Raw genomic sequence first — 144,179 nt, 5'->3', positions numbered from 1 at the left:
CTGGAGCACTAAACTGGACACCGGGGACTGAGACCCAAACCCACTGGATACTAGGGACTAAGACTCTAAATCTTTGAACACCACAAACTGGCACACTTTAGTATTGGACACTAGGGACTGGGGGGCACTTAATCAGTAGACAGCAGGGAGAAGTCGCAATTTGTGCAAATACATTTTATTAGACTTTTTACCCCCCCCCCCTTTCCCGCCACCCTTAAAAAGTTGCGCCCCATTGCTCGACACAATTACTATAATTCACGTCAGAAACTGGCATTACTTGTAGCGGAAATCTGAGTCAGCTCGTAGCCGGCATGGATTTCCCTTTCTGACGCACGGATCCCAGAGATGCGCCTAATTTATTAAGGGGTGCGCGCGCCTTCATATATTAGTCACATTTTACTCCAGCGCTGTTTATATTAGGACTGGTGTAGGAAACGTCAACCTTAATAAACTCCCCCCCCCCCCCCCCCCCCCCCATGTCTCTTAGAAAGTTTTATTATGTAATGATTGTATTTTATTTCTCAGACTGGAGAAAACGTTGGATTGATCTGTTATAGGAATAATAGATAACGGTAGAAAATGACCTTTATATATAAAGCACAGAAGATGGAACAGAAGATGAACCCGGGGGTCTAGGTCTGGTCCACGCTGAGCCCACAATTCCTGCCCGACCGCGCTCTTTCTACTTCAGTCATCCAGCCAACCAGCTAAATAAATAAATAGCTTTGCCGCGGCCGTCTGGATGTGTGGAGGGAAATCAAGGCTAATGCCAAAATGCTGGAAGTGAATGCAGGTCCCGGATCTGATGGCAGAATCCCAGGGAACGGGCAATTTATAGCCAAGATCCTGACCCAAAAATGATTTTCTAACTCCCTAATGAAGATGAGTGGCCTCCATCGCCGCACATTAAATGGTATTGGCCGCGCGCTCCTCCGTTTCCATCGTTAATAAGAACAACAGCTTTTTTGTCCTCTACAAACAGGTTGATTTCATTTTTACTGATATTTCGGTTTTTCGCTGAATGTGGAACGAGAAGTCACAATTGTCTGACTAAATTTCCACCCTGAGCATCGACTTTTAAAGAATTTTTGTCAAGGAGGAAAGTTCATAAGACAAGTACACTGATACCTGCCAGCACACAAATGTGAGCGCCAAATACACCAGAGAGAGTGACCCCATAACAATGTCAGCCACAGTCAAGGCTTCCATGGTAAATATTCCATAGAAATACCAATAACCCCAAAATGATACCCTCTAAACACAGACTGCCATAATGTCAGCCACATTGCACCCATAACAATGTCCACCACAGTGCCATTATACCAGTGCTAGCTACTGTGCCCCCCAAACTGTGCCAACTACAGTATCCTTAAAACACTACCAGCCACAGTATCCGCACAGCACAGACAGTCACAGTGCCACCATAACAGTGCAGCTACAATGTCACATATCAGGGCCAGGCACAGTTCCTCCATAACTTTGCCAGCTACAGTGTAGATACAGTACAGTGTCTTATACCACCTGCCACAGTGCCCCCATAAAACAGTCCACCACAATAACATTATAAGGTCCTGTTCACACAGAGTTTTTTGCAGGCAGAAAAAATCTGCCTCAGATTTCCTTCAGGAATTTTGAGGCAGATTTTGACCTGCCTGAACGTATTTTTTCATGTTTTTCGGCCTCCGCCATTGAAGATAATGCAAGGACCGCGGGCGAAAAACGCCATGACAAACACTCAGAAATGAGTGCTGTAGGTTTTTTTTCCTCCCATGGATTTGCAGGTCAGAGGCGGACATGTCCTTTTTTTTTTCCGTGAGCGCCCAAAAGCCGCCTGGGAAAAAAAAAACGCTTTTGCCTGCCATTGAAATCAATGGGGGGCGATTCCGGACGTTTTGTAGCTCTGTTTCTGACGCAGTTTCTGCGTCAAATCAGCACCAAAAAAACTCTGTGTGAACTGACCCTTAGGGTATGTGCACACGACCTCATTTCAGACGTAATGGAGGCGTTTTACGCCTCAAATTACGCCTGAAAAGGCGGCTCCAATACGTCGGCAACCATCTGCCCATTGCTCTGTGCAGACGAGCTGTCATTTTACGCATCGCTGTCAAAATACGGTGTGTAAAATGACGGCTCATCAAAAAAAGTGCAGGTCACTTCTTGGGAAGTTTTTGGAGCCGTTTTCTCATAGACTCTATTGAAAACAGCTCGAAAAACGGCCGAAAAAAACACTGCGAAAAACACGAGTTGCTCGAAAAACGTCTGAAAATCATGAGCTGTTTTCCCTTGAAAACAGCTCCATATTTTGAGAAGTTTTTGACTCTGCGTGTGAACATAACCTTACAGTGCTTACTACAGTGCCGGCCACATTGCCCAAATCATACAAAATAAATGATCAGCTGAACAATTAGTGCCAAGGAACATAACTCTCCCAAAAGGAGATATGCACATATTTTGGGAAACTTTTAATCCAAACCCAAAGCTTTAGACCTTATTCACACGAACGTAGTTAACGGCCGTGATACGCGCGTAAAAATCACGCGCGTCGCACGGACCTATGTTAGTCTATGGGGCCGTTCAGACAGTCCGTGATTTTCACGCAGCGTGTGTCCGCTGCGTAAAACTCATGACATGTCCTATACTTGGGCGTTTTTCGCGCATCACGCACTCATTGAAACCAATGGGTGCGTGAAAATTACGCACGGCACACAGACGCACTTCACGCAGCCACGCACCACATACTGATGACACACGCAACTGCAACGCACAAAAAATGCTGCATTTTTTGCAAGCGCAAAATGCACACGTTCGTGTGAATAAGGCCTTAAGCCGTAATAGTTGAGACTTCAAGACTCTGGATAAAATACTCAGATGCAATCATTGCCCTCATAACACAGCCACAGAAACCATGACTAGCCACAGTATAGTAAACCACAGAAACCACAACTAGCCACAGTATAGTAAACCACAGAAACTAATAGCCACAGTATAGTAATCTCCATGCCCCTTGTTCTTCTTTATGTCAGGACTTCTATCTGGCAGGTCACTTCTGACTGGAAATTATCACATCTACAGTATATTATTTATTTACTACAATGATTCCAGATGAGTGGATTGTCCTGCCGGGCTCGCCAGATTGTATGATGTTCTTCCTGCTCATAGAATATAATGGGAACATCAATTTTGTTAGTATTTGATTTCATTTCCACAAAGAGAACCACAAATATATCAGATTAATTCTGCCAACATATCACGTCGTGGAGATCGCAAACCGACTAATGAAACATGGACCAGGCCGATCAATTTGCTAATTTCTAGCAATAATTTGCATTTAAACCTCAGCAAACAAATGTCCAAGCTGGTGTGTCACGTGGCTCTTCTCTCCTATAGGAAACTAAGAAAAATCAATTGTCAGTCCCCGCTGTCTTATAGGGATAGGAGTTGAGAGACCTGAACCAATGCCAGGAGGGCTCCAGGAAAGCTCTGTGCCTTAGAATGGCTGCATAGTGTCAATGATGTAGTAATGTCACTAAAAGGGTTATTTCGGTTAGAAGAAGTAACCTTCTATCCACTGGATTGGTAATAACTGTTAGAAAAGTGGGGGTCCAGCCACTAAAACCTTCACCGATCGCCAGCATTTTTTAAACATAGATTAGCTTAGCATACGTCATAGGTTTTTCAATAGTTTTTCATGACATTTAATATATATCCGATACTAGTCTTGAGGTGATGGATGCCACGGTTAGACATATGTCATAGCCTACGTTTAACGTATACGTTGGGTCTGGAGATTCTCACAGTATATACTTCAAATGTAGGCCTAAAAGCAAGATGTGAATGGGGCCTTAGAGCTTGACATTGTATACAACAATCTTCTGTGAGCTAAACAGTCTGGATCCCAGTTACTTAAATTGACACATTGAAGCAAACGATCAGCAGATTTGTATTGCTGATGTATCCATTGAATAAAACCTAAAGTGGATAAATTGTAATAAACTCTCAGTTGCAAGCAGCATTAGATCGCTGTAGGTCGTCTGCTTTTCGATACGTCACTGACACCGAGCAGCGATGAAAATGGTAAAAATTCAATCACAAAGTATGTTAAAAGGTTTAATTATGTAACGATTAAAGGCTAACTCAACTTTCCAAAAACTTTTGACATGTCAGAAGTTTTGATCGGTGGGGGTCCGAGCATTGAGACCCCCACCAATCGCTAAAACAAAGCGGCAGAAGCGCTCATGTGAGCCGCTTCGTTTCTGTTCGGCTTTTTCCGGAAAGCCGATGTATCAGAGTGCGGGCTCATAGACTTTCTATTGAGTCTGTACTCCAATACATCGATTTCCGGAAAAAGCCGAACAGACACAAAGCGGTTGAGTGCTCACACGACTGTTTCTGCCGCTTCGCTTTAGTGATTGGTGGGGGTCTCAGTGCTCGGACTCCCACCAATCAAAACTTCTGACATGTCACTATGACATGTCAGAAGTTTGTTGAACGTTTAGTTACCCTTTAATCTTAGCCTGGTATTTTTATAATCTCCCCTGCGGGTGCAAAGCTACACGGGTGCTGAGGTCACACCTGGGCTCTGGTACCTGAGGGGGGGGGGGGTAAATGCCCCCCTGCTACATAAGAAGTCACCATTATAAATGGCACCTAATGGGTGAAGGGGGGGTCAGTTACACATTTGCGTTGGGGCTCAGGAGTTTGCGGCCCCCCTGACATCAATGGATTCAAGTTTCCATTCACAGCCTGAAATATGGAGAATAAGAAATGAATTACAAAGTAACTGAACCCATCAAATCTACAAAGTAACATCAAGCAAGAATGATTCCATTCAATCACAATGCAGTCCATGGAAATCTCTTAAACTGTCTCCGTGATGAAGCTTCGTAGAGAGTTTTCTGATAAGAAATAACAGTAATATTCTCCGTATTATGCGTCCATAAAACCACGGCTATAAAACGTGCGCTGCGCAGAGGAGGGGGCTGCTTGTCTTGTTTTAGAGCCTTGTCATGCACAGATCAGACCCAAATAAATTAAGGATAATCAGATAGCGGAATTCATTTCAATATGTTCCTTTTTGCTTCATTTGAGCCTGCCGAGAATTGATTTCTTAAATAATGCTCCTCCGCGTTGTCATTCTCCTTCCTCAGTAACGCTGCCAGATGTACTTTCCACTCCACCTCAATTCTGCTTTATTCCAATTTTCCGCTTTCCTGCCTTTAATCCCAGTGTTACAAATGGAATCCTCTGCTGCACTAATATCATTTGCTCTTTGGCACTGGTGGGAACAATATTTAAAAACACCATATGTTTTATGAATCATAAGTTTATGCCGGTACTTTTAGGAATACTTTGGGCTCATCATCATCCCCATCCAACATCCAGAACGGCTTGTGGTAACGAAAAGATAAAATAACGTACAGGTCGCGTGTGCCGCACATACGAATATAATCTGCACATCGCGAGCAGCTCTGACCGTTCAGCCTTGTGGACCCGTGCCGACTATTAAAGGGACATCAGGGAGATTTTACGCCGTGCAAGTTTTTTTCCTTTATGTCCCATTGATTTATAAAGAACATGCCCCCCAAAATCTTATGACCCCCTTTGTCATAGCCCAAAATAAATACAGACCTCAGACCCTCTAAACTAATACAGACCCCAGACCCCGTAAATTAATACAAAGCTCCTAAATACAGGCACCAGACCCTCTAAATAAATACAGACCCCAGACCAGACCCTTAAATAAAATACAGACCCCAGACCAGACACCCTAAATCCCGACAGACCCCAGACCAAACCCCTAAATAAATATAGAACCCCAAACCAGACCCCCTAAACTAATACAAACGCCAGACCCCATAAATAAATACCCCAGACTTTACCCCTAAATAAATACAGACTCCAGAGTAGAACCCCCTAAACACAGATCCCACACCATGTCTAAGGTGGGCTTGCTCTTTAACACCACATAGATCCTACTGAATAACACGGCACCCCATCATTTTTTGCTTCCGCAGGAGTCGGGGTGTACACAGATATGATAGGGCCCCCCCCCCCACAAGAAACCTCAGAATCAACCCAACCCCACTAAGAGCGCTGACAAATGTGCTACACCTATAGTAGGGTAAGGTCCCACGGAGCTGCACGTTGTTCTGCGCGGTAGTCAAATTGCTGATTAATGGCGGTGTTGCTTTATCCGCGACACTGCACAGACATTAACAACCAAGAGCTTGACAACTGCCGCAGTCTTCGGCTGCATCAGGACCGGGTCAATGCCGCTCTGTGGGGCCTTATACTTAACGTTAATGTCCACTGTACCTTTTAGGTCCAGAATTCTGCGCTGATTCATTTTATAATATATGTGTATATGCGCTGTATTTGTGACTTTATAAATGATACAATTATGTCTGCCTGCAGCCACCACTAGGGGGAGCTCACTGCCTATGGATTTATACAGCTAGTATTGAACTATATGGGATCTACGTACATCTCTATGCAGTGAGCCCCACTAGTGGTGGCTGCTGGTAGCCAATATGACACTGTCACAGTAAATAGCAGAGCAATGTTGGACCCTTTTGAGCAGTGTTTCCGAATTACGAGGGGTCGCTAGTCACTCACTGATGTCCCGGTTTGCTCAAGACACAGATGCAATTGAATTCAACGTTGGAGCAAAGAGTTGACAGCTCCTTGCTCCAACATTCACTATGCCGTGAGCGGTGAGCCATGAGCCGCTCTGTGCAGGCAGGTGCGATGTAGTGACGTCATCGCGCCTGTCTGCACTGAGGCAGGCAATGCACAGACCAGAGGAGCAGAAGGATCTCCCCCACCTGTCATGGGAACGGACATAGGTGAGCATGTATTTTATTAGGCCCTATTGGGGCATTATACTATGTGGAGGCAGCTATAGGGGCATTATACTGTGTGGAGACAGCTATGGGGGCATTATACTGTGTGGAGACAGCTATGGGGGCATTATACTGTATGGTGGCAGCTATAGGGGCATTATACTGTGTGGAGACAGCTATGGGGGCATTATACTGTGTGGAGACAGCTATGGGGGAATTATACTGTGTGGAGGCAGCTATGGGGGCATTATACTGTATGGTGGCAGCTATAGGGGCATTATACTGTGTGGAGACAGCTATGGGGGCATTATACTGTGTGGAGACAGCTATGGAGGCATTATACTGTGTGGAGGCAGCTATGGGGGCATTATACTGTGTGGAGGCAGCTATGGGGGCATTATACTGTGTGGGGGCAGCTATGGGGGCATTATACTGTGTGGAGGCAGCTATGGGGGCATTATACTGTGTGGAGGCAGCTATGGAGGCATTATACTGTATGGTGGCAGCTATAGGGGCATTATACTGTGTGGAGACAGCTATGGGGGCATTATACTGTGTGGAGACAGCTATGGAGGCATTATACTGTGTGGAGGCAGCTATGGGGGCATTATACTGTGTGGGGGCAGCTATGGGGACATTATACTGTGTGGGGGCAGCTATGGGGGCATTATACTGTGTGGAGGCAGCTATGGGGGCATTATACTGTGTGGAGACAGCTATGGGGCATTATACTGTGTGGAGACAGCTATGGGGGCATTATACTGTGTGGAGACAGCTATGGGGGCATTATACTGTGGGGGCAGCTATGGGGGCATTATACTGTGTGGAGGGCAGTTATGGGGGCATTATACTGTGTGGAGACAGCTATGGGGCATTATACTGTGTGGAGACAGCTATGGGGCATTATACTGTGTGGGGGCAGCTATGGGGACATTATACTGTGTGGAGGCAGCTATGGGGCATTATGCTGTGTGGAGGCAGCTATGGCGCATTATACTGTGGGGGCAGCTATGGGGGCATTATACTGTGTGGGGGCAGCTATGGCGGCATTATACTGTGTGGGGCAGCTATAGGGGCATTATACTGTGTGGAGGCAGCTATAGGGGCATTATACTGTGTGGAGACAGCTATGGGGGCATTATACTGTGTGGAGACAGCTATGGGGGCATTATACTATGTGGAGGCAGCTATAGGGGCATTATACTGTGTGGAGACAGCTATGGGGGCATTATACTGTGTGGAGACAGCTATGGGGGCATTATACTGTATGGTGGCAGCTATAGGGGCATTATACTGTGTGGAGACAGCTATGGGGGCATTATACTGTGTGGAGACAGCTATGGAGGCATTATACTGTGTGGAGGCAGCTATGGGGGCATTATACTGTGTGGAGGCAGCTATGGGGGAATTATACTGTGTGGAGGCAGCTATGGGGGCATTATACTGTATGGTGGCAGCTATAGGGGCATTATACTGTGTGGAGACAGCTATGGGGGCATTATACTGTGTGGAGACAGCTATGGAGGCATTATACTGTGTGGAGGCAGCTATGGGGGCATTATACTGTGTGGAGGCAGCTATGGGGGCATTATACTGTGTGGGGGCAGCTATGGGGGCATTATACTGTGTGGAGGCAGCTATGGGGGCATTATACTGTGTGGAGGCAGCTATGGAGGCATTATACTGTATGGTGGCAGCTATAGGGGCATTATACTGTGTGGAGACAGCTATGGGGGCATTATACTGTGTGGAGACAGCTATGGAGGCATTATACTGTGTGGAGGCAGCTATGGGGGCATTATACTGTGTGGGGGCAGCTATGGGGACATTATACTGTGTGGGGGCAGCTATGGGGGCATTATACTGTGTGGAGGCAGCTATGGGGGCATTATACTGTGTGGAGACAGCTATGGGGCATTATACTGTGTGGAGACAGCTATGGGGGCATTATACTGTGGGGGCAGCTATGGGGGCATTATACTGTGTGGAGGGCAGTTATGGGGGCATTATACTGTGTGGAGACAGCTATGGGGCATTATACTGTGTGGAGACAGCTATGGGGCATTATACTGTGTGGGGGCAGCTATGGGGACATTATACTGTGTGGAGGCAGCTATGGGGCATTATGCTGTGTGGAGGCAGCTATGGCGCATTATACTGTGGGGGCAGCTATGGGGGCATTATACTGTGTGGGGGCAGCTATGGGGGCATTATACTGTGTGGGGCAGCTATAGGGGCATTATACTGTGTGGAGGCAGCTATGAGGGCATTATACTGTGTGGGGGCAGCTATGGGGGCATTATACTGTGTGGAGTAAGCTATGGGGACATCATACTGTGTGGAGGCAGCTATGGGGACATTATACTGTGTGGGGGCAGTTATGGGGGCATTATACTGTGTGGAGGCAGCTATGGGGGCATTATACTGTGTGGAGGCAGCAATGGGGGCATTATACTGTGTGGAGGCAGCTATAGGGACAATATACTGTGTGGAGGCAGCTATGGGGGCATTATACTGTGTGGGGGCAGCTATGGGGCATTATACTGTGTGGAGGCAGCTATGGGGGCATTATACTGTGTGGAGGCAGCTATGGGGGCATTATACTGTGTGGAGGCAGCTATAGGGACAATATACTGTGTGGAGGCAGCTATGGGGGCATTATACTGTGTGGGGGCAGCTATGGGGCATTATACTGTGTGGAGGCAGCTATGGGGGCATTATACTGTGTGGAGGCAGCTATGGGGACATTATACTATGTGGAGGCAGCTATGGGGGCATTATACTGTGTGGAGGCAGTTATGGGGGCATTATACTGTGTGGGGCAGCTATGGGGGCATTATACTGTGTGGAGGCAGCTATGGGAGCATTATACTGTGTGGAGGCAGCTATGGGGGCATTATACTGTGTGGAGACAGCTATGGGGCATTATACTGTGTGGGGCAGCTATGGGGCATTATACTGTGTGGAGGTAGCTATAGGGGCATTATACTGTGTGGAGGCAGCTATGGGGCATTATACTGTGTGGAGGTAGCTATAGGGGCATTATACAGTGTGGGAGCAGCTATGGGGGCATTATACTGTGTGGAGGCAGCTATGGGGGCATTATACTGTATGGTGGCAGCTATAGGGGCATTATACTGTGTGGAGACAGCTATGGGGGCATTATACTGTGTGGAGACAGCTATGGAGGCATTATACTGTGTGGAGGCAGCTATGGGGGCATTATACTGTGTGGAGGCAGCTATGGGGGCATTATACTGTGTGGGGGCAGCTATGGGGGCATTATACTGTGTGGAGGCAGCTATGGGGGCATTATACTGTGTGGAGGCAGCTATGGAGGCATTATACTGTATGGTGGCAGCTATAGGGGCATTATACTGTGTGGAGACAGCTATGGGGGCATTATACTGTGTGGAGACAGCTATGGAGGCATTATACTGTGTGGAGGCAGCTATGGGGGCATTATACTGTGTGGGGGCAGCTATGGGGACATTATACTGTGTGGGGGCAGCTATGGGGGCATTATACTGTGTGGAGGCAGCTATGGGGGCATTATACTGTGTGGAGACAGCTATGGGGCATTATACTGTGTGGAGACAGCTATGGGGGCATTATACTGTGGGGGCAGCTATGGGGGCATTATACTGTGTGGAGGGCAGTTATGGGGGCATTATACTGTGTGGAGACAGCTATGGGGCATTATACTGTGTGGAGACAGCTATGGGGCATTATACTGTGTGGGGGCAGCTATGGGGACATTATACTGTGTGGAGGCAGCTATGGGGCATTATGCTGTGTGGAGGCAGCTATGGCGCATTATACTGTGGGGGCAGCTATGGGGGCATTATACTGTGTGGGGGCAGCTATGGGGGCATTATACTGTGTGGGGCAGCTATAGGGGCATTATACTGTGTGGAGGCAGCTATGAGGGCATTATACTGTGTGGGGGCAGCTATGGGGGCATTATACTGTGTGGAGTAAGCTATGGGGACATTATACTGTGTGGAGGCAGCTATGGGGACATTATACTGTGTGGGGGCAGTTATGGGGGCATTATACTGTGTGGAGGCAGCTATGGGGGCATTATACTGTGTGGAGGCAGCAATGGGGGCATTATACTGTGTGGAGGCAGCTATAGGGACAATATACTGTGTGGAGGCAGCTATGGGGGCATTATACTGTGTGGGGGCAGCTATGGGGCATTATACTGTGTGGAGGCAGCTATGGGGGCATTATACTGTGTGGAGGCAGCTATGGGGGCATTATACTGTGTGGAGGCAGCTATAGGGACAATATACTGTGTGGAGGCAGCTATGGGGGCATTATACTGTGTGGGGGCAGCTATGGGGCATTATACTGTGTGGAGGCAGCTATGGGGGCATTATACTGTGTGGAGGCAGCTATGGGGACATTATACTATGTGGAGGCAGCTATGGGGGCATTATACTGTGTGGAGGCAGTTATGGGGGCATTATACTGTGTGGGGCAGCTATGGGGGCATTATACTGTGTGGAGGCAGCTATGGGAGCATTATACTGTGTGGAGGCAGCTATGGGGGCATTATACTGTGTGGAGACAGCTATGGGGCATTATACTGTGTGGGGCAGCTATGGGGCATTATACTGTGTGGAGGTAGCTATAGGGGCATTATACTGTGTGGAGGCAGCTATGGGGCATTATACTGTGTGGAGGTAGCTATAGGGGCATTATACAGTGTGGGAGCAGCTATGGGGGCATTATACTGTGTGGAGGCAGCTATGGGGGCATTATACTATGTGGAGACAGCTATGGGGGCATTATACTGTGTGGAGGCAGCTATGGGGGCATTATACTGTGTGGAGGCAGTTATGGGGGCATTATACTGTGTGGAGGCAGCTATGGGGGCATTATACTGTGTGGAGGCAGCTATGGGGGCATTATACTGTGTTGGGGCAGCTATGGGGGCATTATACTGTGTGGGAGCAGCTATGGGGGCATTATACTGTGTGGTGGCAGCTATGGGGGCATTATACTGTGTGGAGGCAGCTATGGGGCATTATACTGTGTGGAGGCAGCTATGGGGGCATTATACTGTGTGGAGGCAGTTATGGGGGCATTATACTGTGTGGGAGCAGCTATGGGGCATTATACTGTGTGGGAGCAGCTATGGGGGCATTATACTGTGTGGGAGCAGCTATGGGGCATTATACTGTGTGGGAGCAGCTATGGGGGCATTATACTGTGTGGAGGCAGTTATGGGGGCATTATACTGTGTGGGGGCAGCTATGGAGGCATTATACTGTGTGGGGGCAGCTATAGGGGCAATATACTGTGTGGGGGCAGCTATGGGGCATTATACTGTGTGGGGCAGCTATGGGGGCATTATACTGTGTGTGGGCAGCTATGGGGGCATTATACTGTGTGGGGGCAGCTATGGGGCATTATACTGTGTGGAGGCAGCTATGGGGGCATTATACTGTGTGGGGGCAGCTATGGGGGCATTATACTGTGTGGGGGCAGCTATGGGGCATTATACTGTGTGGGGGCAGCTATGGGGGCATTATACTATGTGGAGGCAGCTATGGGGGCATTATACTGTGTGGAGGCAGTTATGGGGGCATTATACTGTGTGGAGGCAGCTATGGGGGCATTATACTGTGTGGAGGCAGCTATGGGGGCATTATACTGTGTGGGGGCAGCTATGGGGGCATTATACTGTGTGGAGGCAGCTATGGGGGCATTATACTGTGTGGAGGCAGCTATGGGGACATTATACTGTGTGGGGCAGCTATGGAGGCATTATACTGTGTGGGGGCAGCTATGGGGGCATTATACTGTGTGGGGGCAGCTATGGGGGCATTATACTGTGTGGGGGCAGCTATGGGGGCATTATACTGTGTGGAGGCAGCTATGGGGGCATTATACTGTGTGGAGGCAGCTATGGGGCATTATGCTGAGTGGGGGCAGCTATGGGGGCATTATGCTGTGTGGGGGCAGCTATGGGGGCATTATGCTGTGTGGGGGCAGCTATGGGGCATTATGCTGAGTGGGGGCAGCTATGGGGGCATTATGCTGTGTGGGGGCAGCTATGGGGGCATTATGCTGTGTGGGGGCAGCTATGGGGGCATTATACTATGTGGGGCAGCTATGGGGGCATTATACTGTGTGTGGGCAGCTATGGGGGCATTATACTGTGTGGGGGCAGCTATGGGGCATTATACTGTGTGGAGGCAGCTATGGGGGCATTATACTGTGTGGGGGCAGCTATGGGGGCATTATACTGTGTGGGGGCAGCTATGGGGGCATTATACTGTGTGGGGGCAGCTATGGGGCATTATACTGTGTGGGGGCAGCTATGGGGGCATTATACTATGTGGAGGCAGCTATGGGGGCATTATACTGTGTGGAGGCAGTTATGGGGGCATTATACTGTGTGGAGGCAGCTATGGGGGCATTATACTGTGTGGAGGCAGCTATGGGGACATTATACTGTGTGGAGGCAGCTATGGGGCATTATACTGTGTGGAGGCAGCTATGGGGACATTATACTGTGTGGAGGCAGCTATGGGGGCATTATACTGTGTGGAGGCAGCTATGGGGGCATTATACTGTGTGGGGGCAGCTATGGGGGCATTATACTGTGTGGAGGCAGCTATGGGGGCATTATACTGTGTGGAGGCAGCTATGGGGACATTATACTGTGTGGGGCAGCTATGGAGGCATTATACTGTGTGGAGGCAGCTATGGGGGCATTATACTGTGTGGGGGCAGCTATGGGGGCATTATACTGTGTGGGGGCAGCTATGGGGGCATTATACTGTGTGGGGGCAGCTATGGGGGCATTATACTGTGTGGAGGCAGCTATGGGGGCATTATACTGTGTGGAGGCAGCTATGGGGGCATTATACTGTGTGGAGGCAGCTATGGGGGCATTATACTGTGTGGAGGCAGCTATGGGGCAATATACAGTGTGGGGGCAGCTATGGAGGCATTATACTGTGTGGGGGCAGCTATGGAGGCATTATACTGTGTGGAGGCAGCTATGGGGACATTATACTGTGTGGGGGCAGCTATGGGGACATTATACTGTGTGGAGGCAGCTATGGGGCAATATACAGTGTGGGGGCAGCTATGGAGGCATTATACTGTGTGGGGGCAGCTATGGGGGCATTATACTGTGTGGGGGCAGCTATGGGGCATTATACTGTGTGGAGGCAGCTATGGGGGCATTATACTGTGTGGAGGCAGCTATGGGGGCATTATACTGTGTGGGGGCAGCTATGGGGACATTATACTGTGTGGAGGCAGCTATGGGGCAATATACAGTGTGGGGGCAGCTATGGAGGCATTATACTGTGTGGGGGCAGCTATGGGGGCATTATACTGTGTGGGGGCAGCTATGGGGCATTATACTGTGTGGGGGCAGCTATGGGGGCATTATACTGTGTGGAGGCAGCTATGGGGGCATTATACTGTGTGGGGGCAGCTATGGGGGCATTATACTGTGTGGGGGCAGCTATGGGGGCATTATACTGTGTGGGGGCAGCTATGGAGGCATTATACTGTGTGGGGGCAGCTATGGGGACATTATACTGTGTGGGGGGCAGCTATGGGGGCATTATACTGTGTAGGGACAGCTATGGGGGCATTATACTGTGTGGAGGCAGCTATGGGGACATTATACTGTGTGGGGGCAGCTATGGGGCATTATACTGTGTGGGGCAGCTATGGGGGCATTATACTGTGTGGAGGCAGCTATGGGGGCATTATACTGTGTAGGGGCAGCTATGGGGACATTATACTGTGTGGGGGGCAGCTATGGGGGCATTATACTGTGTAGGGACAGCTATGGGGGCATTATGCTGTGTGGAGGCAGCTATGGGGGCATTATACTGTGTGGAGGCAGCTATGGGGCATTATGCTGTGTGGGGGCAGCTATGGGGGCATTATGCTGTGTGGGGGCAGCTATGGGGGCATTATGCTGTGTGGGGGCAGCTATGGGGGCATTATGCTGTGTGGGGGCAGCTATGGGGGCATTATACTGTGTGGAGACAGCTATGGGGACATTATACTATGTGGGGGCATCTATGGGGGCCGCGTGTCCATCCTCTATGGTGAGCCACAGCCCTGGAGATAAGCCAGAGACGTCTGCCGCCGCTTATTACCCCCAAATAATAATAATAATAATAGTAATAATAATGCAGGAATAGGGTTTTATAAAGGAATGATTGATTATAACTGTGACTATTAGTGACCCCCCCCCCCCCCATTATTAAAGGCGTCAAATTTTATTTTACCTTGCTCTGTAAATTTGCCCTCAGATCTACAACCCATGGGAATGAGGACGACGGCAGAAAATGCCTTTGTTTCCCCCCAATAAATTTCAACTTCCGACATAAAAGAAATAGCTGGGCCAAGAATTCAATTTTCGGAGATGATCTGCGGGGGGGGGGGGGGATTGCTGCTTCTCTCCAGCGCCGCCTCTCTAAAGAATCAACAGCTTCCTTTGAAATGTATTTTCTTCAGAGCATTCAATCCCAGCAGCGGCGGCGGCGAGATCCTCATGTTCAGGTCTATTCACAAACCTTTCATTTCCATTAGAAAAGTGACTGTTCAGTAGGACGACGATTGTTTGCATTTTATAAGAGCATTTCCCTCTAAAACGAAGAAACTAAAGCCTCTGAGTCGTCGTCTTCTTCAGGTTCCAAAAAAAGTCCGTCCAGCTGTTTCTTAGTTATTTCATGTTATATACTCAGGTCACAACCAGAGCTGCATTCACAATTTTGCCGGTCTGCTTTGAACTCATAGGCTGCCGATTCTCTCATTCCCATTCAGCCTGCTGGTGTCTGTATATTGCATGCGCCAACCTCTATTTAAATTGCGGAATAAATGTGTTATTGAGGCAAATGTTAGGGTATGTTCACACGAGGGCGTCCGTTACGGCTGAAATTACGGGGATGTTTCAGCCTGAAAACATCCCCGTAATTTCAGCCGTACCGGCATGTGCAGGCGCTTGAACGCCGCGTCCATTACAGCCGTAATTAGCGCTGCTATTCATTGGAGTCAATGAATAACGGCTCCAATCACGGCCAAAGAAGTGACAGGTCACTTCTTTGACGCGGGCGTCTATTTACGCGCCGTCATTTGACAGCGGCGCGTAAATATACGCCTCGTGTGAACAGACAAACGTCTGCCCATTGCTTTCAATGGGCAGATGTTTGTCAGCGCTATTGAGGCGCTATTTTCAGACGTAATTCGGGGCAAAAACGCCCGAATTACGTCCGTAAATAGGCCGTGTGAACATACCCTTATTGTTCAAAAAGCAACATCTGCCTGGATGCAATGCAGCAGAGTACCATGAATTATGGGATTTCGTCTAAGCTAAGAGGAATGCGTCCTACGGCCCTGTGGCAATGATAAGAATAGCAAATACAGCTCTAGATGTCATTGGACTCTGGGACATAATGTAACATTATTATATGTAATTATTTTTAATTAATTACTTTTTACAGCTGAGGGTTTGCTACAATGTATCTAGTCTAGACAAACTTCTGTGAGAAAAAAATCTTCCTGTTCTGAGTTTTTACAATGTGTCAGTGCAGGTAAAATGTATTACTCTGGAGTTCAGGCTGCTACTTTGTACCTGCACTAATACATAGTAACAAACCCTCAGATCCGGAGACAGCTTTGTGCTGCTGATTGAATTCCCAAGACTGGATACAATTTCAACAACCCCTCAGCCAAGGGCATAACTATAGAGGTGTAGAGGTTGCGGTCGCATCCGGGCCCTGAAGCCTGAGGGGGCCCAAATGCATTGTCCTCCATATGAGGGGGTCAGTACCATATATGACGCATAATACGCATGATTTTTACAAGTTACTCCTCTGCCCTCAGCTATGAGAAGCATTAGGTCTGTGAAGGTTTTCAGCCTCCGGATTTAAACATGAATGATCCTATTCACTGACCGCAATAAGAGATCTTGAAATTGGTGGAAAATTGAAAAGTAAAATATGTTACAAAGTTGCAAAACTTTTCATTTTACCATGATTACGTTTTATCTACAGAAAATTGGGTAAGGGCATGGCCACACGTGGCGGATTTCCTCCGCAACTGTCCGCATCAATGCCGCACAGAATCTGCGTTGCAGATTCTGCTGCGGATCTGCACAAAATGTGCAGTAAATTGATGCGGACTAGCTGCTGCGGACTGCGGGAAAAGTGCTTCCCTTCTCCCTATCAGTGCAGGATAGAGAGAAGGGACAGCACTTTCCCTAGTGAAAGTAAAAGAATTTCATACTTACCGGCCGTTGTCTTGGTGACGCGTCCCTCTTTCGGCATCCAGCCCGACCTCCCTGGATGACGCGGCAGTCCATGTGACCGCTGCAGCCTGTTATTGGCCTGTGATTGGCTGCAGCCGTCACTTAGACTGAAACGTCATCCTGGGAGGCCGGACTGGAGACAGAAGCAGGGAGTTCTCGGTTAGTATGAACTTATATTTTTTTACAGGTTGATGTATAGTGTGATCGGTAGTCACTGTCCAGGGTGCAGAAACAGTTACTGCCGATCGCTTAACTCTTTCAGCACCCTGGACAGTGACTATTTACTGACGTCTCCTAGCAACGCTCCCGTCATTACGGGAGCCCCATTGACTTCCTCAGTCTGGCTGTAGACCTAGAAATACATAGGTCCAGCCAGAATGAAGAAATGTCATGTCAAAAAAGCAAGACGCATCCGCAGCACACATAACATGTGCATGACAGCTGCGGACTTCATTGCGGAAATTAGAATCTCCATTGAAGTCAATGGAGAAATTCCGCCATGAGTCCGCCACTGCTCCGCAACAGACAGAGCATGCTGCGGACACCAAATTCCGCTCCGCAGCCTATGCTCCGCAGCGGAATTTTACGCCTCGTCTAAACGAACACTGCTAAATTAAAGTGTAAGTCAATGGACAAACGGCTCCGCTGCGGATTAACGCTGCGGAGTGTCCGCAGCGGAATTTAAGTGAAATTCCGCCACGTGTGAACCCAGCCTAATACGTAAAAAGGAAAAGATAAAACCTCCCGGCACGGGCGGCGACTGGCACCGCGTCGCGGTTAATAGGACGACTAATGCGCGTTCAGGAAATCTCTGTGTTCTACGTTTTTATTATGATGATATTTTGTATCCAGTCTGCAGGGAAAGTGTCTTTTTCATGGGGGAACATGTTACTCACTGAAGATCTCTCTTAATTAAAGGCTGGGAGGGGAAAATGATTGAATAAAAGCTGTTTTGCTGCTTAATGGCGGCTGCATGCGACGCGGCGGGCAGAAGGGCTGACATTTCCCAGCAATCAATACGCATTATATAGAGATCAATCTGGTTTATTATGCACGGCCTATATAGCACTTACAGCGATTGTATCTGCAGCGCGTGAAATGTCCTCCCGTCCAATCAATTTTAAACGCACCTTTTAAAAAAAGCAAAATTGTTTGTGTTGGGATCGATTTTTGGTTTTCATTCGGTTGCAGATGGAGGAGATTTCGGGAAACACAGGTGAGGTAATTGGGTAATGAAATAGTTATGACATGTTTGTTTGCTCGCTGACTTTCCTGTGTCTTGGCCGCTGCTCAGTGTTGGTTTCCTTTAAATTTCCTTACATTGAAGATAATGGAACATAAAGAGGCAGCGACAAGAGACAAGCTGAGGAGGTGACCGAAAACAAATGTATCAGGCAAACCCCGGACAAATAAGTAGGTTCCCTTTAAGACAGAGGCGTAGCTAGGTTCTCCAGCACCCGGGGCAAAGATTCAGTTTGGCGCCCCCCCCCCCCCCAACCTCTTTCCCGACATCTCCTTCCCCCTCGCCGTGTTTGTTTTCTCTACCAATCAACGTGTCATTTCTTTTTATGTAACGCGAGCATAAAATTATTTGTACATTTCACAAGCAATATGGTCCTATTCACAACACCAGAACCGAGCTCGGTACATATATACAGCCCCAGCACAAAAACAGCTCAATTTAGTGCAACCCCTGCCGTATAGGTGTGTACGGCGTAAAACTACAGCTCCCAGCATGGCCCGAACAATGATAAGGATATGCTGGGAGATGCCGTTTCACAAAAAATAAATCCTATCATAATCATACCACCCATCATCTCGCTGCAGATCATACAGTGACTACAGTGCTGATCAGAGGCAGAATAAACACTTACATTAAGTGACTCACCGGTGACGTCTCAGATTCTAGTTCTTTTTCTCCATTTGGTCCAGACCTCTATGATGACTTCTCCCGGCCACAGCCCATTTCTGCAGTTTGCCGCTCACATGTCTTCAGCTTCTCACTTTTCCAACATTTCTGCACCTATAAATAAATATAAAGTCATCATTATACCACACACTACGCCCCTAAATATAATAGCGCCATACACTGCACCTCTAATTATAATAGCACCATACACGGTGTCCCACACACACACTGTAGATAGTGCCTGCCATAGAGCCCCTGTAGATAGTGCCCCCATATAGACCACCCCTGTATATAGTGTCCCACAAATAACTCCCTCTATAGTGCTCTACAGATAGCCCACCCCTGTATATAGCCCCCTGTAGATATAGCCCACCCCTGTATATAGAGCTCTACAGATAGCCCAACAATGTATGTAGCCCCCCTGTAGATATAGCCCACCCCTGTATATAGTGCTCCACATATAGTCCACCCCTGTATATAGTGTTTCACAGATAGCCCACCCCTGTATATAGCCCCCCCCCTTGTACATATAGTCCACCCCTGTAGATATAGTCCCCCTGTAGATATAGCCCACCCCTGTATATAGTCCCCCTGTAGATATAGCCCACCCCTGTATATAGTATCCCACAAATAGCTCCCCCCTATAGTGCTCCACTAGATAGTCCACCCCTGTATATAGTGCTCCACAGATAGCCCACCCTTGTATATAGTATATACAGGGGTGGGCTATCTGTGGAGCACTATATACAGGGGTGGACTATATGTACAAGGGGGCTACATACAAGGGTGGGCTTTCTGTGGAGCACTATAGGGGGGAGCTATTTGTGGGATACTATATACAGGGGTGGGCTATATCTACAGGGGGACTATATACAGGGGGACCATATCTACAGGGGGACCATATCTACAGGGCTGGGCTATACACAGGGGGGATATATCTACAGGTGTGGGCTATATCTACAGGGGTGGGCTATACACAGGGCAGCTATATACAGGGGTGGGCTATATACAGGGGGAATATATCTACAGGGGGCTATATCTACAGGGCTGGGCTATATACAGGGCAACTATATCTACAGGGGGGCTATATACTGGGGTGGGCTATCTATGGGGCACCATATACAGGGGTGGGCTATATCTACAGGGGGCTATATACTATATAGCCCACCCCTGTATATGGTGCTCTATAGACAGCCCACTCCAGTATATAGCCCCCCTGTAGATATAGTCCCCCTGTATATAGCCCAGCAGATATAGTCCCCCTGTATATAGCCCAGCCCTGTAGATATAGTCCCCCTGTATATAGCCTCCCTGTAGATATAGTCCCCCTGTATATAGCCCCCCTGTAGATATAGTCCCCCTGTAGATAAACACCCCCCGTAGATAAAGTCCCCCATGTAGACAAAGTCCCCCCCGCAGATACAGCCACGCACTTCTATTACAATTAAAAAAATATAAATATTTCAAACTCACCTTATTCCCGCTCCCACGCCATCCGGCAGCCATGGAGACCTGCTCTCTTCTGCGCAGGTCTCCTGGGGGTTGAACGCGGCGTCTATGAAAGGTGCTGATTGGCTGGGCAGGATGACTTTCCCTGTCAGTCAGTCAGCGCCTTTCATCGATGGAAGCGTCACTGGTACAAAAGGTACCAGTCGCTTCATTCGTGGAGAGGCGCTGAATGGCCGGGCACGGAACGTGCCCAGTCATTCATTGCTTCTAATTGTACCTGTGTCCTTGCGACACAGGTACAATTATAGTGCAGGAGGAGGGGGCTCTGGCGCCCCCCTCTGAACTGCGCCCGGGGCACGTGCCCCGCTTGCCCCCCCCCCCTAGCTACGCCCCTGCTTTAAGAGATGAGTTTATAGCTAGATAGAACTTAGGGTTATTTCATTATTCCCCGTGACATTCAGAGCTGCATTCACAATTCTGCAGGTTGCCATAGGAATCAGTCAACACTATGCTGACAGACACACCCCTGACCTCGTAACTCTGTGATTGGCTTTCCTGTGTTGCAAGTTTGAGTCTCTCCAAGAAAACATTTACATGGCGTTTGCAACGCTTTCATGTGTTTCCTCAAGATAATTTGGACCATCCACCCCCCGCATACCCCCAAAAACATATAAGTTATTTTGCTCCTTATGAAAATAGGAGTGTGTGGTATTGTTGTCTATGAGGATCTGAGGATGGGGACTGATGTCAATGAGTCAATATATTTAATGTACATTGTTGCGGAACTGTATGAATAATGAGAAATTAATACAATATAATAAAAATCAACTCTCCCAGAATGCATTGCGCCAGAAACCAATACAATATAGTGGTCCCTGGCACAATGCATTCTGGGTGAGTTGATTTTTTTTTCTACGTAACATTAACATACGGTGCTTTCTATGGAAAAAACACTCAGCAAAATGCAAATCCTCAGTCACTCAATATACAGACGCTGAACCCGCAGAAGTAAGGCCCTGTTCACACGCTTAACAAAAAACGGCTACAAATACGGAACTATTTTCATGGCAAAACAGCCCCTGATTTTCAGATGTTTTTTAAGCAACTTGCATCTTTTGGGCGTTTTTTACGGCCGTTTTTGGGGCTGTTTTTCTATTGAGTCTATGAAAAACGGCTCCAAAAACGGCTCAAGAAGTGACATGCGCTTCTTTTTACGAGGCGTTTTTTCGCAGCCGTTTTTAAAAACAGACGCATAAAAAGCGCCCCATTGGAACAGAACGCCATTTTTCCCATTGAAATCAATGGGCAGATGTTTGGATGCGTTCAGCACCCGCTTTTTAGCCGTTTTTCATGGCGTTTATGGCCCGAAAATTGCTGAAAATAGCCCGTGTGAACGTACCCTAAGGGCATGACCAGACGTGGCGGAATTGCTCTGGAATTCTGCTGCGGACAGTCCGCTACGGAAATCCGCAGCGTACACGTTTCTCCATTGCTTTCCACAGATTTTTAGTGAGGTTCGTTTACACGTTGCGGACAATTCCGCTGCGGAGCATAGGCTGCGGTGTGGAATTTGGTGTCCGCAGCATACAATGGATCTTGCGGACCAGTGGCGGACTGGTTGCGGACTCATTGCGGAATTTCTCCATTGACTTCAATGGAGATTGAAAATTCCGCAATGAAGTCCGCAGCTGTCATGCACATGTCATGTGTGCTGCGGAGCGTATTGGTTTTACTAACATGACATTTCTTCATTCTGGCTGGACCTATGTATTTCTAGGTCTACAGCCAGACTGAGGAAGTCAATGGGGCTCCCGGAATTACGGATGACTATGTGTGTGCACCCGTAATTACGGGAGCGTTGCTAGGCGATGTCAGTAAATAGTCACTGTCCAGGGTGCTGAAAGAGTTAAGCGATCGGCAGTAACTGTTTCAGCGCCCTGGAAAGTGACTACCGATCCCAATATACATCAACCTGTAAAAAAAATAGAAGTTCATACTTACCGAGAACTCCCTGCTTCTTTCTCCAGTCCGGCTTCCCAGGATGACGTTTCAGTCTAAGTGACGGCTGCAGCCAATCACAGGCCAATCACAGGCTGCAGCCAATCACAGGCCAATCACAGGCTGCAGCCAATCACAGGCCAATCACAGGCTGCAGCCAATCACAGGCCAATCACAGGCTGCAGCCAATCACAGGCCAATCACAGGCTGCAGTGGTCACATGGACTGCCGCGTCATCCATGGAGGTCGGGCTGTATGGCGAAAGAGGGACGCATCACCAAGACAACGGCCGGGTAAGTATGAATTTCTTTTTACTTTCACTAGGGAAAGGGCTGTCCCTTCTCTCTATCCTGCACTGATACAGAGAAGGGAAATACGTTCACCTCAATACGCAGCGGCTAGTCCGCATCAATTTAATGCCCATTTTAGGCAAAGCCGCAACAGAATCTGCAACGCAGATTCTGTGCGGCATTGATGCGGACAGTGGCGGAAGAAATATGCCACGTCTGGTCATGCCCTTAGGGTAAAGTTAAATGCAGCAGATTTTGTTGCATAAATTTCAGTTGCATTCATCTTGCTGTTATAACTGAAAAGCTGCATCAAATCTGCACCGAGTGAACAAGACCTTAGAGGGAGAAGTGAGCTAAGAGCAGAAATCTAAATGCAGCTTTAAATTATTTCATCCTGTTTTTAATCTATTTTTTTTTTTTTTTTTTTTTTAAATACAGAACTACAATAAAGTCGAGCATGAGTCTAACCCAGTCAATGGCAAATGAGTTGAGAGAATGACGTCCCATTGATTTTAAATAGGTAATCATAGGGCTTGACCGCACGTAACGGAAAATTTCTGCAGCAATTCCATTGAAAGTAGTGGACATATCCCGCTGCGGCAAGAAAACACACCATTACCTGCGTTTTTTACTGCAGAGAATGGTGCGTATTTTGCAGCATTTTCTAAATGTTGGGGGATGGTGACGAATCCTCTGAAAAACGCAGCAACTCAGTCACTTTCCGCAGCAGGAATTGACATACCGCGGTACAAAACAGAAGCATTCCTGGTGAATTTCTGGTTCTTCATTTTTCCGCAGCGCGTAGTTGACATTTGTTAAATCTCACCCACTTTGCTGCTGCTGTTTTCTGCTGTGATTTTCTGTCCGGCCATAAAATACGCAGCAATTCCATTACGTCTGGACGAGCCCATATAATGTTGCCTGCAGTTTTTTTCTGCAGATTTTACTGCGGATTTCATCCGATATATTGAAGGGGTGAAATCTACTATAAAAATCCAATAAAAATCACATCATTATCATGCTGCAAATTTGAAAATTCCTAGCATGCCCTCAATTCTGCATGATTTTTTTTGTGTTGTACTGTGTTGTACTTTGTACAATACACAGCAAAACCGCTACGTGTGAACTTGGCCTAATTCTTCTCACAGCTGAGGGTTTACTACTAATTAAAAATCCTCTGTGTGATAAACACATCATCAGCACAAATCTCTCTCCTGATCTGAGGGCTTGTTACAATGTATCAGTGCAGGTAAAATGGATTATACTGGACTCCAGGCTTATATGGGGTCCCATGTAGTCTCTGCCCCATATGAGGAGACCAGATCTATAAGGGCAAAGCCCCACGTGGCGGAATTGCTCTGGAATTCCGCTGTGGACACTCCGCAGCGTTAATCCGCAGCGGAGCCGTTTCTCCATTGCCTTCCACTGCTTTTTAGTAGAGTTCGTTTAGACGATGCGGAAAATTCCGCTGCGGAGCATAGGCTGCGGTGCGGAATTTGGTGTCCGCAGCATGCAATGGATGTTGCGGACCAGTGGCGGACTGGTTGCGGACTCATTGCGGAAGTTCTCCATTGACTTCAATGGAGATTCTAAATTCCGCAATGAAGTCCGCAGCTGTCATGCACATGTTATGTGTGCTGCGGATCCGTCTTGCTTTTTTGCCATGACATTTCTTCATTCTGGCTGGACCTATGTATTTCTAGGTCTACAGCCAGACTGAGGAAGTCAATGGGGCTACCGTAATTATGGGAGCGTTGCTAGGAGACGTCAGTAAATAGTCACTGTCCAGGGTGCTGAAAGAGTTAAGCGATCGGCAGTAACTGTTTCTGCCCCCTGGACAGTGACTACCGATCCCAATATACAGCTACCTGTAAAAAAATAGAAGTTCATACTTACCGAGAACTCCCTGCTTCTGTCTCCAGTCCGGCTTCCCAGGATGACGTTTCAGTCTAAGTGACGGCTGCAGCCAATCACAGGCCAATCACAGGCTGCAGCCAATCACAGGCCAATCACAGGCTGCAGCCAATCACAGGCCAATCACAGGCTGCAGCCAATCACAGGCCAATCACAGGCTGCAGCGGTCACATGGACTGCCGCGTCATCCAGGGAGGTCGGGCTGGATGCCGAAAGAGGGACGCGTCACCAAGACAACGGCCGGTAAGTATGAAATTCTGTTACTTTTACTAGGGAAAGTGCTGTCCCTTCTCTCTATCCTGCACTGATACAGAGAAGGGAAGTACTTTCACCTCAATACGCAACTGCTAGTCCGCATCAATTGAATGCCCATTTTGGGCAGAGCCGCAACAGAATCTGCAACGCAGATTCTGTGCGGCATTGATGCGGACAGTTGCGGAAGAAATACGCCACGTGGGGCCATGCCCGAATTACGTCTGAAACCGCTGTGTGTGAACATACCCTTAGATGTTACTAAGAAATGGCTAAATCATTTTCATTTTGAAGATCAGGACTTTTGTACTTTTTTGGTTTGTTTTTTTTCGCCACCTGTTCGGTTGTTCGCTCACCTGGTTTTTCAAAGCGACTCAGTGACTACGAATCCGATTTTGTAGACAAAGCAGAAACTTAAAAATAAAGCGCACCTGATGCATCTCGGCTATTTGTGTGGTTCTTGTTCTTTAATTTGCACAATTACCCCGTCATTAACAGATACACACAATGGCTGCTGTCTGCCCCCCGCCTGCGACGAGAGGAACACATTCGCCGTTACCCTGGATGACAAATGTCACCGCGATCTTGTGTTTGTGCAGCCAATTTCCAGCACTTTACACGGTGGCTACAAAAGGTAACGATCCGCTCACATCATGTCTATATAATTGAGGTATTGGGGGGCATTTATTTATTTATTAACTGTAAGTACGGTAGATAAATCGATGCTATTTTAGGCGGCATTCACACTCGTCATTTTCACCGTTGCAGTAAACTACAGAAACAGCCACATGTTACACTGTAACGAATGAGAAATTAGGGAATCGCATAGTGAGGAAAAGTCCTATAGATAAACTGCAATCGATATCCGTCTACAGTGAACTCAGAACGACAGGCAGTGATTGGCCGCTGTGGTCACGTGTCATCATAATGGCTGGGGACGGAGGAGGAGGTTAGTATATGGAAATGTTTATTATTTTTCTATTTTAGGCCTAGATAGACTGAAGGGGTCTCAATACTTCAGGGGAACCTTCCTCTGTGATGACGTCTTTGCGCTGCGCCGGCATAATATTCAATATGGCGACTATCACTGACTCAAGCTGCTGCCAGGATTGTACTATTGCCTTCACCCCACCAGGTAGATGTGACCAGAGATTGTATTATCCAGTGATACAAAACAAGTGCATGCCCCCCTTTAATTGCATCATAAACTCTGCTGGACCTCATGGGCGGGGGCTCATTATAATATTTGGATCCTCCTGTTCTCTGATAGGCCAGCCTGACTTTTGCTAGACCATATGATGCAATGTTGCTGCAGACTATATGTGCCTGTATGGGATGTAGAGTTCATTGTAAGGCCTGGAATCCGCCCCTGCGTAGCACAGCAAGATGTGGCTTAAAGGGGTATTCCAACAAGTAACATTGGGGACCCCCACAAATCAGACATAAACATTACTTTTTGGATTACCCCTTTATAGAATGATCTCTTCCAGAAATCCTTTTAATTCAAGGAACTGAGCTGCAGTATTAGGCACAGCGCCGTACATATGATTGTGGCGGTGTCTGGTACTGCAGCTCAAGCAATGAAGGGGATGCAGAGCTCGCAGAGGCTTCACTCAATTGATCGCCGGGGTTCCCAATGATCAAATATTAATGGTCTGTTCAAACAATAGGTTATCAATATTATGGAATATCTCTTTGAGGGTCAACATTATCTTTTTCAAAATGGTAGCTGTTTAGAGCTCTTTAAAATAATTGTGACATTTCATAAGGATATCACAAGAAATATTTCTTATTAGGGAAGATCTGCTGGTCCTCTGCTGTTATCTGCAGTTGGGGGAATAACAGAAATTATTCTGATAGATTATAATTTTGTTACATTGTAACGACCATATTTGATATCTGGAAGATATTGTATTTTGAAGATTTTTCCATCTGTCTGTGACCAAAAAGTGTACAGAATGTAATAATCTGGACTTACAAGAAGAAATATACGTCTCATTTCTGCAATGACAAAGGAGCGATGTTCACTTTAAGTAGGTCACCCCTTTCCTGCCGCCAGACGGTCGCATTGATCATAACTGAGACAAAAACGTTTCTTCTAGGGTTGTTATTTATTTTTTTTACTTTAAGAAACTAAATGAGTCTTTGCTGTTTACTGTTCTTGTACGGCTCTTCCTTGGGGGGAATAACCTTGATCTTTACTGAAGTTTCTGAATATGAAGAACAACAAGAACAAATTCTACAAATAAGAAAAATAAATATTTGTTTCTTGTGTCCGGTCTCCTGGGGTGACGACAGACCCTCAGCTCCCTGCATGACAGAATCTGGCACCACCTGCTCATTCACACTGGCTGAGATCTGTTCTTCCAGGAGACGATACACCTGCCGCCAGCACTTTTTTTTTTTAATTATTTTTGGAGTCCTTTCAGTCTTGTGTCCTGTCTCCTGGGTTAACAGCAGGCGGTCCGTTATTCCTGTTCTACAAGATCTGGCACCACCTGCCCATTCACACTGGCAGAGAGTCTTTCTTCCAGAAGACGATACACCCACCGGCACCACCTATGTTTTTTTTTTCTTTTGGTGGTGTCTCCTGGGTAATCACCGGATGCTCCGTTATTCCTGTTCTACAAGTTCTGGCACCACCTTCCCTATAACACTGGCTGAGAGCTTTTCTTCCAAAAGACGATACAGTTGCCAACGGATTTATGTATTTTTTTCTTTTTGGCATCCACTAAGTTTTGTGTCCTGTCTCCCGGGTTAACAACAGACCCGTTAGCTATCCTTCTATGACAAGATCTGGCATCACCTGTCTATTCACAATTTCTAGTAACTTTTGTTCCTGGAGACAAAACACCTGCTGCCACCGCCCCCCCCCCCCCCCCCCCAATAATAATGTTGGTGTTTCTTTTACTTCCTCTTTTTGGCGTCTTTGTTGTGTCTTGTCTCCTGAATTAACAATGGTATTTGTTATCCCTGTGCCCTGTTAGCTCGGGGCCTGTCTTCCCGGAGACTATACACCTGCCGTCGCCACCAACACAATGTTGTATCTTCTTTTTTTATTATTTTTAACATCCCTTCAATTTTCTAGGTCATAAAAAAAAAAAAAAAAACCTTGTTAGTATTCACTGATCTCCACATTCATGAACATTTTTTAATCTGATTTTATCGAATTCCTAAAAGTTCAATAATCAAAAGTCTTCAAAATGTTTTCTTTACATGAGCAAAAGAAATGACAAAATAAAGGCAATTATTTTTGAAAAAATTCCGCTTATTTGTCTAGAAAAATGAAGGTAATTTTTTTTTTTTTGCAGGGAGAAAAAAAAATATCTGTACATACTGAGCTCCCCTAGTCATGGCTGCAGGTATCTTAAATGTTATCATGTAACTTTATGGGAGCTGTATATATCTGTATGTAGTGAGCTCCACCCAGTGGTGAATGCAGGCAGCAAAATGTTATGATGTTACTCTATGGGAGCTGTATATATCTGTATGCAATGAGTTCCCCTAGTGGTGGCCGTAGGTAGCTGGAATGTTATCATGTAACTCTATGGGAGCTGTATAATTCTGTATGTCGTGAGCTCCCCCTAGTGGTGACTGCAGGTAGCAGAATGTTATCATGTAACGCTATGGGAGCTTTATATATCTGTATGTAGCGAGCTCCCCAAGTGGTGGCTGCAGGCAGGGGGAATTTTAGCATGTAACTCTATGAGAGCTATGTTTATCTGTATGTAGTCTGCCACCCTAGTGGTGACTGCGGGCACCAGTATTTTATTTTGTAACTCTATGGGGGGGGGCTATATATATATATATATTTAGTGAGTACCCCCTAGTGGTGATTGCAGGAAGCAGGAAGTTATCATGTTACTCTATGGGAGCTGTACATATCATTATGTAGTAAACTCCCCTTAGTGGAGACTGCAGGCAGCTGGAATGTTATAATGTAACTCTATGGGAGCTGTACATATCTGTATGTAGTGAGCTCCCCCTAGTGGTGGCTGCAGGCAACTGGAATGTTATAATGTAACTCTATGGGAGCTGTACATATCTGTATGTAGTGAGCTCCCCCTAGTGGTGGCTGCAGTCAGCAGAATATTATCATGTATCTCTATGGGAGCTGTATATATCTGTATGCAATGAGCTCCCCTAGTGGTGGCCGCAGGTAGCCGTAATGTTATCATGCAACTCTATGGGAGCTATACATATATGTATGTGGTGAGCTCCCTCTAGTGGTGACTGCAGGCTGCTGAATGTTATCATGTAACTCTATGGGAGCTGTATATATCTGTATGTAGTGATCTCCCTCTAGTGGTGGTTGCAGATAGCAGAATGTTATTATGTAACTCTGTGGGAGATGTACATGTCTGTATATACTGATCGCCCCCTAGTGGTGGCTGCAGGCAGCTGGAATTTTATAGTATAACTCTATAACTCTGTAAATGTAAGGGCACTAAAGCTCTAATAAGTGTGAAAAATGTGTCCCTCTCACCCCTTTAAATATATATTATGAAATTATAGTGGTGTAGCTCTCAGTGGAGTTGGGTCCGTTCTAAATTTTACTACGGGGCCCTATGATTTCTGTGTATGGCCCTGATCCCTTTAATAAAAGTCTGCTGAATAATAGAAGATTCCACAAGCTCGTGATAACACTTGTAATATATTTTTTAGATTGGAATAGAAGTCAATTGATTTCATAAATCTATCTGAAAACTTTGGATTTACAGTTTTATGGATAATTAGATTAAAATCATTTTGCTTGGCGCCGCAGATGAATTTCCTTTGTCAGTAGATTATTTATGAGGGAAACTTGTCTTACAAAGCTGACACATTAACGGACATTTAATTTCAAGTGATACGTTCAAAAAGAAAAGATAGAAACTCAGCTTTAGAAATGGTGTCAATCCTCACTGGACAGAGAGGTTATAAGAGTAAAAAGTAAATGCCCCCCCCTGGGTTTTGGCGTAAGAAGAACTTATTGGACACAATTTCATGTTCTGTTCCCGATCTCCCATTGGGAGTGAGCACCGTCTGATACATTCATTTATATGCCATATGTAGATCATCAAAAATATATTGAAATTTAGAAAAAAAATCCTATGTCCAGTCTATGACATCCCTCTGTTCTATCCTCAGTGAGAAAAAAATATCTTTGCATTTTATAAAAGTCAGGATCACAAATTAATCCATAAATGAAGCCAAAATACTTATATTAGAATAATGTGTGATACATACAGTAGGTTACAGGAGACTCTCAGTTCACTTTTACGTCAGAGGCTATATTCAGCCAAATTTCACTAGAAAACTAGTGCAGCACTATTTTTCCATCCAAATCAATGACACCATGCCGTAACCTGACAGTAAGTCAATGACGAATCCGGCAGAGCATTGTGGCTTCTATTATAAAAAAGAAGCCACAACACATGTGTGAATAGAGCCTTACTTATCCTGTACTAATCCTGAGTTACATTCTGTATTATACTCCAGAGCTGCACTCACTATTCTGCTGGTGGAGTCACTGTGTAAATACATTACATTACTTATCCTGTACTAATCCTGAGTTACATTCTGTATTATACTACAGAGCTGCACTCACTATTCTGCTGGTGGAGTCACTGTGTAAATACATTACATTACTTATCATGTACTGATCCTGAGTTATATCCTGTATTATACTCCAGAGCTGCACTCACTATTCTGCTGGTGGAGTCACTGTGTACATACATTACTTATCCTGTACTGATCCTGAGATACATCCTGTATTATACTCCAGTGCTGCACTCACTATTCTGCTGGTGGAGTCACTGTGTAAATACATTACATTACTTATCCTGTACTGATCCTGAGTTATATCCTGTATTATACTCCAGAGTTGCACTCACTATTATGCTGGTGGAGTCACTGTGTACATACATTACATTACTTATCCTGTACTGATCCTGAGTTACATCCTGTATTATACTCCAGAGCTGCGCTCACTATTCTGCTGGTGGAGTCACTGTGTACATACATTACATTACTTATCCTGTACTAATCCTGAGTTACATCCTGTATTATACTCCAGAGCTGCGCTCACTATTCTGCTGGTGGAGTCACTGTGTACATACATTACATTACTTATCCTGTACTGATCCTGAGTTATATCCTGTATTATACTCCAGAGCTGCACTCACTATTCTGCTGGTGGAGTCACTGTGTAAATACATTACATTACTTATCATGTACTGATCCTGAGTTATATCCTGTATTATACTCCAGAGTTGCACTCACTATTCTGCTGGTGGAGTCACTGTGTACATACATTACATTACTTATCCTGTACTGATCCTGAGTTACATCCTGTATTATACTCCAGAGCTGCGCTCACTATTCTGCTGGTGGAGTCACTGTGTACATACATTACATTACTTATCCTGTACTAATCCTGAGTTACATCCTGTATTATACTCCAGAGCTGCACTCACTATTCTGCTGGTGGAGTCACTGTGTACATACATTACATTACTTATCCTGTACTGATCCTGAGTTACATCCTGTATTATACTCCAGAGCTGCGCTCACTATTCTGCTGGTGGAGTCACTGTGTACATACATTACATTATTTATCCTGTACTAATCCTGAGTTACATCCTGTATTATACTCCAGAGCTGCGCTCACTATTCTGCTGGTGGAGTCACTGTGTACATACATTACATCACTTATCCTGTACTAATCCTGAGTTACATCCTGTATTATACTCCAGAGCTGCACTCACTATTCTGCTGGTGGAGTCACTGTGTACATACATTACTTATCCTGTACTGATCTTGAGTTACTTCCTGTATTATACTCCAGAGCTGCACTCACTATTCTGCTGGTGGAGTCACTGTGTACATACATTACATTACTTATCCTGTACTGATCCTGAGTTACATCCTGTATTATACTCCAGAGCTGCGCTCACTATTCTGCTGGTGGTGTCACTGTGTACATACATTACCAATCCTTTACTGATCCTGAGTTACATCCTGAATTATATTCCAGAGCTGCACTCACTATTCTGCTGGAGGAGTCATTGTGTACATATATTACATTACTTGTCCTGTACTGATCCTGAGTTACATCCTGTATTATACTCCAGAGCTGCACTCACTATTCTGCTGGTGGAGTCACTGTGTACATACATTACATTACTTATCCTGTACTGATCCTGAGTTATATCCTGTATTATACTCCAGAGCTGCACTCACTATTCTGCTGGTGGAGTCACTGTGTACATACATTACATTACTTATCCTGTACTGATCCTGAGTTACATTCTGTATTATACTCCAGAGCTGCACTCACTATTCTGCTGGTGGAGTCATTGTGTAAATACATTACATTACTTATCCTGTACTGATCCTGAGTTTTATCCTGTATTATACTCCAGAGCTGCACTCACTATTCTGGTGGAGTCACTGTGTACATACATTACATTACTTATCTTGTACGGATCCCGGGTTACGTCCTGCACTATACTCTAGAGCTGCATTTATAATTCTGCTGATGTTTATTGTGAAGAGTCAACATGCTTATGCACAGATAACTTTTTAACCTTATAATGCAATGGGGAAGTAATTTTCTTCCAGGGTGTAACACATAATCACAGGGTTCCATAGCAAAAACTAGGTTGAGTCCCCACTTAGATATGGTCGCCCAGCAGGCATTAGAATGATATAGTTATGAATTACATTATTATGATGGGGAATTTTCTTATGTTTTCATTTTTTCTTCTACCATTTCTCTACCTCGTATCTTCACACACTTGTTCCCTCTCCCTCCCTTACATATTCAGTCTTCCACCTTTACATCCCATTGAAGTTTCTACCCTGGTAGTTACACCCCTGTTTTCTACATCATGTTACTATACAAAGACAAGGGGACGACATACCAGATATGCCACCTGTCCAGTTCCACAGGGATTTCTAAACTACGGGACCCTCTTCCACCTTAGAAGGAAAGTAACAAGTTCACCACGCCGCATGTAAGGGACTTTGCTAGTGGCTTCTACGGCTCACAATTACTGGTGGGTTGGCAAACCAGTGAGGCAATGAGAATATCTGAGGGATGGTCTTCCTCAGTTGGAGACCAAGGGGCCTGTAAACTATTCCTGGGCAGAGGTCCTCTACTGTCTGCCTTTACTCCTGACCCCTGGTAATCACCACACTTCATCTAGAAAGATATTGAACATGTAGGGGGTGATTACAGCTCTGAAGTCTGCAGAAGTAGAAGCTCCCATGGTTTCTGGTGCAAGTAGCACTTAAAGTAATTCCATGTTCTCTCCCAACTCCCAGTGTGAAAACCTTCTGATCTTGTAATATTTATAGGCCACATATGAATGATCCAGAGTCATGATCCCCCCACTGATGCATTACATTATGCAGACATATATTTGGGATGGAATTGTGAAGAAATGGTTAAGAAAATCTTCTACAGCTTGATCACGAATTCTAGCGTCAGCACAGAGCTTGGAAATCCTCGGAGGGCGGCTTTGATGGGCTGGTAATGCACCATGTGGAACTGTACAATAACTGCAGAGTTTTGCCTTTAGGATCTAATTTGCAATACAGAAATATCGAATGGGAAGTGTCCTCGGGAGGATAGTGACATCTGGACACTGCGGATGTGGAATCTTCCATCACATTTATAGAAGACACTGACCCCTCAGACCTTCCCATAGTTCCATGGTACATTAAAGAGAACATTTCCACCAAGCTTTTCCAGACTCCTGAGTGTCAAATCTACCAAGTTATATAATGATATAGAGATGGAAACATATTACTGCAAGACTAATCTGATCACCTGCATCGCAACATTGTATCTCACTGCGGCCAATAGTCAAAGAATTGCATCATTTAACTGTCTGAGTATTTTGTGGTGGCTCCGGAGTGCAATGGTTTCTGGGTAGCTCGCCACCATTTATTCCAGGAGGGCGCCCCATCTGATCATATGGATCTATTTAGACTGTTTTCCATTGTGGTGGTCTGCAGGGGGGGGGCGACAACTTTGAAGTCCCCAAGAGTTGAGAGGCCTGCTGGAGGTGACTAAATTTGGGGGTCAAGTGTGGGGTCCCCTTTGTTAACTTGACATTCCCTAGACGCTATTTGAAAAGGTGTGGCCGAAATCTGCAGTGCAACAACGTAGTAATGATCCTACTGGCTTTGATTGTATCACGATTGGACAATCTTATCATCTCTAAATTCTAAGGATATAATCTTACAAATGATGTGGATACCATTGTATTGCTTCTTCCTCATTCTTCTTAACCTGATACACAAGATCTTTTCCTTAAAATTCCAAACATTGCAGTCAGTACAGTAAAAAATAGTGTAGTAGCGTGTTAGCCAGAAACAATATGCAATGTTAAATACTTTTGTGTCAAAAAAGACAAACGTATAGAAGGTTTGATACCTTTATTGGCTAACCATAAAACTTCTATACGCGGCTTTCAGAGCACACAGGCTCCTTCTTCAGGCGGTTTACAGTTTCCTGAAGAAGGAGCCTGTGTGCTCTGAAGGCCACATATAGAACTTTTATGTTTAGCCAATAAAGGTATCAAACCTTCTATACTTTTGTCTTTTTTGACACAAAAGTATTTAACATTGCATAAACATTGCAGTCGAGATACAGGTCTACTTAGAAATAATAAAATCATTTTCCTTTAAATCTATTATAACTCTATGCACTGCATGTTCGATATCTGGCAGATATCTATAGTGCTGTTCATCCTGAGCCTCCTGGTTCATGAAAAGAATACCAGAGCTACAGTGAAGACTGACACAGAGAAGAAGAGGGGTAGTTAGTGCTGGAAGATTAATCATGCAGACTCATGGTCTTTGGGTGACATCCCCCATGGGCACAGTTGTGGTGGACGGTAGTAGTTATCATCCACTATCTGAGGGGAGACCAGAATACTTTAGAAATGGCTGAATAGAATATAAAGACTTGACACAAGAGGACAACTGATTATTTTTTTTAATTGGCTCACTTGTCATTGCCGAGAGTTTATAATTCTCATCTTTCTTCTTTGCCTCCAGGTTGTAAATAATGATCAAGTCTGAAAAGCTCCATATATCGTCTCATCATCTCTAAGAAACCGTCTCAGTGAGGGGCACGGCAAAGTTTGTCCATTAGTCTGATACATTTTGGTGCAATAAGATATAAATTTAATGAGTGACGAATGTTACAGGAGCCGAAGAGAGAAAAATCCAAAAAGCAATAAAAGAAATAAGATGTCATTAATTTACAAATTATTACAAGTCAAATGTCATAACTCAAGATGAAGAAAAAAGGAAGGAAATTGAATGCGCTTAATGAATAACATAATTAATTTCATCCCCTGTATCATTTCAGTCCTTGGGATGGAATTTATAGCACGGCCAATCCATTTATCCGCGCTTATTTTGCAATCATCTTAGCGTGAAAAACTCATCAGAAGATCCAGACTTGGAGAACTGCAGCCGCATTAAATCACAATCTTCCCCTCAAAATCAAAGATGAAAGGTGCTGGATCCTATACAAATATATATATATACTAGACCCAGTCTCTACTACAATGCCCAATATGGCCCCTACTACCACTCCCATAGGGTTGTCACTTAACATTTCCAGACTCCTTAATGGCAAATCCACCAAGTTACACAATGAATCATTCTCAGCCCCCCATTATGGTGCCTGGTTTTAAAACCCACATAACCCGAACTCCCTTTTCCATGACACTTGGGCCAATTCCTCACACCGTCATTTTCTAACAATGCAAATCCTCTGGAGAGGGGAAACGGCCCAGGATCAGGACACTCAAGGGATGCAACATCTACGACTGGGCCCCCTCTCTACAAGGGTACCATAGAAGCCACATGATTCGCATCTAGGGTACATACACAGAGCCTTAGCTATGCTATCCTGCCATTGGGGGCAAAAATGTTAACCCGGTTTCTAAATGCACTTGCAGTAGCTTCTTGGTGCCTCCCCCCATGACCCAGCAACTGAGGCCAATGCCCCGCCAACCCCCTTCTAGTTCCCCCTCTATACATACACCCTTGGATACTTCTTGCATATATTCCTAATATAGTGTCCATAGACTTCAATGGACCCATACTGTACGTCCATGTGTGGAGGTACACAAAAAAAATAATTGTGCCACATTCCACCAGATGCCATATTACGGAGGTTCCTGCTGAACGGAGGCACTATAGCATGCCACATGGGGTGACTACAGGACCATATAGACCAGAGGGGCTCCTTGTGCCAGCACACAGGGTCCATGAGCACGACTGCGCTGTGTGCATAAGCGCCAAGACTCAAGGACTTGTATTTACTGGGGATTTTTTGAATCTTTATGAAAAGCCGGGGGCAAATACTTATATTTTACATTTTCTAATGTTTAGTAAGAAACCCAAATCAAGAACTAAACTTTTTTCCGCAAACTCCAGAGACTCCAGTGAGAATTTATTTCAATGCAGATTATTTGTCGCTGCATTGCAGACGAAACTGTGAAAACTGCTACAGAGGCACCATTCTTATAATGATTCCCGAATTAGAAAACTGCTTCCAGGTGTCTACAGTTTTTTCTTTTCCCACAGACATTGTGAATTTTACAAAGTGCAGAAAAAATGTTCAATTTCAAACTGCTGAAGAGAGAAGGAAAGGGACAGGATCGTCCAGCGGGATCATCACCTGGAAGTGGAGGGGTCATTCATTAAAGGGACAGGATCGTCCAGCGGGATCATCACCTGGAAGTGGAGGGGTCATTCATTAAAGGGACAGTTCCAATGAAAACATATTTTAGCTTATTTCATAGTATGAAGTAGAATTTGGAATTTTTATTCATTCTTCAATTTCATTATTTGGCTTTCATTTATTTTGTGTTTCGCAGCCGCTGTTCAATGGAGCTGCCCCTCCACACAGCAGGAGAAGAATGGTTTATAGTCAAGTTTATGGAGTGTGAAAAATTGAGATAGGCAGTGACATCACCAGTTTTCCCCAAATTACCCTGCCCATAAACTTAGTCACATTACCATTTGTCCCCAAATAATACTGCCCCCACACTCAGTCACATCACCAGTCCTGCCAGAATAAACCTGACTGTCATTCAATGACATCACCAGCCATTCTCATATAGCCATGCCCCAAAACCAGGGACATCACCAGTCCTCCCCAAATAAAGCTCACAGCCACACACAGTGACATCACCAGCTGTTCCCAGATAAACCTACTTCCTCACTTTATGACATCATCAGTCCTCCTAAGAGAATTATATCCAGTAACATCACCAGCCTCTCCAGATAAATCCACCTCATCATTCTGTGACATCACCACTTCTCCCAGGACTGATATTAACATAACTGGTTCAAGAATCACTCTTCTCCCATCATGCCCCAGGGTAGAGCATAATTTACATATTCTCTTTATTCTGGGAGGAGCTTTCTCAAGCGCTCATTGTTGCCCCCTGCTGCTGAGTAATGTACTGTGCATGAGCTGCTAATGGGAATTTGGGAAGGGAAGTGACAACTGCGATTTTCTGGTTCCCTGACTTGTCACCAATCGGGATTGAAAGGGACCCCCTTCTATTTTGATACTGCCCATTTCCTCTTTACTGTACACCCCAAAATTTAGGACTGCCTAGAAAAATAAAGTACAATTGATGACTATAATATATTAATGCTCAGTTTTAAACATGGTTTGATATCATACGGTCTCTGGAACGCCAGGCAGGAAATATTGTTACCCGGCGGTGGCGGTTCTGTTTTATTTTCAATGTTTAATCGCGCAGAACTTGATTCTCTCTTCTCTTTTTTTATGTGCGATGGTTTCTTCTTCTCTTTTCTGTCTCTTTTATTTTCTGCCATTTATTAGTCATGGTAAATATATTTCCATATGCTCCTATTACATTGTCCTATGTCCTGCCTAATATCACTAAATTTGATTTCACAGCTGAACAGGCAAATGATATTAAAGCTTTCATACGTCTTCATCATTAACGCCATCAGAGCCGTTTCCCTCCTCTTAATTGGGATGTTTGAGAAAATAATTGCGGCCATATGTCTCATTACTGAGATTACCATATAAATCTGGTTGGTTTTCTTAAAGAAGCGCAGTTACGCTTTTATCAGCTGTCAATCACAGATCGCTGCCGTGTCAGCTGCTATTTCCAGATCACATGGTACAATTCATGTAGGTAGAAAATCAACCCTAAGGCCGGGTTCCGACGTAGCGTAAACGCTGCGGAATTTCCGCAACGGAATTGTGTGCGGAAATTCCGCAGCATTTACAGTAGCAGCAAAGTGAAAGTCTCCTGCCCACGCTGCGGAAAAAAATGCAGCGTAAACGTTTATAAATTGACCTGCGGTGCGGAATTTTTGCTGCGTTTTTTTTTATTTTCTGTTGCGGGTTTTCCCCATTCAATTCAATGGGAATGCAAAACCTGCAATAGAAAGCCAAGTGTTGCGATTTATGAGGCGTAATCTCAGCAATTTCACTGCAAAAATCGCAACTCCGGAAATAAAAAAAAATAATTATACTTACCCTGAACGCTCTCCTTCTTCCTGCAGTCCGGCCTCCCGGGATGACGTTTCATCTTATGTGACTGCTACAACCAATCACAGGCTGCAGTGTCACACGGCCTGCAACGTCATCGTAGGAGGCCGGGGCGTCAAAGGAGGGAGGGGGTAAGTATTTTTCGGACGGAAGGTGCAGCAGGTTCCAGGTTGGATACGCTGCGTGATTTTTACGCAGCGTATCCGATCCGTGGGAACCCGGTCTGAATGCGATATACCATATTTATAAAGCCCCTAGCCTCATAAAATGATGCCAATTGGGGTTGTGTTACAAAGATGCAGTATATGGATTTCTTCTCCGAGATGTAACTGCTGCTGGTGTGTTGGTGGCATTACAGGATCCAGGGACCTACCTAGAAACCACAGACCAGATCCATAAATTAATTCAGATCCCAGACCTCAAGATCTTGTGTGCTGGGCCCTGAAAAACCAGATGTGGCAGGGGGGCTGTGACCCCTATAGTTTCGCCTCTCACAGGAAATGTAGCATTAGAACTGAGCTGTCAATCATCCTGCAGTCCCACCCACTGCTCAGCAGTGTAAACAATGGGAGCAACCCAACAATGGTTCATTTTTGGCCAACAATTTTTTGCAATCAGCAACTCCCGCTCTGGCAGACTTGGCATTAAATGGGTCACGTTGGTTCTATTTACACTGGTGTTTTCTTTCTTTCCGTCGGCGCAGTCAGCAGGGCTATTCATCCCATCAAAAACACCCGGACCCTGTCAGAAACACGAAGGACCTTACTATGAGTCCATGGCATCCGTCAAGAGTTGTCGTGAAATCGGATCTGTGATAGCTTTCATGCAGCGTTTCCTGGCAGTAGCAGCACCTGGGCCCTAGATCCTGACGGGGCCCAAAGACCCCTTCACCATAAGAAGACAACAGTATAATAAATGGCCCATGGGAGGTCGGGGCCCGTTACAGACTTTACATTGCGGCACAGGAGTTTCTGGACCCATTGCACCTGTGAGGACAAAGCCATCAAACCATCCAAGACCCGTGTACCGTAGATGTTGTGCGCCATTAATGCCACGGTCACGCCAGTGTGAACATGAGGCTATGAATCCAGGATTGGATGAATATGATTTTGTGAAAGTTTCTTGTGACCCCACAGGGTGATTTAGAGAGAATTATAAGGGCCGACACTTTTGAGCTGCTGGACGGTGAGAGCAGCGAATGGGATATGACTTTAAAATTAATTAAGTAGGAATGAAATTGATATCAAGGGAAAACAGAAAAATTAATGGAAGGAAAAATTAATCAGTTCGAAAATACTTTGAATGTTTTACGAGACAAATTAACAACTTGATGACATTTCAAATAAAACGGCTGATCCGGCGGAAATCAGAGAGATCAGTTTAAATCGTGAACTACATTGCAATGAGTTGATGATGTAACATCGCAGGATAAGAGCAAGTTGACACCAGTGAATCAAGAATACGAAAATTATATTCAGCCCTTTATTTTTATCAGTTTCTTGGAAAGCTGGGTGACAACCAATATGGCCGCCATTGCTGCTCTCATCCGGGTTTGCTACTCAGCCTTCCCACTAAATGACCAACCTGTTTCATTTCCTAACTATACAGCCCCTGATCCTAAATCATTGCACAACCAGGCAGCTAATGTGTTAAATGTCATTTACAGAAGTTCCTGAACCCTCATATAAGTGTCTGCCCCATAAATGTACTAGCCACCTGCAGCACCTTCATAGCCACAATCACAGACACAAGCGTCTTCTAATTTAGTATCAGTTCTTAACATGACCGTGGACACATTTTAAGTGACATCCGGTAGCAGCTGATCGGTGCGGGGTCCGGGTGTTGGAAACGCAACGATCATATACTGATGACCTATCCAGTGGATAGGTTATCAGTTGTCTGGTAGTGGAAACCTCCTTTAGGCTATGTTCACACGGCAAACTAAAAACAGCTGTAAAATACGGAGCAAAGCGTTTTTTTACGGCCGTTTTTGGAGCTGTTTTTCTATTGACTCAATGAGCGTTTTTTTTATGTGGCTGTTCGAAAAAATGGCGTGTAAAAAACGCCTCGTAAAAAGAAGAGCATGTCACTTCTTGAGACATTTTCGGAGCCATTTTTCATTGGGTCAATAGAAAAACAGCTTCAAAAACGGCCGTAAAAAATGCCTCAAAAAACGCACAATGCTTAAACATCAGAGGCTGGAAGGAATTCATGAAGCTCTCTACTAAACTCTCAAAAGCTAGAATTTTGCACAACAATTTTGCAACTTTTCTTTTTTTACGTCACCTCCGACACTTTTTTTAAAAAGTGGGTGGGGCTTTGTGGGAGGGGCCAGATGAATTTACTATGATTTATGCCAGAAAGCTGGCGTAAAATATAGCGCAAGTCTACTCCAGCTCATAACTAACGTGAATTGGATTTTCATGGACGTCCAGAGATGCGCCTAAGTTATTGAGAAGCGTGCACCTCTAAATAAATTATCGCATTTTACTCCAACTATCTTTAGATCAAGAATGGCGTATGAAACACCAGTCTTAATTAATTGCCCTCAATTAGTTCAACGTTGAACCTAAAAACAATGCGGAATCTATAGGCGGACAGCTGGTGCAACCTGTATATTTATTCCGTAGGTTGCCTTCCATCAGGGGTGTAGCTATGGAGGCTACCGAGGCACTAGCTCCAGGCAGAACGCCTCCAAACATCTGCCCATTTCAATTGGAAAAACGGCGTTCTGTTCCGACGGGGTGTTTTTTACCCGGCCGTTTTTTAAAACGGCCGCATAAAAAACGGTGGCAAAAAAGAAGTGCATGTCACTTCTTCAGCCGTTTTTGGAGCCGTTTTTCATCGAGAAAATCAGCTCCAAAAACGGCCGTTAAAAACGCGACTTTGAATTAAAAAAAATCTGAAAATGAGCAGCTGTTTTCCCTTGAAAACAGCTCCGTATTTTCAGACGTTTTTAAATTTGTGTGTGCACATGCCCTTAGTGCACATTAGACGTGGCAGAATTTTTCCGCTGCAAATGTTGGTGCAGATTTGGGGTAATTACGCAACGAATCTGCAGCAACATTTTCATATTTGACAGGTAATTCAGACGTTGCAGATATCACAGCGGACTTGCCACAGATTTCAGGTTTTGCATTGCAAAGGCTGAAATTCGCAGTGAAATTCCGCTTCTTCTCCGCAACATCATGAGCTGCTGCGGAGGGAAAATTCTGCACCGCAGCCTATGGTCCGCAGCAGAGTTTTCCGCAATGTCTGATAACTAAAAAGGTGTGGAAACCAATGGACAAACTGTCTGCTAAGGATTTCCACTGCAATTCCGCCATGTCTGAATGTGCCCTTAGGGTATGTGCACACGCAGGGCCGCCATCAGGGGGGTATTACTGGTACTCCCGTCAGGGGCCCGGCCACATGAATGAAGTAAAAGGGGCCCGCCGGGCTGCCGTCGCACCCCCCCCCCCCTTCGGACTTTTGCCCCCCCCCCTCGCAACGCTCACGGGCCCCCCCCTCGCAACGCTCACGGGCCCCCCTCGCAACGCCCGCGGCACCCCCCTAGCGTCACCCCCCTATGAGACTCCCCTAGCAACACTCGCGGCAGCCCCTGCATACCTGTTGTAGCTTCACTGGAGAGGAAGATGCAGCATGTGCTGAAGCTGCGTGTGGAGATCCCGCCCCCCAGCTCCTCTACACTGCCGACCGGACCTGCAGGCTGGTGAGTATGTTCCCCTATCCATTCTGATTCCCATCCCCCTGACCCCATTTGTAGATTGTATAAAGTTGGTTAAAAAGTTTTTTGGTATTTTTTCGTTTTCCTAGCGCTTTTTTGCCGCGATTTTCATAATCGCGGCAAAAATGGCGCAGTTTTGCCGCGATTATATAAAAATCGCGGCAAAACCGCGTGATTTGTGCCGCAATTACGAAAATTGCATAAAAAAAAGATACAAAACATGAAAAGTGCTGTTAGGCTATATTCTCACAGTGCGGTCAAGTCACGTTTTTTTGCAAAAATTGTGGCAAAAAAATGGGATTTCACCGCACTGTGTAACTAGACTAAGGCCTTATTCAGACGGCCGCATTCGGTCCGTGACATACGGAGCTTGATGGAGCCGCACTCCTAGCATCATAGTTATCAGTGTTTCTGGAAGTCCCTGCCTCTCTGCGGGAATACTGTCCCATACTGTAATGATGCTTTCAGTACGGGACCGGGGACAGTATTCCCACGGGAAGGGAGGGACTATGATCATAGATAACTGTGATGCTAGAAACCCGGCTCCCTGAACTGTGGTCGGTCCGGGAAATATGGCCGATACACGCTCCGTATATCACAGACCGAACATGGACATCTGAATAAGCCACTTACTTGCCTCCTATTTTTGGTGCGGATTGTGCACTGAAAATTCACTACAAATGACAATATAAGGCCTTATTCACACGAACGTGTTATACGTCCGTGATACTTATTACGTCGCACGGACTTATGTTAGTGAATGGGGCCGTTCAGACTGTCAGTGAATTTCACGCAGCGTGTGTGCGCTGTGTAAAACTCACGACATGTCATATACTTGCCCGTGTTTCGCGCAGCACACACCCATTGAAGTCATTGGGTGCGTGCAAATCGTGCACGGCACACGGAAGCACTTCCGGGTGACGCGCGTGATTCGCGCTACACAGGGCCGCCATCAGGGGGGTATTAGGGGTACTAGTGTAGGGGGCACGGCCAAACTTAATTGAAAGGGGGGTCCGGCAACTGCCGCGACTTGCCTTTGGTAGAAAAAAACAGGCCCCTGCAATGGGGCCTGTTCTTTTCACCAAAACAATGTCGTGAGCTGCGGGCCCCCCTCTCGTCAAACACCGCCGTGAGCTGCGGGCCCCCCTCTCATCACCGCCGCGAAACACCGCTTGCACGCGCGCGAATGACCGCAAGCTCGCACCCGCGCGCGCATGACCGCAAGCGCGCGCCCACGCGCGAACGACCAGGCGCGCCGCCGAGAGGGAGGCGGTGCGCCCGCAACACAAGTCCGATCTACGGGGAAGGACAGCCACACAGGGACAGCGGCGCACAGTTTACTTACCTGCTGGCCCGCCTCCAACTCCGCCTCCTCGTCCGACTCTGCCTCCTCATCGTCCTCCTCGTCCGACTCCGCCTCGTCCTCCTTCTCCAGAGCGTAGCTGCGTAAGGAGAGGGGGAGGAGTCTAGTTGTTGCGCGGCGGCAGGAGTTCTACGATCCCCGCCATTTTCTGGAGCCTGGAGGTCAAGGACGACATCTGGACCGAAGACATCGCCTGAAGAGGACTGGAGTGGGAGCAGCTCTTCTGACACGGTGAGTAAAGTGTCTCAAAGTGCTGTTTATGTATGGCCCTGTTCACACAGAGTATTTTGCAGGCCAAAAAAATCTGCCTCAAAATTCCTTAAAGAATTTTGAGTCAGATTTTGACCTGCACACACTATCTTGCCGCGTTTTTTGCTGCGTTTTTTGCCCGCTGCGATTGAGGACAGCAGACAAAAAACGCAGGGAAAAATGCATTTTCTGCCTCCCATTGATTTAGATGGGAGGTCAGAGGCGGAACCGCGGCAAGAAAGGACGTGCTGCTTTTCCTTTTTTCCGCGACTGGCTCCCATTGATTTCAGATTAAATCAATGGGAGGCGGTTTTGGAAGTTTTTTGGTGCTGATTCTGACGCAGTGTCCGAGTCAATATCAAGGCCCAAAAACTGTGAACTGGGCCTTATTGTTGGGGCTTATTCAGACGAACGTGTAATACATCCGTGCAACGCGCGTGATTTTCACGCGCCTCGCACGGACCTATGTTACTCTATGGGGCCGTGCAGACTGTCAGTGATTTTCACTCTGCTGCGACTGTAATACGCTGCGGATTTTCCACAATAAAATGTGTTGCATAAAATCCGCAGTGTTCATGCCTAGTGTGTTCCTACCCTAAGGCCGGATTTACACGAGTGTGTGCTTTTTGCGTGCGCAAAAACGTGGCGTTTTGCGCATGCAAAAGGTCCATAACAGCTCCGTGTGTCAGCAGCGTATGATGCGCGGCTGCGTGGTTTTCGCGCAGCCGCCATCATTATGACACTCTGTTTGTATGTTTGTAGCACGTGGTGCTTTTCTGTTTTCATTCATAGTTTATACGGCTGCGGAAGTGCTGGGCGTGATTTTCACGCACCCATTGACTTCAATGGGTGCGTGATGCGCGAACAATGCACAAATATCGGACATGTCGTGAGTTTTACGCAGCGGACACACGGACACACTCTGCGTGAAAATCACTGACAGTCCGCACGGCCCCATAGAGTAACATAGGTCCGTGCGAGGCGCGTGAAAATCACGCGCATTGCACGGACGTATTACACGTTCGTCTGAATAAGCCCTAACAATAAGGCCCAGTTCACAGTTTTTGGGCCTTGATATTGACTCGGACACTGCGTCAGAATCAGCACCAAACAACTTCCAAAACCGCCTCCCATTGATTTAATCTGAAATCAATGGGAGCCAGTCGCGGCAAAAAGAAAAAGCAGCACGTCCTTTCTTGCCGCGGTTCCGCCTCTGACCTCCCATCGAAATCAATGGGAGGCAGAAAATACATTTTTCCCTGCGTTTTTTGTCTGCTGTCCTCAATCGCCGCGGACAAAAAACGCAGCAAGATAGTGTGGGCAGGTCAAAATCTGCCTCAAAATTCGGTGCGCGGTTCCAGGCGGTCGCAGGTGGGCATGCGCGGGAGTTTGCGGGTGCGCGCGATCGGTCGCACGGGCGGCAGTGTTTGACGGCCCCCATGACGACCCCCATGCTACCCAGGGCCGCCATCAGGGGGGGTATTATGGGTACTGATGTGAGAGGCCCGGCCAAACCTAATTGAAAGGGGGGCCCGCAGCTCACGACATTCTTTTGGTGAAAAAAACAAGCCCCATTGCAGGGGTTTGTTTTTCTTTTCTACCAAAGGCAAGTCGCGGCAGTTGCCGGGCCCCCCTTTCAATTAGGTTTGGCCGGGCCTCTCACATCAGTACCCATAATACCCCCGCTGATGGCGGCCCTGGGTACCATGATATAGTGCTGGACGGAGTACCGTTAACAGGCGGTGCCACGGTAGGGGGGCCCAGAAAATTTAGCTGTAGGGGGCCCTGAAATTCCTGATGGCGGCCCTGTGCACACGACCTCTTTTCAGAAGTAATGGAGGAGTTTTACGCCTCGAATTACGCCTGAAAAGACGGCTCCAATACGTCGGCAAACATCTGCCCATTGCTTGCAATGGGTCTTACGATGTTCTGTGCAGATGACCAGACGAGGCTGGACGCAGCCTGCAGGGCTTAGGAGGGAAGCCTCCATGACAGCCCTAGGAGGGAAAGGGTTAACTTTGTAGGGAAAGTTAGAGGTGGAGGAGGGACAGGGAGGAGTTAGGGGGCCGTTACGGAGCTTCCCGCTGTTTTTCGGCAGTGAGCCGGAAGCAGCGGGAGAAGTAACCACTCACCCAGTAAGCTCCCGTTGCCCCGCTCTGTTCCGTCATGTCTGAGGCTGATATGCTTGCGCGGCTGCGTGCCGCTGCTGTGCACCACGGTCCCGGTTGGTTGGAGGAGACCGTGGCTGCACTTACGATGATCCCCGACGCCGATTCGCCACGTCAGGCACGGCATATGAGGTCTGTTGAAGTGGGGGACAGGCTCCCCTCCCCCGGCCCCCTTCCTGGCAGTAATATGGCGGCGGGGGGGGAGTTTACAACACCCGCTCCTGCTCAGAGGAGGCAGAGAGCGTCGCCGGGGGTGATGGTGACTCAGGCCGGGTCTGCCCGTCGCTCCCGGCGGTCCCGACCTCCAGAACGCCTCAGCCCTGAGGTGGTCCCGCGGACACGGCGTCGCAGGGGGAGCCCTAATATGGACGCTGCAGGCCAGGCAGCTGGGGGGACCGACCCTTCCCAGGCCCTGCGTCCTGGCAGGAATCCCAGGCCGCGACGGGGTCCGGCGGTTCTCAGGGAGTCGCAGGCCGGGCTCCCTGTCACCCCCCCCCCATCAGATGCAAGATCGGGAAGACTAGCTACGGCCGCCCCGCCTGGTGATGCTCCGGCCAGGGGGCAGGCTTCATCAGGATCGTCGAGACGGACGCCTAGACCTGCAGCGACGTCGAGGCAACAGGTCCGGTCGGAAGTTTGGATCCCAGCGGTCGGGCGGCAGGTTGCCGGCCCATCTGCCAGCGCGTCATCATCCCCGGTTCGGAGATGTCGGTGGGATGGCCAGTCGTCGGCGAGAGAGGAGCTGGAAGACGGTGAACTGGACGTGTATCGGCGAGGGCAGGATGGTCCGGCTGACGGGAACACAGCGCCTGTGCAGCCCGGTGAGTGCATAACTCCATCTTTGTCGTATCCAGCGATTTTTATGTCGGGTGTCGGCAGGGGGGCTGCTAGCGTCGGATCGGTGGCCGGTAGTGGCGTGGGCGGGCGCTACGGCGCGGGTCTAGCGGACTTGGTGGGTTGCTTGCGGGAGCTGGTCGGGCGTCTCGATAGGGCGGCGGCGCCAGTAGTTACGGAGGTGTCCCCGGCGGTAGTTTGGGAGGGCCCCAGGGAAGTGGGATTGTTACAGGCGCGCCCCGTAATGGCGGCTACGGAGGCGGTCGCGGTGTCGGTACAGACCGAGGCCCAAAAAGACGGCGATCGGGTGCGTATTGATGATCGTGCTCGCGGGGAGGTATATGTTTGCTTTGAAGGTCCGTTGGGGGCGCACTTAAAGCAGGAGGTGCGTGAGCGTATTTGGAAGGACGAATACGTTGAGATTTTTTCTCTTCTGCCGCTTGCTAAATTCAATTTGGATAGGAGCAAGCGGGATGAGAGCAAGAAGGACGAGGAGGAGCGGCGGCGGTATAGGCTTATCCCGCAGACGTTCGTAAATTGGTCGCAGGCGTTCGCCATCTTAGCCAGTGTAATAGGGGAAAAGGCGCCGGAAAATTGTTCGGCGTTGTTTTGTTATTTTGACGCCATTGGGGAGGCTCATCGGGTGTACGGGGGGCAGGCTTGGCTCAGATACGATGAGCAATTCCGTCAGCGTAAAGCGGTTCGGCCGGCGATTCAATGGGACCAGAAGGATATTGCTCTCTGGTTAAGGGTCACGGCTCCGGTTAGGCAGCCCTTTCCCGGGAGCGTTGGCCAAGGGGGCCAGTCCAGTCAGGTCGGACAGGGCGGTGGGGCAAAGTTGGGATTCTGCTGGCAATTCAACGATGGCCAGTGTAAGTTCGGGGCCACGTGCAAGTTCAAGCACGTGTGTTCGGAGTGTAATGGTGCATCCCATGGGGCGGCAAAATGTATGCGGAAAAAGAGGTCAGGGAACCAGTCCTCCTCGGCTGGTCAAGGGGTTGTCACCGGTGAGGGTGGAAAGGATGGCCCCCTATCTAAATGAGTATCCGGATAGGGCTGCGGCGAAGTTGCTTTACGAAGGGTTTAGTGTTGGTTTTATTATTCCTCCGCCTCCTTATGAGGTCCCGGTTACGCGGAGGAACCTTAAATCGGCCTACTTGCATGCTGAGGTCGTGTCGAAAAAGTTGTTTAAAGAAGTTTCGTTAGGCCGTATGGCGGGGCCTTTTATTGATCCGCCAATAAAGGATTTAGTTGTGTCCCCATTGGGTATTGTTCCAAAGCGCGAGCCCCAAAAATTCCGGTTGATTCAGCACTTATCGTTTCCCAAGGGTTCGTCGGTAAATGACGGGATTGATCATGAGTTGTGCTCCGTAGTGTATACCTCATTCGATAAAGCGGTTGGGTTAGTTCGTGCTGCGGGTCCAGGCGCGCTGCTCGCAAAAACCGACATCGAGGCGGCGTTCAGGTTGTTGCCAGTTCATCCAGAAAGCCAACGGCTGTTGGGTTGTTTTTGGAATGGGGCTTTTTACGTGGATCGGTGCCTTCCGATGGGGTGTTCCCTTTCTTGCGCGTACTTCGAGGCTTTTAGTAGCTTCGTGGAGTGGGTGACGAAGGGTGTAGCCGGGGTCGATTCGTTAATACATTACTTAGACGATTTCTTGTGCGTCGGCCCGGGGGGTTTGCCGGTTTGCGGTAATTTGCTTCATGCACTGCAGAAGGTTGCGAGGGATTTTGGGATCCCTTTGGCGCCAGAAAAGACTGAGGGCCCGGTAACGACGATTTGTTTTTTGGGAATTGAGATAGATTCGGTGGCTATGGAGTGTCGTCTTCCGATGGATAAGTTGGGGGCTTTGAGTCAGGAGGTACGTCGGGCTTGCAAGTTAAAGAAAATTACGCTGCGGGAGATTCAGTCGTTGCTGGGGAAGTTGAATTTCGCCTGCCGGATTATGCCAATGGGGAGGGTGTTTGGTAGACGGTTGGCGGCGGCTACGGCGGGAGTGCGTGCGGCACATCACTTTGTACGGCTCAAGGAGGAGCATCGGGCTGATTTGCAGGTATGGGATGACTTCTTGGGCCAGTATAACGGTCGGTCGCTATGGATGGCTCCAGCGCAGGATACGAGTGATTTGAATATTTTTACGGATGCAGCTGGAGCGGGCAGTTTTGGAGCTTATGGGGGGGGTCCGTGGTGCGCGGGTCAATGGCCGGCTAGCTGGGTGTCCAGTGGACTCACGCGGAATCTGGCCCTGCTCGAGCTGTTCCCCATCGTGGTTGCGGCGACCATCTGGGGGGACAGGCTCAGGGATAAGAAGGTTCATTTTTACTGCGACAACATGGGGGTGGTGCTGGCCATTAACAACATCACGGCGTCCTCTCCTCCGGTAATTCAGTTGTTGCGACATTTAGTGTTGGTGTGCTTGTCATTGAACGCGTGGGTGGTGGCGGTGCACGTGCCGGGGGTACGGAATTGTATCGCTGATGCTCTTTCTCGCTCGCAGTGGGACCGGTTTCGGCAATTGGCACCGGGAGCGGAACGTCTCGGCGTGGTCTGCCCGGAACATCTTTGGGATCTTGTCTCGGTCCCGTAGAACGATTGGTGGAAAGGTCGTTGGCGCGCTCAACGTGGAGTGCTTATTCTGCTTGTTGGAGGCAGTGGGAGGAGTGGGTAAGAGAGTTCAACACGGATAGAGACAGGTTGGTGGCACTTTTGTACTGGTTAGGGGACGCCTGGGAGGCGGGGTTTTCATTGGCAAAGGTTAACCGTTTCATGTCGGCGGTGGCGTTTGGTTTCAAGTTACGGGGCTTTAGGGATGTGTCTAAGGAATTCTTAGTGGGGCAGGCTTTGAAGGGTTTGCGCCGAGGTAGGGTCGAGGCGGATCGTAGAAGGCCTGTGTCGTTTTCTCTGTTGAGCTCTTTGGGCGGATCATTAGCATCGGTCTGTCGTTCTTCGGCCGAGATGAGGTTGTTTCGGTTAGCTTTTTCTTTGGCGTTCTTTGGGGCATTTAGAATCGGCGAGTTGGTTTCGCCGAGTACCAAGCAAGCTGGGGGGTTGAGACTGAGAGACGTGAGCATATATACAGATCGGCTGGAGGTATGGTTGCGTCGGTCAAAAACTGACCAATTAGGAAAGGGGAAGCTGATAGTGTTGTTCGCTCTCCCGGGTTCGGCTATGTGCCCGGTGGCGTGCAGGCAGGGTTTTAAGCCACAGGTGGGGTCTCCGGAGTTGCCATTGCTATGTCACGAGGACGGGTTATTTTTGTCTAGATTTCAATTTAGAGCTGTATTCAAAAAATGTTTGGCGGCGGTCGGTGTCGCGGCGGACGCGTACTCATCTCATTCCTTCAGGATCGGCGCAGCAACGGAAGCAGGGCGCTGGGGGTTGGATGATGAGGGGGTGCGGCGCATCGGTCGTTGGGAGTCCAACAGATTTAGGTCTTATGTCCGCCCCCATCTGTTATGAGTTTTGCTGTTTGCACTTATAAGAATGTTTTGTGTGGTGGTATTTAACTTGCTTTTCCGTTTCAGATCCGCCTCCGTGTTTGGTGTGGTTGCTGGGCCACTCTTACGTGCATTGGGGGGCTTTGAGGGCGGACGTCCGCCCGGACGGTCGCCAGTTGCGCATTCCGCGACAGGATGCGGTTTTGCATTGGCTGGGATTTAGAGGTATGTCGTGGAGTAGGGTGTTAGCAGAATTCCAGACATATGCCCGGCTTGATAGGGTCCCGGAGATCTTGGTCTTGCACGTGGGTGGGAACGATTTGGGAGTCCGCCCTTTTCGTGAGTTGGTGCGGGATATTAAACACGATATGTTGTGTTTGTGGGTTTCTTATCCCAGGTTGGTAATTGTGTGGTCGGACATTGTCCCAAGAAAACATTGGCGGCTGGCTAGGTCAGTGGAAAGAGTCAATAAGGCTCGCATTAAGGTTAATCGCGCAGTGTCCCGATTTGTAGCCAAAAACGGGGGCATTTGCGTTCGGCACAGGGACTTGGAGTCAGGAGTGGGGAACTACTGGAGGAGCGATGGGGTTCATTTGACCGAGGTTGGGATTGATCTGTGGAGCTTGGCAATAGCAGAAGGAATTGAAAGGGCGGTGGTGGTGTGGCAGAACTCACAGGCTTAAGGTGGTTAAGGCCTGTTTCGCTGTGGCGGGGGGAGTCCTTGAGGCCAGTCAGTACAAAATTGGTGGGGGGGTCGCATCGGGGGTATGCGTCCCCCAAAAAAGGTACATGGTTGAAGACTTCATCGGGTGTTATCCCTTTGAAGTGGTCTTCTGGTGGAAGGTATATCACTCGAAGGCTTCATCGGGTGTTATCCCTTTGAAGTGGACTTCTAGTGGTCGGTATAGCACTTGAAGGCTTCATCGGGTGTTATCCCCTTGAAGTGGACTTCTGGTGGTTGGAGCCATCTGCAGAGGTGAGCGGTGCCTCCGAGCTGGTTTACGGCTGGAGGTAATTAGTGGTTTGCAGATGGCTAACTCGAGGTGTGTAAAAAAGGAATATCTAAAATGGCTTCAAGGACTGCCCCTGCTCGGTCTAATGTTAACGTTAAATTGTTATTTATGATTCTGACCCATGTTGGGTCATGTGAATTATTAGGAGGAATTCTCTGGTGGATTCCTAATTAGTTATCCGAATGTTTCGGATTTAATTTGTTTTAAACTGTGAAATTAATAAAACGGCTGCTGTGGCCATTTCACATCCAACCTCGGTGTCATGTGTCTTTTTCCTAAAGGTGGGGGTGAAGGGATTGGTAGGGATAAGGGAAGGTGCACTAACACACGACTCTACTTAGGCAGGTCAAGACGAGGCTGGACGCAGCCTGCAGGGCTTAGGAGGGAAGCCTCCATGACAGCCCTAGGAGGGAAAGGGTTAACTTTGTAGGGAAAGTTAGAGGTGGAGGAGGGACAGGGAGGAGTTAGGGGGCCGTTACGGAGCTTCCCGCTGTTTTTCGGCAGTGAGCCGGAAGCAGCGGGAGAAGTAACCACTCACCCAGTAAGCTCCCACCCTCCCGCCCATTTGGTGTTATCTCTTGTGGTCTTTATTAAGTCTGTTTATGAGTGTGGCAATTTTATAGTGTGCTTATTTAACATGTTTTTTCTTTTCATTCGGAGTAGGTCCTGGTGTCATGGCAGCTGGCGGGGGGAGTCCTTGAGGCCAGTCAGTACAAAATTGGTGGGGGGGTCGCATCGGGGGTATGCGTCCCCCAAAAAAGGTACATGGTTGAAGACTTCATCGGGTGTTATCCCTTTGAAGTGGTCTTCTGGTGGAAGGTATATCACTCGAAGGCTTCATCGGGTGTTATCCCTTTGAAGTGGACTTCTAGTGGTCGGTATAGCACTTGAAGGCTTCATCGGGTGTTATCCCCTTGAAGTGGACTTCTGGTGGTTGGAGCCATCTGCAGAGGTGAGCGGTGCCTCCGAGCTGGTTTACGGCTGGAGGTAATTAGTGGTTTGCAGATGGCTAACTCGAGGTGTGTAAAAAAGGAATATCTAAAATGGCTTCAAGGACTGCCCCTGCTCGGTCTAATGTTAACGTTAAATTGTTATTTATGATTCTGACCCATGTTGGGTCATGTGAATTATTAGGAGGAATTCTCTGGTGGATTCCTAATTAGTTATCCGAATGTTTCGGATTTAATTTGTTTTAAACTGTGAAATTAATAAAACGGCTGCTGTGGCCATTTCACATCCAACCTCGGTGTCATGTGTCTTTTTCCTAAAGGTGGGGGTGAAGGGATTGGTAGGGATAAGGGAAGGTGCACTAACACACGACTCTACTTAGGCAGGTCATGTCATTTTACGCGTCGCTGTCAAAATACGACGCGTAAAATGACGGCTCGTCAAAAGAAGTGCAGGACACTTCTTGGGATGTTTTTGGAGCCGTTTTCTCATAGACTCCAATGAAAACAGCTCCAAAAACAGCTGCAAAAAACACAAAGAAAAACGCAGCGAAAAATGCAGCGAAAAACGCGAGTTGCTCAAAAAACGTCTGAAAATCAGGAGCTGTTTTCCCTTGAAAACAGCTCCGTATTTTGAGACGTTTTTGACTCAGCGTGTGAACATACCCTTACTGTCAATCCACATCGTAGCTGCAGTTCTACGTCTGTTAGGGTATGTTCACACGGCAGCGTCCAATACGCCTGAAATAATGGAGCTCCTGAATTTCAGACGTAATTGCTCGTACTCGCGTTTTTCCCGGCGTCAATTATGGACGTAAATGGAGCTGTTTTTCAATGGAGTCAATGAAAAACGGCTCCAATTACGTCTCAAGAAGTGTCCTGCACTTCTTTGAGGCGGGCGTCTTTTTACGCGCCGTCTTTTGACAGCGGCGCGTAAAAAAAAAAGCCTGTGTGCACAGAACATCGTAACCCCATAGATTTCAATGGGCAGATGTTTGCCAGCGGTTTGGAGCCGCATTTTCGGACGTAATTCGAATTGTAAAACACCCGAATTACGTCCGTAAATAGGGCGTGCGAACATACCCTTAATGGGAACCCATATTAAGGGCTTGTCCACACGTAACTGAAATTGCCGCAGAAACTAGCAGAAATTCCAGTGCGGAAAAACTGCACCATTTAGGCTGAGTTCACACGGGGCAGATACGCTGCTTAAAAGCACGCAGCGTATCCGCATTCTGCGCCACAGGGAATTTCGGGCGAAAAAGCGCACCACTCTGTGGTGCAGCTTTTCACCTGGAATGTCGGTCGCGAAAAACTGCAGCACTTGCCGGCCTGCTAGCAGGGATGACGTTTCATCCTAGGAGACCGCTGCTACCTGTGATTGGCCTGTGATTGGCTGCAGCGGTCACATGGGGAGGCCGCGCTGGAAGAAGAAACACAAACTTTTGGCTTAGGCCTGATTTACACGAGCGCTGCGCATCTTTTCACGTCCGAGGTGCATCCGTGCTCAGCGCCGCGGGACGCGATGTCATGCATCCCCCATAGTTGAGTCTATGGAGAGATGCATGATGCGCGAAAAGAACGGACATGTCCTATTTTCGGACGTACCCTTCACACGGTCCGTTGAAACAACGGCTGTGTGAACGGCCACATTGAATTACATAGGTCCGTGGGGCGGCCGCTGTTTCAACGGCCGTCCCTAGGATGTTTAACGCGCTCATGTAAATAAGCCCTAAGTATGTGGGGGTTTTTTTATGAGTTGCGTTTGTTGCGGGTTTTACCTCCCTATTGAATTCAATGGGGAAACCTGCAACATATAAGCGCCGTTTACGCAAATACACCGCGTTCCAAATTATTATGCAAATGTTATTTTTCGCTAATTTTCCTAAATAGTCGATGCAAATGACAGTCAGTATAATCTTCACCATCAACCATTGGAGTATAATGCGAATTTTATTGAACAAATCTCCTAATGATAATGTAATGATGGGGGTAAGGAAACAGACAAGTGAGCCCTAATCTACCCGCCACTCAGTCCCTGCCTTCTTGCAACGACCCGCCCTAGGCGACGGGGTACAACTAGGTGACGGTCCCTACACTCAGTAAGTGCACGACAGACAAACAGACAAGGGTACACAGAAGCTAAGGGAAATGGGGCAGTTGCCCACGGCAATACTGTGAGCAACAAGAGTGGTGAACGAGCCGAGTCAAACCAGGAGTGTACGAGGTACCAAACGCAGAGCAGGAGAGTGGTCAGTAAAGCCAGGGTCAAACCAGGAGTGTACAAGGTACCAAACGCAGAGCAGGAGAGTGGTCAGTAATGCCAGGGTCTATATGAAGCAGGGTCAAATAGTACAAGAAGCTGCAGCAGGGCCAGGAAACCAAACGAGAAGAATCACAAGCAAGGAGGAACAGGAAAGGCAGGTATAAATAGACAGAGGGCGGGAGCTAGCTCCGTCTGGCCAGGCTGTGATAGGCTCTCCCACTCCTAAGCCTGCCATCCTGAGTGGTGGAAGATGGAGTCAGTCTCACAGACATAGAAGCAGGTGCAGACTGATTACCTATGGGCGTTGACACAGAAGCTGTGCCTGGCAGATCCTTTACAGATAACAGATTTTTTTTGTTTCACATTATTATGCACAACAGAGATCAAAACATTTTAAAGGTTGTAAAGAGACTAAAATGGTCATTTGTTGAATTTGCAGCATCAGGAGGTCATATTTACAGACATCAAAAGCTCTTTCAATCAAACAAAATACTTACCAGGCCAAGTTACATGTTAACATAGGACCCCTTCTCTGATATCACCTGCACAATTCTTGCATCCATTGAATTTGTGAGTATTTGGACAGTTTCTGCTTGAATATCTTTGCAGGATGTCAGAATAACCTCCCAGAGCTTCTGTTTTGATGTGAATGGCCTCCCACCGTCATAGATATTTTGCTTGAGGATGCTCCAAAGGTTCTCAATAGGGTTGAGGTCAGGGGAACATGGGGGCCACACCATGAGTTTCTCTCCTTTTATGCCCGTAGCAGCCAATGACACAGAGGTATTCTTTGCAGCATGAGATGGTGCATTGTCATGCATGAAGATAATATTGCTACGGAAGGCACGGTACTTCTTTTTGTACCACGGAAGAAAGTGGTCAGTCATAAACTCTACGTACTTTGCAGAGGTCATTTTCACACTGTCAGGGACCCTAAAGGGGCCTACCAGCTCTCTCCCCATGATTCCAGTCCAAAACATGACTCCGCCACCTCCTTGCTGACGTCGCAGCCTTGTTGGAACATGGTGGCCATTCACCAACCATCCACTACTCCATCCATCTGGACCATCCAGGGTTGCACGGCACTCATCAGTAAAGAACACAGTTTGAAAATTAGTCTCCATGTATTTCTGAGCCCACTGCAACCGTTTCTGCTTGTGAGCATTGTATAGGGGTGGCCGAATAATAGCTTTATGCACACTTGCAAACCTCTGGAGGATCCTACACCTTGAGGTTTGCGGGACTCTAGAGGCACCAGCGGCTTCAAATACCTGTTTTCTGCTTTGCAATGGCATTTTAGCAGCTGATCTCCTAATCCTATTAATTTGTCTGGCAGAAACCTTCCTCATTATGCCTTTACCTGAACGAACCCGTCTGAGCTCTGAATCAGCCACAAATCTTTTCACAGTACGATGATCACGCTTACGTTTTCTTGAAATATCCAATGTTTTCATACCTTGTCCAAGGTATTGCACTATTTCATGCTTTTCGGCAGCAGAGAGATCCTTTTTCTTTCCCATATTGCTTGAAACCTGTGGCCTGCTTAATAATGTGGAACGTCCTTCTTAAGTAGTTTTCCTTTGATTGGGCACACCTGGCAAACTAATGATCACAGGTGTCTGAGATTGATTACAATGATCCAAAGAGCCCTAAGACACAAGACCATCCATGAGTTTCATTGAAAAAATAACAATTAAATGTTTATGACACTTAAATCCAATGTGCATAATAATTTGGAACACGGTGTACATGTTGGAAATAAAAGCGTTTTTTTCCGCTCAGTATTTACCCAGCGTGTGGATGAAATTTGTTTTATCTCATCCACTTTGTAGCTACTGTATTATGCAGCGGATTTTCCGCAACTAATTCTGTGGCAGAACAACCGCAGTATTTACGCAACGTGTGAATTGACCCTTACTGAATGGTCAATGAAAATGGTGAGTATTTTGCTGCGTTTTTCCCAATGTTGGGGGATGGTGACATCTCTGAAAAACGCAGCAACTCAGTCACTTTCCGCAGCAGGAATTGACATGTTGCGGTATAAAAAACACGCACCGCAGGTCAATTTCTGCTCGTAAATGTTACGCAGTGTGTGGATGAGACTTGTCGACTCTCGCCCACATTGCTGCTACTGTATTCTGCTGCGTATTTTCCGTCCGCAATTCCGTTACGTGTGGACGAGCCCTTTTGCTTTCTTTTGTATAACTTTGCGTTGTGTTGACATTAAGGGGGGGGGCACTGGATCTGTGCCTGGGTGAAGGAGCGCGCTGCTGCAGTTCTGCCTTCCATTTCTCTGCCCTGGAGACGTCACCCGGTTGGTTGTACATTACAGCAGCGTTGTCTCTGACGTACGGCAAGTGTCAGGATTGAGAGAATGAATCACATCTTGTCTTGTTATTTCCTACTAATTTCTAAGCTTTTATTAGGCCGTGAAGCCCCAGGACAGATAGACGACAGGGTTCATTTTGCCCAAAGCAACTAAAATTATTTTACAGACTTTTAAAGAAGCAGCGACACCTATTCGGGATCCTTTGCCGGCGCGTGTTCCTTATAATTAACATGATTTACCAAACGCTCAGTTTAATTGTGCACCCCGAGGAATGATACAATGTATCTCAGAAGAAGTCTTCACGGCCAAGACTCCGCCGGTGACCTGCTTCCCGTCCTCCAGAGGGCCGTAGTATGGAATAACACTGGCGGCATAACTTCTTCTTTATACCCCTTTACATCCTACGTTTTTATGTATAAACCTTCCTTCACTGCACTCCTGAGTAACCACCAATAACAGATCTAGCAAAAATTGTATTTCCTTGTTTTTCCTCAAATTTTCTAATTTTTCAAAAATACTGAAACAATTATTGTTTTTCAGCAAAATATTGATGTCTACGTGACAATAACGTCTCTTCTTGTTTCATTTTTTTTTCCTTTTTTTTTTGTACAATACAAATCTTTTTGTTACCCGGTGGGCCTCTGGAAATAAAAATTCATACCTCCCTATATTTCGGTCTCAAAATATAGGACATTAAAAGCCCTGTCTCCATTTTGCCCCACGATGGGATAGAAACGCCTCTTTTTATGTAAATTTGAATAAGCCCGCCCCTCTAGCGACCCAGTTCATGGGACAGTCCCACAAATAATGCAACTGTTAGAAAATAATTTTGCAAAATCTTTCAGGCTGATGAATCGGGGCCGTACTGATAATTTTGTCATCTCTAGATTTGTCATGTGGGGCAGCAAGATATTATAAATACTTATAGCACATAGGGTAATACACAAAGATTATACATCAATTTACTATAAATTTTGGGTTGATCCGATTTCAGGATTTAGCATTAAAATGGAGGGGAGAGTGAGAAGGAGGAGGGGAGAGAGAAGGAGGAGGGGAGAGAGAGGAGGAGGAGGGGAGAGAAGAGGAGGAGGGGAGAGAGAAAAGGAGGAGGGGAGAGAGAGGAGGAGGAGGGGAGAGAGAGGGGGAGGAGGGGGGAGAGAGGAGGAGGAGGGGAGAGAGAGAAGGAGGAGGGGAGAGAGGAGGAGGAGGGGAGAGACAGGAGGAGGAGGGGAGAGAGACTTGGGGAGGAGGGAGAGAGAGGAGAAGGAGGGAAGAGAGAGGAGGAAGAGGGGAGAGAGGAGGAGGAGGGGAGAGAGAGAAGGAGGAGGGGAGAGAGAGAGGGGGAGGAGGGGAGGAGAGAGAGGGTGGAGGGAGAGTGAGGAGGAGGCGAGAGAGAGGAGGAGGAGGAGGGGAGAGAGAGGGGGAGGAGGGGAGAGAGAGAGGGGAGGAGGGGAGAGAGAGGGGGTGGAGGGGAGAGAGAGGAGGAGGCGAGAGAGAGGAGGAGGAGGAGGGGAGAGAGAGAAGGAGGAGAGGGAGAGAGAGAGAGGGGGAGGAGGGGAGAAGGAGGGGAGGGGGAGGAGGGGGAAAGAAGGGAGGGAGGAGAGTGGTAGGGGAGGAAGGGAGGGGAGGGTGAGGGGCTTAGTGGGCAGATAGAGAGGTGTGAGAGAGGGATATTGAACATGTGCGCACAGAATATAGATTGTTATGATGCTTGTAAGATATTCTGTCATCTTATATCTATGGCCCGCTGTACCGGTGCTGGGGGTGGGGTGGATGAGTCAGGCTTAAAGGGACACTAATCTTAGAAATGAATGAGGAAATATAAAGCAAGTAAAGGAAATACTAGTCTATTGGTCGGTCTACACCGGATTCTGCAAGATCCTGAAATAGAAAGTCTGGCAAAGAAGGAGGTGATTTCCACACCAAGTATTTCTCTATGTTTCAGAACTTATGTCTGAAGGGGCCTGGCTTAATGAAAGGGGTGTGGGCTAAAGGAAATGGGCGTGTCTTAAGGAAAGATATGTGTCGTAAGGAAAAAGGGGCGTGGCTTGGTGTGGCCTTGTGTCAATTGTAGTCAGGCCAGTATTTAGAGATTTTCACTACATTTTAACTTGGGAAGAAGCATCTTAAGCCTCGAACTGTCATCAAACCTATTGATCGCCTCGCTCAGGAGGGGAAGGTGGGGGGATGAAATCAATGGCTTCGGGAAAACATTCAAATATAAGGTAGAAACATTTTGGTTGCTTTTTATTTTTACCTTTTGTCTTGCAATTCGAAATAGCCAGTGAATAGCTTTTTATGGCATGTCCCAATGTAATTGACAGGGTGAAATCCCGCTAAATAAGGGGACCATTCATGCCAGTAGGAATGGGGGTGCATGGGTGGTTATGCTCCAATGACATGACCGCCGCACGGTGAGGATCCTAGTGGATGAACTCCTACACATCAAACGTCCTAAAAGTATCTCTATGGAATACCAAGTTGAGAGGTTTGCAGAATATGACTGTAATATGTTCTCATTATAATTCGTTTTCTAAGGAAATCATAGAATTGCGCAATTAAGGAGTTAACAAAGCGACAGGCAGAAGTAATTAGGATTCTACATAAATGCAAAACCAAAAGTATAAAAAACTTAAATAAACCCAACAGAATCCTGACTGCACCGGACTAATGGATTTAAAGATTTTAGTTTAAATTTCGGAATAATTGCACCACTCAGAGCTTAGTGCGCAGCGTCTGGTAACCCTACCTGGCTGATAATTGTAGTAATTCTGCACAATTTGTGGTCTGATAATTGAGTCGGATTTAAGAGTCATGGAAAGAGCCGCGTCTATTCTAAGCTGACAATACCTCTCGGCTACTTTTTCACTATCGTCCTCATTTTGACCCGTTGTCAGTGGCGTAGCTATAGGGGTCGCAGCGGTCGCAGTTTGGGGGGCCCACGGGGGGCCCCCCTTGCCATAAGCATGCTTATTAAATAAATCTTCTGTGCCATGAAGCCGGCACTGCCTGGTTACGGTCACATGGTACACTTAGTGTACCATGTGACCGTGTTGTCACGTGACACGTCTTCCAGCCAGTGCAGTGGAAGAGCCGGTGCGGAGGACTCCAGGTGAGCTGCAGGGTCTGTATTGTAATGTGTTGTGTTGTGTTGTGTTGTGTTGTGTTGTGTTGTATTGTGTTGCCTTGTAATGTATTGTGTTGTAATCAGGGGCGTAACTAGGAAAGACTGGGCCCCATAGCAAACTTTTGACTGGGGCCCCCCCTCCCCTGGGTGTCACACAACCCCCCCTTGTAGATAGTGCCTTTTTTACAGCCCCCCTGTAGATAACGCCATACAGCCCCCCTGTAGATAACGCCATACAGCCCCCTGTAGATAACGCCATACAGCCCCCTGTAGATAACTCCATACAGCCCCCTCTGTAGATAACGCCATACAGCCCCCCTGTAGATAACGCCATACAGACCCCCCTGTAGATAACTCCATACAGCCCCCTCTGTAGATAACGCCATACAGCCCCCCTGTAGATAACGCCATACAGCCCCCCTGTAGATAACTCCATACAGCCCCCCCTGTAGATAACGCCATACAGCCCCCCTGTAGATAACGCCATAGAGCCCCCCTGTAGATAACTCCATACAGCCCCCTCTGTAGATAACTCCATACAGCCCCCTCTGTAGATAACTCCATACAGCCCCCTCTGTAGATAACTCCATACAGCCCCCTCTGTAGATAACGCCATACAGCCCCCTCTGTAGATAACTCCATACAGCCCCCCTGTAGATAACGCCATACAGCCCCCCTGTAGATAACGCCATACAGCCCCCCTGTAGATAACTCCATACAGCCCCCCTGTAGATAACGCCATACAGCCCCCTCTGTAGATAACTCCATACAGCCCCCCCTGTAGATAACGCCATACAGCCCCCTCTGTAGATAACTCCATACAGCCCCCTCTGTAGATAACTCCATACAGACCCCCTGTAGATAACTCCATACAGCCCCCTTTGTAGATAACGCCATACAGCCCCCCTGTAGATAACGCCATACAGCCCCCTGTAGATAACTCCATACAGCCCCCCCTGTAGATAACGCCATACAGCCCCCCTGTAGATAACGCCATAGAGCCCCCCTGTAGATAACTCCATACAGCCCCCTCTGTAGATAACTCCATACAGCCCCCTCTGTAGATAACTCCATACAGCCCCCTCTGTAGATAACTCCATACAGCCCCCTCTGTAGATAACGCCATACAGCCCCCTCTGTAGATAACTCCATACAGCCCCCCTGTAGATAACGCCATACAGTCCCCCCTGTAGATAACGCCATACAGCCCCCCTGTAGATAACGCCATACAGCCCCCCTGTAGATAACGCCATACAGCCCCCCTGTACAGTGGCGGACACAGACTGCAAAAGGCCCCTGTGCAGATAATGTGCCAGGGCCCCCCCCCCCCACCCCGCAAACTTCTCATGGCCGACGGTCCGCTTTCAGCTGCATCGCTGGGTCTCCTAAGTGACCCAACAATGCAGCACTAGCAGCCGGGGCGTCACTAAGGCTGGGTTCACACACACACTATTTACGGACGTAATTTGGGCGTTTTAGCATTGAATTACATCCGAAAATGCGGCTCAAAAGCGTCGGAAAACATCTGCCCATTCATTTGAATGGGTCTTACGATGTTCTGTGCCGATGGTCATTTTTTTTTACGCGCCGCTGTCGAAAGGCGGCGCGTAAAAAACTGCCTGTCACTTCTTCAGATGTAAATGGAGCCGTTTTCCATGGACTCCATGGAAAACCAGCTTCAATTACTTCCGTAGTGGACGCAGCAAAAGACGCCTGCACATGCCATTACGGCTGAAATTACGGTGCTGTTTTCTCCTGAAAACAGCACAGTAATTTCAGCCGTAACAGACGCTGCCGTGTGAACATACCCTCAGGGCTTAAAATGTCCGGGAAATAGCCCCAATACATATGTGTCCGCCCCAAAAAAAAGTGTGTGTATAGGAGACAGCATAGCATATCTATAGCACTACGACCCTATAAACTATGGATAGGATTAGATACAGTGGTTGAGCAGACAGTATCACACATGATAGGATTAGATACAGTGGCTCAGAAGGCAGTATCACACATGATAGGATTAGATACACAGCTCAGCAGACAGTATCACACATGATAGGATTAGATACAGTGGCCCAGCAGACAGTATCACACATGATAGGATTAGATACAGTGGCTCAGCAGACAGTACCACACATGATAGGATTAGATACAGTGGCTCAGCAGACAGTACCACACATGATAGGATTAGATACAGTGGCTCAGCAGACAGTATCACACATGATAGGATTAGATACAGTGGCTCAGCAGACAGTACCACACATTATAGGATTAGATACAGTGGCTCAGCAGACAGTATCACACATGATAGGATTAGATACAGTGGCTCAGCAGACAGTATCACACATGATCGGATTAGATATAGGGCCCAGCACAGTATCATACATGATTGGATTAGATACACAGCTCAGCAGACTGTATCACACATGATAGGATTAGATACAGGGCCCAGCTCGCTGACATTGCGGCTCCAGCGCTGGACCCAGGAAAGGTAAGAATAATAATTTTGCTTCTTTATGTGTTACTGATTATTTTTGTGTGTTTGTGTTTTTTTTACAGGTTCGGTTGTTGGACTTCGGATACGAGGACTTCAATGACGGCGTTTTTTTTATTCTCAATAAAATGGTTAATGAGGGTTGTGTTTTTATTTCAATAAAAAAAATTTCTATGTGCTTGTATCTTTTTAAACTTTATTATCACCGCCTTAGTAATGGCCGCTGGCTGATTGACAACCTCCATTACTAAGGCGAGGCTTAATGTTAGCCGGTGCAGAGTCTACACTAACCCCCATTATTACCCCGGTACCCACCGCCACCAGGGGTACTGGGAAGAGCCGGGTACAAACCAGTACCCGACCAGCTGTAGTGACGGGCAGGCACCGGGGTGGCCGCAGGCTGGTAGTATTAGGCTGGGGAAGGCCAAAAACAGTGGCCCTTCCCACCCTTGTAATGCTGCCTGCTGCTGCTGTGTTGTATCTGGCTGGTTATGAAAATTGGGGGGGACCCGACATCGTTCTTTCCAATTATTTTTTAAATGACGTGGCGTCCCCCCCATTTTCATAACCAGCCAGATACAATAAAGCAGCAGCAGCCTAGCATCACCAGGGTAGGAAGGGCCACTGTATCTGGCCTTTCCCCTCCTGATAATACCAGCCTGCGGCCACCCCAGTGGCCGACCATCACTACAGATGGTCAGGTACTGGATCGTACCCGGCTCTTCCCAGCACCCCTGGTGGCGGTGGGTACCGGGGTAATAAAGGGGGTTAGTGTTAGCCTCTGCACCGGCTAACACTAAGCCCTGCCTTAGCAATGGATGCTGTCAATCAGCCGGCGGCCATTACTAAGGCGGTAGTAATATAGTTTAAAAAAAACCACAAAGACATAGAAAAAATATTTTATTGAAATAAAAAAAAAAAACACAACCCTCATTAACCATTTTATTAATAAAAAAAAAGCTGTCATCGAAGTAGTCCTGGAATCCGCCATAGTCCAACGACCGAACCTGTAAGAAAACACACAAAAAATGATTAGTAACACATGTGTTAGGGTATGTGCACACACACTAATTACGTCCGGAATTGACGGACGTATTTCGGCCGCAAGTACCGGACCGAACACACTGCAGGGAGCCGGGCTCCTAGCATCATAGTTATGTACGACGCTAGGAGTCCCTGCCTCGCTGCCGGACAACTGTCCGGTACTGAAAACATGATTACAGTACAGGACAGTTGTCCCACAGCGAGGCAGGGACTCCTAGCGTCGTACATAAGTACGACGCTAGGAGCCCGGCTCCCTGCAGTGTGTTCGGTCCGGTACTTGCGGCCGAAATACATCCGTCACTTACGGACGTAATTAGTGTCTGTGCACATACCCTAAGGCTTAGATACAGGGCCCATGTGTGATACTGTCTGTGGGACCCTGTATCTAAGCCTACCACAAGGTAGGCTTAGATACAGGGTCCAGCAGACAGTAATCTTATACAGTATAAGATTACTGTGTGCTGGGGCCCTGTATCTAAACCTACAGTGTGGTAGGCTTAGATACAGGGCCCAGCAGACAGGATCACGCATGGGCCATGTATCTAAGCCTACCATGTGATTGGCTTAGATACAGGGCCCAGCAGACAGCATCACACAATCTGTGATCCTGTCTCATGGGCCCCCTAAGCCTGCTACATCGTAGGCTTAGGGGTTGTGCAGTCCCTAAACATTGATGGCCTATCCTCAGGATAGGCCATCAATAGCTGATGTGTCGCCCGGGACCCGCAAATCAGCTGTTTTGAAGGGGCCGCAGCACTCGTACGAGAGCTGCTTCCACTTCATTTCACTACTCGCCCACACTGTGAATCGCCGAAACCGATTCACAGTGTGACCGGAATGAAGTGACAGGAATGAAGGGGAGCAGCTCTCGTACGAGTGCTGCGGCCCCTTCAAAACAGCTGATTGGCGGGTCCCAGGAGTCGGACCCCGCCAGTCAGGGCTATCTTACCTTCCTCTTCGGCCGCGGCGGGAGTTCTGTCGTCTCGATGCTGTGCGCGGCGCATAGCGCTGTGACGTCATGTGCTGCGCACAGCGCCTGACGTCAGGACCTCCGCTGCGATCCGGAACCAGGAAGGTAAGTAAAGTATGTTACTATAGTAACAGGGGCCCGCGGCCCGAGTTACTATAGTAACTTTTTATTGATGTGGTGCGGGGGGCCGTGGGCCCCCCTGGCTTCGGGGCCCGGTCGCAATTGCGACCGCTGCGACCCCTATAGCTACGCCAGTGGTCCACGGGCCTCTGTCTCAGTCCTCAGCATCGCGCAGCTGAGAACTGAGTCGGCCAGCAGAGGAACGGGCCCCCTTCCCACGCGGGGCCCTTGTGCAGCTGCACCGGCTGCACATGCGGTATGTCCGCCCCTGCCCCTGTAGATAACTCCATACAGCCCCCCTGTAGATAACGCCATACAGCCCCCTCTGTAGATAACTCCATACAGCCCCCCCTGTAGATAACGCCATACAGCCCCCTCTGTAGATAACTCCATACAGCCCCCTCTGTAGATAACTCCATACAGACCCCCTGTAGATAACTCCATACAGCCCCCTTTGTAGATAGCGCACAGGATAGGGAGATTGGGGGAAAGTCCCCCGAAGTTCTCCATGACTAACCTCTGACTTCCGGCGTCTGCGCAGCTCAATAAAAATGAAAGGAGCGCTGGTCACGCATGCGCACAAGCCCGACCGGCGCTCCATTCATTTCTACGGAGCTGCCGACACAGACCCCGGAAGTCCGAGGTTTCTCATGGAGAACTTCAGGGGACTTTCTCCCCGTTCTCCTTATCGCTGCCAGCGATCACACATGTATCCCCTGTCCTGTGGAGATCCTGTGGGGAGGGGATACATGTCTTATGTAGGAACAGCCCCTTTAATGGCAGAGCGGGGAGACACCTCCCTGCTCTGCCGTAGTGTTCAGTGGCGTCGCGCTGTAGCAGCAATAGCGGCACCTAGCGGAGCCTCCGACCATGATGGGGGCCCATGCTGGCGGGCGACATGGGCCCCCTCGTGCGGCGGGCCCCATAGCAGCCGCTACGGCTACTACAGCGGTAGTTACGCCACTGGTTGTAATGTATTGTGTTGTGTTGTATTGTGTTGGCTTGTAATGTATTGTGTTGTATTGTGCTGTTTGCGGTGGCGGGGGGCCCGTTAAATGACAGCCCCTCCTCCTCTGCACAATACAACACAATACATTATACACTGTGAGTCGCGTCCCCCTGGGTGGTCGTGTGAAGACCTCCGGGGGGTCGCGAGTCACTCACCGAGGCACCGGTTCCATTCAATACTGGAGCAAGGAGCTGACGTCTCCTTGATCCAGCATTCACTGTGCCCTGAGCGGCTCGACGCAGGCAGGCGGGATGTAGCGACATCATCACTCCTGTCTGCACCGAGCACAGACCGGAGGAGGCGAAGGATCCTCCACCCAACGTGGGAACGGGGATAGGTAAGTAATTATGCTATTTTTCTATTATGCACATATTGGGGCATTATACTGTACGTGGGGCTGATATGGGGAGCACTATACTGTATGGGGGCAGCTATGGGGGCATTATACTGTATGGGGGGCTGATATGGGGAGCACTATACTGTATGGGGGCAGCTATGGGGGGCATTATACTGTATGGGGGGCTGATATGGGGAGCACTATACTGTATGGGGGCAGCTATGGGGGGCATTATACTGTATGGGGGGCTGATATGGGGAGCATTATACTGTATGGGGGGCTGATATGGGGAGCACTATACTGTATGGGGGCAGCTATGGGGGCATTATACTGTGTGGGGGCAGCTATGGGGGGCATTATACTGTATGGGGGGCTGATATGGGGAGCACTATACTGTATGGGGGCAGCTATATGGGGCATTACACTGTGGGGGCAGCTATGTGGGGCATTATACTGTATGGGGGGCTGATATGGGGAGCACTATACTGTATGGGGGCAGCTATGTGGGGCATTATACTGTGTGGGGGCTGATATGCGGGGCATTATACTGTATGGGGCAGTTATGGGGCATTATACTGTGTGGGGGCAGCTATGGGATCATTATACTGTGGGGCTGTTGGGCAAGGCGTCTGGGCATAGGCGCGCGCAGGGGTCTGATGATGGTGGTGTTGGGGAGGGGTAGGGGGGCACAAGCTGAATTCTTGCACCCGGGCCCATGAGCCTTTAGCTACGCCCCTGCCCGTTGTCACCTCCCCCCCCAGCCCCCGGCCCCGGGCGTGAAATAGCTGCTGTCGCAACATGACGCTGAGGTATTCGCCAAAGGGTTCTGAGATCTTTTTGGACTTTATATTTAAGGTAACAGCTTATTGTTGTATAAATGGAACCTCGTGTCTTGTTTCCTTCATGTGGGGGGTTCCCTGCTTTAAAAAAAAAATCACAAAACGTCACGCAGCAGTTAAGAATCATTATTTTTTTATTTTTTTATATAATTAAAGCTAAAGCAACTTCACAAAGAGTCTTGATTAAACATCTGCCACCGACAAGTATACAGCTCCTATGCAGAGCAATGTGACTCTACGGTAACAGAGTGCAGACAATCCCTGTGCAGTCAGTCACTGCCGCCATGTGCACGCCCCTGCTTCTTGATTGTCTCCTGCCGAGCTCTGTGGAGGTCCCTGCGGTCACAGCAGCTCCGTGTCAAATCCAAGCTAGCACAGCCATGTCAGTAATGGGCCGAGTTCACACGTTGTGTAAATACTGCAGATTTTCTGCAACAGATTTAGTTGCGTAAAAAATCGCCAGCATAATACAGGAGCAGCAAAGAGGATGAGATCTGAACAATTCTCCTCCACACGATGCGTAAATGATGAGCGGAAAAAACGCTCAGACATTGGCCTGCGGTGCGTTTTTTATTCTGCAGCGTGTCGTTGTATTTGCGTAATCGCTGCTTATTTGTTGCGCGATTTCCCCATTTAATTCAATGAAGAGGTAAAATTTGCAACAAACAGCAGATGTTGCATTTTTTTGTGGTGTGAAAGCTGCGATTCTGCCGCAAAAATCGCAACTCCAAATTATAATTTTTTTACTTACCCCTTTCATCCCGTGTGACTGCTGCAGCCAATCACAGGCCAATCACAGGCTGCAGCCAATCACAGGCTGCAGCCAATCACAGGCCAATCACAGGCTGCAGCCAATCACAGGCTGCAGCCAATCACAGGCCAATCACAGGCTGCAGCCAATCACAGGCCAATCACAGGCTGCAGCCAATCACAGGCCAATCACAGGCTGCAGCCAATCACAGGCCAATCACAGGCTGCAGCCAATCACAGGCCAATCACAGGCTGCAGCAGTCACAAGTGATAAGACGTCATCCCAGGAGGCCGGGCTGCGGCACGTCAGAGCGTAAGGCTATGTTCACACGGCAAACTAAAAACGGACGTAAAATACAAAACTGTTTTCAAGAGAAAACAGCCCTTGATTTTCAGCCGTTTTTTAAGCATCAAGCGTTTTTTAATGCGTTTTTTGAGGCCGTTTTTAGAGCTTTTTTTTTCTATTGACACAATGAAAAAACGGCTCCAAAAACGGCTCAAGAAGTGACACGCACTTCTTTTTATGGGGCGTTTTTTACGCGGCCGTTTGGAAAAAACGCCCCGTTTTTTGGGGTGTTTACGGCCGTGTGAACATACCCTCAGTATGAAACTTTTTTTATAAGTGCAGTTTTCCGCAGCTAAAATACCGGCCGAAAAAATTCGTTTTTTCGTCCGGAATTCCCTACGGTTTCCAGGTCAGATGCGCTGTGTACTTTTACGCAGTGTATCCGCCCTGTGTGAACATACGCTAAGAGAGTGCGGGGAGAGGAGACACAGTCTTTGTGGATCATGTGACCTAACTGGTTGGGACAAACTGGTGACATGAATTCCAGCCTTCCTTTTTGTTGGCGGATCTGTCAATACTGATGACACACGGATGCCGTACGGAAGGTTCCTCCACCCCTGCATTGCATTGCTCATAGGGTTTGTTACCTTAATAGTATTGGTCGAGTTACCTCCTTTTTCTTTTGTTCACTTTTTCCTACTGATCTGACTGTATGTCAGTCTTTACTGCTGTCCTGGAATTCCATTCATGAATCAGGAAGCTCTAAATACACGAGGGCAGATTTACTAATAATGACTTAAATATAGATCATTTAAAGCCAGAGGCGCTCGGATAAAGATGTGCCAAATGTTTCAATCACACGCTCGCAGTTTGGCGCATCCTGGCACATGTTAGACTTTGTTCCCTTCTTTACACCCCTATTGGGTGCTACACTTTAGACCAATATTTTGCGCCATAAAACTGGCGCATGCTAGAGATAAATGTGGCGCATTTCATGATACGAGAAATCCAGCGCAATATTCTAAGTATGTGACCAGACGTGGCGAGCGTGTCGCAAATCAAGCTTCTTTCTGATGCACGTATTAATAAATTTGGCCAACAATATACGAGCCAAGAAGATACGCACGAAACACCAGAACCGAGGCGCAAAGACAATAATCAATCTGCCCCGTTGTGTTTAAGCCACACCTACAAACGGAAGTGCATGGAATTATGGGAGGACAAAAACAAGTAGGTATTAGTGATAGGGTGAAGACATTTTGGATAAAATATGACCTTCATCACACTATGGGGGTAAGTAGACAATATTTCTACATCCGTTTTCTGGTGTAGAAATGTCGCAAACGACCCGGCCTCGCCCATTTTAAAATGATGGCAGAAATCTATGCAAGCTTGTGGCTGGCGTCAATTTCATTTAGTGTTGCACGGACAGCCAAAGTTGCGACAAATTTATTAAGAGGCGTGTGCCTGTGAATAAATTTGTTGCGTTCAGGGCTTGTCCACACATAATGGAATTGCTACAGAAAATCTCTGCAGCAATTCCGCAGAAAATAGCAGGATTTCCGCTGCGGAAAAACCGCATCATTTCTGAAAATGGTGCAGATTTTGCGCCGTTTTTCTCAATGTTGGGGGATGGTGACGTCTCCTCTGAAAAACGCCGCAATTCAGTCACTTTCCGCAGCAGGAATTGACATTCGGCGGTACGAAAAACACGCACCGCAGGTCAATTTCTGCTCGGAATATTTACGCAATATGTGGATGAGATTTGTTAAATGTCATCCACTTTGCTGCTACTGTATTCTGCTACGTATTTTCCGTCCGCAATTCCGGATGAAAAATACGCAGCAATTCCGCTACGTGTGGACGAGCCCTTACTCTAAATATATTTTTCTTAATACTGGCGCACTCTTAATACATCTCCCCCTGTGGATATTATTGGACGGCGTTTGTCAGGCGCGATATACTCACCGAACTATTGGAAAAATCCTATCATGTCCGGATCATCTCTAAAAAAGGATCCACCAGAACTAACTTGATTTAATACGTTTGGAAACATGAAGCGCGGATTTAGGCGAGACACTAAGGGTATGTTCACACGGCGGGGGTCCGTAACGGCTGAAATTACGGGGATGTTTCAGCCTGAAAACATCCCCGTAATTTCAGCCGTACCGGCATGTGCAGGCGCTTGAACGCCGCGTCAATTACGGCCGTAATTCGCGCTGCTATTCATTGGAGTCAATGAATAGCGGCTCCAATTACGGCCAAAGAAGTGACAGGTCACTTCTTTGACGCGGGCGTCTAGTTACGCGCCGTCATTTGACAGCGGCGCGTAAAAATACGCCTCGTGTGAACAGACAAACGTCTGCCCATTGCTTTCAATGGGCAGATGTTTGTCAGCGCTATTGAGGCGCTATTTTCAGACGTAATTCGGGGCAAAAACGCCCGAATTACGTCCGTAAATAGGCCGTGTGAACATACCCTGAGTCTGCAGGAGCGGCTGCTCCACGTAACAGACCCGGCGAGATCCAACAGTTCTCTGTTATTCCTACAACCGTCAACAGAGCTCCCAACAGGGAGAGAACAACAGAATTAATGGCTTGGAAAGCGAGAGGCTAATGTATGAGCTTTCTGCGCTCCCCAGACTTGCCGGCTGCTCGAGGATATCCAGTAAGTTACCGCTATCAGGTTCTCTGTGTTCGTGATATCAGAAACAAAGGTCAATAACTTTTAAAATACTCGGAAGGCAAAGTAGTTTTCAGCGCGCGTTGTGCGCAGTCAGCAGAACAGGAGATTGACACTGCAGAGCGCGCAGTATGATGTGTTTATTAAATGGGCGGCTGAACCTCGCAGGCGAACGTGGCGGAGGGGAAAGATAGAAATAAAGTCATTGAAGAATATTCCAAAATAGATTAAAGGGCCGGCCGGTGCAATCTAATGTAAATTAAGCTCATTCAATCAAAAGTTCTGCTTCTATTTTTCATCACTTGCTTTGCTGTGAATGGAAATATTCATGGTTTACAGCCGGACACAAAAAAATCATTATGATCATATCCAAATGATACAGGCAGGGCCGCCATCAGGGGGGTATTAGGGGTACTACTGTAGGGGGCCCGGCCAAACATAATTGAAAGGGGGGCCCGGCAACTGCCGCGACTTGCCTTTGTTAGAAAAAAACAGGCCCCTGCAATGGGGCCTGTTCTTTTCACCAAAGCAATGTCGTGAGCTGCGGGCCCCCCTCTCATCAAACACCGCTGTGAGCTGCGGGCCCCCCTCTCATCTAACACTGCCGCGAAACACCGCGCGCGACCGCGCGCGCGAACGACCGCAAGCGCGCGCCGGCGCGCTCGTTACCGCAAACGCGCGCTCACGCGCGAACGACCTGGGGAAGGCTGGAAAGCAACCCGCTCGTGCCCGCCGCCGAGAGGGATGCGGTGCGCACGCACCAAAAGTACAGCGACCAATCAACTGGGAAGAACAGCGGCGCACAGTCTAATTACCTGCTGGCCCGCCTCCGACTCCTCGTCCTCCTCCTCCGCCTCCTCGTCCTCCTCCTCGGCCTCCTCGTCCAGCGCCTCCTCGTCCGACTCCGCCTCCGCCTCCTCCTTCTTCTCCTCCTCCAGAGCGTAGCTGCGTAAGGAGAGGGGGAGGAGTCCAGTTCTTGCGCGACGGCAGGAGTTCTTCGATCCCCGCAATTTTCTGGAGCCTGGAGGTGAAGGACGACATCTGGACCGAAGACATCGCCTGACGAGGACTGGAGAGGGAGCAGCTCTTCTGACACAGTGAGTAAAGTGTCTGAAAGTGCTGTTTATGTATGGCCCTGTTCACACAGAGTATTTTTGCAGGCCAAAAAAATCTGCCTCAAAATTCCTTAAAGAATTTTGAGGCAGATTTTGACCTGCCCACGCTATCTTGCCGCGTTTTTTGCTGCGTTTTTTGCCCGCGGCGATTGAGGACAGCAGACAAAAAAGGCAGCGAAAAATGCATTTTCTGCCTCCCATTGATTTCGATGGGAGGTCAGAGGCGGAACCGCGGCAAGAAAGGACGTGCTGCTTTTTCTTTTTTCCGCGACTGGCTCCCATTGATTTCAGATTAAATCAATGGGAGGCGGTTTTGGAAGTTGTTTGGTGCTGATTCTGACGCAGTGTCCGAGTCAATATCAAGGCCCAAAAACTCTGTGAACTGGGCCTTATTGTTAGGGCTTATTCAGACGAACGTGTAATACGTCCGTGCAACGTGTGTGATTTTCACGCGCCTCGCACGGACCTATGTTAGTCTATGGGGCCGTGCAGACTGTCAGTGATTTTCACGCAGCGTGTGTCCGCTGCGTAAAACTCACGACATGTCCAATATTTGTGCATTGTTCGCGTATCACGCACCCATTGAAGTCAATGGGTGCGTGAAAGTCACGCCCAGCACATGGAAGCACTCCCGCAGCCGTATAAACTATGAATGAAAACAGAAAAGCACCACGTGCTACAAACATACAAACAGAGTGTCATAATGATGGCGGCTGCGCGAAAATCACGCAGCCACGCATCATACGCTGCTGCCACACGGAGCTGTTATGGACCTTTTGCATGCGCAAAACGCCACGTTTTTTGCGCACGCAAAAATCACACGCTCGTGTAAATCCGGCCTTAGGGTAGGAACACACTAGGCATGAACACTGCGGATTTTATGCAACACATTTTATTGTGGAAAATCCGCAGCGTATCACAGTCACAGCCGAGTGGATGAGATTTGAACAAATCTCATCCACACGCTGCAAAAAAAATTGACCTGCAGTGTGGCTTTTTAGGCCGCAGCATGTCAATTTATGCTGCAGAATCGCCACTCGTCTGGTGCGGAAATGCTGCGGTTCTGCCGCAAAAATCACAAAAGAGAAAAAAAAAAGGCACTTTTTTAAATTGATAAAAAAGTTTATACTTACCCCGGCCGTAGTCCTGGTGACGCGATCTTCTATTCTTAGCGCAGCTCCTGGAGCTGCTGCCGGTCTCTAAATAGGCAGTTGGTTCAGTAGAATTTGGAATTATTTTTTTTTGTGAACCAGCTTAAAAAAATACAAAACTTTTGTGTTAGGGCCTGTTCACATCACCGTTCGCTTCCGCTCCGGGGTTCCATCTGAGGTTTCTGTCGGGTGAACCCCGCAACAGAAAGTGAAAGTGACAGCACAGCTTCCGTTTCAGTCACCATTGATCTCAATGGTGACGGAAACATCGCTAATGGTTTCCGTTCGTCACCATTCCGGCTGGTTTTCGGACGGAATCAATAGTGCAGTCGACTGCGCTAATTGTGACGGAAGCTGTGCTGTCACTTTCACTTTCCGTTGCGGGGTTCACCCGACGGAAACCTCAGATGGAACCCCGGAGCGGAAGCGAACAGTGATGTGAACAGGCCCTAACACAAAAGTTTTGTATTTTTTTAAGCTGGTTCACAAAAAAAAATAATTCCAAATTCTACTGGACCAACTGCCTATTTAGAGACCGGCAGCAGCTCCAGGAGCGACATCATAAGGGACACACTAGGCGGATATGCTGAGAAAAACTCCACAGCTTATCGCGGGAGCCGCAGGGAATTCTGCAAGCAAAACCGCACCAAGTAGTGGTGCAGGTTTCGTGAGGCGCGTCCGCTGCGGGAATCCTGCAGGGAAAAAAAAGTTTAGACTTCCCCCGGCCGTAGTCCTGGTGACGCATCTCTCTCTTCTGAACGTAGCCCCGCCTCCTGGGATGACGCTGTAGACCATGTGACCGCTGCAGCAGTCACATGGGATGAAACGTCATGACAGAAGGCTGAGCTGCGCTAAGACTAGAGGATCGCGTCACCAGGACTACGGCCGGGGGAAGTCTAAACTTTTTTATAAATTTAAAAAAGTGCCTTTTTATTTTTTCTCATGTGTGATTTTTGCGGCAGAACCGCAGCATTTCCACAACAGAGGAGCAGCGATTCCACAGAATACATTGACACGCTGCGGCTTAAAAAGCCAAAAGCTACACTGCAGGTCAATTTTTTTTGCAGAGTGTGGATGAGATTTGTTCATATCTCATCCACTCTGCTGCGACTGTGATACGCTGCGGATTTTCCACAATAAAATGTGTTGCATAAAATCTGCAGTGTTCATGCCTAGTGTGTTCCTACCCTAAGGCCGGATTCACACGAGCGCGTGCTATTTGCGCGCGCAAAAACATGGCGTTTTGCGCATGCAAAAGTTCCATAATAGCTCCGTGTGTCAGCTGCGTATGATGCGCGGCTGCGTGATTTTCGCGCCATCATTATGACACTCTGTTTGTAGCACGTGGTGCTTTTCTGTTTTCATTCATAGTTTATACTGCTGCGGAAGTGCTGGGCGTGATTTTCACCCACCCATTGACTTCAATGGGTGCGTGATGCGCGAACAATGCACAAATATAGGACATGTCGTGAGTTTTACGCAGCGGACACACGGACACACGCTGCGTGAAAATCACTGACAGTCTGCATGGCCCCATAGAGTAACATAGGTCCGTGTGAAAATCACGCGCGTTGCACGGACGTATTACACGTTCGTCTGAATAAGCCCTAACAATAAGGCCCAGTTCACAGAGTTTTTGGGCCTTGATATTGACTCGGACACTGCGTCAGAATCAGCACCAAACAACTTCCAAAACCGCCTCCCATTGATTTAATCTGAAATCAATGGGAGCCAGTCGCGGAAAAAAGAAAAAGCAGCACGTCCTTTCTTGCCGCGGTTCTGCCTCTGACCTCCCATCGAAATCAATGGGAGGCAGAAAATGCATTTTTCCCTGCGTTTTTTGTCTGCTGTCATCAATCGCCGTGGGCAAAAAACGCGGCAAGATAGTGTGGGCAGGTCAATATCTGCCTCAAAATTCGGTGCGCGGTTCCAGGCGGTCGCGGGTGCCCATGCGCAGGAGTTTGCGGGTGCGCGCGATCGGTCGCACGGGCGGCGGTGTTTGACGGCCCCATGACGACCCCCATGCTACCCAGGGCCGCCATCAGGGGGGGTATTATGGGTGCTGATGTGAGAGGCCCGGCCAAACCTAATTGAAAGGGGGGCCCGCAGCTCACAACATTCTTTTGGTGAAAAAAACGGGCCCCATTGCAGGGGCCTGTTTTTTTTTCTACCAAAGGCAAGTCGCGGCAGTTTGCCGGGCCCCCCTTTCAATTAGGTTTGGCCGGGCCTCTCACATCAGTACCCCTAATACCCCCCCTGATGGCCGCCCTGGGTACCATGATATAGTGCTGGACGGAGTACCGTTAACAGGCGGTGCCACGGTAGGGGGGCCCAAAAAATTTAGCTGTAGGGGGCCCTGAAATTCCTGATGGCGGCCCTGGATACAGGTGCACAGCTCATTACAAGAAAGAGCTCTGATACACTGTAACGAGCCAGGCACCTGTGTGGGCAGGACAGCATTAGGACCAGTTTTCAGTCTAGATGTAAAATAGAGAGATTCCATTCACTGACAGTGAGTGGAGATCTTGGAATAAAATCTTCTGCCAACGCCTGTAACAGCCAAGGGGTTAATACGACTCTGAAATGTGTTGGACGACATTTATTACATTTTTGAGGGACTCTTCTCATTTCTTGCACAGCACCCGGTGTATAGAATACAAGTCACCGGCCTCCATCTAATAATCTGCCTCCCTCCAATCCACCCTCAACTGTGCTGCCAAGTAATCTACCTCTCCCCTCGCTCCTCCGCTACCTCTCCCCTCGCTCCTCCTCTGCCTCTCCCCTCGCTCCTCCGCTACCTCTCCCCTCGCTCCTCCTCTGCCTCTCCCCTCGCTCCTCCTCTACCTCTCCCCTCGCTCCTCCTCTGCCTTTCCCCTCACTCCTCCTCTACCTCTCCCCTCGCTCCTCCTCTGCCTCTCCCCTCGCTCCTCCTCTACCTCTCCCCTCGCTCCTCCTCTACCTCTCCCCTTGCACCTCCTCTGCCTCTCCCCTCGCTCCTCCTCTGCCTCTCCCCTCACTTCTCCTCTACCTCTCCCCTCGCTCCTCTTCTGCCTCTCCCCTCGCTCCTCCGCTACCTCTCCCCTCGCTCCTCCTCTACCTCTCCCCTCGCTCTTCCGCTACCTCTCCCCTCGCTCCTCCTCTGCCTCTCCCCTTGCTCCTCGTCTACCTCTCTCCCCGCACCTCCTCTACCTCTCCCCTCGCTCCTCCTCTACCTCTCCCCTCGCTCCTCCTCTGCCTCTCCCCTCGCTCCTCCTCTGCCTCTCCCCTCGCTCCTCGTCTGCCTCTCCCCTCGCTCCTCCTCGGCCTCTCCCCTCGCTCCTCCTCTACCTCTCCCCTCGCTCCTCCTCTACCTCTCCCCTCGCTCCTCCTCTGCCTCTCCCCTCGCTCCTCCGCTACCTCTCCCCTCGCTCCTCCTCTACCTCTCCCCTCGCTCCTCCTCTGCCTCTCCCCTTGCTCCTCGTCTGCCTCTCTCCCCGCACCTCCTCTACCTCTCCCCTCGCTCCTCCTCTACCTCTCCCCTCGCTCCTCCTCTGCCTCTCCCCACGCTCCTCCTCTGCCTCTCCCCTCGCTTCTCCTCTGCCTCTCCCCTCGCTCCTCGTCTGCCTCTCCCCTCGCTCCTCCTCGGCCTCTCCCCTCGCTCCTCCTCTACCTCTCCCCTCGCTCCTCCTCTACCTCTCCCCTCGCTCCTCCTCTGCCTCTCCCCTCGCTCCTCCGCTACCTCTCCCCTCGATCCTCCTCTACCTCTCCCCTCGCTCCTCCTCTGCCTCTCCCCTCGCTCCTCGTCTGCCTCTCCCCTCGCTCCTCCTCGGCCTCTCCCCTCGCTCCTCCTCTGCCTCTCCCCTCGCTCCTCCGCTACCTCTCCCCTCGCGCCTCCTCTACCTCTCCCCTCGCTCCTCTTCTGCCTCTCCCCTCGCTCCTCCTCTGCCTCTCCCCTCGCTCCTCTATCTCTCCCCTCGCTCCCCCTCTGCCTCTCCCCTCGCTCCTCCGCTACCTCTCCCCTCGCTCCTCCTCTACCTCTCCCCTCGCTCCTCCTCTGCCTCTCCCCTCGCTCCTCGCCTGCCTCTCCCCTTGCTCCTCCTCTACCTCTCCCCTCGCTCCTCCTCTACCTCTCCCCTCGTTCCTCCGCTACCTCTCCCCTCGCTCCTCCTCTACCTCTCCCCTCGCTCCTCCGCTACCTCTCCCCTCACTCCTCCTCTGCCTCTCCCCTCGCTTCTCCTCTCGCTTCTCGTCTGCCTCTCCCCTCGCTCCTTCTCGGCCTCTCCCCACACTCCTCTACCTCTCCCCTCGCTCCACCTCGGCCTCTCCCCTTGTTCCTCCTCAGCCTCTCCCCTCGCTCCTTCTCGGCCTCTCCCCACACTCCTCTACCTCTCCCCTCGCTCCTTCTCGGCCCCTCCCCTCGCTCCTCCTCTGCCTCTCCCCTCACTCCTCTTCTACCTCTCCCCTCGCTCCTCCTCTACTTCTCCCCTCGCTCCTCCTCTGCCTTTCCCCTCGCTCCTCCTCTACCTCTCCCCTCGCTCCTCCTCTACCTCTCCCCTCGCTCCTCCTCTACCTCTCCCCTCGCTCCTTCTCTACCTCTCCCCTCGCTCCTCCTCTGCCTTTCCCCTCGCTCCTCCTCTACCTCTCCCCTTGTTCCTCCTCTACCTCTCCCCTCGCTCCTCCTCTACCTCTCCCCTCGCTCCTCCTCTACCTCTCCCCTCGCTCCTCCTCTACCTCTCCCCTCGCTCCTCCGGTACCTCTCCCCTCGCTCCTCCTCTGCCTCTCCCCTCGCTCCTCGTCTGCCTCTCTCCTTGCTCCTCTACCTCTCCCCTCACTCCTCCTCTGCCTCTCCCCTCGCTTCTCCTCTCGCTTCTCGTCTACCTCTCCCCTCACTCCTCCTCGGCCTCTCCCCTTGTTCCTCCTCGACCTCTCCCCTCGCTCCTTCTCGGCCTCTGCCCTCGCTCCTCCTCTACCTCTCCCATCACTCCTCCTCTGCCTCTCCCCTCACTCCTCCTCTACCTCTCCCCTCGCTACTCCTCTGCCTCTCGCTTCGCTCCTCCTCTACCTCTCCCCTCGCTCCTCCTCTACCACTCCCCTCGCTCCTCCACCTCTCCCCTCGCTCCTCCTCTACATCTCCCCTCACTCCTCCTCTGCCTCTCCCATCGCTCCTCCTCTACTTCTCCCCTCGCTCCTCCTCTGTCTCTTCCCTCGCTCCTCCTCCACCTCTCCCCTCGCTCCTCCTCTACATCTCCCCTCGCTTCTCCTCTGCCTCTCCCCTTGCTCCTCCTCTGCCTCCCCTCGCTCCTCCTCTGCCTCTCCCCTCGCTCCTCCTCTGCCTCTCCCCTCGCTCCTCCTCTGTCTCTTCCCTCGCTCCTCCTCTACGACTCCCCTCGCTCCTCCTCCACCTCTCCCCTCGCTCCTCCTCTACATCTCCCCTCGCTCCTCCTCTGCTTCTCCCTTCGCTCCTCCTCTGCCTCTCCCCTCGCTCCTCCTCTACCTCTCCCCTCGCTCCTCCTCTGCCTTTCCCCTCTAGCAATCCCTTCAATGACTAATCATTTCCCAGCAAATTCAGTTCAAAATATTAACAATGACACACAAGGCTGTTCACAACCTGTACCCCCATACACCTCTGCCCTAATATCCCCCCCGATACCTCCCCACACATAATCTCCGACCCTCACGAGACCTTCTTTTTTGCTCTCCTCTTATTTGCGCCTCACATTATCGTCTCCGATATTTCTCCAGTGCATCCCCCATACTCTGGAACTCTCTGCCCCAACACATCAGACTCCATCCAAACCTTCAAAAGAAACCTGAAACCCCTTCAGAAAAGCTTACACCCTATAATACCCTGCCACCACTACTCCACCGGATGAACGGCTTCTTCCCTCACCTACTGTCGCCTTCGTTGTAGATTATAAACCCACACGGTCAGTGTTCTCTCTTCTTCTATACCAGTCTATCATTTATTAATATCATCTTCACTGAACGTTTTTATTATCTCATTCTATATTCCTAAACATCTTCTATGGAATTACTGGTGCTTTAAAATAAATAATAATAATAACAAGTGCAGATACTGAACAAGCCCACAACGCTGTGATATTTCAGCTGCAGAATATTGAGTCCAGCTCTGGAGTATAACACAGGCTGTAACTCAGGATCAGTACAGGATAAGTAATGCATGTACACAGTGATTCCACCAGCAGAATAGTGAGTGCAGCTCTGGAGTATAATACAGGATATTAGTCAGGATCAGTACAGGATAAGTAATGTAATGTATGTACACAGTGACTCCACCAGCAGAATAGTGAGTGCAGCTCTGGAGTATAATACAGACTGTAACTCAGGATCAGTACTGGATAAGTAATGTATGTACACAGTGACTCCACTAGCAGAATAGTGAGTGCAGCTCTGGAGTATAATACAGGATGTAACTCAGGATCAGCACAGGATAAGTTATGTAATGTATGTACATAGTGACTCCACCAGCAGAATAGTGAGTGCAGCTCTGGGGTATAATACAGGATGTAACTCAGGATCAGTACAGGATAAGTTATGTAATGTGTAAAGGATCTGCCAGACACAGCTTCTGTGTCAACGCCCGTGGGTAATCAGTCTGCACCTGCTCCTAAGTCTGAGAGAGTGACACGATCTTCTACCAGTCAGGCTGAGTGGCTGAGGAGTGGGAGAGCCTATCACAGCCTGGCCAGACGGAGCTAGCTCCCGCCCTCTGTCTATATATACCTGTATTTCCTGCTCCTCCTTTGCCTGTGATTCTTTCCTGTTTCCTGGCTCTGCTGCTCCTGCTATTATTATTGACCTTGCTTCATTTTGACCCTGGCTTTACTGACTACGCTCCTGCTCTGCGATTGGTACCTCGTACACTCCTGGTTTGACTCGGCTCGTTCACTACTCTTGTTGCTCACGGTGTTGCCGTGGTCAACTGCCCCATTTCCCTTAGCATCTGTGTACCCTTGTCTGTTTGTCTGTCGTGCACTTATTGAGCGTAGGGACCGTCGCCCAGTTGTACGCCGTCGCCTAGGACGGGCCGTTGCAAGTAGGCAGGGACTGAGTGGCGGATAGATTAGGGCTCACCTGTCTGTCTCTCTACCCCATCATAACATAATGTATGTACATAGTGACTCCACCAGCAAAATAGTGAGTGCAGCTCTGGAGTATAATACAGGATGTAACGCAGGATTAGTACAGGATAAGTAATGTCATGTATGTACACAGTGATACCACCAGCAGAATAGTGAGTGCAGCTCTGGAGTATAATACAGAATATTACTTAGGATCAGTACAGGATAAGTAATGTATGTACACAGTGACTCCACCAGCAGAATAGTGAGTGCAGCTCTGGAGTATAATACAGAATGTAACTCAGGATTAGTACAGGATAAGTAATGTATGTACACAGTGACTCCACCAGCAGAATAGTGAGTGCAGCTCTGGAGCATAATACAGGATATAACTCAGGATTAGTACAGGATAAGTAATGTCATGTATGCATAGAATGACTTATCTTTTTTTATGTAGACTGATTCTATATATTAACCTTTAATAATGGGGTTATGAGATGGACATGAAACAAGGTTCAACTATTTGTTTGTTACACAAATCTTATCTTTCGAGGTTCTACAAAACGAAAGAATAAAAAATCATTGGAATAACGCTGTGACTGATTTGCGCCTTTCCCAGAAATCGTTCTGTCATAGCGTACACTGTATCCCCCAGTATTGTTGCCCGTGTTCCTTCCAGTTCAGAATTTCTTCTTTTGAGTTATTTTTCATTGGTTTGAAGTTTTCGGGATCATTAGAGGATCACGGGCATCTCGCCAGCGCCCACTGTGAACTAATGAGTCTTCACTAAATTGTTTTTACTCTTTTTGTCTTCTGCTCCAAATCTAAGACAAGCGTTGATTCATGCATGGCCGGGAAAGGCGGAAAATACAACCGGAGTCATTTATCCTTACACTGTAGAAAGAACTCAACATGAACAGTCAGTGATTCGTAAAGGCGCTGTCCACCCCAGTGTCGGAAACCACATGATGTAGGCAATTTAAAGGGCAATTACACTTGAAATTATTATTGATACTTTCAATTTTGCAGCATCATTGGGAACGGCATGATTGGTATTGATGGGGGAAGCCCTCTGGGGTGGAGTTACAACATTACTCGGTGCCTAGTGGAATCAATGGGCATCCAATTATAGTACACAGGTGCCAGAAATCCACCTGAGGAAGACCAACTGTTTGCAGTGACTCTGCACTCTCGTTAATAGAGGGTGGTGCAGATTATGTTTTCATCCCTCTGCCACACCACCACCTGGTGATATCTAAGCCTATGTCCAACTTCCATATTTTAAACACTATGTTATAATCTATAAAAAGATATAATACAAAAACGAGTCACTTTATAAATACATTCCTTATCTTGTACTCATCATGAGTTACATCCTGTATTATACTGCAGAGCTGCACTCACTATTCTGCTGGTGGAGTCACTGTGTACATACATTACATTACTTATCCTGTACTGATCCTGAGTTATATCCTGTATTATACTCCAGAGCTGCACTCACTATTCTGCTGGTGGAGTCACCGTGTACATACATTACTTATCCTGTACTGTTCCTGGGTTACATCCTGTATTATACTCCAGAGCTGCACTCACTATTCTGCTGGAGGAGTCACTGTGTACATACATTACATTACTGATCCTGTACTGATCCTGAATTATACTTCAGAGCTGCACTCACTATTCTGCTGGTGGAGTCACTGTGTACATACATTACATTACTTATCGTGTACTGATCCTGAGTTACATCCTGTTTTATACTCCTAAGCTGCACTCACTATTCTGCTGGTGGAGTCACTGTGTACATACATTACTTATCCTGTACTGATCCTGAGTTATATCCTGTATTATACTCCAGAGCTGCACTCACTATTCTGCTGGTGGAGTCACTGTGTACATACATTACATTACTTATCCTGTACTGATCCTGAGTTATATCCTGTAATATACACTAGAGCTGCACTCACTAATCTGCTGGTGGAGTTACTGTGTACATACATTACATTACTTATCCTGTACTGATCCTGAGTTTCATTCTGTATTGTACTCCAGAGCTGCACTCACTATTCTGCTGGCTGTTGTAGGAAGTCAGCCACTTTTTGGACAGATACATCACTAACCACTTAGTTGCGCCTCTTTAAACAAGGGAGGCAGTAGTTATTTTTCAATATTGCATTATTTCCCACGAATCAACAGAGCAAGCTTCTGAAAAAGCAGTGTATGCTGGAAGATTTCAGCTCTGAAGCATGCACGATCATGAATGCAGCTCTGGAGTATAATACAGGACATAACTGAGCATCAGTACAGGATAACTAATGCTTCATACTGCAATGTGCACTGTATACAGTCTGATAAGGTCCTCGCACATTCTGTATGTCAGCCATTGAGCTAAATAATCTTCTCCAACCGTCCCCTCCCCGCGCTGCCAGCGCAGCAGTACAATATGGTAGAATAAGCGTTCTTTTGTGACCCTGTAATTTGCAATATATTTCTCTTGGAATATAAACAGTAATCCCATGAGATCTGGCCAAACATATGGAACGCCACTTCATAAGTAATTACATTGAGTCTGAATGTGCACTTTCCGCCTCCATATATTGGCATCTGCCTGGAAGGCAGCCATTTTGGATAGTTCTAGAAACAGCTGTGGCTCAGTGATCTGCAGGATGATTGCGAGGCGAGAGGCGTGCTACTATTTACTGGGTGACAAAACTCTTCAAGCTATAAAACAGCGTTCAGGACACAGAGAGAAGAAAAGGAAATGCGGAGGATATAGGGACATTATAAACAAGCAACTGTCAGCGCAGATATATGATCTATAGCCCCGTATAACAAGACCGCGGAATCTTATAAGCGTCTCCTTATTACAGGGTTCAAATGAAGAATGGACATGTATTGCATTCTATATGCTGGGACAGGTATAGGACTCTGTATGAAGGGACAGGTCTAAGACTTTATATACTGGAGCATGTATAGGACTGTGTATACTGGGGCAGGTATAGGACTCTGTATACTGGGACATGTATAGGACTGTATACTAGGACAGGTATAGGACAGTGTATACTAGGACAGGTGTAGGACTTTATATACTAGGGAAGGTAAAGGACTGTACTGGGGCAGGTATAGGACTCTGTATACTGGGACAGGTCTAGGACTTTATATACTGGGACAAGTCTAGGACTTTATATACTGGGACAGGTTTAGGACACTGTATACTGGGAAAGATCTAGGATTTTATATACCGGGCAAAGGTATAGGACTGTATATACTAGGGCAGATATAAGACTCTATATACTGGGACAGGTACAAATACAAAGAAGAGCAACTAAACTAATAAGGGGCATTGAGAATCTAAGTTATAAGGAAAGATTAAAATAATTAAACCTATGAGAAGAGACGACTAAGGGGGGACATGACTAACTTATATATCCTGTCCCATGTAAAACCTCCTCAAATGTAACTATATAACTATGTAACTATATAACTAACTATGTAACTATATAACTATGTAACTATGTGACTATATAACTATATAACTATGTAACTATATAACTAACTATGTAACTATATAACTATGTAACTATGTGACTATATAACTATATAACTATGTAACTATATAACTAGAGATGAGCGAACCGGGACAACCGAACCCGGTTTCGGTCCGAACTTCCGGTAAAGTTCGGTTCGCAGCGAATCCGAACTTCACCGGGTTCGGCCGAACCCGTTTTGACCGAACCCGGTCAAAAACATTATACAAATCGGCAGCCACTTATCTCTATCAATCACTGATAGAGAAAAGAGGCTGCTGATTAAAAATAAAATAAAAAGCATTTCATACGTACCCGGTCGTTGTCTTGTTGACGAGTCCCTCTTCTTCCTCCAGTCCGACCTTTTCTGACGCGGCAGCCTGTGATTGGCTGCAGAGGCCTCTGCAGCCTGTGATTGGCTGCAGAGGCCGCGGCAGCCTGTGATTGGCTGCAGCGCTCACATGGGCTGCATCGTCATCAATGAATGTCGGGCCGGATGTCGAGAGGGACGCGTCACCAAGGCAACGGCCAGGAGACCGGACTGGAGGAAGCAGAAAGTTCTCGGTAAGTATGAACGTCTTTTTTTTTACAGGTACTGTGATCGGTAGTCACTGTCCAGGGTACTGAAACAGTTACTGCCGATCAGTTAACTCTTTCAACACCCTGGACAGTGACTATTTAGGGTATGTGCACACACACTAATTACGTCCGTAAATGACGGACGTATTTCGGCCGCAAGTACCGGACCGAACACAGTGCAGGGAGCCGGGCTCCTAGCATCATAGTTATGTACGACGCTAGGAGTCCCTGCCTCGCTGCAGGACAACTGTCCCGTACTGTAATCATGTTTTCAGTACGGGACAGTAGTTCCACGGAGAGGCAGGGACTCCTAGCATCGTACATAAGTATGATGCTAGGAGCCCGGCTCCCTGCAGTGTGTTCGGTCCGGTACTTGCGGCCGAAATACGTCCGTCAGTTACGGACGTAATTAGTGTGTGTGCACATACCCTTACTGACGTCGCCTAGCAACGCTGCCGTAATGACGGGTGCACACATGTAGCCACCCGTCATTACGGGGCCTCATGCACACGACCATAAAAACACCCGTTATCACGGGTCGTAATTACGACCCGAAATAGCGGGCCCATAGACTTCTGTTAGCCACGGGTACCTTCCCGTTTTCTCACGGGAAGGTGCCCGTGCCGTTAAAAAGATAGAACATGTTCTATTTTTTTATTTTACGGGCCGTGCTCGTAATTACGACTCGTAACTACGAGCACGGCCGGCCGGCCACGGGCAGCCGGCCGCTTTTGCGAACCGTGCTGTCATTATAATTATAGCAGCACGGCCCGTAAAATAGAAAAATAGAACATGTTCTATTTTTTTAACGGCACGGGCACCTTCCCGTGAGAATACGGAAAGGTACCCGTGGGTAACAGAAGTCTATGAGCCCGTTATTGCGTAATAACGGGTGTTTTTACGGTCGTGTGCATGATGGGAGCACGGCTCGGAAAAACGAACGGCTGCCCGTGCTCATCTCCTGAAATAATCTGTGCTGCCTTAAACTCTGTGGACAGGTCAGGATCCTGTTTCTTTTAAATGCTGCTAGGGAACCCGCTCGATTCACTATATAAGGCTACGCTACAGTGCAGCATTTAAAAGAAACAGGATCCTGACCTGTCCACAGAGTTTAAGGCAGCACAGAGTATTTCAGGAGATGAGCGTGCAGATTCAGTGCTGTTGTGAACTCTGCTCTTACCATTACGTAGCTCTCAGTCTGTTATCTCTCCTCCACTCCTGTCCTCAAGAACACCTTCACATGATTGGCAAGTCACCACGTAATGGTAAGAGCAGAGTTCACAGCAGCACAGAGTATTTCAGGAGATGAGCGTGCGGATCTTGTGCGTGGTGGTGACTTGCCAATCATGTGAAGGTGTTATTGAGGACAGGAGTGGAGGAGATGTAACAGACTGAGCTACGTAATGGTAAGAACAGAGTTCACAGCAGCACAGAGTATTTCAGGAGAGGAGCGTGCAGATTCAGTGCTGCTGTGAACTCTGCTCTTACCATTACGTAGCTCAGTCTGTTACCTCTCCTCCACTCCTGTCCTCAATAACACCTTCACATGATTGGCAAGTCACCACCCCGCACAAGATCCGCACGCTCATCTCCTGAAATACTCTGTGCTGCTGTGAACTCTGCTCTTACCATTACGTGGTGACTTGCCAATCATGTGAAGGTGTTCTGGAGGACAGGAGTGGATGAGAGGTAACAGACTGAGAGCTACGTAATGGTAAGAGCAGAGTTCGCAGCAGCACTGAATCTGCACGCTCATCTCCTGAAATACTCTGTGCTGCCTTAAACTCTATGGACAGGTCAGGATCCTGTTTCTTTTAAATGCTGCACTGTAGCGCAGCCTTATATAGTGGATCGAGCGGGTTCCCCAGCAGCATTTAAAAGAAACCGTGTTTGTGTATGTATGTGTGTGTTTGTGTATATATGTGTGTTTGGGTATGTGACTTTGTCTGTTTTTGTTTTTATATGTGTGTGTGTATATATGGGTGTGTTTGTGTATATGTTTGTGTATATATGGGTGTATTTGTGTATATGTTTGTGTGTAGATGTTTGTGTGTTTTTTTGTGAGTGTGTGTTTGTGTGTATATATGGGTGTGTTTGTGTATATGTGTTTGTGTATATGTGTGTTTGGGTATGTGTGTATAACTGTGTGTGTGTTTGGATATGTGTGTTTTTGTTTGTATATGTGTGAGTTCGTGTATATGTGTGTGTTTGTCTGTTTATGTGTGTGTGTATATCTTGTTGTGTTTGTGTATATATGTGTGTGTCTGTGTATGGTTGTTTGTTTGTGTGTGCGTGTATATATGTGTATAGGTGAGTAGAAGTATTGGTATTGTTCACATTGATAACTGTTTTTTTATGTTGTTGCAGATTTTGATGTACCGATTGGACTACATCTTCGATTCGTTGGACTACTGCGTAGATCTGCGTTTTTTTCAAATTTTAATAAAATGGTTAACGAGGGTTTTGTTGGGGATTTCTTATTTCAATAAAAAAGAATTGTCTTTGTGGTTTTTTTTCAAACTTTATTAGTGCCTAGATAATGGCAGTTGGCTGATTGACAGCGTCCATTATTAAGGCGGTACTTAGTGTTAGCCGGTGCAGAGGCTAGCACTAACCACCCATTATTACCCCGGTACCCACCACCACCAGGGGTGCCGGGAAGAGCTTGGTACGATCCAGTACCCGACCATCTGTTGTGATGGTCGGGTACTGGGGCGGCCGTAGGCTGGTATTATGAGGCTGGGAAGGGCCAAAATCAGTGGACCTTCCCACCCTTGTAATGCTAGGCTGCTGCTGCTGTGTTGTATCGGGCTGGTTATAAAAATGGGGGGGACCCCCACGTCGTTTTTTTTTTGGAATTTAACAAATTTAGCAATAGACGGGTCCCCCACATTTTTTATAACCAGCCATATACAAGGCCGCAGCAGTCTGGCATTACATGGGTGGGAAGGGCCACTGGTTTTGTCCATTCCCAGGCTAATAACACTGTGTTGTATGTGGCTGGTTATGATAAATTGGGTGGAACCCCATGTCTTTTTAAAAAAAAATATGTAAATAAATAAATAATTTAAAAAAAATGACGTGGGGTCCCCCCCACTTTTATAACCAGCCAGATACAACACAGCAGCAGCAGCCTAGCATTACAAGGGTGGGAAGGTCCACTGTTTTTGGCCCTTCCCAGCCTCATAATACCAGCCTGCGGCCGCCCCAGGGCCCGACCATCACAACAGATGGTCGGGTACTGGATCGTACCTGGCTCTTCCCGGCACCCCTGGTGGTTTTGGGTACCGGGGTAATAATGGTGGTTAGTGTTAGCCTCTGCACCGGCTAACACTAAGCCTCGCCTTAGTAATGGATGTTGTCACTCAGACAGCGGCCATTACTAAAGTGGTAATAATAAAATTTGAAAAGAAAAAGACAAAGATATAGATAAAATATTTTATTGAAATAAAGCACCCCCAACACAACCCTCATTAACCATTTTATTGTAGAAAACAAAAACGTCATCTAAGTAGTCCTCGAAACCGACGTAGTCCAAACACCAAACCTGTAAAAAAAAAAAATAATGAAATAAAACATGTCGTAGGCTTAGATTCAGTTTAATGTGTGATACTGACTGTTATACCATGTATAGAAGCCTCCCGTGAAGTTGACTTAGATACAGGGCGCCAGCAGACAGTATCATACATGGCCATACATACATATATACAAATATACATACATACATATATACAAGCATGCACATATATACATGCAAATATACATACATGCAAACATACACACATATATACATGCAAACTATCATACATACATGCATACACACACACATGAAAACATACATACATACAAACAAACATGCAAAGATACATACATACATATATACAAGCATGCACAAATATACATGCAAACATAAATACATGCAAACATAATTACATACATGCACATATATATAAACATACATGCAAACATACATGCAAAAATAAAAACATGCAAACATACATACATGCACATATATACATACATACATGCAAACATACATACATGCAAACATACATACACACATGCAAACATATATACATGCAAATATACATACAAACATGCACATGTATACATACATGACAACATACATGCACATATATACATACATGACAACATACATACATGACAACATACATACATATATATATATATATACACACATGCAAATATACATACAAACATGCATACATACATGCAAACATACATTCATGCAAACACACATACATGCAAACATACATACATACATACATACAAATATACATACACACATGCACATATATACATACATGACAACATACATACATGACAACATACATGCAAAAATACATACATGCAAACATACATACATACATGCAAATATATACATGCAAATATACATACAAACATGCACATATATACATACATGCCAACATACATGCACAGATATACATACATACATACATGCCAACATACATACATGCCAAAAAATAATAATAATACGTTCATACTTACTTTCCTCCTGTCCGGCCTCCAGCGATGACGTTTCATTCATGTCGCCGCTGCAGCCTGTGATTGGCTGCAGAGGCGGTCACGTGGGATGAAGCGTCATCCTGACGTGCGTGACCGCCACTACAGCCTGTGATTGGCTGCAGCGGCGAAAGGGATGAAACGTCATCGCTGGAGGCCGGACAGGAGGAAAGTAAGTACGAACGTATAATTTTTATTTTTTTATTACATTTAAATGGTATTTTCCGCGCGCCGAGCATGTACTGTGAAGGTTGCTGAAAGAGTTAGTGCAGCCCATTAACTTTATCAGCACCCTGGACAGTAGCATGCTCGGCGCACGTAAGTGACAGGTTCGGTCAGAACTAGTTCGGTCCGAACCGAACCTTTTTGTGAAATTCGGCGAACTAGCCGAACCGAACTTTTGATAAGTTCGCTCATCTCTATATATAACTATGTAACTATATAACTATGTGACTATATAACATATAACTATGTAACTATATAACTATGTAACTATATAACTATATAACTATGTAACTATATAACTATATAACTATGTAACTATGTGACTATATAACTATGTAACTATGTAACTATATAACTATGTGACTATATAACTATATAACTATATAACTATGTAACTATATAACTATATAACTATGTAACTATATAACTATGTAACTATGTGACTATATAACTATGTAACTATATAACTATGTAACTATGTGACTATGTAACTATATAACTATGTAACTATGTGACTATATAACTATGTAACTATGTAACTATATAACTGTAACTATGTAACTATGTGACTATGTGACTATATAACTATATAACTATATAACTATGTAACTATATAACTATGTAACTATATAACTGTATAACTATGTAACTATGTAACTATATAACTATATAACTATGTAACTATATAACTATGTAACTATATAACTATATAACTATGTGACTATGTGACTATATAACTATATAACTATGTAACTATATAACTATATAACTATGTAACTATATAACTATATAACTATGTAACTATGTGACTATATAACTATGTAACTATGTAACTATATAACTATATAACTATGTAACTATGTGACTATATAACTATATAACTATATAACTATGTAACTATATAACTATATAACTATGTAACTATGTGACTATATAACTATATAACTATGTAACTATATAACTATATAACTATGTAACTATATAACTATATAACTATGTGACTATGTGACTATATAACTATATAACTATGTAACTATATAACTATATAACTATGTAACTATATAACTATATAACTATGTAACTATGTGACTATATAACTATATAACTATATAACTATGTAACTATGTGACTATATAACTATATAACTATATAACTATGTAACTATATAACTATATAACTATGTAACTATGTGACTATATAACTATGTAACTATGTGACTATATAACTATATAACTATATAACTATATAACTATGTAACTATGTGACTATATAACAATATAACTATATAACTATGTAACTATATAACTATATAACTATGTAACTATATAACTATATAACTATGTAACTATGTGACTATATAACTATGTAACTATGTAACTATATAACTATATAACTATGTAACTATGTGACTATATAACTATATAACTATATAACTATGTAACTATATAACTATATAACTATGTGACTATATAACTATATAACTATGTAACTATATAACTATATAACTATGTAACTATGTAACTATATAACTATATAACTATGTAACTATGTGACTATATAACTATATAACTATGTAACTATATAACTATATAACTATATAACTATGTAACTATGTGACTATATAACTGTAACTATGTAACTATATAACTATGTAACTATGTGACTATATAACTATATAACTATGTAACTATATAACTATGTAACTATGTAACTATATAACTATATAACTATGTAACTATGTGACTATATAACTATGTAACTATATAACTATGTAACTATGTGACTATATAACTATATAACTATATAACTATGTAACTATGTAACTATATAACTATGTAACTATGTGACTATATAACTATGTAACTATGTAACTATATAACTATATAACTATGTGACTATATAACTATATAACTATATAACTATGTAACTATATAACTATATAACTATGTAACTATGTGACTATATAACTATATAACTATGTTACTATGTAACTATATAACTATATAACTATATAACTATGTGACTATATAACTATATAACTATGTAACTATATAACTGTAACTATGTAACTATATAACTATGTAACTATGTGACTATATAACTATGTAACTATATAACTATATAACTATGTAACTATGTGACTATATAACTATGTAACTATATAACTATATAACTATGTAACTATGTAACTATATAACTATGTAACTATATAACTATGTAACTATATAACTATGTAACTATATAACTATATAACTATGTAACTATATAACTATGTAACTATATAACTATGTGACTATATAACTATGTAACTATATAACTATATACCTATGTAACTATATAACTATGTAACTCTGTAACTATATAACTCTGTAACTATATAACTATGTAACTATGTAACTGTGTAACTATATAAATATGTAACTCTGTAACTATATAACTATGTAACTATATAACTATGTAACTATGTGACTATATAACTATGCAACTATGTAACTATATAACTATATAACTATGTAACTATGTAACTATATAACTATATAACTATGTAACTATATAACTATGTAACTATATAACTATGTGACTATATAACTATGTAACTATGTGACTATATAACTATGTGACTATATAACTATGTAACTATATAACTATATAACTATGTAACTATATAACTATATAACTATGTAACTATATAACTATATAACTATGTAATTCTATAACTATGTAACTATATAACTATGTGACTATATAACTATGTAACTATGTGACTATATAACTATGTAACTATGTGACTATATAACTATATAACTATGTGACTATATAACTATGTAACTATATAACTATATAACTATGTAACTATATAACTATATAACTATGTAACTATATAATTATATAACTATGTAACTCTATAACTATGTAACTATATAACTATGTAACTATATAACTATGTAACTCTGTAACTATATAACTCTGCAACTATATAACTATGTAACTATGTAACTCTGTAACTATATAAATATGTAGCTCTGTAACTATATAACTATGTAACTATATAACTATGTAACTATGTAACTATGTGACTATATAACTATATAACTATGTAACTATGTAACTATATAACTATATAACTATGTAACTATATAACTATGTAACTATGTAAATATATAACTATGTAACTATGTAACTATATAACTATGTAACTATATAACTATGTAACTATATAACTATGTGACTATATAACTATGTAACTATGTGACTATATAACTATATAACTATGTGACTATATAACTATGTAACTATGTGACTATATAACTATATAACTATGTGACTATATAACTATGTAACTATGTAACTATATAACTATATAACTATGTAACTATATAACCATGTAACTATATAACTATGTAACTATATAACTATGTAACTATATAACTATGTAACTATGTAACTTTGTAACTATGTAACTATATAACTATGTAACTATATAATTATATAACTATGTAACTCTATAACTATGTAACTCTATAACTATGTAACTATATAACTATATAACTATGTAACTATATAACTATGTAACTATGTAACTATGTAACTATATAACTATGTAACTCTGTAACTATATAACTATGTAACTATACAACTATGTAACTCTATAACTATGTAACTCTATAACTATAGAACTATGTAACTATATAACTATATAACTATGTAACTATATAACTATGTAACTATGTAAATATGTAACTATGTAACTATATAACTATATAACTATGTAACTATATAACTATGTAACTAACTATGTAACTATGTAACTATATAACTATGTAACTATATAACTATGTAACTATATAACTCTATAACTATGTAACTATATAACTATGTAACTATGTAACTATATAACTATATAACTATGTAACTCTGTAACTATATAACTATGTAACTATATAACTTTATAACTCTGTAACTATATAACTATGTAACTATATAACTATATAACTATTTAACTATGTAACTATATAACTATGTAACTCTGTAACTATATAACTCTGTAACTATATAACTCTATAACTCTGTAACTATATAACTATGTAACTATGTAACTATATAACTATGTAACTCTATAACTATGTAACTCTATAACTATGTAACTATATAACTATGTAACTCTGTAACTATATAACTATGTAACTATATAACGCTATAACTCTGTAACTATATAACTATGTAACTCTGTAACTATATAACTCTGTAACTATATAACTCTATAACTCTGTAACTATATAACTATATAACGCTATAACTCTGTAACTATATAACTATGTGACTATAGAACTATGTAACTCTATAACTATGTAACTATATAACTATGTGACTATATAACTATGTGACTATAGAACTATGTATCTATATAACTCTATAACTCTGTAACTATGTAATTATGTAACGCTATAACTATGTAACTATATAACTATGTAACTATATAACTCTGTAACTATATAACTATGTAACTATATAACTATGTAACTATATAACTATGTAACTATATAACTATGTAACTATATAACTATATAACTATGTAACTATATAACTATAGAACTATGTGACTATATAACTATATCACTATGTAACTATATAACTATGTAACTATATAACTATGTAACTATATAACTATGTAACTATATAACTATATAACTATATAACTATGTAACTATATAACTATGTAACTATGTAACTATATAACTATGTAACTATATAACTATGTAACTATATAACTATGTAACTATATAACTATGTAACTCTGTAATTATGTAACTATGTAACTATGTAACTCTGTAACTATGTAACGATATAACTATGTAACGATATAACTATATGACTATGTAACTATGTAAGATATAGTGCAAAGAGAATTGCCAAAGGCAATAGGAGCCTGTTTTTTTCCCCAACTACTTTTGACTGATAGAACTAGCTTAGATATATAAGATAACTTTATTGCTTAACTTGCGTGCCGTACCACCTTAGCGGTATGGCAGCTGGCCAACAGGGCGCAGGTTACAGTCTATAGTTCATATAGGGTACCTGTGGCAGCTCGGACAGTAGCAAGGCAGGCTCGGCTGGGACTAGGCAGCAGGTAGACGTCAGGGGTGGTGAAGCAGGACAGTTGTGGTAAACAGCACAGCACGACTTCAGCTCAGCATGGCACTCGACCAGGATAGCACGGGATACAGGAAACAGGATACAGGAACAGGGAACACTGGGAACTGGGAAACACTAGGAGACCATTTGCATAGACAAACAACAACGCTCAGGCAAGGATCAGAAGGGCAGAGGCCTTCTTATAGTCCAGGAAATCATGTGAGTTGATGATGATGATGATGATGATGATGATTGTTTTCATGTGTGCACGCTGGCCCTTTAAGAGCGGGCACGCGCACCCTAGGGGACACAGTGGACCGGAGCGGATGTGAGCGCTGGCGTCTCCTAGGAAGGGGACCAGCGCTCACAGATCCATGGCTGCGTGCGTCGGAAGGTAAGTAAACCGGAAGACCCGTGGCCATGGACGCTACATAAGGTAATTGCACTGACTATCCTATATATAATTGAGATTAGGTAAAAACCTGATTCAAGTGGTTTCTACTAGGTGTCAGCGACTAAGATATGAAATGTTCAATTGTATGTGCCAGCTAAGATAGCATTGAGCTAAAAGAATTAATACAGTGCCCCCCCGACATGTTTCGCTACAGACGTAGCGTCTTAAGGGGTTTAGGGGCTAATGACATCATCCCTGAAGACGCTAGTGAAACATGTCAGAGGAGGGGCTCTATTAATTATTTTAGCTCAATGCTATCTTAGCTGGCAAATACAATTGAACATTTCTCTTTGCATTATTCTACGTTTGTGCCCGCCAACTATTAGGGTCTCTTATAAAAAAAATTATATAAGGTAGGACTCTGTATACTGGGAGTTGTATTAGACTCAGTATATTAGGACAGGTATAGGACACTGTATACTGGTGTAGGTATAGAACTTTGTATACTGGGACAGGTATAAGACTGTATATGGGGACAGGTATAAGACTGTATACTGGGACAGGTATAAGACTGTATATGGCGACAGGTATAAGACTGTATACTGGGACAGGTATAGGACTTTGTATACTGGGAAGAAGGGGGTCCATAATTGAATCCTAGGAGGGGCTGAAAAATAGCGGCTCACAATACAAAGTTCACTTTCTTTGGTCACGCAACTCACTTCTACCTTAAATATTTAAGGGATAAATAAAAAAAAATTAAATTAAATATTTAAACATGCGGACAAGGACAGACCTACTTCAGTCAGGGACAAGTGTACACTACCACAATAAAAGCACCGCCATAGAGTAACCATGCAGTGACCAAACAGTGACCGTACAAAGACCATACTGTGACTATATAGTGACCATACAGTGACAATACAGTGACCATACAGTGACCATGCAGTGACCATACAATGTCCATACAGTGACCATACAATGTCCATACAGTGACAATACAGTGACCATACAGTGACCATGCAGTGACCATACAATGTCCATACAGTGACCATACAATGTCCATACAGTGACAATACAGTGACCATACAGTGACCATGCAGTGACCATACAATGTCCATACAGTGACCATACAATGACCATACAGTGAAAATACAGTGACCATGCAGTGACCATACAATGACCATACAGTGACCAAGCAGGAACCATGCAGTGATCATGAAGTGGCCATACAGTGACCATGCAATGACCATGAAGTGACCATACAATGACCATACAGTGACCATGAAGTGACCATACAATGACCATACAGTGACCATGCAGTAACCATGCAGTGACAATGCAGTGACGATACAATGACCATACACTGACCATGCAGTGACCATGCAGTGACCATATAGTGGTCAGATACCAGGTCTACACTGGCGTCCTGCAGACTATACAAAAGAATACAGCACTGATCAGACACAATCACAGGCAGAATACATAACAAGTAAAGAAGGCCGGTCACCTCTCCTGACATGTCTGTTAGGGTAAATACTTGTATTATGATCCGGGAACATATTTTTTTTAGAACTCTGCATTGTACAGTTCCTCTGTTATTCCCCCTAGAAGTGTATAAATAAATTAACAACTGGTTGTTTCCATTCCTCTTGTCAAAGGGCTGTGTCCCTACACACTGACATTTTCCAATCATCGTTGCCAGTATCAGTCTGTGTAGGGATACATCCTATTGACAAGGGGAATTGAAACTACACGGCGACTTTTAGTAGTGCTGCTGACTGATTTTAAGTTTTGAGTGACAGCTGCAGTCCAGAAGATTGCATACAACTTTGTACTGCAGCTGTAGCTCCATAGTTAAAATTCATTAGTAGAGCTACATGTAGACTGGGCCTTGTTCATACATTTCCAGGAAGAATAACAGAGGAAAGTCACAACACAGAGTTCTAAGTAATGGTGCACCAAAACTGTTATTTCATGTGAAATAAAAGGATTTCCTAGATTTCCTATAACAGACATGTCAGGAGAGGTAACAGCTCCTCTACAAATCCAGTGACTCACAGGTGACATCTTCTTTGATGGGAGTCATTCTCTTTCATTTTCTTCTCCATTCAACCCAAACCGCCATGTTGACTTTTTCTGACTAGTGCAGAGTTTGCTGGCGAGACATCTTTGGCCCCTCGCTACTGCAGCCATCTCAGGCCTCTATAGCAATACAAATAAATTCAGACCTTAGCCCAAATTAATCATATCCCCTAAACTCTTGAAAATTACCAGATACTAGATCAGAGAAGAAAAAAATGCAGATTCCAGATCAGATGTTTACGCTCATCACTCACCACTCCCGGCTACTCTTTAGCTCAGGTGGTACTCGCCGCGCACTACATGATGCTAGATGGCATAAGGATCCAGATTGCCCCCATCGTCACCCCCCTAAATCCACCCCTTACTGGGACATATATATAAGGCTGTGTGTACTGGGGCAGGCGTGGAGGTCTGAATACTAGGATATGTATAATATTTTAACACTGAGGCAGGTATAAGATTCTGCATACTAGGATAGGTAAAGTGGTCTGTATATTTGGCTATATGTATGTAGGATTCTATACACTCAGGCAGGTTTAGGATTATGCATATAGGATAGGTATAGGGGTCTGTATATTTGGATATATATGGGATTCTGTACACTGAGGCAGGTATAGGATTATGCATAATAGGATAGGTATAGGGGTCTGTATATTTGGATATATATATAGGATTTATGGACACTAAGGCAGGTATAGGATTATGCATAATAGGATAGGCATAGGGGTCTGTATATTTGGATATATAGGATTCTGTATACAGAGATATTGAACAATTAAGCCGGAGAATTATTTTTCACCATTAGATGAAAAAAAAAAGGTGGCCAAATATTGATCCAGCATCAGCGCTACACGGAAATTCACTTAGAAGGACAATGGCGTACAAGGAAGGAGCGAGGCAGAGAAAGACACACAGCAAGATTAGTGGTGTTTGAAATCCACACGCTGGCAAGTGCCGCGCCGTTTTTGTCTGACATCAAAGCTTTCTTTTCTCCCGGGCACATAGCCAGAGGCCAGAGGTTTATTATACAGAGGGCAAATGTATCAGCCTGGAATAAACAGGACGGCAGCCGCCGGGCGCTCCCACCGTATACAAAGTACAAAATCATAGAGCTAATAATGATGATATTAATAAATCGCCCATGTACGTAATGTCAGCCTGACCCCGAGGTTCCCAATCGTTCCTGATCCCATCATAACTAGGTTGACGCCTTTAACACTAAGAGCAAATAGTGGAAATGTATAAAGAAGAATTAATCAATTGCTTTTTTGCTCTATGTTGTCCATGAGAGGAATGCAAAATTAAAGAGAAACAGAAAAGACTGGCCCTTTAAATTAAGATCTGTTTAATAAAGTCGAGTTACTGCCCCCTAATGGCAGCTCAAAATGAAATGTGTCGCACATGATATTGCCCTCCCTTTCCGCCTCTTTAAAAGTGACAACCCCTTTTCTGATGCATTAATTCGCTTACAGCAGTTGTCATATCCCTTCCCCCACTCTGACAGTGAGGCCTCATTTACACGAGCGTGTGCGTTTTGCGCAGGCAAAAAAACGCAGCGTTTTGCGTGCACAAAAGGCACTTGACAGCTCCGTGTGTCATCGGTGTATGATGCGCGGCTGCGTGATTTTCGCGCAGCCGCCATCATAGAGATGAGGCTAGTCGACGTCAGTCACTGTCCAGGGTGCTGAAAGAGTTAACTGATCGGCAGTAACTCTTTCAGCACCCTCGACAGTGAATTCCGATCACCATATCGAGTAACCTGTTTAAAAAAAAAGAGGTTCGTACTTACCGAGAACTTCCCGGCCGTTGCCTTGGTGACGCGTCCTTGGTGACGCGTCCTTGGTGACGCGCCTCTCTTGACATCTGGCCCCACCTCCCTGGATGACGCGACAGTCCATGTGACCGCTGCAGCCTGTGATTGGCTGCAGCTGTCACTTGGACTGAATTGTCATCCCGGGAGGTCAGACTGGAGGAAGAAGCCGGGAGTTATCGGTAAGTCAGAACTTTTTTTTTACACGTTCACGTATATTGGGATCGGAAGTCACTGTCTAGGGTGCTGAAACAGTTTAACTCTTTCAGCACCCTGGACAGTGACTGTCTCCTGCCGGGTTCGGTCAAAACGAGTTCGGCCGAACCCGGTGAAGTTCGGTTCGGTCATCTCTAAGACACTCCGTTCGGATGTTTGTAAACAGAAAAGTACGTGGTGCTTTTCGGTTTACATTCAGTTTGACAGCTCTTGCGCGAATCACGCAGTTCGCACGGAAGTGCTTCCGTGCGACCTCCGTAGTTTTCACGCACCCATTGACTTCAATGGGTGCGTAATGCGCGAAAAACCCAGATTTTTAGAACATGTCGTGAGTTTTTTTCAGCGCACTCACGCTAAGCAAAACTCACGGACTGTTTGCATGCCCCCATAGACTTGTATAGGTCCGTGCGACCCGCGTGAAAAGCACGCGAGTCGCACGGACGTATATCACGTTCGTCTAAATGAGGCCTTACTCAGCAGGAGGTGACCATGAGCAGAGAAGAAACACCTCCCAGGGTAACAGAGCGCTTGTGCTTTCATCTAATACTTTGCCTTCACCATATAAGGCGCTGTTCACACGCAGTGACCAAAAACGTCTGAAAATACGGAGCTGTTTTCAGGCGAAAACAGCTTCTGATTTTCAGACGTTTTTGTAGCAACTCGCATTTTTCGCTGCGTATTTTACGGACGTTATTGGAGCTGTTTTTCAATGGAGTCAATGAAAAACGGCTACTGACATGCACTTCTTTCATGCGGGCTTCTTTTTACGCGCCGTATTTTGACAGCGACACGTAAAATAAGACCTCGTGGGAACAGAACATCGTAAAACCCATTGAAAGCAATGGGCAGATGTTTGCAGGTGTATTGGAGCCGTTTTTTCACGCGTAATTTGAGGCGTAAAATGCCCGAATTACGTCTGAAAACACTGCGTGTGAACATACCCTAAAGGTTAACCCCTTAACGACCCAGCCATTCTTCGTTTTTACGTTTTCGTTTTTCACTCCCCGCCTTCCAAGAGCCATAACGTTTTTATTTTTCCATCAATAGAGCGGTGTGAGGGCTTATTTTTTAGCGGGAGGAGCTGCAGTTTCTATTGGCACTATTTAAAGTATCATATAATGTACCGGGAAATAGAAAAAAAAAATCTTTGTGAGGTGGAATTGGAAAAAAACGAAATTCCTCCATTGCTTTTCTTTTTGTTTTTTTTTACTACTTTCACCGTGTGGTAAAAAAAAACGACAACTTAACTTTATTCTGCGTCAAAATACGATTGCGGTGATACCAAATTGATACAGTTTTTTTAATATTTTACTACTTTTACAAAAAAAAACTTTGTTAAAAAAAAAATTGTTTTGTTTCACCACATTCTGGGAGCCACAACGTTTTTATTTTTCCGTGGATTGAGCGGTGTGAGGGCTTAGATTTTGCGAGACGAGCTGTCGATTTTACTGGTACCATTTTTGGACTTCTTGAGCACATAAAAAAAATTTCTCCCCAATCGTGCTTCGGGCGGGGGTGCCGCCCTCCTAACTCTAACGGTTTAAATGCCGCAGTCGCTATTGACTGCACCACTTAACTCGTTAAACGGCCAGGAACGGCACGACCGCTGTTCCTGACCATTAGAGAAGCGCGTCAGCTGTAATACATAATACATAGCTGACACCTGCAGCTCCGGACCTCACCCCCCCCCCCCCCCCCGCTCCATGCCGTGTATTTTCGTCATAGGTCAGTAAGGGGTTAATCTACATGGGCAGATTTTTGTCCATAACAAGTCCTGATCGATAATATAATAAGTTAATAAGTTAATAAGTTTAATGTATGGGGACGAACGATCATTTATACGACAGCGCGGTTCCCAGTCAGTTTGCATCATAGTCGGCCGCACGTTTCTTGTTTGCACGGGTGGACGGGCAGCAATGATTTTATAGACCGAAAAAAACGAATTTGTGATCAAACGAAGAAGGAACCGTCACTCGCTTTTCATCTATTTGCTGCCCAGATTACGCGGGCCAATAATCGGGAAGAAGCATTGATAAGAACGCTCGTCTGACTGCAGCAGATAATTCAGCCTCCATATTTACTATAATGAATGGGTGGGCACGATTGGTCCATGCCAGCTCCAGCGGGGGTTGTGTTGGTGACGCTCTCGTGTGACGTTTTGTCCTGTGAGCAGCAGCTGCGGAGCGGAGGAGGGTAACGAGGGGTCAGCGCAGCGATCCGTGAGAACATTAGTCATTGAGCTGAAGACTCTTCTTTGGCCGGAGATCCACTTTAGGATTCACACCCAGCGTTTTACTGCATTTTTGTGCGTTTTTCGTGGCATTTTTAATTGCCTCGTTCTTTATGCGCTTTTTAATGCGGCCAGATGTTACATTAAATCTATAGTAAAATATAAAATGCACAACACACGACTGTTTTCTGGTTTGTGGAATCACTTTTGTGGTCAGTGGCGTTTTTTTCCAAACGTTGCGTGCTCGGGGGTCTGGCGTTTTTTCAGGTGTTTCTTTTCATAGGCTTCTCGGTAGGACTTCAAAGACGACAGACAAAAATCAGGAACAAAATGACACGTAGTTACATAGTTAGGCCCCATGCACACGACCGTGAAAAAAACTTTGTAATTACGGACCCGCCCGGATCTATTGGCCACGGACACCTTTCCATATCGCTACGGAAGGGTGTCCGTGCCTTAGAACTGTGCCGTGAATTATGAAGCATGTCCCACTTTTCATTTTTTTACGGGCCGTGCTCCCATACTTAGAAAATGCTGCCCGCAGCCGGTCGAGCCTGCAATCGCGGGCCGTGATTACGGACACGGCCATGTGCATGAGGCCTTACATAGCACGGTTGAAAAAAGACACATCCATTAAGTTCACCAGATGAAAAACGCCACCAAAAATGCTTTAAAAAAACGTATGTTACATTTTAATAATACGGGCGCTTTTAGGAGACCCTGGTTAGGATATAGAAATAAATACGGAAAATCAAAGAAATGTGGAAATCAAGTTTCCTAAAATACTCTAAGGCCATGTTCACACGCTAGACTAAAAATGGCCGTAAAATACGGAGCTTTTCAAGGGAAAACAGCCTCTGATTTTCAGCGTTTTTTGAAGCGTTTTTTTTTACGCCCATTTTTGGAGCTGTTTTTCTATTGAGACAATGAAAAACGGCTCAAGAAGTGACATGCACTTCTTTTTTCTGGGGTGTTTTTTTAAGTAAACATACAAACGTACAAACGGCACGTAAAAAAACGCCCCGTGGGATCTAAATGCATTTTTTCCCATTGAAATCAATGGGCACGTGTTTGGAGGCATTCAGCCCCCGTATTTACGGCCCGAAAAATGGCTGAAAATTAGCCGTGTGAGCGTACCCTCAGGGGGAAATTCATTTACTTTTTTACGCCAGTTTTATGTCATAGAAATGTTGAAAAAGCAAAAAAAATCGCAATTTGCATAACAAAAATTGATTGTGATGCAGCTTTTGATGCAATTACGCTGCCCATGTCACGTTTCCAAGAGTGGGTGGGGCTTAGTGAATAAAACGCCAGTCTTAATAAATCTCCCCCGGAGTGTATTCACATGTGCAGATTTTAATCAGGATTTTTTACGCAGCTTTTGAAGCCAAAACCAAACTTCTTTGCTTTCACATACGAGTATTTTCTGGCCTTTATACCTTTTCTGCCTTTATGATCCACTTCTTGTTTTGGCTTCAAAAACTGCATCAAAAATCCTGCACGTGTGAACACACCCCTAGGCCAGGACCACACAGTTTTGATGCCGTTTTTGGCTAATTTTTCTTAAACCAAACACAAGTTTGAACACAAAAGAAATAAGAAATAATAATGCTTCAATCTTTTCGTTATAACTTTCCTTCCTTTTGGTTCCACTTCTGACTTTGGCACAAAAAAACGCCAAAAACTGAAACAAAACCTTCATCAAAACTGCATGTGTGATCCTGGCCTTAGGGTATATTTATATGGTATGGTCAAATCGTGGTTGCTTAACCCTTTCCCGACATCTGCTATATATATATACGCCGCATGGGGGGTATGGAGCAGGTTCCGCTCGTTCAACCCGTTAAATGTCGTGGTCAATAGCGAATGTGTCATTTAAATGACTAGAAACAGGGGGATGACCCCCTGTAACGTTGCAAAGGCACCCCTGCGATGTGATCGCGGGGTGCCATTGGTTGGCATGGCAGCCTGGGGGCCTGATGAAGGTCCCCAGGTCCGCCATCTTTGTACTCCTATGAAGCCCTTCCTCCGGACCGGCAGGGCTTCGTAGGACAGTGTCAGCATCACGATATACTGCGATACATTAATATTGCAGTATATCATGCAAGCGATCCAACGATCGCTGCTTCAAGTCCCCTAGGAGGACAAGTAAAAAAAAAAGTTCAATAAAGTTTTTATAATAAATAAAAAAATATGTTAAAATTAAAAGTTAAAAAAATCCTCTTTTCCTATTTTCCCTCAAGCACAATGTAAAAAATAAATAAAAATTAACATCACTGGTATCGACCCGTCCGTAAAAGTCTGAACTATTACAATATATCATTATCTAGTCCTCACGGTAAGGGTAAGTGAAAAAAATAAATAAATTAAAAACGACAGGATCGCTGATTTTTAGTCCCTTTATCTCCCACAATTTTTTTTTTATAAAAAGTGATTTAAAAAGTCTTATGTAGCCTAAAATGGTAGCAATAGAAACTACAGCTCGCGCCACAAAACAAAAGCCCTGGCACCGCTCAATACATGGAAAAATAAAACAGTTCTGCCTCTCAGAATGTGGCGACAAAAATCTCATTTTATTTTTAGCAAACATTTTTTTCCTTGTAAAAGTAGCAAAACAAAAAACAAACTATATAAATTTGGTATCGCTGTAATCGTAATTACCTGCAGAACAAAGTACACATGAAGTTTTTACCACATGGTGAAGGCCATAAAAACAAAAGCCCCCAAAATATTGAGGAATCGCTGTTTTTTTCCTATTCCATCCCACAAATATTATTTTCCACTTTCCCACTACATTATATGGGACAATAAATGGTGTCATGAAAATCTACAACTCGTCCTGAAAAAAACAAGCCCTCATACGGCAATATTCATGGAACATAAAAAAGTTATGGCTTTTGGAAAGTGGGGAGGAAAAAACGAAAGTGAAAATCTGAAAAATTGCTGCGGCGGGAAAGGGTTAACATGATTCCCGCAAAACAGGTTTAAGGGGATTAAGGGTTAGGGGCTCCAAATATAAGGGTCAGTTCACACTGAGTTTTTTTACACATTTTTTGACGCGGAAACCGCGTCGGAAAACGCGCCAAAAAACGCCCGAAAATGGCTCCCATTGATTTCAATGGGAGGCGGAGGCATTTTGTCCCGCGAGCGGAAAAACCGTCTCGCGGGAAAAAGAAGCGACATGCCCTATCTTCGGGCGTTTACGTCTCTGACCTCCCATTGACATCAGTGGAAGGCAGAGAAAGCGCATTTCGCTGCGTTTTTTGGCCACAGCGCTCAATGGCCGTTGGCGAAAAACGCAGCCAAAAAGGCTGTGAAAATCGGCGTACAGGCAGAGGAAAATCTGGCTCAATATTCCAAACCGAATTTTGAGGCAGATTCTTTGCCTGCAAAAAAACTCTGTGTGAACAGGGCCTAAAGATGTTACGTAATTAATCAGCGCTGACGTTTGGACTCATTCAAGTAAAATAAATGACAATGATGAGAACATTTCATGGTTTACCAAAGACTGGAAACCCCAGTGCAGTATTTTTTATTGCTCCACATTCGATACATTCACATCCACGCCGCTGCACACGTTGCTACATTTTGACACGTAATGTTTCTTTTTTTATCACAATGTTCAATATCTCCAAATAGAAAAAGCAAATGAGGTAAAAAAGAGGCCGAGCAGGAGCCACAGATAACAGCGAAAGTGTGACCGCGGCCCGAGCAGCCGTAGCCGGCAGGTACTTAACCGACTATCTTTTATTTCCCGCCTCTTGGAATAGGGGGATCTCTATGGGATTCTGACTCCATGTTTACTCGGCCGTCAATAAACCGCCCAGAGACACAAAACCAATCACTCAGAATGAATGGCCGGGAAATCTTGTCACTTCCCTAGAACCTTTAAGCCATAAGCGAGCTGTCAAAACGAAGTGTCAAATTAGTGACAAGGGAAGATTTATGAATTAGATCCGAGGCTCGTAGGACGAGACGGACACTGAGCGCTATTGAAATTCCGCGGACGAAGAACGTTCAACACAAACAATAGTCTCTAGTAAAGAGATAACGTCTGATACTCATCCAAATCACTGCTCTCCTCTTTACACCTCCAGGACTCAAATAATCGCACATCATTTCATGCAAGAAGAGGAAAATTATTTCACACCAATACCGGAAACTAAATTGGAAAAAAAACTTTGCTGTGGAGGAAACTGAGAAAGAAGATGAAATGTCAATGATGATCAACATAAACTTGTCCTGAATTACATCACACTAGGAAGAGACAGAAAAATAAAATGATATGGAGCATGCCGGTATAACCTGGGTATCTTCTGTATATAATTATATATGTACAGCTGGTATAAGTTATACATCTTCTTGTATATAGTGATATGGAGCATGCCGGTATAACCTGGGTATCTCCTGTATATAATTGTATATGTACAGCTGGTATAAGTTATACATCTTCCTGTATATAGTGATATGGAGCATGCTGGTATAACCTGGGAATCTTCTGTATATAATTATATATGTACAGCTGGTATAAGTTATACATCTTCTTGTATATAGTAATATGAAGCATGCCGGTATAACCTGGGTATCTCCTGTATATAATTATATATGTACAGCTGGTATAAGTTATACACCTTCTTGTATATAGTGATATGGAGCATGCTGGTATAACCTGGGAATCTTCTGTATATAGTTATATATGTACAGCTGGTATAATTTATACATCTTCTTGTATATAGTGATATGGGGCATGTTGGTATAACCTGGGTATCTTCTGTATATAATTATATATGTACAGCTGGTATAAGTTATACATCTTCTTGTATATAGTGATATGGAGCATGCTGGTGTAACCTGGCTATCTTCTGTATATAATTATATATGTACAGCTGGTATAAGTTATACATCTTCTTGTATATAGTGATATGGAGCATGCTGGTATAACCTGGGCATCTTCTGTATATAATTATATATGTACAGCTGGTATAAGTTATACATCTTCCTGTATATAGTGATATGGAGCATGCTGGTATAACCTGGGAATCTTCTGTATATAGTTATATATGTACAGCTGGTATAAGTTATACATCTTCTTGTATATAGTGATATGGAGCATGCTGGAATAACCTGGGTATCTTCTGTATATAATTATATATGTACAGCTGGTATAAGTTATACATCTTCCTGTATATAGTGATATGGAGCATGCTGGTATAACCTGGGAATCTTCTGTATATAGTTATATATGTACAGCTGGTATAAGTTATACATCTTCTTGTATATAGTGATATGGAGCATGCTGGTATAACCTGGGTATCTCCTGTATATAATTATATATGTACAGCTGGTATAACCCGGGTATCTTCTGTATATAATTATATATGTACAGCTGGTATAAGTTATACATCTTCTTGTGTATATAGTGATATGGAGCATGCTGGTATAACCTGGGTATCTTCTGTATATAATTATATATGTACATCTGGTATAAGTTATACATATTCTTGTATGTAGTGATATGGAACATGCTGGTATAACCTGGGTATCTTCTATATATAATTATATATGTACAGCTGGTATAAGTTATACATCTTCTTGTATATAGTGATATGGAGCATGCTGGTATAACCTGGGTATCTTCTGTATATAATTATATATGTACAGCTGGTATAAGTTATACATCTTCCTGTATATAGTGATATGGAGCATGCTGGTATGACCTGGGTATCTTCTCTATATAATTATATATGTACAGCTGGTATAAGTTATACATCTTCTTGTATATAGTGATATGGAGCATGCTGGTATAACCTGGGTATCTTCTGTGTATAATTATATATGTACAGCTGGTATAAGTTATACATCTTCCTGTATATAGTGATATGCAGCATGCTGGTATAACCTGGGAATCTTCTGTATATAGTTATATATGTACAGCTGGTATAAGTTATACATCTTCTTGTATATAGTGATATGGAGCATGCTGGTATAACCTGGGTATCTTCTGTATATAATTATATATGTACAGCTGGTATTAGTTATACATCTTCTTGTATATAGTGATATGGAGCATGCTGGTATAACCTGGGAATCTTCTGTATATAGTTATATATGTACAGCTGGTATAAGTTATACATCTTCTTGTATATAGTGATATGGAGCATGCTGGTATAACCTGGGTATCTCCTGTATATAATTATATATGTACAGCTGGTATAACCCGGGTATCTTCTGTATATAATTATATATATACACCTGGTATAAGTTATACATCTTCTTGTATATAGTGATATGGAGCATGCTGGTATAACCTAGGTATCTTCTGTATATAATTATATATGTACAGCTGGTATAAGTTATACATCTTCTTGTATATAGTGATATGGAACATGCTGGTATAACCTGGGAATCTTCTGTATATAGTTATATATGTACAGCTGGTATAAGTTATACATCTTCTTGTATATAGTGATATGGAGCATGCTGGTATAACCTGGGTATCTCCTGTATATAATTATATATGTACAGCTGGTATAAGTTATACATCTTCTTGTATATAGTGATATGGAGCATGCTGTTATAACCTGGGTATCTTCTGTATATAATTATATATGTACATCTGGTATAAGTTATACATATTCTTGTATGTAGTGATATGGAACATGCTGGTATAACCTGGGTATCTTCTATATATAATTATATATGTACAGCTGGTATAAGTTATACATCTTCTTGTATATAGTGATATGGAGCATGCTGGTATAACCTGGGTATCTTCTGTATATAATTATATATGTACAGCTGGTATAAGTTATACATCTTCCTGTATATAGTGATATGGAGCATGCTGGTATGACCTGGGTATCTTCTCTATATAATTATATATGTACAGCTGGTATAAGTTATACATCTTCTTGTATATAGTGATATGGAGCATGCTGGTATAACCTGGGTATCTTCTGTGTATAATTATATATGTACAGCTGGTATAAGTTATACATCTTCCTGTATATAGTGATATGCAGCATGCTGGTATAACCTGGGAATCTTCTGTATATAGTTATATATGTACAGCTGGTATTAGTTATACATCTTCTTGTATATAGTGATATGGAGCATTTGGTATAACCTGGGAATCTTCTGTATATAGTTATATATGTACAGCTGGTATAAGTTATACATCTTCTTGTATATAGTGATATGGAGCATGCTGGTATAACCTGGGTATATTCTGTATATAATTATATATGTACAGCTGGTATAAGTTATACATCTTCTTGTATATAGTGATATGGAGCATTCTGATATAACCTGGGTATCTTCTATATATAATTATATATGTACAGCTGGTATAAGTTATACATCTTCTTGTATATAGTGATATGGAGCATAATGGTATAACCTGGGTATCTTCTGTATATAATTATATATGTACAGCTGGTATAAGTTATACATCTTCTTGTATATAGTGATATGGAGCATGCTGGTATAACCTGGGTATCTTCTGTATATAATTATATATGTACAGCTGGTATAAGTTATATATCTTCTTGTATATAGTGATATGGAGCGTGCTGGTATAACCTGGGTATCTTCTGTATATAATTATATATGTACAGCTGGTATAAGTTATACATCTTCTTGTATATAGTGATATGGAGCATGCTGGTATAACCTGGGTATCTTCTGTATATAGTTATATATGTACACCTGGTATAAGTTATACATCTTCTTGTATATAGTGATATGGAGCATGCTGGAATAACCTGGGTATCTTCTGTATATAATTATATATGTACAGCTGGTATAAGTTATACATCTTCTTGTATATAGTGATATGGAGCATGCTGGTATAACCTGGGTATCTCCTGTATATAATTATATATGTACAGCTGGTATTAGTTATACATCTTCTTGTATATAGTGATATGGAGCATGCTGGTATAACCTGGGAATCTTCTGTATATAGTTATATATGTACAGCTGGTATAAGTTATACATCTTCTTGTATATAGTGATATGGAGCATGCTGGTATAACCTGGGTATCTTCTGTATATAATTATATATGTACAGCTGGTATAAGTTATACATCTTCCTGTATATAGTGATATGGAGCATGCTGGTATGACCTGGGTATCTTCTCTATATAATTATATATGTACAGCTGGTATAAGTTATACATCTTCTTGTATATAGTGATATGGAGCATGCTGGTATAAGCTGGGTATCTTCTGTGTATAATTATATATGTACAGCTGGTATAAGTTATACATCTTCCTGTATATAGTGATATGCAGCATGCTGGTATAACCTGGGAATCTTCTGTATATAGTTATATATGTACAGCTGGTATAAGTTATACATCTTCTTGTATATAGTGATATGGAGCATGCTGGTATAACCTGGGTATCTTCTGTATATAATTATATATGTACAGCTGGTATTAGTTATACATCTTCTTGTATATAGTGATATGGAGCATGCTGGTATAACCTGGGAATCTTCTGTATATAGTTATATATGTACAGCTGGTATAAGTTATACATCTTCTTGTATATAGTGATATGGAGCATGCTGGTATAACCTGGGTATCTCCTGTATATAATTATATATGTACAGCTGGTATAACCCGGGTATCTTCTGTATATAATTATATATATACACCTGGTATAAGTTATACATCTTCTTGTATATAGTGATATGGAGCATGCTGGTATAACCTAGGTATCTTCTGTATATAATTATATATGTACAGCTGGTATAAGTTATACATCTTCTTGTATATAGTGATATGGAACATGCTGGTATAACCTGGGAATCTTCTGTATATAGTTATATATGTACAGCTGGTATAAGTTATACATCTTCTTGTATATAGTGATATGGAGCATGCTGGTATAACCTGGGTATCTCCTGTATATAATTATATATGTACAGCTGGTATAAGTTATACATCTTCTTGTATATAGTGATATGGAGCATGCTGTTATAACCTGGGTATCTTCTGTATATAATTATATATGTACATCTGGTATAAGTTATACATATTCTTGTATGTAGTGATATGGAACATGCTGGTATAACCTGGGTATCTTCTATATATAATTATATATGTACAGCTGGTATAAGTTATACATCTTCTTGTATATAGTGATATGGAGCATGCTGGTATAACCTGGGTATCTTCTGTATATAATTATATATGTACAGCTGGTATAAGTTATACATCTTCCTGTATATAGTGATATGGAGCATGCTGGTATGACCTGGGTATCTTCTCTATATAATTATATATGTACAGCTGGTATAAGTTATACATCTTCTTGTATATAGTGATACGGAGCATGCTGGTATAACCTGGGTATCTTCTGTGTATAATTATATATGTACAGCTGGTATAAGTTATACATCTTCCTGTATATAGTGATATGCAGCATGCTGGTATAACCTGGGAATCTTCTGTATATAGTTATATATGTACAGCTGGTATTAGTTATACATCTTCTTGTATATAGTGATATGGAGCATTTGGTATAACCTGGGAATCTTCTGTATATAGTTATATATGTACAGCTGGTATAAGTTATACATCTTCTTGTATATAGTGATATGGAGCATGCTGGTATAACCTGGGTATATTCTGTATATAATTATATATGTACAGCTGGTATAAGTTATACATCTTCTTGTATATAGTGATATGGAGCATGCTGATATAACCTGGGTATCTTCTATATATAATTATATATGTACAGCTGGTATAAGTTATACATCTTCTTGTATATAGTGATATGGAGCATAATGGTATAACCTGGGTATCTTCTGTATATAATTATATATGTACAGCTGGTATAAGTTATACATCTTCTTGTATATAGTGATATGGAGCATGCTGGTATAACCTGGGTATCTTCTGTATATAATTATATATGTACAGCTGGTATAAGTTATATATCTTCTTGTATATAGTGATATGGAGCGTGCTGGTATAACCTGGGTATCTTCTGTATATAATTATATATGTACAGCTGGTATAAGTTATACATCTTCTTGTATATAGTGATATGGAGCATGCTGGTATAACCTGGGTATCTTCTGTATATAGTTATATATGTACACCTGGTATAAGTTATACATCTTCTTGTATATAGTGATATGGAGCATGCTGGAATAACCTGGGTATCTTCTGTATATAATTATATATGTACAGCTGGTATAAGTTATACATCTTCTTGTATATAGTGATATGGAGCATGCTGGTATAACCTGGGTATCTCCTGTATATAATTATATATGTACAGCTGGTATTAGTTATACATCTTCTTGTATATAGTGATATGGAGCATGCTGGTATAACCTGGGAATCTTCTGTATATAGTTATATATGTACAGCTGGTATAAGTTATACATCTTCTTGTATATAGTGATATGGAGCATGCTGGTATAACCTGGGTATCTTCTGTATATAATTATATATGTACAGCTGGTATAAGTTATACATCTTCTTGTATATAGTGATATGGAGCATGCTGGTATAACCTGGGTATATTCTGTATATAATTATATATGTACAGCTGGTATAAGTTATACATCTTCTTGTATATAGTGATATGGAGCATGCTGATATAACCTGGGTATCTTCTATATATAATTATATATGTACAGCTGGTATAAGTTATACATCTTCTTGTATATAGTGATATGGAGCATAATGGTATAACCTGGGTATCTTCTGTATATAATTATATATGTACAGCTGGTATAAGTTATACATCTTCTTGTATATAGTGATATGGAGCATGCTGGTATAACCTGGGTATCTTCTGTATATAATTATATATGTACAGCTGGTATAAGTTATATATCTTCTTGTATATAGTGATATGGAGCGTGCTGGTATAACCTGGGTATCTTCTGTATATAATTATATATGTACAGCTGGTATAAGTTATACATCTTCTTGTATATAGTGATATGGAGCATGCTGGTATAACCTGGGTATCTTCTGTATATAGTTATATATGTACACCTGGTATAAGTTATACATCTTCTTGTATATAGTGATATGGAGCATGCTGGAATAACCTGGGTATCTTCTGTATATAATTATATATGTACAGCTGGTATAAGTTATACATCTTCTTGTATATAGTGATATGGAGCATGCTGGTATAACCTGGGTATCTCCTGTATATAATTATATATGTACAGCTGGTATTAGTTATACATCTTCTTGTATATAGTGATATGGAGCATGCTGGTATAACCTGGGAATCTTCTGTATATAGTTATATATGTACAGCTGGTATAAGTTATACATCTTCTTGTATATAGTGATATGGAGCATGCTGGTATAACCTGGGTATCTTCTGTATATAATTATATATGTACAGCTGGTATAAGTTATACATCTTCTTGTATATAGTGATATGGAGCATGCTGGTATAACCTGGGTATATTCTGTATATAATTATATATGTACAGCTGGTATAAGTTATACATCTTCTTGTATATAGTGATATGGAGCATGCTGATATAACCTGGGTATCTTCTATATATAATTATATATGTACAGCTGGTATAAGTTATACATCTTCTTGTATATAGTGATATGGAGCATAATGGTATAACCTGGGTATCTTCTGTATATAATTATATATGTACAGCTGGTATAAGTTATACATCTTCTTGTATATAGTGATATGGAGCATGCTGGTATAACCTGGGTATCTTCTGTACATAATTATATATGTACAGCTGGTATAAGTTATATATCTTCTTGTATATAGTGATATGGAGCGTGCTGGTATAACCTGGGTATCTTCTGTATATAATTATATATGTACAGCTGGTATAAGTTATACATCTTCTTGTATATAGTGATATGGAGCATGCTGGTATAACCTGGGTATCTTCTGTATATAGTTATATATGTACACCTGGTATAAGTTATACATCTTCTTGTATATAGTGATATGGAGCATGCTGGAATAACCTGGGTATCTTCTGTATATAATTATATATGTACAGCTGGTATAAGTTATACATCTTCTTGTATATAGTGATATGGAGCATGCTGGTATAACCTGGGTATCTCCTGTATATAATTATATATGTACAGCTGGTATAAGTTATACATCTTCTTGTATATAGTGATATGGAGCATGCTGGTATAACCTGGGTATCTCCTGTATATAATTATATATGTACAGCTGGTATAAGTTATACATCTTCTTGTATACAGTGATATGGAGCATGCTGGTATAACCTGGGTATCTTCTGTATATAATTATATATGTACAGCTGGTATAAGTTATACATCTTCCTGTATATAGTGATATGGAGCATGCTGGTATAACCTGGGTATCTTCTGTATATAATTATATATGTACAGCTGGTATAAGTTATACATCTTCTTGTATATAGTGATATGGAGCATGCTGGTATAACCTGGGTATCTTCTGTATATAGTTATATATGTACACCTGGTATAAGTTATACATCTTCTTGTATATAGTGATATGGAGCATGCTGGTATAACCTGGGTATCTTCTGTATATAATTATATATGTACAGCTGGTATAAGTTATACATCTTCTTGTATATAGTGATATGGAGCATGCTGGTATAACCTGGGTATCTTCTGTATATAATTATATATGTACAGCTGGTATAAGTTATACATCTTCTTGTATATAGTGATATGGAGCATGCTGGTATAACCTGGGTATATTCTGTATATAATTATATATGTACAGCTGGTATAAGTTACACATCTTCTTGTATATAGTGATATGGAGCATGCTGGTATAACCTGGGTATCTTCTGTATATAATTATATATGTACAGCTGGTATAAGTTATACATCTTCTTGTATATAGTGATATGGAGCATGCTGGTATAACCTGGGTATCTTCTGTATATAATTATATATGTACAGCTGGTATAAGTTATACATCTTCTTGTATATAGTGATATGGGGCATGCTGGTATAACCTGGGTATCTTCTGTATATAATTATATATGTACAGCTGGTATAAGTTATACATCTTCTTGTATATAGTGATATGGGGCATGCTGGTATAACCTGGGTATCTTCTGTATATAATTATATATGTACAGCTGGTATAAGTTATACATCTTCTTGTATATAGTGATATGGAGCATGCTGGTATAACCTGGGTATCTTCTCTATATAATTTTAGCTCCCATATGTTATACATCAGACATTATTGTAGAATAAAAGGAAGAAACTTTAACCCACACCGTGCTGGAGTTAGTAGAATTACATTAGATGATCCTCTAGGAAGAAAACACGGAGCAAATAATCTGTGATGGACATAAATCTTATTTTATGCTGCCATAAATGAAATGCTTAACACCAGCTTTGGATGACTGTTTTCCCTGGCTCGATTTCTATTTGGAGGACGTACGACACTCTTGGGGGGATCTTTCAAGCTGCACAGCGGAGCGGCCATAATTCTGATGGTTCATTGTCAGAACGGCTCGTTCTGCTTCCAGACAAATCACTTCTCCCAGGTAAAGGGATTATTAAGGGTCAATGGAAAGCCAGCGAGGAAGATGTGGACCCGCGCAGCACATGAATAATTAAGATCATGTAAACAGCAGATATAAAGCACGGCCCAGGTCATCACGAAGGCTCTCACAGCAAAATGACATTATGGAGGGTCTTAACTGGCAAGGAAAGGCTCGTGGCATGCCGGGACGTGCCCCCATTACCAACGCTGAACTGAGAATCTGGAGCTATAAAGAGACGGTTGGAAAAAATTCATAGAGAATTCAGAGGAAATAACCGGAAACACTGGAGTGACTGATGAGATCCGGGGGTCTCCACGCTCAGTCATTAGACGTTAGAGAAATGCTCCTCAAACCTCACAAGAGTATTCCTGTATCAGCAAATTAGGCTCTGTTCACACAGCAAACGAAAAACAGATGTAAAATACGGAGCTTTTCAAGCGAAAACAGACTCTGATTTTCAGCCGTTTTTTTTATGCATTTTTTTACGACCGTTTTTGGAGCAGTTTTTCTATTGAGACAATGAAAAACGGCTCAAGAAGTGACATGCACTTTTTTATGGGGCGTTTTTTTTTACGAGCCGTTTTTGGAAACGGCCGCATAAAAAAACGCCCTGTGGGAACGAAACGCCGTTTTTTCCATTAAAATCAATAGGCAGATGTTTGGAGGCGTTCAGCCCCCCGTATTTTCAGCCATTTTTCTTGGTGTTTACGGCCCAAAAAAATTCTGAAAAACCCTAAAGGCTATTCACTGCATAATGACAGGTTTTACAATTTTCCAATATACGTCCTGTATTAATTCCACATTGTTCTCACTATCTCTGCTTGCAGTGATTTTATAGGAATCTTCATTGTTTATTCCACTGGATACAAATCTGTCCTGGTCACATGATGGACGCACAGGCGCTCGGGCTGTATGGACTTGTCCACACGTTGCGGACTTGCTGCATATTTTCTAACCGGAACTGCAGGCGGAAAATACGCAGCAGAATACAGAATACAGTAGCAGCAACGTGGGGGAAATGTAACAAATCTCATCCACACGCTGCGTAAAATTTCCAACCACAAATTCACCTGTGGTCCGTATTTTTCGTACATGTCAATTTCTGCAGCGGAAAGTGAATGAATTGCTGCGTTTTTCAGAGGAGACGTCACCATCCCCCAACATTGAGAAAACGCTGCAAAATACGCACCATTTTCTGCAGTAAAATTTTATGCAGCAATTCCGTTACATGTGGACAAGCCCTTAGAAGACAGAATGCTGATAATTATACTGTAACGAGCTGTGCACCTGTGCGTCCATCACATGACCTGGATAGATTTTTGTCCACCGGAAGGAAAGAATGTCGTTTCCTACACATTGACAGCAAGCAGAGATACTAAAAACTGTAAGGAATTGATGCAGAAGGCATACTGGAAAATGATACAAAAAAAAAGAACCTTTATTTGTTGAAAATTGACACCTTTAAGGGATTCAGGCATGCAGGGAGTGCCGGACTGGTATTAAAGGTGTTCATTTGGGGTCTCTTCTCCAGTAGCCCTACAAAAATGACACTAAGGACTCATTTACACGAGCGTAATATACGCTCGTGCTTTTCACGCGTGTCGTACGCACCTATATTAGTCTATGGGGCAGTGTAGACGATGCGTGAATTTTTCGCAGCGCGAGTGCGTTGCGTAAAACTCACGACATGTTCTATAATCGTGCGTTTTTCACGCAACACGCACCCATTGAAGTCAATGGGTGCGTGAAAACCACGCATGCCGCATGGAAGCACTTCCGTGCGAACTGCGTGATTCGCGCAAGAGCTGTCAAAAGGATGAATGTAAACATAAAAGCACCACGTGCTTTTCTGTTTACAAACATCCAAACGGAGTGTCAAATTAGAGATGAGCGCACCGAACTTCACCGGGTTCGGCCGAACTCGTTTTGACCGAACTCGGCAAAAAATGTTCGGGTACGCGACGTCAGGAGACAGTCACTGCCCACGGTTTTGAAAGAGTTTAACTGGTTCAGCACCCTGGACAGTGACTTCCGATCACAATATACATGAACGTGTAAAAAAAACAAGAGGTTCTGACTTACCGATAACTCCCGGCTTCTTCCTCCAGTCCGACCTCCCGGGATGACAATTCAGTCCAAGTGACAGCTGCAGCCAATCACAGGCCAAGCACAGGCTGCAGCCAATCACAGGCTGCAGCGGTCTCATGGACTGCCGCGTCATCCTGGGAGGTGGGGCCGGATGACAAGAGAGGGACGCGTCACCAAGGCAACGGCCGGGAGACCGGACTGGAGGAAGCAGGAAGTTCATGGTAAGTATGAACGTCTTTTTTTGATTCACAGGTTGGTGTATATTGTGATCGGCAGTCACTGTCGAGGGTGCTGAAAGAGTTACTGCCGATCAGTTAGCTCTTTCAGCACCTTGGACAGTGACGGGCGTCGACTAGCCTCATCTCTATGATGGCGGCTGCGCGAAAATCACGCAGCCGCGCATCATACACGGATGACACACGGAGCTGTCAAGTGCCTTTTGCGCGCGCAAAACGCAGTGTTTTTTGTGCGCGCAAAACGCACACGCTCGTGTAAATCAGGCCTAATAGTGGATACACTCCAAGCCTATTTATAGGGACCCCTCTGTATATGGACCTATGACAGGGACAGACGCAGTGTTTATAAAGGCGTTTTATAATTGCATTGGTGTCTTTTTTTGGGGACCGCAAGATTCCTCCCACCGCCGGGCGGTACAAGAACTTCCGTACAATTGGTATCCCTGGTTGGGATGGTGAAGGGGTGAATTGAAGTGGTATGAAAAGTGCACCCATAATTTAATTCTATATAAATAACAAGATGCAAAATTTGCTATAGGGGCAGATTTATTCTACAGAGCAACAAATCCCCTCCAGTGATAGTTACAGGATACAACTCTGAATATCATTTGTCTCATCGAGGGCTCACATTTTCATTTTTATTCAATGGGAAGTTTTTTGCTTTTGTAGAACTCACATTGATCAGAAAATTACGAAAACACATGAGTGAGGGGGGGGGCTCTAATATCGGACCCCCCCCCCCCATGAACTTTTTCAATTCTCTAATCAATATGAAAAATATAAAAAATACAATGTAAAATATGAAAAAATGCTGATCATTGCCAAGGAAAGGGTTAACCCCGGCTACGACTTTATGCCTTGCTGCTCACAGAAATATCTTCGACTCCCAGAGCACATTCCCTGAATCCATCTTATGTGACGTTCCGGCTCCTGGAACGTTCCCTCACGACCTGTTTACGTTTCTTCTTCCTTCTTGGTTTGTCGGAGCCTCGGGTCAGCGCTGTTACACATGATGGATACCGCGGCCGCCTTCATAAGATGTAATCGTCCTGTCAAAGTGTCGCCGTCTTGTCTCGTAATTCTTCACTACACCTAATGTAAGGATCTAAACGGACACAGACCCACCCAGAGAGGTAAAGATATGTACATAGAGGCGAACCCTGCAGCTCCTGAGCCCCCGTGCTAATGTACCTGTGCCACCCCCTTATAGGGTCCTCTATATATGGTGAGAATGTCATATAAAGGATATATAAACATATAGGGCAATGACGTCATCATTAGCAGGATTCTTCGTTTGCATCTCTGCACTGTTGATCTTCTTTTATTTTGCAGGGTCCATCCATATATGAGGGGCCCAAATGTGTCAGCAACCCCTGCACCCCTATAGCTGCCCTAACATCAGTACCTATGGGCAGCACCTCCTGTTCGGGGGCAGACTAGAAGGGCACAGCAGGTGAAGGTGCCCACAGGCTTCCATTTACCCCCTCATAACCCACGAGTCCACAGTGAATCTCTACGTGAAACTATTAATAGAGCAAGTGACTTTCTTCTGAAGCGCCATCGATGATCAACCCCCTTTCCGCCCATGGTCACTGGTCCCAGCAGACTAAGGGCTAGTTTACACTGTGTATTTTGGCGCTGTTTTTGACACGGAAACCGCCTCGGAAACAGCGCCAAATAATGCCCGAAATCGTCTCCCATTGATTACAATGGGAGGCAGAGGTGTTTTTTCCCGGGAGCGATAAAAACCACTCGTGGGAAAGAAGCGACATGACCTTTCTTCGGGCATTTCCATCTCTGACCTCCCATTGACATTAATGTGAGACAGAGATTGCGTTATACGCTGCGTTTTTTGCCCGCGGCCCTCAATGTCTGCAGGTGTAAAACGCGGCAAGTGTTCTGCCGGTAGGTAAAAATCTACCTGCCTGAATTTTCTGCCTGCCTAATACTCCGTGTGGACATACCCTAGGTTCATCACACAGCCGGAGCCCCAACGGAGCCTGTACGGTGGTGTACGGAGGCTGCACACGTCCTTAGTACAGAGCCACATGACCTCCATGTCCTGCCGTACAGACTCTGCCCGCTGCCGTATGTACAGAGATATTCTCCCCTAGATACAATGCTTCCTTATACAGCACCTATGGATATAAGTGTCTGATGGAACATGCCGCTTTATGGCTAAGTAAGAAATTGGAGGCAAATAGAGAAACAGCAGGGGCCTCATTCACCTCTATGCAGCTCTAGTGCGGCTCCGTACAATATGACTGTGTGCTCAGTACAATATGACTGAGTGCTCCGTACAATGACTGTGTGCTCCGTACAATATCACTGTGTGCTCCGTACAATATGACTGTGTGCTCCGTACAATGTGACTGTGTGCTCCGTACAATATGACTGTGTGCTCCGTACAATATGACTGCGTGCTCCGTACAATATGACTGTGTGCTCCGTACAATATGACTGTGTGCTCCGTACAATATGACTGCGTGCTCCGTACAATATGACTGCGTGCTCCGTACAATATGACTGTGTGCTCCGTACAATATGACTGCGTGCTCCGTACAATATGACTGTGTGCTCCGTACAATGACTGTGTGCTCCGTACAATATGACTGTGTGCTCCGTACAATATGACTGCGTGCTCCGTACAATATGACTGCGTGCTCCGTACAATATGACTGTGTGCTCCGTACAATATGACTGTGTGCTCCGTACAATATGACTGTGTGCTCCGTACAATATGACTGTGTGCTCCGTACAATGACTGTGTGCTCCGTACAATATGACTGTGTGCTCCGTACAATATGACTGTGTGCTCCGTACAATATGACTGTGTGCTCCGTACAATATGACTGCGTGCTCCGTACAATATGACTGCGTGCTCCGTACAATATGACTGCGTGCTCCGTACAATATGACTGTGTGCTCCGTACAATATGACTGCGTGCTCCGTACAATATGACTGTGTGCTCCGTACAATGACTGTGTGCTCCGTACAATATGACTGTGTGCTCCGTACAATATGACTGCGTGCTCCGTACAATATGACTGCGTGCTCCGTACAATATGACTGTGTGCTCCGTACAATATGACTGTGTGCTCCGTACAATATGACTGTGTGCTCCGTACAATATGACTGTGTGCTCCGTACAATGACTGTGTGCTCCGTACAATATGACTGTGTGCTCCGTACAATATGACTGTGTGCTCCGTACAATATGACTGTGTGTTCCGTACAATATGACTGTGTGCTCCGTACAATATGACTGTGTGCTCCGTACAATGACTGTGTGCTCCGTACAATATGACTGCGTGCTCCGTACAATATGACTGCGTGCTCCGTACAATATGACTGCGTGCTCCGTACAATATGACTGTGTGCTCCGTACAATATGACTGTGTGCTCCGTACAATATGACTGTGTGCTCCGTACAATATGACTGTGTGCTCCGTACAATATGACTGTGTGCTCCGTACAATATGACTGTACTCCGTACAATATGACTGTGTGCTCAGTACAATATGACTGAGTGCTCCGTACAATATGACTGTGTGCTCCGTACAATGTGACTGTGCTCCGTACAATATGACTGTGTGCTCCGTACAATATGACTGTGTGCTCCGTACAATATGACTGTGTGCTCCGTACAATATGACTGTGTGCTCCGTACAATATGACTGTGTGCTCCGTACAATATGACTGCGTGCTCCGTACAATATGACTGTATGCTCCGTACAATATGACTGTGTGCTCCGTACAATATGACTGTGTGCTCCGTACAATATGACTGTGTGCTCCGTACAATATGACTGTGTGCTCCGTACAATATGACTGAGTGCTCCGTACAATATGACTGCGTGCTCCGTACAATATGACTGCGTGCTCCGTACAATATGACTGTGTGCTCCGTACAATATGACTGTGTGCTCCGTACAATATGACTGTGTGCTCCGTACAATATGACTGTGTGCTCCGTACAATATGACTGTGTGCTCCGTACAATATGACTGTGTGCTCCGTACAATATGACTGAGTGCTCCGTACAATATGACTGCGTGCTCCGTACAATATGACTGCGTGCTCCGTACAATATGACTGCGTGCTCCGTACAATATGACTGTGTGCTCTGTACAATATGACTGTGTGCTCCGTACAATATGACTGTGTGCTCCGTACAATATGACTGTGTGCTCCGTACAATATGACTGTGTGCTCCGTACAATATGACTGTGCTCCGTACAATGTGACTGTGTGCTCCGTACAATGTGACTGTGCTCCGTACAATATGACTGTGTGCTCCGTACAATATGACTGTGTGCTCCGTACAATATGACTGTGTACTCCGTACAATATGACTGTGTGCTCCGTACAATATGACTGTGTGCTCCGTACAATATGACTGTGTGTTCCGTACAATATGACTGTGTGCTCCGTACAATATGATTGTGTGCTCCGTACAATATGACTGTGTGCTCCGTACAATATGACTGAGTGCTCTGTACAATATGACTGCGTGCTCCGTACAATATGACTGCGTGCTCCGTACAATATGACTGTGTGCTCCGTACAATATGACTGTGTGCTCCGTACAATATGACTGTGTGCTCCGTACAATATGGCTGTGTGCTCAGTACAATATGACTGTGTGCTCCGTACAATATGACTGTGTGCTCCGTACAATATGACTGTGTGCTCCGTACAATATGACTGTGTGCTCCGTACAATATGACTGCGTGCTCCGTACAATATGACTGCGTGCTCCGTACAATATGACTGCGTGCTCCGTACAATATGACTGTGTGCTCCGTACAATATGACTGTGTGCTCCGTACAATATGACTGTGTGCTCCGTACAATATGACTGCGTGCTCCGTACAATATGACTGTGTGCTCCGTACAATATGACTGTGTGCTCCGTACAATATGACTGCGTGCTCCGTACAATATGACTGTGTGCTCTGTACAATGTGACTGTGTGCTCCGTACAATATGACTGTGTGCTCCGTACAATATGACTGTGTGCTCCGTACAATATGACTGTGTGCTCCGTACAATATGACTGTGTGTTCCGTACAATATGACTGTGTGCTCCGTACAATATGACTGTGTGCTCCGTACAATATGACTGTGTGCTCCGTACAATATGACTGCGTGCTCCGTACAATATGACTGTGTGCTCCGTACAATATGACTGCGTGCTCCGTACAATATGACTGCGTGCTCCGTACAATATGACTGTGTGCTCCGTACAATATGACTGTGTGCTCCGTACAATATGACTGCGTGCTCCGTACAATATGACTGCGTGCTCCGTACAATATGACTGTGTGCTCCGTACAATATGACTGCGTGCTCCGTACAATATGACTGCGTGCTCCGTACAATATGACTGTGTGCTCCGTACAATATGACTGTGTGCTCCGTACAATATGACTGTGTGCTCCGTACAATATGACTGTGTGCTCCGTACAATATGACTGTGTGCTCCGTACAATATGACTGTGCTCCGTACAATATGACTGTGTGCTCCGTACAATGTGACTGTGCTCCGTACAATATGACTGTGTGCTCCGTACAATATGACTGTGTGCTCCGTACAATATGACTGTGTGCTCCGTACAATATGACTGTGTGCTCCGTACAATATGACTGTGTGCTCCGTACAATATGGCTGTGTGCTCGTACAATGTGACTGTGTGCTCCGTACAATATGACTGTGTGCTCCGTACAATATGACTGTGTGCTCCGTACAATATGACTGTGTGCTCCGTACAATATGACTGTGTGCTCCGTACAATATGACTGTGTGCTCCGTACAATATGACTGTGTGCTCCGTACAATATGACTGTGTGCTCCGTACAATATGACTGTGTGCTCCGTACAATATGACTGTGTGCTCCGTACAATATGACTGTGTGTTCCGTACAATATGACTGTGTGCTCCGTACAATATGACTGTGTGCTCCGTACAATATGACTGTGTGCTCCGTACAATATGACTGTGTGCTCCGTACAATATGACTGTGTGCTCCGTACAATATGACTGAGTGCTCCGTACAATATCTGATCCTTCTTTTACCCAAGATCTGCGGCCAGGGAAGAATCTAAACAACCCCATACACATGAGATAGTCAGTTGACCCCACCAGGAATTCATTTGGACGACTTTTATTTCATGTGTATAGTCAGCATTAGATGACGAGGTCTTATCTGGAAGAGTGGCCTTATCCTGTCTCCAAGTGGCCAGATATATTCTGTAAAGTTTTAGCATATAAATACACCATATTTGCCTACTTTTGAGAAGGGATATCAGGGAGACTCGAATGCCCCGCCCATTTATATAGGACACCCCCCCCCAACGTATTGCATTTAAAAAACAAATAGTGCATATGACCGCCCTTCATCACACCGCACCAATCGTAACACAGACCCCAGACTCCCTAAATAAATACAGACCCCAGACCAGACCCTCTAAATACAGACCCGACCCCTAAACAAATAAAGACCCCACACCAGACTTCCTGAATACAGACCCCAGACCAGAACCTCTAAACCCCAGGCTCCCTTAATAAATACAGACCCCAAACTAGATCATACAGACTCCAGTAAAGACACCTAAATAAATACTGACCTCAGACTAGAGCCCCTAAACAAATATAAACACCCACACCAGACTCCCTAAATCAATACAGACCCCATACCAGAGCCCCTAAACTAAAACAGACCACAGACCAGACTTTCTGAATATATATAGACCCCAGACCAGAACCCATAAACTAATACAGACCCCAGACCAGAACCCCTAAATAATACAGACCCCATACCAGAACCCCTAAACTAATACAGACCAGACCCCTAAACTAATACCCCAGATTAAAGAAATAAAGACCGCACACCGGACTCCCTGAACAAATACAGACCCCAGACTCCCTTAATAAATACAGACCCCCTAAATATATACAGACCCCAGACCAGATACTAACTTCTACCCGATCCTGTAATCTTCTTTCCTACCGGATAACTGTAGGAGTAAAGAGAACTGCAGGAATGGGGAGAATATATTTTAAAGAGGACGCGGGGCACCCGAGAGAATTGACTGTTTTTCCGGTAGGTCTTCCATTTTCTCAGGGGTCTCCCTAACATTTCTAGAGAGTTTGCAGGCATAGAATAAGCTGGTGATGAGTACAGAACTCGTATATGGGGGGTCAATACCCGCATCTTGACACCGCTCAGAACTTCTCCGTTCCTATAACTCGCCCTGGTTGTATTTTATATATAATCACAGAAGTGGGTCAGTTCCTCTGGACGTTCATATCAGAAATCATCTCTCTGGAAAAATCTATTCTGACTTTTCTAAAGTAAAAGTATATATCATAGCCCCAAAAACATGGACCGCGAATTCCATCAGAATCTGCTGAACATGAATTATTTGTCAGGCTACTTAAAAACTCCATTTCCCAGAGAGCAGATTCAGTCAGGACTCATCTCCGGGAGAGGGGAATAAAGTCAGAGCTGCGGGATAGACACGATCTTGTCATATCTAAACCGAAAAAGACAAGACAGATCCGGCGCTGGCAACTTCTCCGAGAGCAAAATACTGTGATAAAATGTTACAGGCGCTCAACACGTCTGACAATTTGTGGCACCCGGTGTCATCTTACAAGTAGCTTATATTCTGGATGGATCTAATATGTTAACCCCGGAAAAGACTCCAGAAATTGTCAACTGAAACATTGAGCTTTGAAAATGATTGTAAAGTAATAACTGTCAGGGGCGCCTAAGGTTGGATTGTAGCCCCATATAGCAAGTAAAAAATACTGCCACACGATGCATATATAGTCATACCGTGCGGGACTTAGAGGGGTCGTCTCGCAACAACAATAAGGTTGTCTTCATGAGACGATCCCTTTATTACTACCAGTCTAGTGTCATAAAGTGCACAAAAAGAGCCATACAGTGCCAAGATAACAGTGCCATGTAGTACTCATAGGACAATGCTATTGTGTGCCCAAATACCAGCCATGCAGAGCCCAGATATTAGTGCCATTCAGTACCCAAAGAACAATACCGTACTGTACCCAAATAACAGAGCCATGCAGAGCCCAGATAATAGTGCCATTCAGTACCCAAATAATAATACCATACTGTACCCAAATAACAGAGCCATGCAGAGCCCAGATAACAGTGCCATTCAGTACCCAAAGAACCATACCATACTGTACACAAATAACAGAGCCATGCAGAGGCCAGATAATAGTGCCATTCAGTACCCAAAGAACAATACCATACTGTACCCAAATAACAGAGCCATACAGAGCCCAGATAACAGTGCCATTCAGTACCCAAAGAACAATACCATACTGTACCCAAATAACAGAGCCATACAGAGCCCAGATAACAGTGCCATTCAGTACCCAAAGAACAATACCATACTGTACCCAAATAACAGAGCCATGCAGAGCCCAAATAACAGTGCCCTTCAGTACCCAAAGAACAATACCATACTGTACCCAAATAACAGAGCCATGCAGAGCCCAGATAATAGTGCCATTCAGTACCCAAAGAACAATACCGTACTGTACCCAAATAACAGAGCCATGCAGAGCCCAGATAATAGTGCCATTCAGTACCCAAAGAACAATACCATACTGTACCCAAATAACACAGCCATGCAGTGCCTACTTAACAGTGTCATTTAAAGGGAACCTGTCACCAGCATTTCACCTATTAAACCAGAAATACCTGGTGGGTGAAAAATCTTTTTTATGCAACCTAGAATTACCTTCTAAGCAGGTTCTGTACCTTTGGCATTCCATTTTTTTGTGTTTCTGTGCCGTATGCTAATGAGCATAAGAGTCATATCTTCATTCTTCAATCCTTTCCGAGTTAACCCCACCTCCTTACTTTTAATTGACAGCATTCAGGGCGGGCCAGTTTTCGGCGGAGGGCGGGCATAAAAAGAGGAAGGATCGAGACTGCCAGATTATTACTATAAAAGGTGCAAAATGTTTGCAGACCGTTATTTACGGTCAGAGGAGGAGTTTAGGAGCGGGGATAACGGCAATGAGCTTTTGACAGCAGTGGCCGGTGAGGGGGGAGGAGAGCTCAATAGGTGAAATGCTGGTGACCGGTTCACTTTATAACCCAAAAAACAATATCATATTGTGACCAAATAACAGAGCCATACAGTGCCCAAATATTAGTGCTATTTAGTACACATAGGACAATACCATATTGTGCTCAAATAACAGAGCCATGTAGTGCCCAGATTACAGTGCTATTTAGTATCCAAAGAAAAATACCATACTGTACCCGAATAACAGAGCCAAATATCAATGCAATGCAGCTTTCAAATAACAGTACAATACAATACCTGTATAAAAGAGCCATATGGTGCCGAGACAGAAAGAGACATTCAGTACCCCAAAAACAATACCATACTGTGCAGAAATAAAAGTACAATACAATGCCAAAATAACATTGCCACACAGTACCCAAATAAAAGAGCCATACAGTGATCCCATACAAGGGTCATACATTGCCCAAATTACATTGAAATACAATATCCAAACAATATTTCCATGTGCTGGTCAAATAACAGGTGCCCAAAAAGGAGTTTGAAATTGGATACTAAAGCTTTGGATGCCCAAGACTAAGAAGGAAATGAGAACATAAGGGTTGGTAGCACTATATTCAACAGAGGAATGTGCACACCCTTAAAGGGAATGTCCAAAATTTAAAAAAATGTTTTTTGTCTGACCAGGTTAAAAATTCTGCGTTGATTAATTTAATAATTTATCTTTTTCTGATAAAGAGCTCCAAATATATATAGACGTACATGATACACCACTCCCTGCAGCCACCACTAGGGGGAGATTAGGAGTTTGCTGCATACTATGTTATTGTTGAAATTAATGTATAATTGTATGCAGTAAACTCCTGAGCTCCCCCTAGTGGTCACTGAAGGCAGAGCTGTATCTTGTACCTCTATATCAATGCAGGGGTTTTGGACCTCTGTATTAGAAAAACTGTGCTGTGACCGCTACAAAGATATAATACAAAAGTAAACAGCGAAGAATTTTGACCCCAAAAAAATGACATGAAGATAAAAAGTGGCTTTTGTATTGTTTGGGGGGAATGAGGGGGGGATTATGGGGGAATGCGGGGGGGAATGATGGGGGAATGAGGTGATCAGAGATGTCTGGCTATCTAGCAAGTTCTGAGATTCCAGCAATAAGATAATCGGAGTGGATCCCAGTTCAATGCAATCCATTCACAAGTCTAAAAAAGAAGTCAAAAGGTTTGAAAAGTGGAATTCTTCTTTAAAGGAATTGTCCAATTCAGAAAACTTATTTCGATACTAGGGAATTCGGAGTTAATAGTGGGGGTTCTCTGTTCTGTGTAATACTTAATTTCCCCTGTGGTGGCGCTACAGGGAAACTGAACACTTACTGCTGATCGCTGGAGGTCCCAGTAGGGGGACACTTTGTGATCAGCTTATTGTCAAGGTATGGATAAGTAGGGATTGTCCAGAGCAGAGTCTCCCTTTAAGCAAATGTCTCGCCTATAAATAAACTAATGACCACTAACCACGATATGATTTCATTCTCAGGCTAAAAACTCCTGAAATAAATTGTACAAAGCTTCTCGGGATCTCATGCAATAAAAGATCATTACTTTGTTAAATAATCAGCAGATATTGGCTCGACAATTCCTCCCACGGTTTATTATACTCCACCAGGATCTGAATAAACTTGTTTTATCTAAACTACAGATGCTCTGGGAAGACGCCAAATATCAATTTTATCCACAGCACAAAATATAATCAAAGCCTGATATAAATTGTCCGCAGAAGACAAGGCGCTCTCCATGTCTCCACGCACCTCGATCTGGAGGAAAATACAAATGTTTGAGGCCTTTTATATCAGTTTGTATCTAGAGAAGACCAAAGAACAGGAAACGCTGTATATTTAAAATATACTCACCTCTCCATATACTCACCTCTCTATATACTCACCTCTCCATATACTCACCTCTCTATACACTCACCTCTCTATACACTCACCTCTCTATACACTCACCTCTCCATACACTCACCTCTCCATATACTCACCTCTCTATACACTCACCTCTCCATACACTCACCTCTCCATATACTCACCTCTCTATATACTCACCACTCCATATACTCACCTCTCTATATACTCACCTCTCCATATACTCACCTCTCTATACACTCACCTCTCCATATACTCACCTCTCTATACACTCACCTCTCCATACACTCACCTCTCCATATACTCACCTCTCTATATACTCACCTCTCCATATACTCACCTCTCTATATACTCACCTCTCCATATACTCACCTCTCCATATACTCACCTCTCCATATACTCACCTCTCCATATACTCACCTCTCCATATACTCACCTCTCTATATACTCACCTCTCCATATACTCACCTCTCCATATACTCACCTCTCCATATACTCACCTCTCCATATACTCACCTCTCCATATACTCACCTCTCCATATACTCACCTCTCCATATACTCACCTCTCCATATACTCACCTCTCCATATATATTCACCTCTCTATATACTCACCTCTCCATATACTCACCTCTCTATATACTCACCTCTCTATATACTCACCTCTCCATATACTCACCTCTCTATATACTCACCTCTCCATATACTCAACTCTCCATATACTCACCTCTCCATATACCCACCTCTCCCCGTTCCCACAGTCCTAATCATTCCCGGCCGCTCCCGTAGATTACGTCATGACATGGAGGCCGACGTCAGGACATTTACTGCAGCACCACCCACGAGTGGAGAGACCTGAGGAAATGGGGAGAGGTGAGTATCCGCACGTCTGGTCTGAGGTCTGCATTTATTTAGCGGGTTTGATCTGGGGTCGCCATTTATTTAAAGGCCGGGGGTCTGTATTAGTTTAGGCGGTCTGGTATGGGGTCTTCATTTAAGGGGCCTGGTCTGGGGTCTGTATTTAGGGGCTTTGGTCTGGGAACTCTTTATTTAGGGGGTCTGGTCTGGGGTCTGTATTAGTTTAGCGGTCTGTTCTGGGGACTCTTTATGGGGTCTGGTCTGGGGTCTGTATTAGGTTAGAGGGTCTGCTGTATATATTAATTTTGGGTTGTAATGAAGAGGGGATCAAATGCATTATTTGTGATTCAATTTCTATAGGTTGGGGGTGGGTCGCGAGAGATCACACAGTCTTGTCCTTGTCTGCCAAGAGCTGAAGAGTGAGTGAGAGCGTTCGCAGGCATGTGCGCTCAGCTCCGAGCAGCAAGTGTGCGCGCACACGCTCTCCTCCCTCGAGCTCTTGCTGCGTCATTGTCCGTAGCTGATTGGACAGTGTCACAGCGATGTTACACACCCCCTTGCCATTACACGCACCATTGACAGTTCAGGGCGTTATTTAAATATCGGTCGCCAAATATAACGACACCGATATCTAAATAACGAAGGAGGGTAGGAAAAAAATTTAATGTGCCCCAGGGTTTGTGCAGCCCTCCCCATTACATACTGCACTCAGCTGCATATGTATGGGGAGGTGAAAGGTTCTCTTTAACAAAACCTTAACTCTCCTGCCCCCATGTTAAAGGCGCATCCCAGGTGTTTTCAGGGGTTATCTTTGCAGGGTTAGTGATGTCACATTGACAAGGTAGGATTATCTGGGGAGGGCTGGTGATGTCACAGAGTGAGGAGACAGGATTTTCTGGGGAGGGCTGGTGATGTCACAGACTGAAGGGAAAGGGTTATCTGGGAGGGCTGGTGATGTCACAGACTGAGGGGAAAGGGTTATTTATGAAGGGCTGGTGATGTCACAGAGTGAGGGGACAGGATTTTCTGGGGATGGCTGGTGATGTCACAGATTGAGGGGACAGGGTTATCTGGGGAGGGCTGGTGATGTCACAGAGTGAGGGGACAGGATTATCTGGGGAGGGCTGGTGATATCACAGAGTGAGGGTACAGGCTTATTTGGGGAGGGCTGGTGATATCACAGAGTGAGGGTACAGGCTTATTTGGGGAGGGCTGGTGATGTCACAGAGTGAGGGGACAGGCTTATCTGGGGAGGTCTGGTGATGTCACAGAGTGAGGGGACAGGGTTATTTATGAAGGGCTAGTGATGTCACAGAGTGAGGGGAGAGGGTTATCTGTGGAGGGCTGGTGATGTCACATTGAGGGAGAGGATTACCTAGAGAGAGTTGGTGAGGTCAGTATTATCTGGATAAGGCTGGTGATGTCACATTGGGAAAGGTTATCTTAGTAGGGCAAGTGATGTCACATTGAGTGGGCAGGGTTATCTGGGAAGGGTTGGTGATGTCATATTGAGTGGGCAAATTTATAAATGTAAATAAAATAGTAGAATTCTAGAAAATAAATGTAAAAATCCTTGTACTAGTGACACTTTTAAATAAAATCATTCTTGGTGACAACACCCCTTAATTAAACAGCGGTAGAAGGTGCGACCTCCTGCTGCACCACCACCACATATGATTGTCCCAGTGGTCAGTGTTATCTTAATTGTTTCTGATATAAAGGATCCGGTTCTCTGAGGTTGGATAGACCCAGGGTGATATGATTGTGGTGCAGGATACAGTATGATCATGACCTTGACTGCGCCGGGTCACCAGCAGATCCTTCCTACATTATCTGTCAGCTAAATCAGATACTTGCCATTTTCCTAGATCAGATTTCCAGAATATTGAGACATTTGATCTGGTGCAGCTGTTTAATTGCCTCTGATTGAAGTGCAGCCGCTTTACCCAATGTCCCTGCGATCTTTACCGGGTGACATGTATTTCCAGCCGTGGGGTCATATGACTGCGCTCTGCTCCGATGGGAACCTGCAGCCCTGTCTGAGATGGGACAATCGCAGCCACAATGATAACATCTGCAGAGATGGGGCCAACAAATCACCACGTGTGGAAGTGTAAAGCCGCAACTTGTAGTCTGGAGATTTGCAGCAGCCACGTCTCATCCTCGCCCCCCTCCCTCGATGACTTTATCAGATTGCCGTATGGATGAACGTTTTCTCTATAATTTATCATACGGCCTCAGATGGCGTATTGTAGCCGCGTGTAAGGGTATGTTCACACGGCCTATTTACGGACGTAATTCGGGCGTTTTGGCCCCGAATTACGTCTGAAAATAGCGCCTCAATAGCGCTGACAAACATCTGCCCATTGAAAGCAATGGGCAGACGTTTGTCTGTTCACACGAGGCGTATATTTACGCGCCGCTGTCAAATGACGGCGCGTAACTAGACGCCCGCGTCAAAGAAGTGACCTGTCACTTCTTTGGCCGTAATTGGAGCCGCTATTCATTGACTCCAATGAATAGCAGCGCTAATTACGGCCGTAATTGACGCGGCGTTCAAGCGCCTGCACATGCCGGTACGGCTGAAATTACGGGGATGTTTTCAGGCTGAAACATCCCCGTAATTTCAGCCGTTACGGACCCCCGCCGTGTGAACATACCCTAAGGGTATGTTCACACGTAGTCAACCAAAACGTCTGAAAATCCAGAGCTGTTTTCAAGGGAAAACAGACCCTGCTTTTCAGACGTTTTTTACCAACTCGCATTTTTACCAACTCATTTTTTTACCAACTCGTTTTTGGAGCTGTTTTCATTGGAGTCTATGAGAAAACAGCTCCAAAAACGTCTGAAAGAAGTGTCCTGCACTTCTTTTGACGAGGCTGTATTTTTACGAGTCGTCGTTTGACAGCTGTCAAACGACGACGCGTAAATAACAGGTCGTCTGCACAGTACGTCGGCAAACCCATTCAAATGAATGGGCAGATGTTTGCCGACGTATTGGAGCCGTATTTTCAGACGTAAAACGAGGCATAATACGCCTCGTATACGTCTGAAATTTGGCCGTGTGAACATACCCTAACAGTCCATGTTCTGCTTCACACCCTGTAGTGGCACAAAGAGAATACGCTTTATTATAAGCCGTTTTGAAGCCGTTTCTTCTACAATTGGCAAACATTTTTTATTTTCTCGGTCATGCTCCAACAGCCAGTTCTATATCATGTCCATTACGACTTAGAAGACCCAGGATGCTGCGACATAAATTAAGACTCTTGTATTACCTATGGAAAAGTGGTTAGAATAAGAAATGTTGTCTTTCATATGCCACAGTTGGTAAGATCTCAAATGTGGCTCAGTGGTTAGGATTTTTATTTTCTGTGGCTCAGTGGTTAGGATTTGTGTCTCTTGTGGCTCAGTGGTTAGGATTTGTATTTTCTGTGGCTCAGTGGTTAGGATTTGTGTCTCCTGTTGTTCAGCTGTTCGAAATTGTTTCTCCTGTGGCTCAGTGGTTAGGATTTGTGTCCCCTGAGGCTCAGTGGTTAGGATTTGTGTCTCCTGTGGCTCAGTCGTTAGGATTTGTGGCTCAGTGGTTAGGATTTGTATTTTCTGTGGCTCAGTGGTTAGGATTTGTGTCTCCTGTTGCTCAGCTGTTCGAAATTGTTTCTCCTGTGGCTCAGTAGTTATGATTTGTGTCACCTGTGGCATAGTGGTTAGGATTTGTGTCTCCTGTGGCATAGTGGTTAGGATTTGTGTATCAGTGGTAAGGATTTGTGTCTTCTGTGGCTCAGTGGTTAGGATTGCTGGCTCCTGTGGCTCGGTGGTTAGGATTGTGGTCTCCTGTGGCTTAGTGGTTAGGATTGTGGTTTCCTGTGGCCCAGTAGTTAGCATTGCAGTCTCTGTGTCTCAGTGGTTAGAATTGCAAGCTCCTGTGGCTCAGAAGTTAGGACTGTGGTCTCCTGTGAATCAGTGGTTAGGATTGCGGTCTCCTGTAGATCAGTGGTTAGGATTGCTGTCTCCTGTAGACCAGTGGTTAGGATTGCTGTCTCCTGTGGATAGAACTGCGGTCCTATGTGAATCAGTGGTTAGGATTGCGGTCTCCTGTAGATCAGTGGTTAGGATTGCTGTCTCCTGTGGATAGAACTGCGGTCCTATGTGAATCAGTGGTTAGGATTGCGGTCTCCATTGGATCAGTGGATAGAATTGCGGTCTCCTGTGCCTCAGTGGTTAGGATTGCAGTCTCCTGTGGATCAGTGGTTAGGATTGCAGTGTCCTGTGGATCAGTGGTTAGGATTGCGGTCTCCTGTGGATCAGTGGATAGAACTGCAGTCTCCTGTGGTTCAGTGGTTAGGATTGGGGTCTCCTGTGGCTCAGTGGTTAGGATTGCAGTCTCCCGTGGATCAGTGGTTAGGATTGTGGTCTCCTGTGGATCAGTGGTTAGGATTGGTGCATTTACCTGTATACTCCTGAGAACATGTGTCAATCTACATCCTATCTACATACTGCACAACTCTAACCATGAGGGTATGTTCACACGACAGCATTCGTAATGGCTGAAATTACGGGGATGTTTCCGCCTGAAAGCATCCCCGTAATTTCAGCCGTAACGGCATGTGCAGGCGCTTGAACCGCGCGTCCATTACGGACGTAATTGGTGCTGCTTTTCGTTGGAGTCAATGAATAACGACTCCAATTACGGCCAAAGAAGTGACAGGTCACTTCTTTGACGCGGGCGTGTATTTACGCGCCGTCATTTGACAGCGGCGCGTAAATATATGCCTCGTGTGAACAGACAAACGTCTGCCCATTGCTTTCAATGGGCAGATGTTTGTCAACGCTATTGAGGCGCTATTTTCGGACGTAATTCGGGGCAAAAACGCCCGAATTACGGCCGTAATTAGTGCGTGTGAACATACCCTAAAGCAGAATTACAACACTCTGGAGATAAATAAACCGAAGATTTGTTTTCGGATTTTGGTTTCTATACGTCTTGTTTAATCACGGAGCTGATGAATCATTCATTTCATATTTCCTTGTTTTTCCACTGAAATTTATACGTTAATTAGGGATTACAGTTTCCATAATTCCTCGCATATATCTCCTGATTAATGTGGTGTCCATGTACAGTACACGCTGTGTGGGTAGCTCATCCCCAGGGACGGATCTGCTGTACATGCCCCAGGGAAAAGAACATTGTACCGACTGCAACACAACCTGCTTCATCTGCGGCTATATCAGGAGTAATTATAAGTGGCTGCGCTTCCCTAATTCACAAACTGGAGATTAAGTGGATTATTCTGATTTTACACAAACATCAATAATTCATAAAAATATTAATTATTATTAATCCCTATTGTTATAATTATTAATTATTAGTATTAGTAGTATTATATGTAAAGAATTATTATTATTGTTATTATTGTTATTATTATTATTTATATTATTGTTATTATTGTTATTATTATTATTGTTATTATTTATATTATTGTTATTATTGTTATTGTTGTTATTATTATTGTTATTATTATTGTTATTATTGTTATTGTTATTATTATTGTTATTGTTATTATTGTTATTATTGTTATTATTATTGTTATTATTATTATTGTTATTATTATTGTTATTATTATTGTTATTATTATTGTTATTATTGTTATTATTATTGTTATTATTATTGTTATTATTGTTATTATTATTGTTATTATTATTGTTATTATTGTTATTATTATTGTTATTATTATTGTTATTATTGTTATTATTATTGTTATTATTATTGTTATTATTGTTATTATTATTGTTATTATTATTGTTATTATTGTTATTGTTATTATTGTTATTATTGTTATTATTATTTATATTATTATTGTTATTAGTGTTATTGTTATTATTGTTATTATTTATCATCATTAATAAAAACAGATTGAAACCGTTTTCCGGTGTTATGTAAATAAATCTTCATTGTTTAGTGAAACTTCTGCACGTATTCATCACTTTGTGCTGTTGATGTAAAGTTACGAGGCGGCGTGCGTACCGTCCATGTTCTGCATTGTGTCATATCCTGGCGTCGCTGCCTTTTTGTTCCTGCAATTAACCGGTCACAGTGGTCAAACCACCGCCAGTTAGACACGTGTATCAGATTCTCGTGAGTCGTGATATACCACCAATGTCTGTGATGAGACCACCCCTGTAATCTATATTGTAATTATGGCTTGTGTATATGTCCAGGAACATTTGCCCCATGCAGACAGGAGTATCTAAAACCTGCATTGGGTATTTGTTTCGTAATGTGCTTCAGAGGGTGTTAGCGAAGGTAATCAGATCTACGGTGCATTTGCAACACATCACCATTATGTGCTCAAAGTGCTAATTACAGACAAGAAGAATAATAGATCCATCAACAGCTGCTTGTTGATGGTTTCTAGGCAGCAACGGGAATCCATTTTTAACACTACACATGGATATTTCACCTTTAAAATAAATCTAGCAGCATTTCACGACAGTGACTGTTTGTCAAGGATTAACTAGTACTCACATGTGACCTGCAAAAAAGTTTCAGACTGTATTAGGCGATGTTCACACGGGGCGGATACGCTGCATAAAATTACACCGCGTATTTGCCCTGGAACCCGCAGGGAATTCTGGCTGGAAAAAAAAGCACCAAATTGTGGTGCAGTTTTTCGGGGGGGCTGTGGAAATCCTGCAGGAATAAATTTAAAAAATGTTTCTACTTTTCCCGGCCATAGTCATGGCAACGTGTCCCTCTCTTCTGCGCATAGCCCGGCCTCCTGGGATAACGCTGTAGTCCATGAGACTTTGCAGCCTTTAATTGGCTATAACAGGCTGTAACTCACGATCAGTAATGTAATGTATGTATACAGTGACTCCACCAGCAGAATAGTGAGTGCAGCTCTGGAGTATAATACAAGGCGTAACTCAGGATCAGTACAGGATAAGTAATGTAATGTATGTACACAGTGACTCCACCAGCAGAATAGTGAGTGCAGCTCTGGAGTATAATACAGGATGTAACTCAGGATCAGTACAGGATAAGTAATGTAATGTATGTACACAGTGACTCCACCAGCAGAATAGTGAGTGCAGCTCTGGAGTATAATACAGGATGTAACTCAGGATCAGTACAGGATAAGTAATGTAATGTATGTACATAGTGACTCCACCAGCAGAATAGTGAGTGCAGCTCTGGAGTATAATACAGGATGTAACTCAGGATCAGTACAGGATAAGTAATGTAATGTATGTACACAGTGACTCCACCAGCAGAATAGTGAGTGCAGCTCTGGAGTATAATACAGGATGTAACTCAGGATCAGTACAGGATAAGTAATGTAATGTATGTACATAGTGACTCCACCAGCAGAATAGTGAGTGCAGCTCTGGAGTATAATACAGGATGTAACTCAGGATCAGTACAGGATAAGTAATGTAATGTATGTACACAGTGACTCCACCAGCAGAACAGTGAGTGCAGCTCTGGAGTATAATACAGGATGTAACTCAGGATCAGTACAGGATAAGTAATGTAATGTATGTACACAGTGACTCCACCAGCAGAATAGTGAGTGCAGCTCTGGAGTATAATACAGGATGTAACTCAGGATCAGTACAGGATAAGTAATGTAATGTATGTACATAGTGACTCCACCAGCAGAATAGTGAGTGCAGCTCTGGAGTATAATACAGGATGTAACTCAGGATCAGTACAGGATAAGTAATGTAATGTATGTACACAGTGACTCCACCAGCAGAATAGTGAGTGCAGCTCTGGAGTATAATACAGGATGTAACTCAGGATCAGTACAGGATAAGTAATGTAATGTATGTACATAGTGACTCCACCAGCAGAATAGTGAGTGCAGCTCTGGAGTATAATACAGGATGTAACTCAGGATCAGTACAGGATAAGTAATGTAATGTATGTACACAGTGACTCCACCAGCAGAACAGTGAGTGCAGCTCTGGAGTATAATACAGGATGTAACTCAGGATCAGTACAGGATAAGTAATGTATGTACACAGTGACTCCACCAGCAGAATAGTGAGTGCAGCTCTGGAGTATAATACAGGATGTAACTCAGTATCAGTACAGGATAAGTAATGTAATGTATGTACACAGTGACTCCACCAGCAGAACAGTGAGTGCAGCTCTGGAGTATAATACAGGATATAACTCAGGATCAGTACAGGATAAGTAATGTAATGTATGTACACAGTGACTCCACCAGCAGAATAGTGAGTGCAGCTCTGGAGTATAATACATGATGTAACTTTGCTTGTACTAAATGAATGAAACATGGTTTATTCTTCTGTAGATATCATTTTCCCTGGCTGAGATCCTGCAGTGATAAATATATTAGGTACATGAATACATTACAGGGGATCTTATGGGCCGACGTCTTATAAATACATAGACTGTATGGGATGAATTATTAACAGCATCCTCATGTAAATGTCGCTTCATAAGACAGATACCATGGATTCTTATTCCGTTGCGCAGATTTATTCATTCTTTTTGTGTTGGAAACGTTACTTGAAGCTATAGAAAGTCTATGTTATACTTTGTTGCGGTAGCCACCAAAATGCCAGCCATTATCACTTCTATAGGGGATGTCAGCCAGCTTTCTAGGCGCAGCGCTATGCATACGAGTGTGACGGTGCCTGGACAACCCTTTTAAGCAGTGATAAGTTCCCCACTTCTTTATCACAACATAAATAGGTTGATTTGCCGCTCAGGATTTTGGTAAAGCTGGGTGACAACACCTTTAGCAGGACTATATAAAAGATCATGAGTCGTTCTCTTCCGTCAAGTTTATGAACGTTGCTGACCATGAGGCACAGGACGTAAGTTTAATCTTTTTCTATTAACACTTACATGTAATTGCTCTATAGAACTGTTCATCCTGAGCCTCCTGATTCATTACCAGAAATCCAGAACTACAGTGAAGACTGACTCTTACACAGGCAGAACAGTAGGACAGGGAGAGGAGAGAAGGTATACAAAACCATATAGATTTATATGACAATCAGGGTCTGTGGAAAGCTGGGTGACCCCAAGGCATGGCAATGGCAGCTATAAGTGTTTTTTTCCCAGGATCAGAGCAGGAGACGGCCGAACAGAATATGAAATGACTTCACACACGAGGACGTCTCAGGGGCTTCTCTCTCCAGGTCCTTGGGTTGTTTTCTGCCGCTTCGATGATCTATCTGTTCCTAGAAAAGCTGGATGGCGATCATTATGGTCACCATTAGAGTTTATTTATTCAGCTTTCCCAGACTCCTGATTGGCAAATCGGCCTAGTCATACAGTAATGTATCCCCTGCTCTTATATCATAGCTTAACCAAGTAAATCTGCCATTCAGGGCTCTAAGAAAGCTGTGTTACATATTGTACAGAGGCTGTAATGGACCCGGCTATAGGAACCCAGGAGCTACTAGTCACCCCTTTGGTGGCCATATTGGTGTTTACCCAACTTTCTCAAAAACAGATACATCCAAGTACAATGTATATCAGCGGCGTCTCGAGAGCTTCGAAATGTTCCGTAAAGCGTCATCAACGGCAGCCGCGAGTTCTATATAATTCTCCGCTGATCGGCGCAGTCTTACAAATTGTATATTATTCCATCTCAATAAACGCCATCACTCCATGTAACAACAACCTGTATTTTTCTTCGCCGCCCCCCCCCCCCCCGAGCGCGCCTCATTTACATGTCAGTGCTGAAAGTTGTTTTATTTTTCCCTTCCTGCCAACTTTAAATGCGACCTGTTAACTGCTGCATGTCACGACCGTTGCGCCGTGAAGATTGATTACCGCGCCGAGTCAATGGAGCGTTCCTAAGCGAACAAGATCCAATTACTAGGCGATGGGGGTCCCTATAATAGAACGCAGAAAAGGGACATTAATTGTGCACATGATAAATACGTCTTGATTTTATGCATTGAACATATAGAAACATATCATTATGAAACCATTAGCGCTTTCCAGCCGCCGCGCTCCGTGCTAAGCGTGCAATTTGTCCATTCATGGACTGAGCTTTTATCTGAGAATGTACACGAGGCATCACATCCCATTAATGGGGGATGGGCTGTGTGGTGGAAGCGCGCATTAAAAACGACGATGACGAAAAATAAACCGCCAGCCATTTATAAAGACCGGAGAAGATTATATTGTGGATTATGTAGGGGAAAGGATCGGGAAATACTGCTGCGGGGGGTGGACGGATCAATGGGGTCCTGTCAGCCGCTCCCTCGTTGCTTCATATAGAGACCATTATTTCCATATACTAAATGAAATAAAAAAAAGATGGGGTTCCTCGTGAGCCCCGTTTCCTGGGAGAGCGCAATATGTACTATCAACAGTAAACGTAAACTATCTCAGTTTACCGGGTCCCGTCCCTAATCCGGCCACAAATCCTCCCAGAAACGCCAACTTTTGGGTTTATTTGCATAAAGTGTGTCCTTCAAGGTCCGATTTGTAGGATAATCCTGCATGGAAAATATAATGTTACAATGGTGGCGTCTGTGTAATACATGAACAGGCCAGGACCGCCAGAGGGGGAGCCACTGATACTCTGCTGTGTCTCATAGAAGGGGGTCCTGAGCAGGTGACCCCCTCTCGGACGATCATATACCCTAGGAGGTCGACCAGAAAGGCTTTGTTGTTGTGAGTCGTCTTCGGTCAAGATGATAAAATATCAGCTGTTTTTGAGTTATCTAGGAAAGCTGGGTGACAACCGATATGGCCGCCATTAAGCCTCCTACACGGGGTCTCCCAGGACCCTAAAAGGCAAATCTTCCTAATTATGCAGTGACATCTCCCCTGCTTCTAGCTGCCGCAATAGTCAGATTTGCCAATGAGGATGATTGGGAAGCTGCGGGCGCGTATTTAGTGTCAGTCACCCAGCTTTCCTAAGAAATGTTTGAACTTAAGGTAGTTTACACATACCTCCCAGCCGTCATGGATTCAGCGGGAGAGTCCCAGATTCCGGGTGGTGTCCCACTGTCCCGGGCGGCCGGGGGTATGTCCCACTGTCAACTGTATCTGCTTCCTCAGGACGCAGATGCAGTTGAACCCAATGCTGAAGCAAAGAACCATCAGCTCCCTGCTTCAGAATTAGCTCAGAGCGGAGCAGCCGGAGCTCCTCTACTTACCGAGGACTCCCCGGGCGCAGCGCTACTTTAAGCATTGTGCTCGGGGAAGCTCTTAATGTCACTGTCCATATATGGACATTGATGGCAGGGTCTGCTCCTGGAGCGGAATCCCCGGCCAAAGTTGGCACAAGAAGTAGCCACTGATGTCAATGTCCATATATGGACAGTGACATCAAGAGCTTCCCTCAAGGAGCGGAATCCACGGCCTATGCTCTGGCTGGGGATTGCGCTCCTAGAGTGGGTCCCAATTGCGCTTTCTTCAAGGGGGGTGTGGCACTATCCACATGGACACAGTGGCACTATATAGGGGCACCATCTACATGGGCACTATGGCACTATCTACAAGGGCACTGACACTTTATATGTGGGCACTGGCACTAGGGGCAGCTTTGGGGGCATTATACTGTATAAGGGCAGCTAGGGGGGTTTATACTGTATGGAACAGCTATGGAGGCATTATACTGTATGGGGCAGCTATGGGAGCATGATACTGTTGGGGCTGAACCGGGTGTGTATGGACGGGTAAAAAATTGTCCCTCTTTGTGTTACTTAAAAGTCGAGAGTTATGATTTAAAGGTCCTTTTACATATGAATGCTCGTTCCAGATCATTGCCCTGTGTAAATGCTCGTTTATCGGCTGATCGCATCTTTTATGTGGCAAAAGAAATGGCCGCTAGTCGACAGCACATCTACCTGTGTAAACAGAGAAAAGTTCTGCCAACATGATGCGCGGCATCGGTTGATGTGTTATATCTTCAGTCAGCGCTTATTTTTCCAGCCAGTATCAGGCCGTGTACTGGTGGTTTTATACGGACCGATACTGGACAGAAAAACGGGTGCCGATTGCAAAAATAGCACTTCTATCAGCGCTCGTTTGCAGGAGCAGTGATTGTTCATATATGAGGACGGATAATACGATCGTTTGTTCCCATGCATCGGCAGCAGAGGAACAGTAGAGCAAGAACCAAAACAATGTGATGAAGAAAATGACTCAGAGATCATTCCTCCCAACTGTCCCGTATTCAGCGGGACAGTCCCAGATTCTGGGTGGTGTCACGCTGTCCCAGACGGCCAGGTGTATGTCCCGCTGTCAACTATATCTGCGTCCTCAGGACTCCGAGACAGTTGAACCAATGCTGAAGCAGGGAACCATCAGCTCCCTGCTTCAGAATTAGTTCAGAGTGGAGAAGCAGAGGGAGCTCCTCCGATCGCCGAGGACTCCCCGGGCTCAGCATTACTTTAAGCACTGTGCTTGGAGAAGCCCTTGACGTCACTGTCCATATATGGACAGTGACGTCAGTGGCTACTGATTGAGCGGAATCCCCCTTGTCGATAATCTGGCCAGGGATTACGCTCCTAGAGGAAACCCTTGAGGTCACTGTCCATATATATGGCCATTGACATCTGGAGCTCCTCCTGGAGCAGAACCCTTGGCCAAATCACCGGAAACGGGGAGTCCGCTCAATCAGTAGCCACTGACGTCAGAGCTTCCCTCTAGGAGCAGAATCCCCGGCCTATGCTCTGGCTGGTGATTCCGCTCCTAGAGGGAGTCCCAATGGCGCTATCTACAGGGGGGTGGCACTATATAGGGGCACTGTCTACAACAGCACTATCTACATGGGCACTGTGGCACTATCTACACTGGCACTTTATATATGGGCACTGGCACTAGGGGCAGCTTTTGGGGAATAATACTGTGTAAGAGCAGCTAGGGGGGCATTATACTGTATGGGGCAGCTATGGGGGCATTATGCTGTATGGGGGCATTATACGGTATGGGGCATCTTTGTGGACATTATACTGTATGGGGGCAGCTAGAGGGTATTATACGGTGTGGTGGTAGCTAGAGGGCATTATACTGTGTAAGGGCAGCTAGGGGGCATTATGCTGTATGGGGGCATTATACTGTATGGGGCAGCTAGAGGGCATTATACTGTGTGGGGGGGCACTATGGGAGCATGATACTCTGTGGGCTGAATCGGGTGTGTATGGGCGGGGATTGGGTAGGGGAAATGCTCCATAAAGCTGCAGTGGGGCTACATTTGGTTACCTGCGATTAATAATAAAATCGCATTACCTTGATTCATGCGCCGCGCCAATGTCTTCTGATGACAGAGAACGTTGTGAGCCACTTGCGACTATGTAGAAATTCTTGCAATTGTTGAATAGGAAAACACTTTCAGATCGCGTGCAGAATGCGGTAACGCTGCGATTTCCTTCTCACCAACTCTCCAGAAATATCCGAAAGACTTCCGGGAAAAGGAGGCAAATCTCTCGCCGCGTCCTCCTCCCCACATACTCACCCCTCATCCACCTGCAATTGTCTTCACTCCCGGACGCCGATACAGGCAACATCCTGATACCCACCCCGGAAATGAAGAGAACTGCAGGAACGGGGTGAGGGGAGAATCTGTCAGTCTGAGGTTTGTATTTAGGGGGTTTGATCTGGGGTCTGTATTCATTTTGGGGTATAATGAAGAGGGTCATATGCACTATTTCGGATTTAAATACCATAGTTTTGGGGCGTGTCCTATATAAATGGGCGGAGTGTAAGGAAAACAAATTTTCAATTTCATTCAAGTAAATGGGCATTCAGTGGCTGCAATAGTCAAAACAACTGAGGACAATGGTGGCGCTGTTTTTGGACAAATTAGCAGAACATTTTATCTAATCCCGGAGAACCCCTTTAAAGAGTGGGGGTAAATGTTACGCTACCGAACGCCGCCACCGCTAGGTACGTAGCTATCGAATAAAGGAATAGGGACAGTCAATCATCTGCATAGTAGAGGGGTGGGAGCGCCAGATGCCGGACTCTTTCTGGTTTTGGCGGACACGGTGCGCAGCCGAATAAAACGTATTTTTTCCATTAATTCCGGCAGTAACAGCAGGAGCACAGGAGCCCCCCTTATCCGTTACCCCATAGCCATAGCGGGAACTCCACAGGCAGACATCCCGTATTTCTATGGGGTTTTTTAATGCTGAGGTCTCGGTTTTTGGATAAAATGTCCATATTTCCTGCCACTTTGTCATTATGATGATTATTATATTTAATGTGTAATAAATGGAGACTTGTTTTATAGAACATCAGATTTATGCAGAATATAAGAACCTGCGGGAGAAGCTTCACATGTGAACGGATGTGTAATCTAGATCTGAGCGTATCCGATATCCAGGAGGATGGAGCCCGTATAATATCATCAGATCACAATCACTGCCCAGAATGGCTGTCAGCGCCGAGGTTTGAGTGACAGCTCGGGGCCTGTACTGGACCCACAGGGGAATATCCAGGTTCTGGACTTTGCTATTTGACCCTGGTTGGTTCTGGGAATCAGATTAGAATAGAAAAGAATGTTAAAAATGTGGCAGGCGGCAAGAGCGGGATGTGACGGGCAGCCGAGTGAAGCTCAGAGCAGCAAAATGTATCTATAAGAGGTGAAAGCTGAAGACGCAAGAAGATAAAATGTGTACGGGAGATGTAAAAAACATCAAATATTCTATATGAATCTTGGATTAACATGGGCTCAGCACATGAACAGTCCGGCATCTGTGTAATGTAGCTTTATATTTCCACCTATTATAACCATCTACAGAGTAGAAACAAATCTCTTTTGGCAACATGGAAACCATTCCGGTTTTATTGGCCGCGGACACCGTTCCGTATCGCTACGGATAGGTGTCCGTGCCGTAGGACCATGCTGGGAATTATGGATCATGTTCTACTTTTCTTATTTTACGGGGTGTGCTCCCATACTTTGTATGGGAGCACGGCCCGAAAATCCAGCCGTCGGCAGCCGGCCGTGCTCGCAATCGCGGGCTGTGATTACGGGTATGGCCGTGTGCATGAGGTCTTAATATGAAACTGGAAAACCCTCCATATAAAATCTGTGGGGTGCAGACTGGTCCCATTGCTTCCTGGGAACTGAAAGCTGTTTTTCCCATTGAAATCAATGGGCAGATTTTTGGAGGCGTTCTGCTTCCGTTTTTTCAGCCGCTTCTCGGGGCGTTTACGGCCCAAAAAACTGCTGAAAATAAGTCGTGTGAACATACCCTTAAAGTGACAGACCATGTTTATTGGAGCTATAGTCAGCACAAGTAGAATCCAGTATCATTGTAGTGGATTTTCAATGCCTTTTGTTTTGCTTTTTTTTTTTTTACTTATTTTGAACTAACTTTTACTATGTGCAATATTTACTCCTGCAAACCATCAACAGGCAGGATAGCTGCTGCTGACTGATCTTATTCTGGCTTTATTTTTATTCTAGTCTGAATACCTAGGGCAGAGCAGCTCACTAACCACAATGCATTCACAGCGTCGCACCTGCATTTACTCAAAGTCCTAGAGCTACAGAACAAGAATAGTGGATCAATTACCAGCAGCTTGCTGACGGTCTTCAATTACCAATTGGATACTTTTTCCTGAAACACATAATTGAATATTGCAAAAAATAGACAGTAAAGATAAATTACATCGATTTTAGATTTAGAGTATGTTCACACGCCCTATTTACGGATGTAATTCTGGCGTTTTACACCTCGAATTACGTCCGAAAATACGGCTCCAAACCGCCGGCAAACATCTGCCCATTGATTAACTCCAAATCAATGGAGTTAGGATGTTCTGTGCACACGGGCATTTTTTTTACGTGTCGCTGTCAAAAGACAGCGCGTAAAAAAACGCCCACGTCAAAGAAGTGCCTGTCACTTCTTCAGACGTAAATGGAGCCGTTTTCCATTGACTCCATG

The sequence above is a fragment of the Rhinoderma darwinii genome, chromosome 6 (genome assembly GCF_050947455.1).
Source record: "Rhinoderma darwinii isolate aRhiDar2 chromosome 6, aRhiDar2.hap1, whole genome shotgun sequence".
Lineage (NCBI taxonomy): Eukaryota > Metazoa > Chordata > Amphibia > Anura > Rhinodermatidae > Rhinoderma > Rhinoderma darwinii.
This window is presented reverse-complemented; position numbering follows the sequence as displayed.